Raw genomic sequence first — 144,179 nt, forward strand, 5'->3', positions numbered from 1 at the left:
GTGAAGGGCGGCCTGTAGGCTAGTGGTCACACATCAAGGCCTGAAAACAAAGCCTCCAGGAACCCTTCCTGACAAACACAAATTCCCTTCAGAGAAAGCAAATTTGGTCTTCCCTTCATAGTGTGGGTGTCATTTTAAGACTTTTCGTAGATACTTTATTAAATCTGATGCTTTCCATTGTTTTTCATGCCATTTCTTACAAAAGACTTCCTATTATCAACAAGTTGCTATTGGAGTAAGCAAACAGGTTGTGAAGACCTGAAATAATCTAATAAGCATCGGACTTGCGTGCTTTATGTACCCATTTCTTTATAGCTTACAGAGTTTGTTTGGATAAACAATTTTTTACTTTGGTTTGCTTAGCTTCAACTAAAGCACTCTCTTTAAAACAGAAATTGTGCCAAGAAAATATATTGCCTAATAAATACATTTGTCCTCTCCCCATCAAGATGTTTTAATATAAATAATATATTTAAAAATATTATGTCAATTTACTATTTATAGGGCCAGACCCTCAACTGGTAAAAATCAGCGTATCTCCCGTGACTTCCTTATCCTGCTTTCAACAATAATTAGAAGTCTTTACAAAGTTAATGGATCTACTTCAACGGAGCTTAGTCAATTTACACCAGCTATGGATCTGGCCCTATAAATAAATCAAAATCCAGACTGATTTCAGTAAGTAGAGGACACCTCATGTTAAGAGTAAAGTAGGTCATAAAAGAGTTATCGTCATAAGCAAATTTAATAACTCACGTGTAACATTTTTAAACGGTTCATATTGACAGAAGTGCAAATAACTGCACTTAATAGCAGCTTTATGGAAATACAATTTAAATACAATGTCCCTCTGTTCAAGCACCACTGGCAAAGTTTGCATTAGTTTAGATCATGTCTACTTGAGGTATATTTTAAAATATATTGATGGAGTGTGAAAATTCAGGATGTTTTTTTTAATATAACGAACTATTTAAAACTGTATTATTGTGATCCTGCTTCCATTAAAGTCAATGGCAAAACCTGAATCAATTTTAGTGGGAACAGGATCAAACTCTGTTAGAGCACATACTGTAGCAGAATTGCCAACTTTTCCAATCTTATCATACATCTTGTGATAGTTAGTGTCTCTCTTAAAGCCCAACTCCTGGAGTCATGTAGTTACATGAAAACCTCAGCTCTCGTTTAAACACACAGTTTCTAGTTTGCTTGGTTGTGAAGAAAAGCTGGAAAATGTCAATAAAACTTCCTCCTCCCTCAAAACAACAAAACAAAAAAGAAAAAACATAAGAGCCAATGAAAAAATATCACTACTATAATTTTTTTAAAATCACATGATTTTGGGTGGGGGACCTGACTCATGATTTTTGAATGCTTGAAACTGGCAATACTGTATATCTGTAATGGGCTAGATTCTGCCTTGGGTTGCCTCTGTCACAACCCAGGGTGAAAGTCCATTGGTAGCAGAAAGGCTGCCCATAGAAACCTAGTGGTGTCAAAAGGCACTCACAACTGCTGATGCTCTCGGGGCTCCACAGCCATGCAGCATAATCCCAGATATCAGTGGTCATGGCTGGGGAGTTTGTGTGGTCAAGGTTACCCTTCAAAGGAGCCCTGTCTACAAGATAAAAGCTGGCCTCCCCTGGAGGGCAGTGATGCTAATGCAACCTACCTTCCCCCATTAGGTGTAGTGGCTCCCCCTGCTGCAGGAGAAAACTTGTGTCTCATATACACATTGAGCCAAGCTGGGCTCTCAGTTACACTGGTGTAATCTAGCCACTCAAGTTACCCCACCTTCATACTGGTTGAACGGAACAGAATTTTGCCCAGCATATAATGTACTGTATACCAAGGGGAATGCAAATAAAAGAACAATATATTAGAGCTCCCCAGTATATTTCTTTTACAGTACTCCTCCTATAGCTAAATACAGTTCAAATGCACCTTATGAAATTGATTTTCACACCAAAAGGGAAAAGATTTAGATGTGTAGCTCGTATTATCATGTGCAAATCCCCTGAAGGGAGAACAGTTCCCTAAGTCTACACTAGAGCTGAAAGTAGGATTCTTAACCTTTACTCTCTCTCATTCAGCGTAGAGCAGGCTAAGTTCCATACCCTTTTCTCAGTGACAATTAAAAGTCTTCACAAAGTTAACAGATTTCCACTACGACAGTGTTTCAAAATCAATCATTTTCAGTCGCTGTTATCACTGAAGATCCACTACCTGCTTCAGTGTTTCTTTCTTACTTACTTATTAAGTTGTTCAGGAAGATGTTTTCGTACCGTACACTTCTGACATATTAAAAAAAGAATGTTTCCAGATTAGTGTTCAAGCTTCATTTTTCTTTTTGCTGCAAGTTTTAATTACTACATTAAGCACATTGTAGTTGTGCAGATGGGTAAAAAAGATACCTATTTATACATTCTATTGATTCACTTATTCTAATGTTCAGGAGCACTACACCTGTACATGCATCAAGAACACTGTGCCCTTTGAGAATTGCTTCCATATTGTTGAGCCTAAATTGAAATGCCAAAAAAAAGCCACCTGCAAAAATGGGATGAGTGCCATGGTAAACTTCCCCTACTGTAGGTGTTCGCAATAAAGCGAGGTAAACATACGGTACTGTATTTTTGCTGGGGTTTTTTAGTGCACTATGGAAACAGGATTGCCCTAGAGTTGGCTCACAGCTTTCATCTCTCCAACCCCGCACAGAGCAAAAAATCAGTAAACTTGCGCAATCAAGGCTTCATAGGGAGGCAGGAAGTATGTAATAATTATTTTTCATTTATTGTCTTTAAAGCCTTTCATCTGTCCAAAAAGAGAAAAATAGGCTTAACATCTCTAAGAGGTAGGAATCTTCTTTTGTTTTGTTTTGACAGAAGGGCAAAACTGAACTCAGAGAAGTTACAACTTCAAATCCATTCAGGGTTGGGGTTTTTTTTGTTTGTTTCTTTATATTTGACACTACTTTTCACTCCTTTAACAAACACAGCTATCCATGAGTCTCCTGTGACATGTCTTGTGGTTTTACAATCAGTTTTTAAAAACAATTATTTTCTCTCTTCCCTGCCATTTGAGAGATCCACACAAATGAGGGGAAAGAGACTATATGTAAAGAGGAAACAGCAAAACTGACCATACACAAAGTGCTGTCAAAAAGCACAAAGTAAGGGAACTGGAAATATACAGAATATTTCTCTTTTCTAACATCTTTCACTTACAATAGTAATCTTTGGTGTTCTTGTAGCTACAGTAGGTTAAAAAAATTCTGACCTAAGTGTAATTTGTAAGTTGATGGTAACCCTGTGAGTGATTTAAGTGACATAATGCCTCGTCCAACGCTCCTTCATTTAGGATCAGACCAATAAGGAATCAGAAACAGAACCAAGAATAGAACCTGTAAGTTCTGACTCACAATCCACCTTTCTCAACACGCCCCCGCCCTCCCAATTAGACGTGTATCCCTTGCATTTGTTGTGAAATATCTAGTCACAAAATTGATTTTTTTAGAAGCTGCATACAATCAAGAAATTCTCCATTTGCAGATACAGCTAATGACATTTACATGTTACATTTAATTTTCACTGGTTTGTGGATATTTTAAATTCCTACCGTAATTATTACATGTAGTCACATATCAGGCACCTGGAGATGTGAACATGAACATTAATGTGAACATTAATTTTTCTGACTCTCTTTTCTTGTCCCAGCTTTTTGTTCTTTCACATTTTATGCAAGATAGTTTACTTTCACTAAAACTTCCTTTACACTAGAACACAAAAATTTACATTCATGTAACTAAGTGTGTAATTCAAATCCACTAAAACAAATGTAATGCAGTATTCAGAGTAGCAGCCGTGTTAGTCTGTATCCACAAAAAGAAAAGGAGTACTTGTGGCACCTTAGAGACTAACAAATTTCTTTAAGCATAAGCTTTCGTGAGCTACAGCTCACTTCATCGGATGCATGCAGTGCATGTGGGGAGATTTATATACACAGTCTGGCTCTCTGTCACCCTCCAGTGGCTGGAACACAGAGATTACTGAGCCTACAACAGCTACAAACTAATGGACCTAGTCTTTTAGTTCAGGCAGGAAAGAGGATCATACTTTTAGATCCAGATGTTCTCAGGCTAAATCCCTGCAGCTGACAAATCCATCCAGGGGCACTGTGCTATGCAAACAAATCAACACTAAAACCCGAAACATTTCTTACTCCTTAGCACTCCGATGGCACTCCAGGTTAAAATTCTAGGTGAGACATTGTATTCCTCCTTAGGGACCTATGCCAATACTAAGTGAAGTCACAGTAGTATTTTCTTTAATGGGGTTTTGATCAAGTCCAAGGTGCTCTGCAATTAAGGGCATTTTCCCCCAATCCTCTCTCTGCTGCAACCACAGAGCTCACAGAATGGTTGGCATACACTCTGACAAGCACCTGTTTCTGCTTTGGAGCCCTCTGCTGGAATGTTTGGAACACGCTGTGGGAGGCTGAGGTAGCTGCCCATGCATAAATCCTTCATCTAGAAGTGCTGCTAAATTGAGATCGATGAGTGGTGCACAGAATTAAAATGAAGACAATTAAATGAAAGTGAGATCATTTTACCACAATTATCTGAATGGAGCAGCGCACTGGTTGTCCAAAAGCAGAACTGCTTCTGATGATATTTCGGATAAAATAAGTAGGAACTCAAATCTCAACATGAAATTTAAACCGAAGCAAATCCTGAGGATCAAAAAAAATGTTACTTATTCCCCATTCTCCATTTTCACCACTTCACTTTTCGGGGTCAGAGATGCAACTCTGCAAGAAACTAAACCATTGAAAAAAACCCTCTGACACAGCCCAAAACAAATACACACACAACCACACAGACAAAACACAACACTGTACACTGGAAACCTCAAGGGAAAAGCCTTTTTCTTCTAACTTTGAGAAGGAAAAAGGTTTGGATAAGTGTGGAATGCTTTTGATGAGCCTCCAGAAATGCTGGAAGCCTATCTGAGCAGATCCTTTTGAAGTGATCCCATAATAAAATATCAAAACTTTCACAGCACCATGCAACCAAGGATTGGAAAGTGCTCTGAAAACATGAATAAAGTCTCACTTTTACAGATGGAAATATTGAGGTACAGAGAGACGATGAAGCAACTTGCCCAAGATGACACAGGAAGCCTGTGTCAGAGCTAGGAATAGATTTTCCAGTCCTGTGCCTTAACCAAAAGACCACCTTTCCTCTCATCACTCCATCATTCATTAAAAGACACGTAGGATGTAAAGTGCACTGTTAGCCAACTCTTCCCCAGTCAAGGACAAACCATGGGAAGGGAAAAATTACACACACACAAGTGTGCATGGCAATTCCTTGCTTTCACTGAGGTTGGATTAAAAAAAAAATAAGAGGGAGAAGGTGATTTGTGTCACCAACAGAAGTTGACCCAAATAGTTCCATGGACATGTTATGGTTTAAGCATGTCTTTATGTTAGTAATAGGCTTCCACTGCACATCCTAATGGCCGCTCACTTGATATATTAAGTGAATAAGTGGTGAGAATAATACACATTTCATACTGTGGATAACCAGAAAAGGCTTCCTTCAGTCAGGTTTTGTGTACAATTCCTGTTATGCATTCACAGCCTCGGCACTCAGAAGGGACCAAAAGAATGATCTGTTTTTGTGCAGCATGGCTCTGCAGAATGAAAGTATTTGACACACAGCCCAGTCTTGATCTCCTTAGTCAGACAAAAACTCCCACTGAAGTCAATGGGAATTTTACCTGAGTTGTTCAGGATTAGCCCCAGTGTCATGACAAAATGATGCTCCATTGTTTAAAGGGAACCTAAATGAGTTATTAAAAAGAAAAACACAAAATAACATCTGAAAGCCATATAGAAATCAGATTTCCGAATAGAAGCGTTTTAAAAGAGAGACAAAGATGTGATTTTTTTCAAGAGACGGGGCAAAGGGGGAATAAATGAAAGCCTGAATTGCATATTGGGTAGGGGATTTTACCCTTTCTAGAGCCAGCAAAATTCATTTTCCAAAATATTTGGCCTTTCTCAAAGCCCACAAAAAGGACTTAAAGCTGAATTGCTAAATCTACTGCATAGGAAACAATTTAATTGGAATGCAAATAAACAGGATAAAATATGCTAGGGTACAGAAATGGGTTTCTTTAATAAGAGACAGACAAATTTGCTATTTTTTCTGACACAGACTTTACATCACCACTAAAAGGCTGGCAAAGTAACATCTAGACAAAGCCCTGAGATTTCAGAGATAACTGTGCACAAAAGAGATTTAGATCCTGTGCCCTTGCTCTGTGCCCCTTGGTGGCAGAACCAGTATGTTTCTACTGTGTGAGCAGGACGGGGAACAGGCACAGGGAAACAATATAGCCTACTGGCTAGAGCACTGGCAGGAGACCTGTATTCTATTCCTGGCTGTGCCATCGGCCTGCTGGGTGACTTCAGTAAGTCGTGTCACCGCTCTGTGCCTCAGTTTGTCATTTGTAAAATGGGGATAATGATACTGAGCTCCTTCGTAAAGTGCTTTGAGATCTATGGATGAAAAGCACCATATAAGAGCTATGTATTATTATTATTTTGGGGTGGCAAGCAGGGGGCACACACACCCATATCTAGCACGCAGTTCCACAGAAGCTCCCTTGTGTACATGTGGGGTGGGGTTGGTCAAAATAGGGGAGGATCAGTGGCAAGGCTATTTCTTGAATCCTTCTCCCATGGAGGTGACATGTTAGGAACACAGTAGTTACTGGTGCCTGAGGAGGATTGTCTTCCTATTACAGACAGGCTCTTATCCTATGCCTCTGTAACTCCTCAGGCTAGATGCCAGAAGGAGTGTTTAGGCCTTAATACTCATTCTGTTGGTTCCTTATATTAGACAGTTACTGGAGAGAAGCGTCAGGGCAGATCACAAGTACAGCTGAGGCCAGCATCCCTTTGAAACCTGCATTCTGCCTGCTGCATATAAGAAATACCGCTCCCAAAGAAGAACACAACTGCAGATGAATTGCCCTCTTGTGGAAATCCCAAACTCAGCAAATGCCTCACTAAACTGTGTACAAGGAACAGCTCTGGGGAAAGCTTGCTGTTCTGAGGGCAATAAGCAGCTTTGGACTGATGTGGATCACCTACAGAGGCTACCTATCTAAGCTCCCTAGGGAGACAAACCTCATCGTCACAAACTCCTGAACTGCAAAGGAAAATGATGCAACTTCACAGATATTCTGAGCAAATGTACAGATTAAGAGCTTGATGCTGCAAGGAGCAGGGCACTGCTGAGGTGCTTTGCAGGATCAGGGACGGAGTGCTGTGTCCCTTGCTGGATCAAGCTCTACGTGCAAAAGGCTCATGTGAGATATATACATATATATTACCTATTGTCTTTTACTCTGATGTGTGTGAAGTATGGATTCATTATGTGAGCCAGTGTTTGCCCCAGTTGAAGTCAATGGGAGTTCTGCCATTGACTTTAAGAGAAATAACAGAGTCGCCGACTGTGTATTTGTCACTGTTAAAATTATGATGAAATTTTTTGAATAAAAACACCTTCAAAATTATTGAAAGGCTATTTGATGGGATCTGCTTTTATCACCACCATGTCTCAGCCAAGTATTTCAGAATGACTCGCTCCTCACTAGGAATAACGAGGTTGTATAAATCTGCTTTCAAAAATTAAGCTCGTTTGTCTTTTACAAAAAAATTTAGCATTGAACTCCCATCAGACTGTCATTTCATTTTGTACACTCCTGTCAATTCAAAAATTAAGAATGGATTTTAAAAAGGTATCTAAACATTACTGGGCCAGATCTTCAGTTCCTGCAAGTCAGATTTATTCCGAGGACTGCCATGGAGCTACACTGATTTACATCAATTGAAAATCCAGCCCATGAGTTGTACCTAGGTATTTACATGGCTTCCATACTGGAATGCTTGTACCAAATATAAACCCTCCAAGCAAATTTGTCTGGTCTAGTTCTAAATTAAGCAAGTCTCAACTATAGCCAGAGAAGCAGCCACAAACCCTTAACTTAGAGGCCCACACTAACTGGCCTAGCTACAATGCTGAGCGTTCCCTCCGTTGTACCCATGCAGCTCTACCTCCAAATGCCGATGCACTGATGTAAGCATTTGAAATGAGCTTGCTCAGGAGTGCCCAGATTAGTTGTGTTGCCAGGCTCTAGCCACTCTAACCCCCTTTTCCACTTCAGTGGGCTGAGCTTTTGACACTCTGAAAAGCACCATTTAAAATTAATTAAAGCTTCTTATTTTGCACCAAATCTCACTACTATTGACTCTGTTTATTATGTTTTATTGTAGCCGGGGGGAGGCTAGAAGTGTTTCAAGTCAGTGTTGTGTTCTGTGTTGTGTTACCAAAACTTACAAGCTAGGAGATATTTGCAGAGTAAACTGGATGTGAATTGTGTTTCTACAAATTGCACTTACTCTATATAGAACACTCCACTCTTCTACTGAAATCCACACATTACACTGAAAGGGAAGGGTAATGTTCTACTGATGGCTTCTTAAGGAGCTATTTTTTATTATTGCAGATGGTGAATAAAGTTTGTATGTGCAGTAATAAGCTGTGGGAATTCTTCAAAATTATTTCCATTAACTATTACAAGACAGTTTAACACATGTATAATCAGGCAAAGTATTTTCCAGTCTATTGGCTTCAGCTGATTTATGAATAATTTCTTTTAACAGCTGGAGGCAAACATTTTCTTTCATTGCTCTTTTCAGAAAGCTATCTTTGCCAATCTGATAACGATAATAAAAAGAACCCAATGATTCTTTTAGCTGCATGTTTGGATTGTAGTGCCCAGGCCAGCGTAAGTGTCATGTAAATCTGCGTATGCAAAATTTTATTAGAGGGAGATCACAACAGTGAACTAATCCAGCACATGAAGTGTTCTTCAACACTTCATATTTGGCAAACAACAAATTTCCGAACTATCCACCAAAATGTAAATGGGATACTTGATATTCAAACTAACAGCAGGATGTCCCATACAAAGTAGTGCTCTTTAAACATTAGGCATTGATTGGGATTACACTAAGTATTTATACGGTATCTTGAAGTATGATGTTGACAAACACTGAGCAGCAAAAGTGTAACACAGTATGAGCAAAGTAGAGTGGTATAAAAGCAAAAGTTAGACATGAGTACCTCGTTCAGAAGTGCAGTTGCATGAAACCTAATGTAGCTACTATATTCATGATCCAGTAAGTTCAGAGGATGCCCCGTTAGTCAAAACAATTAGACTGACACGTCATTATTCATTTTGAAACAGCTTCAGTATATGTTATTTTAGATAGAGTGGTGGCATAGTGGGCTCTTCACAGAGTTTCACAGCAAAATACTTTCTCTGTTTTGAATGCAATTACACATTTGTAGATCCTCCCTCCCAAACAAAAGAGAGGTATTTTTATCCCAAGTTTGGGGTGTGCACATAGAAGATCACTGACATATAAACACAAGCCCTTATTTTCTTATTTCCAAATGCTGACCTTTATTTCTGTTGAGTAGCCCCATTCATGGCAAAGGGCTACTTAGAGAGTAAAGCACCACTCCTTTGGAAAAAGTGTGGCAAAATCTAACTCTAAATCTGATCGATTTAGCTGTTCTGTCATATGTTTTCAACTTTAACCAAGACAATTACCTCTTTGTGCCAATCCCCTTTTGGCTGCACAGGGCAAAGGAAAATATACTGTACACATAAGTGCTTTCTTCTAAGGTTTAATTATCCCTGTGAACTTTCTTTACCAGGAAAGCATTTCTTCAAGGGAAAGAGTAAACACATATTTTTCTATTCTGTTGACATAAGTAGGATATATGCTTTTATCTAAAATTGTTACAAAAATCCTTCTCCTAAACATCCCCATATGAACATTTCCTTGCACTGGTTCTATCCAAATCTCTATTGTTTTGCTCCTTGTACACCCCTGTACGAAGTGGATATAAAATGCTACCAGCCCAGAATGGCACAGATTTAAACCCATTTTGTACTGGGGTAAATGGGTACACAAGCTGCAGGGCACCAGAGAATCAGGCCCTTTGTAGAAATTACTCAATGACATGCTTGCCACAAACCTTTAAATGATGCTCATATAGGGCCTGGTCCATCTCCCATGGAAAACAATGGGAGTCCGGCCATTGATCACAATGGAAGTTGCATCAGTCCTATGAGCTATATTTTCATTTGGGGTGTGATTGTGCTAAGTGATCTCAACTGAGGTTAGCAGAAGTTCAGTGCCTTGGCACATTGTTGGATTGGGCCCTTGAACTATTTCTGTTGCCTGATTGGGTGATTTAGATAACTAACTAATAGCACAAAACTCAAACAACATCTCTCTAAAATGAGAAATTCTGAATTAACACTGCTTTTGGCTAGTTACAAAGGAAATTCCATACCCTATAAATCTAAGGTCCTTCCAGTCTTGCACTTGGTCTCTGACAGTTATGCTAAATTCTTCCAGGCAATGTCTGTCTGATTTTTGTGTCTTGTACAGTGCAGGGCACACTGTTGGCCCTTAAATAATTGTTCAAAATCTGCTTTCAACAAATACTCAAGCATTAAAGCTCAACATTTGTTTTTTGGGAGTATTTGTGCTGGGAAAGATTATTTGCTAGGGTATTTGTGGAGAGGCACAATGTAGAAGGACTGAAGGTGATGTCAAAAGGAGTTCATTTTTAAAGAAATGAAAATTCACACACAATTTTTGTGTTATACATCCTGCTCCAGTAAAATGCATTTTTTGGTACCCTGGATTTACTGAGATATGCAAATCAATTTATTTAGTGCTAATCCTAATACTGTGGGATAAATTCTGCAATTCTAATCAGATCAAATGTGTGTTGATTTCAGTGGGATTTTGGATGCACATGGAATGCAAGACTGGGCTCTAAGCAAGAAATACAGTATTTATCTTCAGACTCAGTCCTACATACCCTCACTCACATGAAGTCAATGGAACTACTTCAGTGAAGGACTGCTCATCTGAATGAGGATTATCATCTGTCTGATTAACATTACCTGAAATGTACAGAACCCATGATCCTCAAACCTAATTATTAAAAAATAAAACCCTTTTAAATTCATCCACAAAAAAGTTCAAAACTGGAGTTAGTGTGTTCAGGAATTAACTATGCTAAGCAAAACTAAAAACAAACAACCTAACACGATGAGCTATTCTCTACCACCACTGCCCAAATCAAGGGTCATCTATGATTCTCTGCTACTGATTTCCAAGCAACTGCTCACGTACGGAGGCCTGTGTTTTAGTTGTAGGCTAGTTTGAATACGTAACCGATCTGTTTATGAACCCTCGGTTGCTTGTTGCATTCTACTGACATGACAAATTTTCTTCCCCCACGCTCACACGGAATAGCACAAACAAATGTTTAAAGAAAAAGCAAAAACCTCATCAGAGCACATTCTCTTTTCTTGTCAGAATGGAAACAACAAAGGAATAATCCCTTGTTGAGAGTTCTCTCTCTCTTTCTTTTCCTTGCTTAAAAGACTTTGAACATTTGCTTCCCTTGTTTTCCTAAACAAGTCTTTGAAAAACATCAATTCATCCTGCAGGCTTTAGGAAGTTTACTGATCCTATCGGCTTAATAGCACACAGCTACATTCAAAAGAAGGCACTAGTGTTCTTGACTATTATTTCCTTTCTTAAAGCATGGCAAAGTCGTCAGGCACTCTAACATGTCCTTAGCGTATGACTAAGATTAAATAACTAGATAGTCAGGAATTATTAGGATCAATTAGTATTTTTTCACTCCTAATGCTACATTTTACTTATTTATTTACATCATCACAAGGAAATGATTGCTCGACATCCAGCTGGGCTTCAGTTGTGCTGTGAAAGTGAAATCCTCCCATGAGCTGATTCAACAATTAAGCACAAGGACCCAATCTGACTCAAACTGAAGCCAATAGGAGTTACCTAGTAAGGAGAATTTGGCCTTTCAGGAATAAATGTATCACAGCAAAATCTCTCAGTATCCTAGAAACTGGAAGATCTGGTCCCCACATTTTGGATTTAACATTAATAATGGAGTCTGGTTCTCTCCTGCTAGCGTTGTCCCTAGCCTTTGTTTGCCAGAAGTTGGGAATGGGCAATGGGGGATGGATCACTTGGTTACAACCTGTTCTGTTCATTCCCTCTGAAGCACTTGGCACTGGCCAATGTCAGAAGACAGGATACTGAGCTAGATGGACTTTTAGCCTAATTCAGTATAGCCACTGTTATGTTCTTACGGTGATGAACAGAGTACCTGTGTGCACTACAGAGCAGGCAAAGTTAGTTTTCCGTAAAGCACGGTGTTTTCTCTCTTTTAGGGCCAGATTCTGAAAAATTTACTCTGAGTTGTACCTGTCTCCACAAGTAGTCTCACTGACTTACATGGGGCTACTCCCTGAGTAAGGTTCTATGGGACTAGAGGTATCGGATTATATGTCCCTTCTTTATTTTGATTTTATAAATTTGGAAAAGTCCTCAGAAGCTTGAAAAGAGGACTGCTTCCAATGAGACTGGATCAATGCGGCAGGTAAGTTGTCGCAGCTTTTGTTCACGTGTTTGTGTGCTGAACGACATCAAACCTGCCTAGCAAGATGCTGAGGTGCAGCTGTCTACGAGCAAGACAAAAAATAACAAACAAACCCTCACCTGCATTCGTGAGGGAGGTTCTGTTGCCCAGCAAAAGGAAAGGATCCCAATTTCTGTTGATTAATCTAGCAATCAGAAGCAGCCATTGATATGAAAGGACTGTAATGAATGGTTAAGCCAAGTGGGAGAGGAAAAATCCAGTCCGTCAGTTTGTTAATGAGACAGTAGAAGAATAAACGGGGGGAAAAACCCAAAGAATAAGTCTTTGCTTGCTCACTATGGGCTGATCCTGATCTCACTTTTACATTGGTGGAATGCTAGTGACTTAAATGGAGCTATGTCTGGTTTGCACTGGTGTAAAAAGATTCAGAATCAGGCCATATGGAAGTAATGTAATGGCACAACCAATGAAGATTTACAAAGAGCCAGATTCTGCCACACTTCATTTCATGAGCAAGCCTGACAGAACCTGGCCCTACGTGAATGGAAATGTTTTAAGCCCTCTTAGATAATAAGGGGTAAGAAAAGGGCCAGTGAGTATCCCCTTCTCTGGAAAAGGATAATTAATTTAATATAAAGAACAAGATATTTTAATGAAGGCAAATCATTTTCTATGACAGGCTCTTGACCCTGCCTTCGTCCTGCACAGTTCCCTGGGAAATGCAACATAGGCCCATAATCGGCACTTGTCTCTGGCCCTGATTCAAGAAACCTCCCTATTCAGCAAAAGCATTTATGCTTGTGAAGTACTGAGGCCAATGGGACTTAAGCACGTGCTTTGCTCACTGGGGGGAAATTAAGCACTTCCCTACATCATTTCCTAAATTGGGACTCTGTGCTGTGTTACCTAGCCCCAGGGAACTCTTAGGAACTTCAGATGTTTTACATTTAACACGGTGGGCTCCCAATGTTTTTTTCAATTACATTTTTAACTTGCCTTTATTATTAACGTATCTGCTACTTCCCATAGGCCCTGACTCTGCAAATCACTTAAGCGCGTGCTTAACTTTAAGCCTGTGCTTAAGTGCCAATATCTGCACATTAAGGTGTTTTGACTTCAATGGCACTTAAGAACATGCTTTGCTGAATAGGGATGCTTTCCTGAATCTGGGCTGCCCTGCACTAGAGTGGACCTCTATTCATTTGGTAGCTATGTGGATGTGACATGTATCATACCCACTAGTGAATGCTTAGTATTTGCAATGCTTTAACAGATTTCACATATTGATCTAAACTTTACCACTCAATTGGATTTTCGTAAGAGAAAAGGGTTAAGAGTAGCCAATCTTTGTTTCTTTTGCTTTATGGTATGTGCTATAATGGACTCTGCTACTACATAAGCTTTTCTTGCATCATTTTATTTATCTAGCACACTGAGCCTGCTATGGGGGATTCACACCAAACTCCCCATCATGACAATGTGGCTGTGAATCCCAATGTGAAATCAGACCATAGTTTTTGTCAGTCATTTAGGGTTTCTCCCATTTAAGTCAATAGGATTTTTCCCATTGAGTTCATTAGGGTCAGGAGCACTTCATTGCCTACTGAGGGCAAAATCAAACTTGCATTACTCAAATGAATGGGGCCATTGAAACAACTGAAGTCAATAGAAGCAAGTGGTATTTGGCCCTACGTAGCGATTTACATTATAAATTTATTTATTTTTGTTACAGTCCACAATTACAGATTGCAATGAAGGACAGCACCGTCTCATTAAAATATTAAACACAAATCACTTCAGGAAGATAAAGAAAAAAAATCAGAAAAGCTATAGTATAAGAAAAAAAATAAAATTTATTTTAATTCTGCATAATCTCTCTGTGTACTTTAGAGATTGTAATCTGGTTATAAAGATTGCTGATGAGTCAAACTCAATCTGTTTCAGAAGAGGATACCAAAACTATTGAATATCAGTGAAATGCATTTTCAAGTCAATAGGATTGGCCATCTAATGACGATTAAGTATGCTATAAATTTAAATCTTTGAACTACTTGTTGAGATTTATTCAGGCAGACAAACAAAGATAAAAGTCTTTTGTGTGTTTGTCACTCATTTCCACTCCTCTGTTGTTGCAGTGTCAAATAATGTCAGTTATTTGAGGACAATTACTGTAATTTTAAATTCTCAACAAATTAAACTAGAAAGACTAGCAGTCCAAGGAGGACACTACCCATTTCTCTTCCACATTTTCTTTCCCCCGCCCCCTTCCGTTTTACAAGTAAATTTTAAGTGACAGAGGCTGAATTTTACCCTGACTGTTTAGAGAATTGGCCCATTTAATTTTTAACAAATTCATTTTCAATCCAGTAGAAGCTCTGTCTCTGTATTTTTAGTTAGGGAGCTGCATCTTGGGATTTAGTAAAAGTTTTAGCTAACTAAAAAACTTTTAGAAAGTGATGGAAGAAGTTCTCCATTTCAAGCTGATCCAAGGAGTAATTATTTAAATTTGTGATTGCATGTGTTCATTTAGTGTTGGTACACCTACGTTTTTAAATCCTGCATTTAATGTGGTTATTAACTTTATTTTACTGAATTGGAATAAGGCATTTCAAAACAATGCCACAATACGAATGACTATTGAAGGGAAACTGGAAGCAAGATAAGGGAATACACAGTTGTTTTTATCTTCTTAATAAAAGAACGTTAGTCCTTAGTTTAGAAATCTTGAAAATTAATTGAAGACAAAGAGATTGTCTACCTATAGTCTTAATTAATTAAAATGGGATCAGGGAAGTTATTCCATAAAAGAAATTTAAAGCCGGTCATCTACAGAAATGAAATTACCACCCATTGTGCTTAAATTATGTTGAATGTTACATCATTTAGGGAGACGGGAGCAAGATATTTTACATTTCATGAGATCTTTCCTTAAGATTTACTACAGCATCTAGAATTTCTGTGCAGTAATAAAGACAATGATCCATTGTGTACTTCTATTACTAATTATTCTGTAAAGATTGTCTGTTCCAAAAGATAATTAGAAAGGGTGAAATTTAATTCCATTAAACAGAACTCAACTGGGACATAATGAAATTTTGTTGTGAAATAGTAGGCTCACTTTGAAGCCAAATAAAAAAGCTCCTACATAGACTGAATTAATAATATTGTAAAAGCTCACACCTTTTTTGCACAAGCAGCATTTAAAAATCAATGGAATCAGATTGTGTTAAACTGGCAATGAGCTTATCGGTTCTCAGACATTTTATAAAGAGGCACCCCCCCTCACTGCCTCTACTACTAGTAAATAATAAGTGCCAATGAAAAGTGCCAGAAGTCAACGAAACAGGTACAGCACAGATAACCCCCAATACAGGTGTTACCCACTGGTGAATGGGATTTGCAGGTCCCTCTCAGTGCCCATCCACAGAGGATATGAGTTGCTAGTGACCCCAACTACAGAGCCTTGGCTCTTTAGCTCCAGCTGCAGCTCCCACTTTTAGCTCTGGAGATGTATCAGACAAGACGCTGGCCATGACACAAGCATTTCCCATACACCAACATGACTCAACTCTGGCCAGTGAGAGGGTCTTCAGGCTGGTTCTATTCTTTGACTTCTTTGCTTAAACTACCAACATATTGGTGGTTGTCCCAGTCATGATTTTGTGATGTGAACACTTGTCCATTAGGAATTGGTCTGAGATCTTTAGCTGAACTCCTGTATTTGAATATTTCACGGGCTGCCAAACAGCCATTAGTAATGAATAAGGCTGCGAGTTTGTTACGGAGGTCACGGATTCTGTGACTTTCCGGGATCTCCGTGACTTCTGCAGCGGCCAATGTGGCTGGCCCAGGGGCTGCCTGAGCAACTCCGGTGGCCCCCAGGCCAGCTGCACCAGCCGCTGTTAGGGCAGTCTCAGGCCACAGTGCCCCGGCCCCTCAGCAGCAGCACGAGTTTGGGTATAGGAAGGGGCTCAGGGCCGGGGGTTGGGGCATGGGAGGGGGTGAGGGCTCTTACCTCGGGGGGCTCCCTGCTGCAGAAGCGGCAACATCACCCTCGCTCAGCTCCTAGGCAGAAGCGTGGCCAGACAGCTCTGTGTGCTGCCTCCGCCTGCAGGCATCACCCCCACCAGCACCCGTTGGCCACGGTTCCCGGTCAATGGGAACAGCCCATGACCTATCCATGAATTTTACTAAAAATACCTGTGACTAAAATGTAGCCTTAGTAATGAATAAAAGGCGTAATAATGTAATAATGGTCAGTAATTGGGTGTAGGTCTTTCTGGTCTCATTTAAAGGTCATATGAGCCTGTTTAGTATCACAGAAAAGAATGTCAGGAATACTTTAGTAACCCATTTCTTTGAGGCAAACCACTAAACACAATACAGCAGTAGGTAATACACTTGGGAAAGCACATAAATTTGCTTCAGAACTGCTTGAATTCATTGTACCAAGTCCAAACATTGCAGGTTTGTGTTGATCTGACTCAGCCTTGGAGGAGGTATCATCACAGTGTGATAACGTTACATCACGCTGTGACAAGGATTCACATCACAACCTCTATGCATCCTACCACCACCACAGAAGACTGCATGCCCTGGAAGCCAGAGTAAGGGGAAAGAGTGCCTGGAGAAGTGACTGGCCAAGAGGAGTTTTTGAACCCATTTCCTTGAGAAAGGAGAGAAATAATCTTTCTTAAAAATGTTCAGCTACTCCATCTGCAGTGCTCAACTTCAATAGCTTTGCCTGCATTAGCACTTCAGAATCAGGCTCATGGGTGATATCACCAAAAGTGACTTCAGTGGGAGCACTGAACAAGAAATAGCTACAAAATCAGTTTCAGTGCAGTCTATCCTAGGTATTTATATGGCCCCCATGACCACAGTACCTGAACCCCTCATAATCTTCAATGCATTTATCCCCACAATACCCCTGTGAGGTAGGGAAATGCAATCCCCATTTTACAGATAGGGAATGGAGGGAGAGAGAGGTAAGTAACTTTCCTAAAGTCACACAGAATGCCTATGACAGAGCAGGGAATTCAACACTGGTCTCCCAAGTCCCAGACTAGTGCCCTGACTGCTGGACCATGCTTCTTCTACATAAAGTAACTTCCTCATTATATTCCTTGTTTTTTTTATTTTTCTCTTAAAGTAACCACTATCATTTTCTTTCATTCACAATGCACTGTATCCACACACAGGACCCCCTGGACACAAGGTATCCAAAATAAAAAAAGCTGTCAAGGTCATTTTAAGAAGAATTTTAAGTGCTGTTGCTAAATTCCTGAAATTTAAAAGATTTACAGCGGATGCTGAGAACACATGCAGCTCTTCCTAGCTTTGTGGAACATTCCCATGAAGAGATTCTTAGCAAATGCAGCTTTGTGTACATTTCACAGAAATCTGCCAGCATTACTGACTTTTACCAGGTCTGAGCCCTGCACTAGACAGAAGTCACAAAAGAGGGGATTAGAGTGGTTACTCTTCGGCTGGCTGTCACATACATAGCTAATTAACTCCTGACTGGATCCTGTTAAATCTGTTTCCTTTAGAATGTTATCCACCCTCCCCCCACACACAAAACATATCTAGCACATTTAGAAAAAAATAAAATCAAATTTGTAGATGAGGGCCTGAACAAGAGTTATTTTACAATGTGTGAAAACAATGCATTCCCTCTTTACTTCCTTTTGCAAGTAATTTGATTTCTTCCTTGAAGTGGTCACAGCCACCACATCTAATTATGACCCGAAAATGTAAATTTAATATATATGTTCTCTGCTGAGATTTTTTTTTAAAGAATAGAATTTCACAGTACACATGCTGGTACCTAACCTAATTCTCAGCTCAGTTCTACTGGGGTAAATTTGGAGTCACTCTACAGAGGTTAATGAAGTTACACACCGATGTTGAACAGGTGTAAGTGAGATCAGAATCAGCTACATGATAGTTATACACGTGGGGCCTGAGATGCTGCTGCCTTGCACCTTGTGAAATCCTTTACACCAGCACTAAGAGGGTAGAAAATGGTATTATTTCCCACTCATGTTGCATTGGTGTAAAGGATTATACAAGGTGCAAGGCAGCAGAGATGCAGGCCTATATGTTTTCATTCACATCAGCTGTTTATACTGTATCAGATAAATGTCAGTATTAAGAGTTCTCAGTCAGGAGGGTAATTGAAAGCTAAGACCTTCTTTCCATATATAGAGCAACAATAACATTCGTTCTCTCTCTCTCTTGTATTATATTGTATACTCTTCCTTGTGTACTATATTGTTCAATAGATGGCTTGTTTCAATAGATGTAAATCTTGCATCGTATATTTGTAGATTTCAAGGCCAGAAAGGATCATTGTGATCATCTAGTCTGGCTTCCTGTACAACACAGGCCACATAATACCTAGAGCAGATCTCTCTAAAAAAATCCAATCTTCATTTGAAAATTGTCAGTGATAGAGAATCCACCACAAATCTTGGTAAATTGTTCCAATGGTTAATTACTCTCACTGTTAAAAATATATTTCTAGTCTGAATTTGTCTAGCTTCCACCCCCCGCCTTTGATCATGTTATACCTTTCTCTACCAGTTAAAGAGCCCACTATTAAATATTGAATCCCCATGTAACTACTTATAGACTGTAATCAAGTCAACTCTTAACCTTTTCTCTGTTAAGCTAAACAGATTGAGTTTTTTGAGTCTATTACTAAAAGGCATATTTTCCAATTCTTTAATCATTGGTGTGGCTCTTCTCTGAACCCTCTCCAACATACTTCTTGAATTGCGGGCCCCAGAACTGGACAAAGTATTCCAGCAGGGGATGCACCCGTGCCAAATATAGAGGTAAGATGGGCTCTCTACTTCTCTGCAGGTGCCCATGTTTATGCCTACCTGGATCACACAGCATCTCACAGGAAGCTCATGTTCAGCTGATTATCCACCACGACCCCTCAATCTTTTTCAGAGTCACTGCTTCTCAGAATAGAGCTCCCCTTCCTGTAAGTATAGTCTCCATTCTTTGTTCCTAGATCTGAACATTTACATTTAGCCATATTAAAATGCATATTAATTGCTTGCACCCAGAGTAGTGTGTATCTGTGACCTGCCCTCTTCATTTATCTACAACTCCCCCTATTTTTGTGTCATATGCCAACCAAAGCAGTGATGATTTTATGTTTTCTTCCAGGTCATTGACAAAAATGTTAAATAGCGTAGAGCTGAGAACCAATCCTTGCGGGACTCCACTGGAAATACACCATTCAATTATGATTCCTCACTTACAATTACATTTTGAGACCAGTTAGCCAGCTTTTAATCCATATAATGTGTGCCATGTTAATCTGATATTGTTCTAGTCTTTTTCATCAAAATGTTGTGCATTCCAAGTCAAACGCCTTACCCAAGTCTAAGTATATTACGTCAACTCCATTACCTTTATCAACCAAACTTGGAATCGCATTAAAAAAAAGACATCAAGTTCGTTTGACATAATCTATTTTCCATAAACTCATATTGATTTGCATTAATTACATTACCCTCCTTTAATTCTTTATTAATCGAGTCCTGTATCAGTTGCTCCATTATCTTCCCCAGGAGTGATGTCAAGCTGACAAGCCCTATAAATTACCCAGGCCATCCCATTTACCTTTTTAAAAAACTGGCACAACTTTAGCTTTCTTCCAGGCTTCTGGAACTTCCCTAGGTTCCAGGACTTATTGAAAATCAACATTAGTGGTCCAACAAGCTCCTCAACCAGCTCTTTTAAAACTTTTGGATGCAAGTCATCTGGACCTCCTGCTTTAAAAACGTCTAATTTTAGTAGCTCTTGTTTAACATCCTCCAGGGACACCAGTAGAATGAAAAGAGTGTTATCACTGTATGATGAGACTATATCATCTGTTTTTCCTTTAATACCGAACAAAAATATTTATTGAACACTTCTGCCTTTTCTACTTTCTTAGTGATAATTCTATCATTTCCATCTAGTAATGGACCAATAGCATCGTCAGGATTCTTTTTGTTCCTAATATATTTTTAAAACTCCTTCTTATTGTCCTTAACTCTGCTGGCCATAGACTTCTCCTTGTGTTACTTTGCTTCTCTTACCAATTTTCTACAGTTCCTAACTTCTGATTTATATGCATTAGTAGCAAATTCCCTTTCTTCCACTTGTTGTATATATGTATTTTTTATTTTTATAGCTCCTTTCACTTCCCCTCTAAACCATGTCAGCCTTCTTCCTTGGTCATGGGCTTGTGACTTTTTGGACCTCTAGTAAGGTGTTCTGAAATTGTTCTCAATTATCCGATTAAATTCTTCCTCCCAGTTAATTTGGCTCATAGTTATTTTTAGCTTGTGAAACTGGCCTTATTACAGCACCAAGTATACTTCTGGTCTGGATTTTATTCTGTTTACCCATTCTAAATGTGATCAAGTCGTGATCACTTGTACCTAAGATACCATTAATTTTTTGTTCTGTGATCAATTCCTCTTTATCTCTTAGGCAGAGGTGTAATAAAGAATTCCCCCCTTTCGGCTACAACACTTTTTGTGTTAGGAAATTTTTATATCTAATATTTAGAAATCCTAAGGATGTTTTAGTAAAGGCAGCCTGAGACCTCCAGCATATGTCACTCAAATTGAAGTCCCCCCCCCGATCACTCAGATTTTTCCCCCCACATATAGATAGATGTGCAAGGAAGCCATCATCCTGTTCCCCAGCACAATTTGCTGATCTGTAGCAGACACCAACTAATATCCCATCTTGTGCATTATCTGTTAAGACGTTGATCCATAAGCATTCAAGATTCTGCACATAGCTGAATGGCCACTTAGGCTGTAATACAGTTAGTCTAAACATTTTTAAAATAACAAGAAGTAGAGCTAATCTTTTCAAATGTAATGCAAGTCATTAGAGCAGGTTGTAAAAAGGAAGCAACTTCAACTAGATCTACAACTCATTTGGCAAGTTTCTCTTTGAAAGATCAACATCTGATTTTATTTTCCAACCGCAGAGAGAAACCAGCAACACTCATCAATTTGTGTCTGATCTTCTGAAGTCCTCACCACCTGTGGTGAAGTACTGTGCACCCTCAACCTCTACCGAAGTGGTCAAGGGACAGATGGAGTATAGCTCTAACTCTGTTTACCCCTTGATGACTCCACTTTACTAATTAGGTAGAGGAAAGGTTCAACAGAAGAGAACAATATACTCCTCAGTCTGAATCACATCTGATGGTGCAAGTTGTCTTAAATGTATATAGCAAATAAAACATATTGAAGTCTCATTTCTGTGTATGTTAATACAAAATAAGGTACTACATAAAAATGCTTTACATGCTAACAAATTCAAGGCTACAGTTCAGCTGCACAGAGAAGCTGTTCTGAGAATGCCCTTCTCATGGATTAGGGTTCCCCTCTTCCAAGGATTCCCTGAATCTGCTTTTATAGATTGAGAGATGGCAACCCCTGCCTCCTTTGTGCTTCCCAAACCCCTTCCCTTCCTGCAGAGATAATTTTCCAAGGCAAGGAGACCCTCAGAGTTTATGGATCTATCTTGTTTGCTTGTAATGCACTCATCATCCCTAAGGTTGGTACTTCCACAGACAGGTATGTTTTGACCCATAATAATGAAGACAGCAATCAGAGACTTGGCTTTGTTTGTATTTTTATTTTTCCTATGTGGGCTATGGAGTTACAGCATACACTGAAGAACTAAAACCCCATACCCTACAATGAAAAAAGAAGCTTGTTAAAGAGAAAATTATCCCTTTAAAGAACAGGAACAACCATTTCTTGGTGGTAGAGGTTTTTCCCCCTCCATGCCTGCCCCCCACTCCCTGCCTCCATTATTTTTAAAGTCTTTCCCTATACAAACGGGAACGTTCACTGATCACCACCAGTATCTCTTTTCTTGTGATGTACATTAAGAAAATTAAAAGGAATATTCTTAGAAAGACATCTGTGCCTGGGGTGACTCACATTTGATCAATCCCTATGAACTGTGCTTTTCAGGGGATGTGCAATTATTTGCTCAGTTAGGCTTCAACTTTTTATTTATCTAATCGCCCCCCCCTGCAATGCTTTGATCTGAGCTTCCAAAACCTATTTTCCAACCACTTTAGCTACATATTTTAACTCTTATGGTCTAATCAACTTCAGCCTGTAAAACATGCAATGTCTGCTTAATACATCCTATTAGGAAATAAGGCTGCCACGTGGATTTTTTAGATCTCTCATTTTGCGACCCTGTGAGCCATTTGGAAAGTGTCATTAATGTCCTTATTCCAAGGGAGAAGGAGAGAGCTGGCAGCGGAGTGAGCCCTCTACACTGCTGTCAGCCTTGCCCTCCTAACATTTGCAGAGTGACTCAGAGGTGAATCACAGGTTTCTGCAGGTGTACACTGGGGAGGGCTGGATGATTTCCATGTCACAGTGGTTGCAAATGTTTACTTCATTAGTTCATGGGGTTACTCAGCAGTTCTAGCAAACTCAATTTCTCAGTCTTACTGTACGGTAGTTAAAAAAATAACAATAATTCAGGAGTACACCACAGCTTTGAAATTAAAAAAAACCAGCTATCATTTTGTAATTAGAAAATGTCACGTTAATTTGAGCAATGCTGGAAGGAGAATGGCGTGTGGTCACTATGTTTCAGAATACACACACATTGTGAAATATACCAGATTAACAACCAATATGTCCTTTATCTAAAGGGGATTGGACTCTGGGAATTAAGGATTTTCTACCCATTAAAAATATTATCATGTTGGTAATAAAAAATCTTTGAGGCTGAAGTTTCTAACTAGAACTCTATTTCAAAGGATTCCTTGCAATCTTGAAGTGAAGATGTGCCAAAACCCTCATGTACTTTAATAAATCCATGACCATCTAGAACTTCACACAGTGGTCACTTGGAACTTCATAGCATTAACGGGGACAAAAGCTCAGATCACTCTGTTATAAAAGTTCAGGATCCTATGACTTGAGCTAAAGATGACTCAATCTGCTCTGACTCTTACCAGTAGAGGAGCTAAAATACATCATTATACAATTCTGAGTCCATCCAACAGAAGGCAATGGTGTGTACATCTATGCGCACACACACACACAGTGTAGCTCTCTTTCTGCTCCTGATAGAGACTAGATAAAATGGCCATTTTCAAGACAGCCATGGTATTAATTGTTCATGACAGTACCGGTTGCCATCACATTTATTAATAGCCAGCTCGTCATAGGAAAATAATAGTGTTGTGAGCTATACACTGATTAAAATTAGGTTAATTTTAGCTTTCTCAGAAGAGAGGAAGTTAGTCAGGATTTTCCCAACTATTTATTATTCTGACAATTTAAGAAACCATTGTTCCATAGTTTTTACAGTCCCCTGTGGAGTTCAGGCTCCCAAAGAAGTTAGAAAGCCCCAGGCCCAACTTGCAAAGATGGACCACATGATCGTATGTGGTTATAGTTCTGTCTCCACAACCCATTTCATCTTTGGTCATTGGACAGAGACTGCCAACAAGAGTGCCATTTAGTGTCTCTTGGTGTCATAACTTTTTTGAGAATACTGGTGGGTGAACCTCATCTGGTTGGTTTTAGATAAACACCCAGAAGTTTGGATTCTTCTCTGTACATTCTCTCTTGGGCCTGCAAAATTGGGTTGGAAAAGATCACAAAAACAGGCTGTGCCATGAGATTTCCAATACTTCCCACTTCTGATTATGATGAAAATCCTACAGGAATTGCAGCATGCATAATAAAGTGGTGGAGAAAATAAGTTATCCAAAAACTTAATTGAACCTCAGAACTGGTTTGAGTTTGGGGCAAAGTATCAGCTTTGATTTTATCTAAACAGGTTCACATATCTACATATACAATGTGGAAAACTCCCTGTAAGAACTGGAATGAGGCCACAAACTCACCTCACAAAGGTCACTGAACAGCCAACCGATGTCTATGACTCATACCTCTATACTGAGCTAGGCTAGATATAAATTCATGTAGCTCACAGAGCTGATAGGAGATCATTCATTCCAAGCCCCTGTGCTAGGCACCTCCTCCAGAGGAGCAGACCTAAAGGCACACAGCTTGTAGCTCTCTACATTGTGATGATTTAACTATACCTAGTTGTGTTTTTGAATTACAACATGGGCCCTATGTAACTGTTTCTTCTGTGTGGGTTTGGCATTGCCAGAGCCTGTGTATTCATGAGCAGAAAGCTATCCTCACTGAGGGGAGGCATGACATTTGAGAAAGGTGAAGCACCTTTTAGACAGCTATAAGCATAGCAGGAATAGCACACAGGGATTTTCAGGATGGAAAGTGACCTAATCTGCCTTCTTCCAAATCAGGGTTCAATTGTGCCTTTAAGGTGGGAGCTATCAAGCTGCCCATACGTTACTCCTCCAAGTAGTGCAATGGACTCTCCCATCCATGACTGGCTAATTTGGCTGCAGGTGCAGAAGGGGAGTGGCCATGGCCCCACCTTCTTTCTTACCTCCTTTGATCACCCTTTTGGGGGAGCTAGTGCAGGGCAGCACAAGGACTGCAAGTGTGCTGGCCTCATTACCTTTTATTCCCCTAAATGGCATTCCATAAGCCACTTATCTACCCATTTTCCTAGTCTATTCAAGCTATTTTGAATTTTCCAGTCCTCTGACCTTGTATTAACTTGTTCCCCACAGGATTTTGTCATCACCAAATGTTATCACTCTATTTCATGTTTCTACTTTAAGGCTATTAACATATAAAGTGAACAGAATCAGGCCTCCCAGTAGTGCTCCTTGATCTATGCCACACTGTAAATCATCTCCAGACGTCATGAACTTCCAGCTGTTTCTGCTTACACGTACTCTGTATCTCAGATGTAAAACCTAGTTTTTCCTACACTCAAGCAACTGCCCCTCATCTCCTTCATTATTACACCATGTAGATTAGTCTTTTGCATGGTTACCATTTCAAAAGATTTGCTAAATTGTGGAGCCAGATTCTGATCTCTGAGACTACAGTACTGTATATTTACACTGATGTAATTCAACCCACCCCCACCCCACTAACAGTAACAGAGTCAAGTTAGCTCCTCCTCATAATTTGAATTGATTGGTCTTTCTTGCACCTGATGCAACAAGAAACAAAGTAAAGACATCACCCTGCTATCCTCTCTCAACCAATTAGTCCTGTTAAAATGAATGGGACTGCTTGCATGAGTGACTTCTTGTCTTCACTATGGGGAGACAGACACTGCTGCAATCAATGCAGCAGGGGTCGATTTAGCGGGTCTACTGAAAACCTGCTAAATTGACAGCAGAGCGCTCTCTGGATGACCCCGGTATTCCAGCTCCGCGAGAAGAGTAAGGGAAGTCGACCGGAGAGCGTCTCCCATCAATGCAGCGCAGGGAAGACACGGGGTAAAGTGACCTAAGCTACGTCGACTCCAACTACATTATTCCCGTAGCTGGAGTAGTATAATTTAGGTTGACTTACCCCCATAGGGAAGACAAGCACTTAGTAAGAACCACTTAAGGGTTGCCCCTGAAGATTGTAAAAGTAAAAGGCCAGATAAGCAAAGAAGTTCAGAGGGGCTATTTCAGATAAGGATGTAAAGAAATAAAAAAAGTAAAAATATTGGACAAAGATCTGAACTCATCTACCTCTGGTCACAACTCACTCCAGACTCACAGAAGAAAAATGGCATCAGCAGACTATGAAAGTTGAAAGCATTTTGTTTTATCCCAGATTTCCTCCCCATTGTTAGATGTTTTTCATTTGGTATCACAGTTTATACAACTGCAACTCATATGCAGAGATATCACCAGCAGCCACCCAACAGGAGAACAGAGCTCTGGCCAAGCAATGCCAGCCACCACAGACTCTACACTACTGTTGATGGTTTATTCACCAGAGGTTGCACTTCCAGCACTTTTTTACAGCTAAGTTATAAACTCCTGAAAATAAGGGTGTTGGGGCAGTTCATGGAAAAATGGAGTTGCTTAAAAACATACCACTCAAAGAACATTGTACAACTCACTGCCCCCAGGGTGCTCCTTAATGGCACCGTGTGGCACTCAGCTACTCTGCCTCAGCTTCCCCACCATGCTCTTCTGCATAGTCTCCAGTGGTAGATATGACTTGGCCCTCCAGCTAAGCCAGCTCAGAGAGTTCAATCCCTTCGGGATAACGGAGTCCTTCCGACAAAGTCCAATAAACTCAGATCCAGCCTCGCTTCCTTGCAGGGGGGCCTCAGCTGAAACAGCCTGACTCAGCGTCTACAAACAGGGGCTTAGGCTCTGGTCAACCCAACAATCTGGTCCAGGCCCAACCTCCTACAAAGGGCTCTGGGCCAGCTACAGTCCTGGGACAGCTCATGGCTTTCACCCAGGCTTCTTACCCCTCGCCCCCCCCAAGCAGGAGCAGTCTGTCTGCTCTCCTTCCCAGTCAGCCTATATTAACTGCTGGGCTTTCTTATTTGTAAGCCCAACATCCAGTCCAAGTGTCACTGAGCAGGGTTAATTGTCCCATTAAAGGACAGGCCGCCCTGTTACAGGCATAAGAATGAAGAAATATCTTTTCTACATCCTAGAATTGAAGCTGCTCATGGGAACTGGGGAGCTGTAGTCTGTAATTGTTATGAAGTCAGTGGGATTTGACATGGAAAGGGCCACCTACGTGCTCACCAAGACAGGATTTTCTTCTATGCTACTCTGGGTTACACTGTGCCCCAGGCACCCTCAAGTTTGCCTAAGGATCACTGCCCTCCTCTGACCCTGCTTCCTTTCAGGCAGGTAGCATCCAAAGTGGTGCTAGGAGGGAGTAGGAACTGGTCTCCACAACCATACTGTGGCTGGCCCTTACTTAGGGACATATGAGGAGATGGGAAGTGGCTCCTTGCTCTGCTCTCCCCACCTTGCATATCTGTCTACACCAGGGCAGGCATGCTGCCTCCCTGAACCCCCCAACATATAGTGCAGTGTGTGCCCATTGAGGTGCCCTGTCAGGAAATGCAGCCTGCTCCTGCTCTGCAGGTCGGTGCCTGGGGGAAATGGGTGAACAGCCCCACTTTCTCCCCTACCCCTGGGGGGCACACCACAACTTTTAGGAAGAGTAGGGACAGAGCAGTATGTGGACACCTATAAGATATTGAAAATCTGCTTGGACCTTAGTATTAACTATTATTTGTATTTCAGTAGTGCCTAGGAGCCCCAGTTATGGGCCAGGTGGTGCTGGCTTTTGTACAAACAGAACAAAAAGATATTTCCTGCCCCATCTTCTTGTTCTGTGTTTGTACGGTGTCTAGCACAACAGGCTGAGCAAAGGGGTCTCAGGTCCACTGTCAGTTTCATGAGCTTTATTTATGAATAGCCCTGCGTAAGGTGTGGGTTGTATCTAGCTTATCCATCACTTCTATCTCAGATGACAGAACAGCATCCCCAGGGGATGATTGGCTAAATGTCCACTTTCTGTCAAGAGCAACTTTTAAAAATTTGTTTCAAAGTATATATTTTTGAAGTTTGATTAAAAATGCGTTAATCAAGATAAGATCATTAAATCGGTGCTGAGCAGAGATCTCGACAATTCTTAAATGCAGACAAGGAAAAAAACACATTAGAAGGTAATCAAAGCATGAAGCTGATACAATCAGGACAGTAACGGTGCTGCATCTCACACAGCGTATTACCAACATGCTTTGAGATTTGTTTTCCTTAAAAACCATTAGCATATATCATATTTATTAAAGTAAACCATAAAAACCTCATGGAAATCGGCATAAGTGATTATGAATCCATTTCTACAATGAGTATACTGCCTCCAGGGTAAATGAGCACTATGGCTTAATACAGCTATAAATATCTTGTTTTTCTATGGGCTAATTAAAAATTATGTAGGTGTGCTTGGCATTTAACTTGGGGGAGTTGTTTCATTCCTCCCCCCCCCCCCACTAACAATGCCTTTTGGCAGCTTTTCACTTTGTAGAAGAAATGCCAGTTTATTTTATGGGGATAGTTAAACTGACAGGAGTAGATTCAAGTTTTGGCAAAGATCTGTGATGAAACAGAGTCTGATTGAAAGAATAAGCTTGAATGACACCCTTCTTAAATGGCTGGGTCTTCTCACAGGGCTTGGATTGGGAAATCAAGACCAACATTTTTGCAAGAGCTTTCATTAGCCAGTAATCAGGTTTTAAACTCAGTTATTTGAACGGTGCAAGAGATTATGTGACCTGAATCTCCATCGTCTTGCAACATGCATCATCATTTACCCCATACAAAACAGGTGAAAACTGCAATTGCTTTGGCAGTTAGGAATCAGGCCCCCATATTTACATTTTTTTCTTGATTTCTGCCTTTATTCATTAATCAGCCTGTGTTGTGCAAACTGATGAATTATTATTGCAATAATGCATAGAAGGTAATTAAAAAGCATGAAACAGAGTCGTTCCAATGATTTAACTATTAGCGTTTAATTAGCACATGCAACTTTTGAGCCTTATTTGTGAATCACATAACTAAGTATAGGGAGTTTGGAAAACAAACAAAATAAAAACCTATCTATTATTGTAATGGCAAAAGGTGCTAATGGCTTGTGCATTTGGGGCTGATAATATGTAAGCACCCAAGATGAAACTCCCCACTGAAGGAGTTAAAGGGATTGTCTATACACAAAAGTTGTACTGCTTTAATTATATTGGTATAGTTAAAATGATACAATCTCCCCCCTCTTGCCCCAGTATGGACACAATTATACTGCTATAAAGGTGCTTATGCCAGTAATAGCTTATTCCAGTATTGGAAGAAAACTAAACTATACTGATATAAGGCCCCTTTATGGTGGTAAAATTGTCCCCACACTGGGGTCTGTACCATAACTATTTCACTTCAAAAGAAGTCACATTCTAGCTGAAATAGTTTTAGCAGTACAATAACTGTGTGTGGACCATGTCAAAGATGCCATGAAGTAACCACACCCAAAAAGTCATTAAGGGGTATCGTGCGGGCTAAACTCTTCTCCGTCTGGGTCCCTGGACTTTTCTGAGCTTCCTTTGTATTGGAAAGCTAGGTGAAAAAGTGCAGGGAAGGAAAGGCTGACTGAGGAAACGAGGCATAAAGCGAGATAAGTTATGCCGACCTACGCTGCGGTGTACACAGCACTGTGTCGGCGGGTGAACTCTTTACCGTCGGCTTAGAGCTTCCACCCCCACCAGCGCTGCAGCTGCGCCATTGTAAGTGCTGTCATGTAGATGGAGCCACAGAGTTTGTTAAGCAGTTAAAGAGACTTAGGAGAGGCACTGCAGAGAGACACGAGTCCCAAGACAGCTGCTTCTGGGGAGGGGGCAGCGGTACCCGACCTAAGGTTTCAACAAGGAACCGTTGCTTGTGTGCAGGTTGTTGCTATCCCTATTCAAAAAAGTGGGACTTGCGTACATTTTCTAAATAAACTAATTACACTAGAAAATGTTTGATTCCACATCACCTGTTTCTGCTCCCAACGGGAAGCTGACCTGCAAAGATCCATATTCTGCCACCACTTATTTATTATTCATACTACGGTAGTATCTAGACTCCCCAGCCAAGACTGGGGCCTCACTGTGGTATGCCCTGTACAAACATAAAATAAGAAACATTCCTCTACTCAGAAAGTTTACAATCTAAATAGACAAAACAAGGGGAAACAGGCACAGAAAGGTGAAGTGACCTCCCCGAGGTCACACAGCAGATCAGTGGCAGAGCCAAGGATGGACCTCCCAGTCCAGTGCTATATCCACTGGACTATGCTGCCTCTACACAGCAAGATTTCCCACTTTGCATATTTACATAGCTTTGTTGATGTGCCAGAGAAGCGATGTTTGGATTTGGAACTTGAACAGACTTAGGTTTAAGGGTAGGCAGTTGGATATGAAGCCAAATGAGAACTAGGGCTGAGTTGCATGTTTGCATTCAATGGCACCAAAATCTCACGGAACCGTTCTTGTTAGATTTCTGTTCAGAATTGCGGGATTTTTTCAGGATCAGCAAGATCCTGAGGAATCTCAGACATACTGTACCAAAATATCCTGCAAAGGGCTGTTCTTGCCACCCCTTCAGAGGCAAAATTTAGCTCCAAATGTTGCAAGCAAAATGAAGTTATGGCAAAGATAAGAACCTACAATTGTAACTCTTGAAAATAATTTTCTTGAAACAAGTTTAAAATGCACTTTTTTTTTTAAAAGGATGTACAATTGACTAACCGCTATTGTGCAATGGTAGATTGCATCCACAACCTGATATCAGCAAGGCACTTCAACACTTCCAGAAATATTGACCATTATTGATTTTGCAAAGAAAATGAATGCTGTAAGAATAAACCAAAGTGAACTAAAAGTAACTACTATTCTATTCTATACAGGTTCTTGTACCACCCTGATCATTGTAGTATCTGAATGCCTTAGTGCATTACATGATGAGACTCACATCAATCACATGTGGTTTGTTTTCTCTCATCTTCTCCCAAACTGCTATTATGGACCAGATCGTCATCTGCTCTAAAGTTAATGGAGCAATTATGATTTGCACCAGCTGAGGATCTGGCTCCATGTGTTTAAAATTAAGCACCCCAACACCCAACCTAACAAGCCCCTGGAGTGGCTGAACCACAAGTCGATTGAAAACTTCAACATTTAAAAAAGGAGTCTGATTTAAGAATTCATCTTAACTCCCTCAATCATACTTCCATATGAAAAAAATGGAATGGTCTTACAGCCTTTACATTTATCCTGTATCAAAATCAATATAATAGGTTACAGTTTATAGTCATCCTCTTAAAAACAGTCAGTATTTCCAACAGTGATTCCCAGACTAAAAGTTTCTGTACCTCAAGTTGCACAAATACATCACTAATTGGTCAGCTTTTAAATTGTCTCTGCTTTTGAGAAAGGAATATTGAAAGAGCCAGAAATATGACACATGATCAGGACTGAAGGTATTTTTTTCATAATTGGATTCATTAGCATTATCACAAAAACGAAGGAACAAAGCTACCAGTATGTGGAGCATTAATCATATCGCCAGTAATTAGTGTCAGAAAATAGAAATACAAGACAAAACAAGGAAGTAAGCAATCATTCTAAAACCCAACCATGGTTTACAGGAAACACTATCTATGAAACAGACTCAGAAGTTACACAATTACATTTATTAAAACAGCTAAAGGGAGGAGTATGATTGTCTAGGTCAGTTCAGCAGAGCATGGACGAAAAAGAAATATCCAAACATCTGAACGAAAATGGGAAGCACTGTCGAAACCTGGCCTATCCAAAGGTCCCATGACAGGCCAGATGCAGAGTCATCAGTGGGCAATGTATAAAGAAGTGCATCGTGTCCACATGTGGATGAGGGCTGTTGCTATAACTCATGTAATATGTTGCTCCTTGATGGCTCATGGCGAATGACACACGATCAAACAGTATACAATGTCCGGCATGAAACAAGACGGCATCCAGGGATCCACACTTGGCAATCAGTGACACAAATGAAAATGGAAGCTACTCACATAATGACCACCTGTGCTCAGCAGCCCAAGTTTGTGTGTCTTAGTGTCATCAATTTGGAAGTTATACAGTAACACAGAACTGGAAGACCTCACTGGCCATTTATGCAACCATCAGATACATCATCAAACATTGGGACAGTTCCCACATTTGGAATATGAACAATGAACATGCATGATTATGACCATGACAACTACTGAGCATAGCAAAGCAAGCACGTGTGAGAGATGCCAAGAAGATATCCAGGTTGTCATCATAGAATCATATGACCAGACATGTCCAGAGCCTCTATTATGTAATGAGTAAACAACACGTAAGTAGTGAAATATGCATCAGGTATCACTGGCCCCTGAGAACAAGCCTCCAACACATCCCCATCCACAATCCATCCTGGTTAGTGATGCTAACACATACCCCTGGAAAAAGAAAAGGAGGACTTGTGGCACCTTAGAGACTAACAAATTTATTTGAGCATAAGCTTTCGTGAGCTACTGAATGCATCCAATGAAGTGAGCTGTAGCTCATGAAAGCTTATGCTCAAATAAATTTGTTAGTCTCTAAGGTGCCACAAGTACTCCTTTTCTTTTTGCAGATACAGACTAACACAGCTGCTACTCTGAAACATACCCTTGGCAAATACTTAACACATACCTGGACTGTATTTTGCTGTAATTTGTATCTCTGATCTCATTATGGTTCCTGATGCTGAGTCCAGGTTGGCATGAAGGTTTCAAGTTGATAGGTGTGTTACTGGCAGTCGGTAGAGGTGGCTCTTGTAAAATCTCAGAACCTTCACAAACCTGCAATGAAATTATTTTATTCTTAAAAATTAGCTAACACCTTTGTAGTACTAACTACGATTTCTCACTTAGTTCCTTATTTTGACATGCATATTTTCATATCTAGTCAGGAAGTTTCCTAGTTTGAATTGTGTATTACATCTTAAGGAGAGGGCAATAATTAGCGATCAAAAGGAGAGGAGTTACAATTCTTTTAAATTCTCTGAATCCTTTCTAAACTTCTCCATGGAGTACAGGCATCATGGGGATTCTGTTACAGATTATTTTAACTACAGCTGGCCAAACTGTAGTGAAATGTGTGAATTGGAATAGTGACTAAATTACCTGAAACTTTTAGCCAGTTTTTCTGTTCTCAAATACTTCACAGACTGGATGAATGAATGCTATTCATAGTTTGGATAAACAATTTTCAGGCCATAGGGTGGGCCCAAAGTGATCACTTTTGACTATTTGCTCTTCATTATTTGTAGTCTGTGAACAATCATGTAAGTCACATGGTTTCAATGCAAAATGTGGCTTCTCCTCATTCAGGTCCTGTGTCAGCAAAGTGCTTAACTACATGTTGCTGAACAGGGATGGCATTGCTCATGGATTTAAGTGTTTTGCTGAATCGGGGCCACAGTGATTTTATTCTAACAAAGAGCCTAAAAACCAGCAGTACAGTAAGATCTTTTCTTCACTTATGGTTCATTTGTTTGTTTGTAGATAACCACTCAGATTCAAATAATTTGAAGGAAAACAGCCTGAGATACAATCAGTCTGGAAGCAATTAGCCAAATTATTCAATGGATTAATATAAATTACATTGTTTAATTAAAAGATCGTATCAAATAAAGATTGGTTTCAATTAGAGCAAAAACATAATTCAAGCCAGCGAGGAGGCAAGGAAACCAAGTGATTTTCAGGTGCCTTCGGGAGCTCAGAAGTTCTTCCACACAAAGATGTTATATTCCATACACAGACGCTAGCAAATCTGCAGTAACAACAACTGAACTCTGAATAGCTGCTTAGTGACTCTTGAATGTAGTTCATCAACTAGTCAGTCACTTGGTTTCACTAGTGCAAGCTAGATGAGAGAGAAAGACTGGGCGACCAGAAGAACCAGGAATTTGCCTTTTTAATGTTTGCTGTATAAAAATTGCCTAGTGGGTGATACTCAGTTGTATTAATTGTATTATTTATTTCTATTATTTTAATTAGTTTGTGTATATAGCACCAAAGATGAGCCTACCTCACAGACACAGGTGAAGACAAAGGAGCAGACACTCGGCTGGTATAAATTGGCATAGCCCCTATTCATTTACACCAGTTCATTTGCACCAGCTGAATATAAGGTCCTCTGGCCCTGTCCCAAGTCATCAGCAATGCCATCCTAGAAAACCTGCCCAACAACATCCTTGAACAAGCCCCTGCGGTGCTTTAAAATATTAAGGGCTCTATTACGCTTTTACAACAAAGAGCAAGGCTGTCAGGACCAAATGGACAGGTGGGAGAGTAGCAGCCTCTCGGAGTGCTGGGCCTTTGCAAGGCTTAATAAGCATGGGTGTCAGAGAAGCACAGTGAGCAGAGGACTTGCTACGTTTGTAGCCAGTACTGGCAATCCACTAATTGCAGTGTGAATCAGGGCTATAGCCATGCCCTCAACCTTGGTCAGATATGCCCCTTCTGAGGTGGGAAATACTATGGGCAATATAAGCCATTTGCTCTTTGTGGGTCGAGCTACTGGAAGCCAAACTCTAGCTTCCTTGTGTGTAGGGACAAAGAGCAGTTCCAGCGTCTTCTTGTCCTCTTAACACATCTGCTACCATAATGTAGCTTTAAAACTCCAGTGGTTCCTCCATTCATTTCCGGGCCTACTTCACTAGTGATTTTAAACTCTTCAAGACAATCTACCTCGCGCCTTGCCTTCCTGCACTCCTTTTTCCCACTTGCCTATCCCTGGCCACCCCTCTACTCCTCCACAGTCTCACCACTGCTGCTTTGACTCCTATCTGGCTCCTTTAATCTGGAATAGCCCTCCTGTATCTCTCTACCTCCTCAACTCCCCATCTGACTTCTAGTCTCCCCTGAAAAGTCATCCTTCCTCCGTGTCCTACAGTAATTAATTCCTCTCTACCTGCTCATATCTCTGTGCTTAGCTTTGTAACTGTATTATTTAACTCTGTGGAATATTTAGGGATGTATGAAAGGTACCAAATGAAATAAAATGATCTCATCAGGAGGTTGTTCTTTGGTGGCAGAAAGATTAAGTTGCTGCATCCTGGATCAGATCAACGCACTGCGTACCAGCAGATCCCCAAATTGCACCCCATCATCATCTTCTTAACCCTTGCATTGCTTCAATGAGAGCTCAGGAAACACAGTGATGCAGCGATACCACCGAGTTACAACCCTTTGTTTTCGCAGTACTCGCTTTCCTTGACAAACTCTGCTTCTCTTTTCTCAGTCCCTCACCTCTCCTTCAGAATTTACTTCAGCCTTCTCTGCTGGCCTGCACACTGCTCATCCAGCCTGCAAACAACTGCCAGCAGTCATGCACAACCAGCATGCAACTGCAGCTCCTTCCCTAGGCTAGCCAGCGTAGTTGTACCTACTAAACATATGCAAGTCAGATAGATTGGGCGGAGGGTCACTCTGCCCACTCAGCTTTCCTTGCTGCTGCTGTTCTGAACTCTCACTAAAACAGTGCAGCACCACCTGCCTCTCAAAAGCAACAGGAACAACCTAGCCCCAAGCTGCACGCGCCTAATGGGTGCCATCACCCTGACTGCACTCTAGTGGCCCTCCACCCTTTCAGCATTAATGTTTTGGTCACTCACTAGCCACCAGATCCAACCACCACATGAACTATTCATATAAAAGTAGCAAAAATCAAAACAAATGCCCTGCACACTCATTAGGCCTAGCCCAGGAATGGCCAAACTGTGGCTCGTGAGCTGCATGCGGCTCTTTTACAGTTAAAGTGCGATTCTCTGAGCCCCCCCGCACCACCCCATTCTCTGCCTACCAGACTAGGTGTGGGGGAGGGAGCTCAGGGCTTCTGCCCTGCAACAGGGTGGTAGGACTAGGGGCTTCTGTGCTGCAGGGAGGGGGAATATAAGGGCTTTAGCCCTGGGGAGGGGGGTACATCGGGGCAGAAGCCCCACACCCCGGCAGGCGCCAACCCATAGAGCAGGTTGTGCATGTCTTGTGACTCTCAAACTTCTGAAGATTATTGTAGGCAGCTCGGAGGGTCAGTTTTGCCACTCCTGGACTAGCCCAATCCATTCAGATTCATTTGTAAATGGGGAGCAGTTATAATAGCCAACAAGCATCAGAGGGAGACAAGTGTTATTGCAACTGGGCCAACAGTCAGGGGCTCAGACTGAAGCTCAATTCTGCATTGAAAACAAATATGTAGTGAGAGAGCTCCTGCCCCAAAGAGCTTCCAAACTAAATAGGGAGGCAGTGTTGCCAACTGGATAGAGCACTGGACAGGAACTCAGCAGATTAGGGTTCTAATCCTGGCTTGGCCACCTATCTTCTGAGTGAACTTGGGCAAGTCTTGGGGGGAGGGATAGCTCAGTGGTTTGAGCATTGGCCTGCTAAACCCAAGGTTGTCAGTTCAATCCTTGAGGGGGCCATTTAGGGAGCTGGGGCAAAAATTGGGGATTCATCCTGCTTTGAGCAGGGGGTTGGACTAGACCTCCTGAGGTCCCTTCCAACTCTGATATTCTATGATTCTTTGAAGTCACTTCCCTCTCTGTGCCTCAGTTTCCTCATCTTTAAAATGGGGATAGTGCCACTGACCTTCTTTGCAAAGCAGCTTGAAATCTACCGATGAAAAAAAATCTATATAAGAGCTAGGCATTGTTAATAAATAGACAAGTCAGATAATGGGAGGGGAAATAGAGGCAGGGAAAGATGAAGTGGCCAAGGTTACATAGCAGGTTAGTGGTCACACCATGAACAGAATCCAGGTCTCCTGGCTCCTTATGTACTAGACCATGATGCATATATAAACTTTAAAAAAATATTTTATACCGTGCAGCTAAACAACATCTTCCAGCAACTTTAGCAGAAACAAATTTCCATTGAGTTTTGCCATTAACATTTGTATAAATCACCCAAAATACCATAACATCACAACTACTTATTTTTCAGCTGTTTTGCAATACAGTTTAGAAATTGACTTTCTTTAAAGCCACTGTATTTATTTGCACACCAGATCTACTGCAACATCATTACAGCCAGAGAAGTTGTTTCATCCAGCATTAACACTGGATTTAGTCCTCATTTTAATAATGTTAATAACATTCAATTACATATTGGCATGTGTGTACTTGAATGGATTTGCAGGTATTAGAGATTATTAGTCATCAGCACTTTGTTTTCTACAGGAAAGTACTTGATTTGTTCATGAGCTAGATGCAAAATGAGTTTAAAGGAAGAGCCAATGGGTATATTACATGAGGTTCAAGCAGACAAAAATGTAAAGCTGTTAAGGAAAAATGCATCTAAAGCACTACAGGATAAATTTAAAACAAATATCTCCCCTTGTTTAAATATGTCCCCCTCATCCCCACCCCCAACACTGCCTCTCATCCTTCTGGCCATTACTAACAAAAACAAAAATAGGGATGAAGAAAATGGCTCTGAGCAAACTAAACCAATATGAATTATGCTAACCTGCCCACGAGAATCTTTAAATGGTGTTAGGTTTTGCTCTGCTGTTTGTATCCCCAACAATGTAACACTGTTGCTTTACAGAAATACATGCACAGCTAGTATCAGGAGAATGCTGATGATTTCCGCTCAGGACTCTGCGGGAAAAACAGATCTCAAGCTTGAGCTCACTGCAGTTCTAATTAAAAATAAAGTACAGATGACTCATTTCACTGCTTATTGTTAATGGTTAAGCTACTGGAAGAAGCCCTACCAGAGTTCCTCCTGACCGAACAAACTCTTGCACTAGGTCTAGCTGGGATCTCGTTCTATTAAGATAAGGAATACTGCCATAGGTTAACAAGCAACAGTTAGAGACCTTGAGTTCAGAAAATGTATTTGTAATATGTTAAAACAGATGTCCACACTAAAGAGAAAAATACATACACGTACTGTGTAATTACTTTCTTTTCCTGTTTGTATCTAAGGTTATTCTTGCCCATCAGCTCTAACTTGAAGCATAAAATAAAGAATTATTCCCACCCTAAAGAAGAAACTGAAATTGACTGGAGTGAGGTTTTATGCACATCCATTTTTTGCTGAGAAGTTGGTCGAATAAAAGAGATTACCTCACTCACCTTGTCTCTCTAATGTCCTGGGACAGACCCGGCTACAAGACTGCATAACAGACCCAGCTACAAGACAACATTTTTTGATGGACATACTCCCTAAGAAAACAGAACTTTTGGACCTGATCTCTCCATTTACATTCAGGCCTTTTAAACTCAGGCAGACTATGGAGGCCTTAAACGGGGAGCAAGTTACATTCAGGCCATATCTACACTAGGAGCATTTTGCTGGCATAGTTATACTGGTTTACCATACCGGCAAAGAGCTCCTAATGTGGATGCAGCTTGTACCAACAAAACTGCATTTATGCCTGTATAGCTCATTCCAGCTCATAAACCCCTCACTCCCTGGGGCAAAATAAACCATGCCAGCAAAAGCACAGTTTTTGCCTTTACACGAGAGGCTTTTGCTGGCACAGCTATGTCAGTCACAAATCATACCTCATCACACCCCTGACTGACAAAAGGCTGTAGAGTAGAACTGGACCTACACTCATTATAAGGCCCCTTTGTACTACCACAGTGCTGTAGGGTGGGCTTAGCGTAAATAAGAATCATTTGGTCCTTACAGCCTAACATCCCATTAGGTACATATTCCCTTGAGTGGTTTGGGGTAATTTGTTAACCTAGAACTCCTAGCTGTTATTTTAAAAAAATACCAGAGTAATGACTAGCTCTTTCAATGGTCATGCTGCAATGTTTTGAGCTAGAAGACTAGATGAACTAGATGTTTTGAGCTGCAATATTTTTGCACATGACTTTAGTATGCTTATATTTCATATCCCAATTCTCATGGGGCCGGGGGGGGAGGGGGTGCTAAAAGCTATTTTGACTGCATTGTCTCTATTTTATATTGGTTGACTGAGACAGAAAACATTTCCAATATGATCAAGAGTAAAAGTGTGTGTTAACTACAGCAGAGCCTATTGTATTATCAAGGCAGATCTGTTTTAAGTTCAATGGAGAAAAGTTACCTTTGAATCTGAGAAGTTAAAAGGTGTTGCAATACCTAGGCACAATGGGATAAGTTAATGATGAAGTTTCAGCTTTAACTCAGAAACTCCGGGGTTTTGTAGGTTTCAGCCTGACACTAATAGGTATATTTTAACGAGATGCATGGGGTTTTAGGGAGAACAACTCCCATTAATGTTAATGGGATTCACACAGCTTGTTCCTCTAATGTATCTTTTTTGTGGAGGGAGGGCGGGGGGGGGGCGGATGTGTGTGTGTTAATGGTTAAATATATAAATAGGAACGTTAGGCCTGATAAGTATCACAGTTTCACTCTATGACACATGGATAAACTGGAGGTAAAGTACAGTTCCTGGGACTGTGACTTTTCAACAGCAATGGGGGTGAACCTGGGAAAGTTTGAAGGGGGCTAGATTCTCCTTTGTGGGCACAGGGAAGTGCAATCTGCCTCCCCTGCACCCACAGGAGCAGCTGCAATGAAGGTACAGTTTGCTTGTTACACAATCATTGCCTCCCCACCACAACAGGTCCTGCCGGAGGACTGTTGTAAGTCTGGTCAGAGCTCCATAAAAGAGGACCCCCACCTCAATCTCAGGCTGCCCGGGAAAGGTGCTATATCACTGCATGACCTGAAGTCTGTCCTGAGCACTTTTGTTGCTGCACCAAGCAACTGCAGGGCCCCTGTGTAATAACCTGCATGGAACTTGAAGAGAGGAACATAGGTTGCAGGAGGGTAGAGTTTAAGGGAGTCACCCGGAAGCCAGTCTCTGTGCACCTGCCTGGAATTCTAGCTGCAGCAACAGCACCGAGGTCAATAGTTCTCTTAATAAAGAGCCAGTTTAGTTTTAGAAACATGGAGCCCTCTCATGTTATCACCCAGCACATGGTACATGAAACACCCTAGAGGGGTAGGAAAAGGACGGATCTTAAGTCCCTGTATTCCCTTTCCAGGTGCAATTACTGCTTCTGCAGGCCTAGGTAGCCTTGGGCTGGCTGATTCCCAGGAACAAACAGCCATTATTTGGTTTGGATCAGGGACCCAAAGTTTGGGTGCTTACACATGCCCCAGCTAAATCTCTTCAGCTAAGTGCCCCCAAAGGACCCTTAAAGGTTAATGTGAATCTATTGTAAGGAGTAGGGAATGTGGTGCTGGGAATTAATTATTAGCTTCATGTCTATTTACTGAAGAGAGTAGAGGGATAAATATCAGGGCCAAGCTTAACAAGTGTAAATCCTTTCAAATCAATGGCCATGGGTTGCTAGATTTTTTGCAACAGAAAGCAGAGACAAATTTATTACCTAACATTGTCAGAGGGAGTAGGAAGAATGGGAAGAGAACAATTAGAGGTTAGTAGTTTTAAAATCATGGGGGTAAATTCATCCCTAGTTTGACTGCTTTGAAGCCAGCAGCAGGAAGATCAGAGGAAACAGAGTAATACACATTTTGGGTGGCATAAGATGTTAGACTCATAGAATCATAGAATATCAGGGTTGGAAGGGACCTCAGGAGGTCATCTAGTCCAACCCCCGGCTCAAAGCAGGACCAATCCCCAACTAAATCTTCCCAGCCAGGGCTTTGTCAAGCCTGACCTTAAAAACCTCAAAGGAAGGAGATTCCACCACCTCCCTAGGTAACGCATTCCAGTGCTTTATCACCCTCCTAGTGAAAAAGTTTTTCCTAATATCCAACCTAAACCTCCCCCACTGCAACTTGAGACCATTACTCCTTGTTCTGTCATCTGCTACCACTGAGGACAGTCTAGACCCATCCTCTTTGGAACCCCCTTTCAGGTAGTTGAAAGCAGCTATCAAATCCACCCCTCCCACCCCATTCTTCTCTTCCACAGACTAAATAATCTCAGTTCCCTGGATGTGAAGAATGGGATGTTCTGGTTTACAGAAGAAAAACAGACTATTACTTCTATGCAGTTGAAATAGTTCATCCATCCAAACTTTCAAACTGTCTTTGTTAGCTAGCAGTGTTGGTCCCAGGATTTATTAGCCATCAGGCATATAGCTAGTCTATATAAGCATGAGAACCATGAGTTTCTATCACTCTTACCCTTGTCTTCCAATTGCTACTTACCCCCACTTGTATCTTGACCTAAGCTCACTGGGGTAATGAATCTCTGACTATATGTTTGTATAGCAACCAGCAGAATGGGGCCTTGAGCCTGATTGGGACTTGTGGTTATTGCTTCATACAAATAAACTAATTATGGAGGAAGCCTTTAAGTGATGGTCAAGTTAACGTGTACTGGAAAAAGTGGGACTTTTTAGAAGTGCTTAACAGGGGATTACCTGATGGAGATGGTCCTTGCCACAGCTTTGACTGTAGCGCAAAAGCCTAATTCAGCCTGTGCTTGCACACAAAATGGCCCAGCTTTTATACATCTGAAAACTTCACTTCCACTTGAAAATCCAGCCTCCTATGGCTAATGTGTGCTAGAATCACATATTTTACTAGCAAAAAGAGTCACAATGACTGATGCCTTCAGTACCAGACTCAAATTTGTAATTTTTCCATCTACTAGCACAACACGGATAATGGGACACATGGTAGACACGGCGTGTACTCTAATATTCCTTATTAATGCTATTATAAAGGCTTACTTTTATCTCATCTTGTAAAGGCAGTAGACATTACTATTCAAATACCTTAAAGAGCTTTTGTGTCCACTGAGACCTTCTAACCCCCTTGCCTTCTCCACATGCCCCACATGCCTGTAATCTCTCTTTCCTTTAACATAAAGGTGTGAAAAGAAAAAGGAAAACAAACAAAATACTTTTGTTTATGGCTGCCAAATACAATATTGCAAATTAACAACAAATGCTGAAAAGCTTTCTGCACCTGACACAATGTAAAGGGGTCAAGAGATCTCACTTCAGTGGGTGCCTTTTCCCCAAGCAGATACTTCAAAGTTCCGTGATTCTTCATGTGAGAATCTGGCTTCAGTCAATTATCTTTAATAAGCATGGCCAAAAAAATGTAGTGAATAATCCAGAATAAAATCCTCAGTGAGGGACTCGAGCACACGTAAAATCGAATTCTAAGCAGGTTTGATTTTATCCATGAATTCTTATATTTAAATAAATTGTACATATTTGAGTCAAATAACCTGTATTTGTCATTGTGTAATTATGTCCCATATGGCAGAACAGACTACAACTCAGACAAGATTCAGAATACAGTCTATGATCTAGCCATTGGAATTTACTTAAGACATAGGGTAGCTACCACCCCGCTCTTGTAAGTAGCTGCAAGTTGTGAGTGTTTTAATTTTACTTCTCAGTTGAAAGGCGACCTCTCCAGCACCACCGTGACACCCGACACTTTACGGGGACACCAAGAGTGCTGCAGCTGAACAACCATCCCCGCTTCCAATAGCCCCGAGATTTTCCTTGGATATCCTCCCATCCAACTATTGACTAAGCCCAGGTTTGTTTAGCCTGACAAGATCGTAACATCAGGTTGTGTGGCTGCCAAATGAACTTCCGAAATATTTCCCATGACCATGCGCTCATGCGCTTTTGAAGCATCCGGGTAGAGGTGGATTGGTGAGGAGGAAGTTTGCACAGTCGCTGCTTGGGCTGTAATTTTCCCCTGGAGAGTGTTAAAATCTCCAGGTACATCAATCATTAACACTGTGGCACTGTTAATCACAGGGCTCTTGCCTCAGGTCATAAATATCCATCCTTTAGATAAGACTAGCTAGTACACTGTATTTATCTGTGTTGGTGTGCTGACTGTCCACATTTTCTGAAGCGTTCATGCAGCACACTCCACATGCCCAAGGCCCAGCGTGCATGTTCAGTTCACGGTATGTAAGTATGTACATCTGTGAACAGAACATGCAGTGAACTCAGTTCTGAGTGTTGCATGCAGGTCAAGTGGCATTGCGTGCCTGCAAGTCAGTTGCATGCTTGGGCTGCAGTGAAACAGAGTCTGGGTCCCCTCCCCCGCATTTTTACAGTAAAATGTAGATGCCCCAATCAATATTGGGACCCCATTGTGCTAGGCTCTATACAAACACATAGAAGAACATAGTCCCTGCTCCAAAAAGCTTACAACCTAAAGAGATGAAGAGTGGGAGGAAGGGAGTATTATCATCAACCCCATTTTACAACTGAGGTGCAGAACAGTTGATCTTGCACCACTGAAGTCAACAGCAAATCTCCTTGATAGGTGTTTTACTGTTGACTTCAGTGAGAACCACATGAGGACTAAAGAGATCAAGTGACTTGCTCAAGTTCACAAAGGAACTCTGGTAAAGTCAGGAATTGAACCTAGATCTCAGGAGTTTCAATCCATTGTCTTAACTACAAGGCATTCTTTCCTCTTTACAGACATGCACACACATGTGTGTGCGTATACAAAGGTTAACTTAATTATTATTATTGTAGCAATTCATTAGAAATAACTAGCAATATGGCCATTAGCATGTGTATTCCAATGGAATCAATTTATCTTGCTGTATGAAATTTGATAATACTGCTTATATTATGAAGATTTACAAAAATTAGTTCAATAACTGCCCAAAACAACAACAAAAATAGAGACTTCCTTATTTTGTATATAAAAATCAGATTCCGTTTTGTTTCACTTTGCCAGTTCCTTTGGTGAACCACATTTTTCATTTGAGTGCCACGTTCACTGTGATAACAGATCATTCTCCTTCTTTCATATCTCTCTGCCAAGAGGGACTCACCTGTTATCTCCAATTGCAGGCAATTCAAACTTTAAACCAGCCTGTCTTTATCAACTACTGTTTTAACAGCTGATTAATTAGGGCTACAGGGATCCAGTGGAGGGCTTTATCTGAAGAGCAGTTCAACCATTAGTAGAAGAAACTTCCCTGTACACTCCTAGCTCAGATAACAAGTTAAGATAGTAGTTCACAATCCTTCTCTGGCTAATGCAAATAGGGGCACTCCCTTTCTCCTAACATATACGTGCCAAACAAATCCCCATGATATACCACTACAATACTGAATTCCCTAATGTGTCTGAAAGCGAATATTGGACAACAAACACCTAAGTGCTACAAGTTGTTAAATCAGAAGTGACATCAGGGATGAATTTGGGACACCATTTTTTTTTTTAAACAAAGGTTCAAAGTTGGCCAGTTAATAGAGAAATCTAAGAAATCTCAGGATCATTGCTCCTCCTGGAATCCTCTCCAAACACTCATTCCTGATAACGAGTTTTTCTTTTCACCTTCCAAATACTTTAACTTGCTGCTTAAAATTATTTAAACTAGTTGAACCTTGGTATTATTATATTCTATATAGTAAGAAATTCCTCCAACATTCTTACAGTGCTTGTCTCTCTCCTAATCTAAATTCATGCCTCATCATTTGTACACCATAATTCTACCATTATCTCTTACCCACTCCTTTCTGACCCAATATAGATCTCTATAAGGGCCTGATCCCCCATTTAATTTAATTGGAGCCTTCCATTGATTTCAATGGCCTTAGGATCAGACCCTTAAACAAAAAGAACCGAGAGCAGTCACAGAACAGTAGGGTCTGGACCTATAACTCCTGGGTTGCCAAGAAGAGCAGACAAAACTCCTCTAACATTTTGGAACAAGAAAGATGGTTTCCAAATGAGACCTGTGTATAATATTCACTGCTAAATGAAAAACCCAGCATGTGCCCTTTTCTGAATTTTCAGCCAGGTGATCTGAACTAAAAGCAGTATTTCCAACAAACCTCCGCATTAATTTCATTGACAGTGGCCATGAAATCTTCTCTCATTATCTGGTCTCAGTGAACATTTCAATGCTGCTTTGCATGGTGCAGTTTCATGTTACATCTGGATTGGCTGGGTTTCAAACACCTGAAGTCACATGTTTCTTCAAGCTCCATCCCTGATTGGCTGAACATGCCCAATGGGTTCAGGAGGGCTAGCAGATGTTATTTTTCACCTATTTTGCAAGAATCTTAGAGAGAGAGAGAGCGCGGAGATATGTCCTCAAAGGACACCTGAAAGGGAATCAAGGCCTCACATCCAAAAGAACAAAAGATCTTGGACAGAAGTAGCATTCCACCAGTTGACCCCAACAAGACACCACCACCAGGTAAGGAGAGGAGAAAAGCTGTTGGGGTAGAAATGTCTGCTGCAGGACCTATTTGGAGGAGGAAGGCTGCTGGGGATGATCGGAGAACAACTTATCTGGGGCTTAACTCAACTCTAAACCTGTAGACATATCCATATGTAGGTACTTTATATTAATTTTGCCAATATTGAGGCTGTTGTACGATGTAATTTAAAGCAGTTTTTCAAGATTCAGGCTGCTTGAATAGTTTGCCAAGAAAGGGGTGGAAGTGTCATTGCTTGAGATATGACAATAAAAATATATACTAGGGAATGTTCTGCCCTGGCAGGTTGAAGTGCATAGTACACATGTGAGTTTTTTGTTTTGTTTTGTTTTTTCAGGAGGAATTTGTGTAACAAGGAAAAGACGTAGGCCTTCAGGTTTCCTGCTAACAATCCTCTCATCTTTATTTTTTCCCTTCCAAAACACACACGTGCACAACTTCCTGATATGAGGTGCTGTGTAGTGTAATCTAGCAAGTGTTTACTGTTCAAAAAGGTACAATAATCATCACTACTCAAGAGGGCATTCAAAACATTATGGGCCAAATTCTATTCTCAGACACCAGCATGTAACTCCCACTGAAGTCACTGTGATTTGTGCTGTGCTTTCATGAGCTGAACTTGTTCCTGTGTGCAGCTAAGTCAGTCAGGGTATACATTAGAGGATTCTCACTAGCCTCAAAGGGCCAGATTCTACACACTTGCATTCTCCATTGATTGCAATGGGAGTTGCGGATGCTCACCACCTCTTAGGATTTGGCCATATGATTCTATGACACTGTTACAAGACACTCAGTCTCCGAGAATTCCCTCGCAGCAAGAAGCAGCGGTGCAGTGCTCTACCTCAATTTCCTCACAATGGACTTCAGCCTACACCAGCAATAGAAGTGACTTGCTGCAGTGATTTAGCCCTCCAGCTAAGTCATTAACAAAACTCCACTCCAAGTCCAAAATGAACAAAACACAAAGTCTCTTCCCCAGTCTCAAACTGGGCTTACCCCTTCCTTACTGAGGGATCTGTCTTCTCCCCTGTAATTCAAACACTCTTCTGCCCACCCTCTGGGCTCAGTTTTTACCCCTCCAGGCTCCTTTTCACCTCTACCCTCAGCCTCTCCTGGGCTCCTTTGGGTTGCTCTCTGCTCTTTCCAGGCTTTCCTACCTAGAGTCTTCCACTGGCCGTGTGGTCTCCTCTGGTCCATCACAGTCTTCGGCTCACCCTTCCAGCCAACCTCCACTGTTGGGCTTCCTTCCTTTTAAACACCCAGCACAAATGTAGCAGGACAGGGCTAGTTGAACGGGGCTGACTGGTCCAAGGCTGCCCTGTTCCCGACACCTTTTCTACAAACTTTTTTTTTCCTTTGAGACTTGCGGTACAATGAGGTTCCAATGCTCTTCTGATGGGAATCCAAAACACACAATTTTCAATCCTTTCCTATACAAATATTAAAATTTTCTGCCCTGACAACTTTATTTATTGCAATTTAAATATAAAAAAAATAGGCCCGGACAATTATTTAAAACAATCCATACAAGCAATAACCACCTGGCAGCACAGCAAAGCCCCCATACTGAATTAAACAAATAAAACTAATTCAAAAGAACAAAATATGCCCCCACACCTCTAAAAAAATCCTAAGAATTCCTGCATCAAGCCCTTTCAAACAGACTATTTTTGAGGCGCGTCAGACACAAAAGGAGCAATTTCCAGAGTCAAAAGGCCCCCTTCACTGAGAATGTCCTCTCCAATCCCTTATATCTTCGACTCTCAAAATATTGCTCTTCCATTCATCCCCCTGTTCAGAATTTCCTGCACTCGGTCTGTACCAGATTTCAGTTTGCATGGTCTTATTACAGACACATGCATATTAGGAACCCCTTTAAAAATCTTTTCTTCCACATAAGGGGAATGTACCCTACTTCCCAATTCTGAAATTCACAGCCACACCCCTGCAGTGGCTGCTGCTTCATCCCCCTGAGTGCAGGTTCCTTTAAGGTGGTACTTAAGTAGTGCTTTAATCTGAAGAATAAACAGATTGCTTGTCAAGGTCTCTGTCTGCTTTGCTGTGGCCTGTTAACATTTATATTACTCTGGGTTGTACTGCAAAATGGTTGATTGTCTCCTGCTACAAGTTGCAAAGCACACACTTTCTGGAAGAACTCTTGCAATGCAAAGTGAAATTAACATGCTTCCTACAGGCTGTTGGGGGAGTTCCTCAACATATGTTTCTGCCTCTTAACTTATCTAGAAATCTCTGTGACAGAACATTTTTAAATAAGATGTTGAAAAACTATTATAAAAATGGTTTGTTTTTATGCAAAGCCTTTTTACTCCCATTCAAAGGGAAAGCACATCAGTTGACATGGTAGAGTGGAATACCAGCATCACTGGTATTTTTAATGTAAGAACAGGTTTCAGGGTAGCAGCCGTGTTAGTCTGTATTCACAAAAAGAAAAGGAGTACTAGTGGCACCTTCGAAACTAACCAATTTATTTGAGCATGAGCTTTCGTGAGCTACAGCTCACTTCATCAGATGCATACTGTGGAAAATTTTCGTGTAGCTCACGAAAGCTTATGCTCAAATAAACCGGTTAGTCTCGAAGGTGCCACTAGTACTCCTTTTCTTTTTAATGCAAGAAGTAAGGCAAAATCCTGTTTCCATTCAAGTCAGTGTCAAAATTCCCCATTGACTTTAATAGGAGTAGGATTGGATCAAAAAATGATCTCATGACAGAAATTATATTTTAAATTAGTTTTACCCATGAAATGCTTTTGTGTGAGATTCATTTATACTGAACGGCTTTTTCTCCCACATTTTCCAGGAAATAAAGCTGTGTGTACAGTATATAATTAATCATTTTGGAGAACCCTGTCCCCAGATTTCTGCCATGAAATGAATGACATATGGTATCACTCCTAGATCTGCGAGTCACAAAGAAAGGGAAAGAGGACCCCTTTTATTATAGCGTAATAACATGCTTGCAATATTTCAATAGCTATACGTGATAAGTATGACAGCCAGGATCTGTTTCCAGAGACGTCTCAAGCCATTGGTAGAATTGCACACTTCAGAAAATGTGTCATGTCGCAGCTAAATGCAGAATTCCTAGAAATTTGAAAAAAATCTTAATTTTCAGGTTTTGCTGTGATCAGCAATTTTCAAATCACCAGTTTACAGGAAGTGCTGTAAATTGTTACTTGTTCTAAAAGAAATTGACTTTTTCCTTATCATCTTGGGGTGATTTCCCAAGGTCTGGCTTAGTGACCTATGTTACTGAATATTATATTTACTCGAAGAAGAAAAAATATTCTTGTAGATGAAGGAAAACCACAAGAAAGAAAGTCGTAAACGTCAGGAAAGTGAACACAAGAACATAAGAATGCCATACTGGGTCAGACCAAAGGTCCATCCAGCCCAGTATCCTGTCTACCAACAGTGGCCAATGCCAGGTGCCCTAGAGGGAGTGAACCTAACAGGTAATGATCAAGTGATCTCTCTCCTGCCATCCATCTCCACCCTCTGACAGAGACTAGGGACACCATTCCTTACCCATCCTGGCTAATAAACATTAATTGACTTAACCTCCATGAATTTATCCAGTTCTCTTTTAAACCCTGTTAAAGAGCACATTATGTTGGTCTCCTCTCTTCCAGGCTGCAGCAAATCAGAATAAAAAGATGACTGCTGAAAGTCTGCCCACGGGGTGTGTTCTTAGAAACATAATTGTGCAATAAATAGAAGACATCAGTTTCATATCTACATGCACCACGTAAGAGATCAAAGTGCAAATTATGATCCTAAAGCTAGGGGAGTGGATCCTCAGCAGGTGTAAACTGTCATAGCTCTATTGACTTCAGAGGTAGTATTAGCCCAATGGGGACCCTAAACAGGAATATTTCACCGCCTACACACACACAAATAGGGGGCCCCGATGAGCAATTGCTTAGTCTGCCTATGCCAGCTCTGATTGACATCAATGGATTTGTGACAATTTACACCAGCTGAGGTTCTGTCTCTAGTTTGCTTTATGCAAGATTGCCAACTCTAAGCATTTAGAAATCATGAGTCAGGCCTTCCGAACATCATGAGATAAGCTTAAAAAGCATGAGATTTACAAACTAATCAATATTATAGGTTTGGTTTTGCTTTTTTGCCTTCTGGTTTTTGACCCATTATGGATCATGCTTTCAAATGTTTCCTCAGAACCACAAAGTCTAGAAACTTACTTCTTGTCTTAAATGAAAGCTGAGAATCTCATATAATCACTTAATGAGGCTTTAAACAAAACATGAAATATCAGGAGACTCACGAAAAATCGCAAAAGTTGCCAGCGCTGTTTATGAGCCCAGTTCTGCAGACGAAATTCCTGTTCAATTCAAGAGAGCCAGGAACACATACAGAAAAAAAAATCCTTCTGAAAGGGAAAGAGAGTTTTGTCTGACAAAGGATTGAGCAAAGACTCTGGGCCTGGATCCTACATTACAATATAGTATGAAACTAGTAATTCTATTTGTTTTTATTTGCTGTACAGAATACCCATTACTGGGTTTCAGCACTACGTAGAAGAAAGGGAAGGAATCCAGCCCAGCCGATATTATCTGGAGGGATGAGCAAATATGGTTTGAGTAAAAACTACTGTGCTAAAGCAATACCTTCTACTCTTCCTGAATTGAAAGGGAAAGTACTAAAATATAGGCTGTTCTCACATGTTTCCAGCCTGATATCTAGATGAATAGATTCCAAGGTCAGAAGGGACCATTGAGAACATCTAGTCTGAACTCCTGTATAACACAGGCCACAGAACTTCCCCCAAATAATTCCTAGAGCTGAGCTTTTAGAAAAACATCCAAACTTGATCTAAAAATTGTCAGGCATAGAGAATCCATCACGACCCTTAGTAAATTGCTTCAGTGGTTAATTACTCTCACTGTTAAAAATGTACGCCTTATTTTCAGTCTGAATTTGTCTAGTTTCAGCTTCTAGCCGTTGGACCATGTTATATCTTTCTCTGCTAGGTTAATGAGCACATTATTAAATATTTGTTCCCCAGGTATATACTTATAGACTGTAACCAAGTCACAACCTTCCCTTTGTTAAGCTAAATAGATTGAGCTCTCTTGAGTCTATCAATGTAAGGCACGTTTTCTAATTTTTTAATCATTTTCGTGGCTCTTCTCTGAACCCTCTCCACTTTGTTAACATCCTTCTTCGATTGTGGGCACCAGAACTGGAAAAAGTATTCCAGCAGCAAATGCACCAGTGCCAAATATAGAAGTAAATTAACCTCCCCCCTCCACCAGATTACCCTTTTTATGCATCCCAAGATCTCATTAGCTCCTTTGGGCACAACGTCAGAGTGGGAGCTCATGTTCAGCTGATTACCCACCACAACCCCAAAATCTTTTTCGGAGTCACTGCTTCCCAGAATAGAGCCTCCCTTCCTGTAAGTATAGTCTCCATTCTTTGTTCCTAGATCTGTACATTTACATTTAGCCATATTAAAATGCATATTAACTGCTTGAACCCAGAGTAGTCTGTATCAGTGACTTGTCCTCTTCATTTATCTACCACTCCCCCTATTTTTGTGTCATCTGCCAACTTCATCTGTGATGATTTCATGTTTTCTTCCAGGTCACTGATAAAACTGTTAAATAGCTCAGGGCCAAGAACTGATCCCTGGGGGACTCCTCTGGAAACACACCCGCTTGATGACAATTCCCCTTTTACAATTACATTTGGAAATCTATCAGTTAGCAAGGTTTTAATCCATTTAATGAGTGCCCTCTTCGTTTTATATCATTCTTGTTTTTTAATCAAAATATTATGCAGTCACAGGCGCTGACTCCGTGGGTGCTCAGGGGCTGGAGCACTCACTGGGGGAAAATGGTGGGTGCTGAGCACTGACCGGCAGCCCTGCTACCAGAACCTCCCGCTCCCCCCCAGCGCCTCCTGCTTGCCAGCAGGCTCCACCAATCAGCACCCGCCCCCAGCACCTACTGCCTGCATCGGATCAGCTGTTTCGCAGTGTCAGGAGTCGCTGAGGGGGTGAGGGGAAGAGTGAGGATACAGCTCGCTCAGGGGAAGGGGCGGAAGTGGGTGGGGTGGAGCATGGGTGGGGGCGGGAAGAGGTGGGGTGGAGCATGGGTGGGGGTGGGGCCTCAGGGGAAGGGGTGGAGTGGGAGCGGGGCCTGGTCGAAGCCAAGGGGAACACCCCCTGGCCGATTAGAAACTCGGCACCTATGTATGCATCCCAAGTCAAACGCCTAACACAGGTTAAGTATATTACATTAACACTATTACCTTTATCAATCAAACTTGGAATCTCATCAAAATGATATCAAGTTAGTCTGACAAGATCTATTTTCCATAAACTCATGCTGATTTGCATTAATTACTTTAACCTCCTTTAATTCTTTATTAATCAAATCCTGTATCAGCTGCTCCATTATCTTGTCAGGGATCACTGTCAGGCTGACAGGCCTAGCATTACCCGGGTCATCCCATTTACCCTTTTTAAAAAATGGCACAACATTAGCTTTCTTCAAATCATCTGGAACTTCCCCAGTGCTTCAAGACTTATTGAAAGTCAACATTAATGTTCAGCAAGCTCATCAGCCAGCTTTTTTAAAACTCGTGGATGCAAGTCATCTGGACCTGCTGACTTAAAAATGTCTGACTTTAATAGCTTCTATTTAATACCCTCCAGAGCTACTAGTGGAATGGAAAGCATGTTATAATCCCCATATGAGACGATATCATCTGGTTTTTTTCCCCAAATACAGAACAGAAATATTTATTGAACACTTCTGCCTTTTCTGTATTATTGATAATTTTACCATTTCCATCTGGTAATCGACCAATACCATTGTGAGGATTCTTTTTGTTCCTAATATATTTTAAAAACTCCTTTTTATTGCACTTAACTGTACTGGCCATAGATTTCCCCTTGTGTCCCTTTGCTTCCCTTGTCAATTTTTTTTTTTTACAGGTCCTAACTTCTGATTTATATTCATTACTATTAATTTCCCCTTTTCCCCATTTGTTTGTTTATACATACATATATTTTCCCTCCTCTAAACCAGGTCAGTTTTTAATCAGTATGGCCTTCTTCCTCAATTGTAGCTTTTTGGGTATCTAGTGAGGTGTTCTGAAATGATTCCCAATCATCATTCACATTTTTCTGATTAAATCCTCCTTTCTAGCTGATTTGGCACATAATCGTTTTCAGCTTTGTGAAACTGGCCCTATTAAAGCATCCAGTGTATATATTACTGATCTGGACTGTATTCTGTGTGCACATTATACATGTGATCAAGTCATGACGACTTGTACCTAAGGTACCATTAATTTTTAGTACTGTGACCAGGTCCTCCTCTTCTCTTAGGACAAAGTCTAATCAAGAATTCCCCCTTGCTGGCTGTAACAGTTTTTGAGTTAGGAAATTTTTATCTATAATGTTAAGAAATTTCAAGAATGTTTTAGTACCAGCAGCGTGAGAGCTCCAGCATATGTCACTCAAACCTAGACTGGTAGAGAGGGCCAGATAAGCTTTACAAGAGCATCCAATTTGTTGTCTATTTATCCACTTCAAACATCCTGCAATCAATGGAGTTCCTTGTGCTGCTCCAAACAGACTAGGCACACACAGTGCAGAGAGTCCAAAACTCACGTTTTTGCCAGGGCTAGCCTTTATTGTTAACTTAATTAACAAAACATAAACCTTGCCTAATCTGTCTGAAACGGTTGACTTTTCTTAAAGTGTTTTCCTCTATATCCCTCATTCTCTCTGCCTCCATGAAACACTCAGAACCCTTAAATACTCCTGCATTGGAGCTAATAGGACCCAGCTGATCAGAAATGAGGGCGAGCCAGCAAAAATAACTGCATTTTATGCAAGAACTGACGTTGTGGTGATGTAACAGAGTAGCCCTGCATTCCTATGAAGAGCCCTAAAATCTGCCACCCTCTTACACATTCATATTTTGTAACATATGCCCAATGTTCATGCCCCCTCTTTGCTACATATTACCTGTATTATTATATAAAATTACAGATTGAGAAACCAGAGTGGCAGAAAATGTTCATGAGTTAAAACACATATGATAATCAATTGGTTTCATGTTTCATTGCAAAGTCAAAGCTCAAGAAATGTAGTGAACCTTTCAGACACATCTGTATTCAGTTTGGAATAAACCTGGGTCTGGATTTGCGATTTCCACATATAACCAGCTGCTACTGGAAATCGAGTGGATTCCAACATGAAACCATGGGGATTCATTCAAATAAAAAAAATCAAAATGAAACTAATGGAAGACTACATATGGATCATAACCAAACAAATTCTACTTTCAGTTTCTTTACTTCATTGGAGTTCATGTTGTTCAGAGCAGAGTATAGTCCTAATAAATATATGCTGGTAAGGAACAAGACCAAATGAGCTATAAAGAAACTAAACACGTGTCCAGTTCTCAACAAATGACACTTCCAAAATATATAGTACTTTCAGAGCCTCCCGTTACACAAGTGGAAATCCACACTAACTCCACTGAAGACAATGGGTGTTTCCACCTCTGTAACCAAGATCAGAATCTGTCCATGGAGGGTTTTTATTTTAATGAAATCTTCAAACAGACATTTTAAGTGAACTTCACAAAGTCTCCACCAGAAAATAAACTGTTCACGAACTGACAAATGGGAAAATTAAGGGACAAAAAAAGCCACGTTAAAACTGGATGACTGGGGTATTTGATATTGATAATGCTCTGCCTGAGTTGTGAAGAGGGCTCTAAAGAAGGTGTACATGAATGGAGATGTCAAATTAGCCTTCCTGCTGATTGTGATTTCAATAACTAACAGGCAGATAAGATGCAATGTATTCGCATATTGAGGGCCGAGATTTGGAACCATTTTTCAATTGTCTAGCATTGAAAAAGTGTGAGCTGCTTTATTCAATTTTTTTCCAATATATTTTAAGAATAAAAATCCCTTTGCCTCACCGGTAGGAAAAAAGGTAGATGATTGTTTTAATGTTTCAACCAGTGGACAACCAACCATGAAGCAAATGAAGTTTGAGAGGGTAGGAAACTGTTACTGACATATGAAGACTTCCACTATACTTGAAAGGTGCCTGGGTCAGAGTTGCAGGAAGTCACATTTTGAGATCCAGCTATGAAGATATACGAATGGCCTGAAGATACATCCCACATCAAATGGCTGACCCCCTGCACTCCCATACTGCAGGTCAGCTTATGTTTTTTAGCTGGAGGCCCTTGCTGTACCCACACAAGCTGTTAAGTGATTCCCTTTAGTAAAATGCTGGAACAAAGAAGCACACACTCAACTTTATAGGAAGCCTTCCTGAGTTACCTAGAACAGTGGCCCCCATTAGAAAAAGGATAAATAATAACACAATAAATATAATGCCACTACATAAATCCTTGCTATATGCACGCCTTGAACACTGCATGCAGTTCTGTCACCCGGTCTCAAAAAACATATTTTAGAATTGGCAAAGGTACAGAGAAGGGCAGCAAAAATGATTAAGGGGATGGAACAGCTTCCATATGAGGAGGAATCAAAAAGACTGGGACTGTTCAGCTTGGAAAAGAGACGACTAAGGGGGGATATAAGAGAAGTCCATAAAATCATGACTGGTGTGGAGGAAAAGTGTTGTTTACCCCTTTACATAACACAAGAACCAGAGGTCACCGGATTAAATTAATGGGCAGAATGTTTAAAACAAACAAAACCAAGTACTTCTTCACACAACACAGTCAACCTGTGGAACTTGTTGCCAGGGATGTTGTGAAAGCCAAAAGTATAACTGGGTTCAAAAAAGAATTAATAAGTTCAAGGAGGATAGGTCCATCAATGACTATTAGCCATGATGGTCAGGGACGCAGCCCCATGCTCTAGGTATCCCTAAGCCTCTGACTGCCAGGAGCTGGAACTAAACAGGGGATGGATCGTTCAATAATTGTCTTGTTTTGTGCATCCCCTCTGAAGCACCTGACATCAACCGCTGTCGGAAGACAGGATACTGAGCTAGATGGACCATTGGTCTGACCCAGTATGGCCATTCTTATGTTCTAAAACAGCCATAGACTTCTTACAAACAAATTCATCCCTTTCAAATGGAGACAATGGCAAGGTGCATATAACTACTAAAGCCGGAGGGAAAAAACCTCTTGGTATTTGAAGATTTCATAGATTTCCAGAAACAATCGGTGGTAAGCGTGCCAATGACCGACTTTACTAAAATAAGAAGTTAGGGTGGAAGCTAACAGTGCTTTAGATTTTATGGTGCAGCAAAGGTGAGACAATGACTTAGAGACAAGTTACCATCTTGAAAGGCCAGTTGGGTCTACAGCTAAGCACTCTGCTATCGTAATGGCATCACCAACAGACAGTTCTTTTTTAAAAACACACACACACTGTTGTAATGAATTAGCTAGTGTGTGCGCGCTTGTGAGCATCACTGCTCTCAAGGATGGAACTGAAACTGTTCAAACATATGACAGAAGCCCAAGGCCGCAAAACAGGTAAATAGGATTATCCTTTTGCTCAAGAATGAGGCGACTTTCTTTTGTGAATCTGAGCTCTATCCTTGCACGTTCCATAAAGTTCCCATTGGCCACAGTGTGCAGCAATAAATATGGAGTCCCAGAAAGTCATGAGTTTGGTACAAAGTTTGACTTAAAAATTCATGCAAGTGGAAATATTGGTTTTCAGTCTAGCAGAATCTTGCTAAAGGTGCATCACTGCCATGTTGGCTATTCTTAGCTGGTGAATTTTAATGTATTGCCCTCTCATCTGATCTTATATTCTTAGATCTTACGTCAGTTCCCTATACCCTCCATTATAATTACTCTCATTAAACTTTATTATGAAAATACCACTTAACTTGCAAAGTGTTGGGCTCTTCAATATGCTAAAAGAATGCAAATGATTCAGCACATTCATTAATATTAATTATTACAATTTATTACCTTCTGCTGGCTCCCTAATGAGTTTATTACCTCTATAAAATAAAACATCATAATCAACAGGAATTTTGTTAGCTACCTGTAGCAGAACAGAGAGTAATAAACAAATGTTGTGTACAGTAAATTGCAACAAAAATGTTTAATAGCTGTCATCAAAATTAAAATAGTATAAGAGTTTCCAGTAAAACATACACTGTAATCATGGGCATTGATTAAATACAATAAATTATGCCAATTACAAAAGTCTAGATTTCAGAGAAAGAACACAATAGATATAAAGGGGTATTGTCAGTTTGAACCAGTGATTAAAAGGAAATCCACAGGAGGACACTACGGGTTGATCCTGCAAGATGTTGAGAAATTTGGCCCTAGTCTAGCAAAGCCTTTAAACATGTGCTAAATTTAACTATATGAGCAGCCCTGTTGATTTTAATGGGACTAATCAAAAGTTAAGCACGTGCTTAAGTGTTACTTGGAATTGGCACCAGAATGCTCAGCATCTTGCAGAATCAAGCCAATTTCTCAAGTGATTGATAATGCTATAGAGTGTCTACCAAAACCCAGGCACTAAGGTCAAATTCAGATTAAGGCCCTGATCGTGCTATCAGACCCATGTAAGCAGACCCTGATTTCAGTGGGATTAGTTTGGATAAATATCCTAAAGTTCAGATTCTTACTATGAACCTCTTTTATCTGAGAATTGGGCTGGAAATCTTCTAAGGATCCTTGAGTTTCCAGTTCATTCTGGGTTCTGCAGGGCTGGAAGTACTACAAGAATGGCTTTTCTCATAATACTTCAGCATCTAAACTGGGAAGTGCACAGTCATGTAATAATAATAATAATAAAACAACAGTTTGAGGTTTAACAGAAACATTAAGTTCTGTTCTTTCATCTGGGGTGGATTGCCTAGTCCCAGTGCAACGAAACATCAATTTTAGGATTCATAACATTTAGGGTCAGAAAGGACTAATAAGATCATTTAGCTTGATCTCCTGTGTAACACAGGCTAACGACCCTCACCCTATAAAGGAGATAATTGTTCTCACAGAATCATTGCCTACGAAAATGAATAGAGTACCTAAAAAATTACTAAACTTGACTTAAAGACTCAGATGCTTGGAGCTGTCATTAAAAGGTTGCCTCTGAAATTAATACAGGCAATTTTATTAAAGATAATAACTGACTGGCCTCAACTTACTTATGGAAAATTATTTGCATTTCACTTTAACTTCATTTTGTTTTCCATTTCAGAGTTAAATATAATCACTGCACAAGTACAAAGACACTTGCATGGTTTATTTCCATTTCAGGTAGATGGAAAGATGCGTGAGCAACATTTGCATCAGTTTCAGAGTAACAGCCGTGTTAATCTGTATTCGCAAAAAGAAAAGGAGTACTTGTGGCTCCTTAGAGACTAACCAATTTATTTGAGCATAAGCTTTCGTGAGCTACAGCTCACTTCATCGGATGCACACTGTGGAAAGTATAGAAGATCTTTTTATACACACAAAGCATGAAAAAATGGGTGTTTTCCACTACAAAAGGTTTGTAGTGGTAAACACCCATTTTTTCATGCTTTGTGTGTACAAAAAGATCTTCTATACTTTCCACAGTATGCATCCGATGAAGTGAGCTGTAGCTCATGAAAGCTTATGCTCAAATAAATTGGTTAGTCTCTAAGGTGCCACAAGTCCTCCTTTTCTATTTGCATCAGTATCTCATTTACTGCATCTTTTTTTGCTTTGTGTGGATGTGTTTGTATTTAGTGATTGTAAAAAAGTAGAGGTGGGCCCAGATTACAACCCCACTGTCCAGTTTTGGAGGTGGGAACTAGTTTTCAAAAATCAAATCCCTAGGTTCTGACCCACAGCAAAAACTTTGTGACGAAAGGCTCCATTTTCTGGATCCTCCTTGTAGCGGCTCAAGATGGCAAAAATCTCATGGATACATCAGACATTCTGAGATTTTTATCATCCGAGGTTAAAATCCTATGAGAATAACTTCTTGGAATAGCACCACTGACCTCAGAATTTGAGGTGATAGTACTGCTGAATGTACCCTACAATTTCCTGTAGGCGGTGTCCCGGCAATACTCTTCAAAGGACACAGCTAGCTTCTGGGCCCAATCCATCTTCAGAGAGACAGCTGCAATTCCCAGTGAAGACAGCAGACCTCATCCTGCAGGTCCTCCATACAGGGAACTCACCATGGGAGCCGTGTGCATTAAGGGCTTGCCGGATCAACCCCAGTATGGATCGTACCCATGTATCAGAAGGGGAGAATCCCCTGCTAGTTAATTTAAGCAGGAGAAATCAATCAATCAATCTGGAATGATGGGTGTACTTAATCTTTAAAGAAAAAGAGGCATTGAAAAGAGCTATCCTATGTGTACTCTCTCTCTCTCTCTCTCACACACACACACACACACACACACACACACAGAGTTACTAGTAAAAACGTGTGCTTAATGGTTGAATAGCTCTGCTCGATTTGGAGTACTCCTTTATACAATTCTCAGGCTTAGTCCCCATCATTACTGACATGAGAAGTGTTGCGGCTTCAAAGCATAATCTTTTCACAGAAGACTAGACATCGGCTGTATTCGTTTTACTGCAGATGATTTTAGAGAAAGAAATTAAATAGCAGACAGTGACGTGTGGGGAGAATTTTTTTTTTTTAAAATGTACAGGAAAGAGCTCTTTCCTCATGTTACTATAACAATCATCATTTAAAGAGAGCTGGTGCAAGCAGGATGGTTCCTACTCATGAGCATACTTGATTAGCATATTCATGACAGGCATCATGGTCCAGCTGGATAGGTTACAGGACTGGGAATCAGGAGACCTAGGTTCTATTCCTGACTCTGTCATTGTCCTGCTATGTGACCCAGGGCAAGTTACTTTGCCTTTGCTTCCTTCCCATCCTTTGTCTGTTTAGATTGCAAGTTTGTCAGGACAGAGACTATTTCCCATGGTGTGTTTGTACAGTGCCTGGCACAGTGGGGCCATGGCTTCAGCTGGGGCCTCTAGCAGCTGCTGTAATAGAAAATATTTTAAATAATTGCTGTTAGGGCCTCATCCTTTGAGGCGCTGAGCAGCCACATCTCCCATTCAAGTCAATGGGACTTCTCAGGATAAAGTTCTCAGGATAAAGCCCTGACTTGTCAGAGCCAGATAATACAGTTATCAGAATACCTGAGCTGCTGGACTCTGTGTGCGTAGCAACAAGGGAAGATTTCTATTTGTAAGCTTCTGCTTACAAATAAAAACAAAAGTGAAGAAACTGCAGGCAGTTTTATGGGGCTTGTCTACACTGCGACATTGTAGACAAAACTTTCGTCTTTCACAGGTACTTAAAAAAGTACCCCGCCCCTGTGAAAGACAAAAGTTTTGCAGATGCAAGTGTCAGTGTGAATGTGGCTTTGTCGGCAGGAGCACTCTCCTGCCGACAAACATAACCCCACTCGCGGGGCTGGAAGTATTTTGTCAGCAAAAGTGCCAACAAAATACTGACAGAGAGCATTTACACACGCTGACTTTTAGCGACAGGCTGTGTCGACACAGCCTTGTCACTAAAAGCTGTGTAGCATAGTCACACCCATGTAAAGGGGGATTTTCTCAACTGTACTGCAATGGGTATTCCTTTGTGGCTTTCTCCCATAGAATATACTTGTCAGTCAGAGATCTATCACACCACCATGCAATAGGAATGGTTTCCAAAGACAACATTCCACAATTTTACATCATCCTGTACTAGAAGGCAAAAATAACGATCGTGTGCGGCTTTTCATTGGCATTATACTTTAAAATTAAAGTGTGCGCACAGACACAAATACCGTGCAGGTGATAAAACTATGTGATATATTGTAGCCCTATGCAATAAATGGATTTATCATGCACTACTGACTGCCCTACTGCCCTTTGTCCATTAACCCATTTCCCCAGGACTACTTCTAACAACATAACCCCTTGAGCGGCTTTAAACAGCTGCTATTTAAAAAAAGTTAGACTGCCAGAGAAATGTTTCCAACCTGGGGAATTTTAACCTCATATTACACCTGCCTGGGGCCTAGGATAAGCAAAGTACAGAACAGACTTTTAAAAGCCTGTTTAACCATATTTGTATGTAGGCAAAAATTTTTCACAAAATCCATCATGTCATGAGATATATACTTGCCCAATATGCCATGTTTGTATATTGATACAGTCTATTACACCGTGGCAGAAAGTTGTTCCTAAGTTATTAGTCTTTTTGCTGTCCTTACCCATTGCAAGCAATTGCAGTGCAAATCATTTGACAGACAATAGCTTATGCAGCTTCTCCCAAACCAACAATATCATGGGTGGAATTCTGAGGCACATTTTCAGTCTGGCTTTAACTCTTTATAATGGGCATAAAACTCAGAGTGCAAACGTACTTCTGGGTTCAAAATTGCACCCACATTTATTTGTGTCAGCAGAAGTGGAGGCCAGTAACTGAAAACACTGAGCCATAGAGTCAGCTTTAGCAATGTCTCCTCACAGCATTTGCAAATGCACAAACATCTCTAACAAGATTTTAAAACATTGATTAAAAATACAAGCACGGACTGCAGTAAAATATGACGGAAGGATTAAGGAAGTTTCTTGGATTCAGCAATATTGCCTTCAGTGGAAAAGCACAATGACAGGAATATTTTTAACACTGGAGAAATAGTTGATTGCCACTGCCTTTCTACCCAATCAGTAAGGGCCAGATTTTCAAAAGAGCTCAGTACCCAACAGCTCCCACTGTGACACTTATGGCCAAATTTTCAAGATTTTGGCATGCTGGGTAAAAAAGCAATTACCAAATTAGCACATGGTCTTGTGTTAAGGCTAGAGCTGGTCAAAAAAGTTTTGATAGAACTGTTTTCCATTGGAAAATACAGTTTAATTGAAATCAAAATGTTTTGTGGGACTGTGTCAATTTCAAAGAAATTTTCACTGGGAAAAAGTCAAATTGAATCATTTCATGTTTGTCATTTTATTTTGACTGTATATTAAAATATTAGTTGTAATATTATATATACCACCACATATATTTAATTTATATATACATAAGGTTTGTTATATTAAAATGTTTCAACATTATCATTATTGAAACAAAATGTTTCAATGTTTCCAAATTGAAATTTTCAACGTAAAATTTTTCAATTTTGACTTTTCATTCTGATGCAAGACAGAAATATATGTCAAAAGGTGTCAGAATCTTCTGCTGAATGGAAATCTGGTTTTCTGTCCAGCCTTAATAAGGGCTCTGCACGCCTGTAAGGGTATGCCTGCAGAGATAAATTTTGCAACATTGAGACCTCTCTTTTGTCATTATAAGCAGCCATGTGCTACATTATTACCTTCTGTGTTCAGGTATCTAATGCCTTTTCCAGAACTACCCCAGATTTTTATTCATTCAGCAACTTCACTTTAATTTTCATTTCACTTTATCACAAAACAAAAACTGCATCTTATTGTAATATAATTTATTTATACTTGATTATATTTGAAAAAGTGATGACACTAACAACTCAAGCATGAAGCCTTTTTTCCCCCAATTCTTCCAGATGAAGTGAGAAATGATTATCAAATAACACCCTAAGATTTAAATGCTGGCAAAAAAAAAAAAAAAAGATCTATTTTCTAATGCGTATGAAATGCACCATACAGAGGCTCACCTGATCTTTATTTTTCATTGTCCTTCCAGAATGTCTGTGGTGACAATGTCACACAGGCAATGAAATTTGTGCCATCAGTGCATCTTAGCTAGGTGCATAAAAGATTTTCTCCTATGCATTGGTTGTTCATTGCCAAGAATTTTACCTGTTAATGTTTTCAGCACTCATATTCTATGTATCCATCCTCTGACTCACTATTCTTTCTGACAAGGCCTTTCTTACCCAATTCTTTCCCCCTGTACCATCTGAGCAGGGATGGTATCCCTAGCTTCTGTTTGCCAGAAGCTGGGAATGGGCGACAGGAGATGGATCACTTGATGATTACCTGTTCTGTTCATTCCCTCTGGGGCACCTGACATTGGCCCCTGTTGGAAGACAGGATACTGGGCTAGATGGACCTTTGGTCTGACCCAGTATGGCCGTTCTTATCTACAAACAATAATACCTTTTAAAAATTCTAGTAAGTTTGTCTTTATTTATTCTATTTGCCTTTTAACGGTGTGCAGTTTGCCAGTATAAATATTACCCTAGTACATTGGCCAATAACAAACCACATGAGCAAAAGAAACTAAAAACATTTAGTTAATTAAAGTGGGTGAAATTCTCCCTATTTTAAAGGCTTATGTGTAACTTTATTGGTGCATAAGCTTTAAACTGGCCCTCTGCACAGGGGTGAATTTCACTCTTTGGAAAAATACACTGCTCACATAAAACTAGGATTCAACAGTTTGGGACCATTTTAAAGGCCTCAGAATGACATGTCTTACATTCTTCTTCTTATCCCAAAGCATCTTTACAGACGCGTGGAACAGTACAAGGTCGCCATTCAGTCTTGTCCACCTGTTTGTCTTCTACAATGCCCCCAGCATCACAATCTTTTCAATTGCAGCCAATCCCATACCCTGGTTTCATATCCTACTCACCTTCTAACTTCATTTGTCTTAAAATCTTTCCACTTCACACCTGCATCTTCCAAACAACTCATCTCTATTGCCTCCGGCCTTCTGATGTGTGTTTCATTTAATGCAGATGCTTCCAGACCATAGAATAATACTGCTAGTATATAGGCTTGACAAATTTTCACTTTTGGTACTAAATGTAATGTTTTTATTAGTCGATAATTTCATCAAATCTGTGCTGTACTTGTAACTAAAGCACATTTCCTTTTATCCTCATCCTTTATGGAAGCATTGGCATTGATCAAGCTTCTTAAATACGTTTAAGAGTTTACTTGTCCGAAAACTTCACAGCAGCTGCTTTTTAACACTATTGTCCCTTTTCCAAGAGGCAACCCCTTTGTCTTTTTGGAAGTCCAAGTCAACTACAACAATTTTCCAAGGTAGCTAAGAGTATCATCGTTAATTCAAACATAGAATCATAGAATATCAGGGTTGGAAAGGACCACAGGAGGTCATCTAGTCCAACACCCTGCTCAAAGCAGGACCAATCCCCAACTAAATCATCCCAGCCAGGGCTTTTTCAAGCCTGACCTTAAAAACCTCTAAGGAAGGAGATTCCACCACCTCCCTAGATAATGTCTGTAATAAAATAATAATAATGTATGACGTCATCAGCATATGTAAAGAGCTTAAATCTAGTTCACCTATTGTCATGCCCTCCAACTTCTCTACCATTCTTAACATCCAATTTAATAACATGATGAAAAGCAACATTGATTCCATGTCCCCCTTGTCTTACACCAAAGTTTGACTTGAATCAGTTGCTTAATTTTCCACCAATTCTTACAGCACCACAGGAGTCTTCTTACATAACTTTTATAATTGCCATTATCCTATCTGAAACACCATATGATTTCACTAGTTTCATAATGCTTCCCTCCAAACCAGAGCAAATGCCTTCATGAAGTCGAGGAAAATAACAAATGTCTTTAATTCCCATTCTTGTTTTTTCCCCTCCATCAACTGTCAGACAGTGAATATCTGATCAATGCAACTTCAGCCTGGGCTGAAGCCCCGTTGCTCTTTGTCTAGTACTTCCTCTCAAATTGCCCTTAGTCTGTTGACAACCACTTTCATCATGATTTTTCCCAGTACTGATAATAAGGTTATACCTCAATAGTTATTCGGATCAGCAGGATCTCCTGTTTTCAGGATTGGTAAGACTATTGCCTTTAGCCATTCATCTGGTACCTCCTCAGGCTCCCATACTTTCTTGTATACTAATGCTCTAATAGCGCATGACCCACTTAATTTTAGCAGCTCAGCAGTAACAATTCCTGCAGCTTTCCCAATTTTTAACTAGTTCACTGCTTTCCATTCTTCTTCTGATGGTGGTTCAGTGCTGATATCCATTCTGTCTTGCAAGCTGTCCTGTTCATCTGGAATGCTTGCATCTGGATTAACTAGAGGGTTCAGTACTTTGCCAAAATGCTCCTTCCACACTTCCAGCACCTCCTCACATTTGACAACGGTTCACCGGTAGCCTCTCTTACGCTTGCATTGTTGGCCTGACCGTGTTCCCGTAGCCTGTTCATTTTTTGTTTTTCTTGGTACGCCCTCTAGTTGCTGAACCTCTTCATTCCTGAACTTTTGCTTGTCCAATCTTTGTGATTTCTTCTTTGCTCTGCGCCACACTTTGACTACGTCTGCTTTTCCGGTAATTATCTCTTGTTTACACTTTTCCTGCAATGTTCTTGCTTTACTGCTTGTCCTCCTTTTTCTCGTTTCCTTACACCGTCCAATAACTTCCAGTGGATTTTCTATTGCTTCACTGAATCTGTACCCAATCTGTAGTGAGATTTCTTTGCCATTGCAAATGAATGGCCTGAAATGCCCTCCTAGCATCTCCTTGTATGCCTCCCTCACAGAGATATCCTTTAATTTAACAAGCTCAAATTTGGCTCCAGTTGGACCCATTTTTTTCTTGGACTTTAATTTATTCTTAATCTTTTGCCATCACTGCCACATTGGGCACTTTCATAGGCTCTAGCCTCCCACAGTGACCTTCTGTGTCTTTTACTGACGATAATGTGGGCACTCTGATTTTTGGTTTGGCCATCTGGTCAATTCCTTATAATCATATGCATATCTTTGTGAGGAAACCAATACTGCCAATAATCATATGGAGCATCTCACAGAAAGTTCTTAACCTTTCCCGATTATGTTTGCCATCTCAATGCTATGTGGTGCAGCACCATTCTTTCACTTACTATGTCCCCTCCCAAAACTGTGCATTCATATCTCCCATTATCAAAATCACATCATGATCAGGCATCTCATTTACAGTGCTCTCCATCTGTTGATAAAACCCGTCCTCCTCTTCCTTTTCTGCTGTTTCTGTTGGTGTGTAAGAGCTGACAACAGTTATGCAGACATTATTGTAGGCATCAGCAATTTTTGCTATGACAGTCTACTCAGACACTCGTTCCCAGCTGTTAACTAAAGTAACTGTTGCCTTGTCCACTGCTCTAGCTGTGTTTTGCTTGTCCACTTGAATGTCTGGAATACAGTTAAGGATCATTTCCAACTGTGAACTTCCCTACACCCAACCAATGTGTGTCCTGCATGACAGAAACTTGTAACTTCCTTAATTCCTCTGCTACTAGCTCAGAGCAAATAGATACGTGTAATATGTTTAACTGATATCCAAAAGCTGTGACCACTTCCATTTGCTAGGCTTGGCAAGCCTGGGTCTAAGTCCATATAAGTCAGTCTGGCTTGCTGTACTGTTTCTATAACAAATACGTTTTGGATGTTAATGGCTTGTTAGGCCAATCCAGCCTATCCAGCTCACGGGACTGCCATGTCATAACGGTTCCACCCTGGTTTTCTTGCCTTCCGAGGCTAATGAGCTGGGATTTGAAATTAGATAGAGACTTAAGTGCTTTGCTGAAGAGGGATGGACTACAGAATTAGGGTCCAGGAAAGAAGGTCTCATTCTTGGGGGTATAACACCAAAAGCGTTAAAAATAAAAGCTCTAACACTATTTTAAGGAAACCAAAGAACTAATGGACACCTCTCCCTCTTTTACTCTTCCTTTTTTATGAAAAGGTTTCAGAGTCTGAAATAGTGAATGAATAGTGAAACAGCCAATGTATTTGTTCCTGTGATGGCATACACCTGAATCCTGTCAGATATCTCAAGATATCCAGAAAGGTAATTAGAAGTTCACTTGATGGTTTCACTGCCCATTAACTGGACTTATTCTTAAGTGGCAACACAGTGAGAGCACAGAATGTTTTGATGAATGCCATTGACCTGCTGGGTGTCCTTGGGCTAGTCGCTGCCTCTCTCCATGCTCAGTTTCCCCAGTTGTAAAATGGAGATAAAGATATTGACTTCCTTAGCGATTGGAGACTGAATGATGAAAAGCACTATATAATAATTAGGTATTATTATGAGAAGATATACGATAGAATTTTCCCTTTGCTGCAGCTTTAATAATTTCCAGGTCCAAGTGAACTTTGACTAAGGCTATGTCTACACTACAGCGTATGTCGGCATAACTTATGTTGCTCTGGGGTGTGAATAAGCCACCCCCTGAGCGACGTAAGTTACACAGACATAAGGGCGGGTGGGGACTGCACTGTGTTGGTGGGAGGGCTTCTCATGCTGACCTAGCTACTGCCACTCCCGGGTGCTGGAGTAACTAAGCCGATGGGAGAGCTCTCCCCATAACAGCGCTACGGTGGCACAGCTGTACGCTCTGTAGCGTAGCAGTAGCCTTAGGCTCACAGATGCTTTATTTCACTGCTCAACCTTGGTAAAATCACCTTGTATCCCACCTTGCTGGAAGCAAAATGCTAACTTATTTTCTGTCCAAAGTAAACACACTTCTGGACCAGCATGGAGAACATTCGTGGAGCCTTAGCTGCGGATATGTAATGCAAATGCAATGACAACGCATTTTAACTTGCTTCTAGCAAAATGCAATATTTGTTTTTATGTTCAATGGTGCCCAGCTCATGTTTGTAACAAAGTTGTCTATTACCTGTAAGCAAAGAATCCTTGCAGTGCTGTTCATTTACGTTGACCGAGCATAGTTATTGTAGAGTACAAAGAAGAATGCTGAAATTCTGCTAATAAAATAGTGTTAGACACGTCCCTCTGTGTGCTTGCCTGAATATACTTCCCACAAGACCGGTAAAATGTTTACATGAGGCACTGTTGGCAGAAGTGTTAATTCCATGACACTGCATTAACTTGTATGATGACCTCTTGATGGCCATGAATATAGTGCTTCATGAAAGTAGATATGAACAAATGGCAAGCCAGTTTAGACTCCAAGATTGTTCCCTTTGTCTCTCTTCCTTTGTCTTGCTATTTCCGTATCCAACCCTCAAAACGTTGGATATCTGTAATGCAAACCATAACCTGGAAAAGCCATAGTTCTTAGATTTGGAAATGTCCTAATCTTACCAGGTCCTTATCAAATAGTATTACAGCAGACTGAGCTACTGGCAACATCTTCTCGATGTCTTAGGAATTTTAGCATTTCTCCTTCAAAAAGTCCAGATAACTTATGCACTATAGTGCTCCAGGGTTGTTTCTTGAACTGTGATACCTAGAAGAACATGATACTGGCTGTTGGTCACAATGTCTTTTTTTGATATTTAAGACTGATGCTGGCTGCAATTACCCTTTCCACAAGATTCTGCCCCAGAGATGCACAGCCTCTCAAATTTCTGACAGCCCTGCCACAAACCTGACTTTGTTCTTTTAACCAACTGTTCTCAATGGCATCTCAATAAAGGGATATTTTGAGTGAAAGCAATCCTGCCAAATACCTTTCTGCTCATAAACTAGTCTATAGTTCCATTTCTGGCTCCCACTGTTGAATGACTTGTAGATTCTGAGGTAATCCAATTAGCAAGCAGAGCAATTAATATCACAAACTGTCATCCATGTTAACTTCCTGAAACAAAGGGTTAAACATTTTCCAGTAATATACACAATCTACACAGTATATTAATATCACCTTATATTCATGCAGCCCTTTCATACTGAAGGCTCTTAAAGCATTTTACAGACTGTGGGCTATATCCATTCACATGGAATTCCTTAGGAACTCAGTGGGATTTTTGTACCAACAATTGTCGCAAGATGTCTCTGAGAGAAAAAACCCATCCACCAATGCAATGTAGGCATCTCTGAAGTGGGATGTGACAACTCTTTAACAGAACACAGCAACACTAAACAGTTTGAGCGAGGAGCAGAGCTGGAGAATTTGGACACAGGTTCGGGGTCAGTCAGATATGAGGTTCCAGTCTGGTCAAGTTTCTGCCACCTATACACTGAATAGTACCTTGCCACTTGAGAAGAACCAGAGAAAGTTACAGGGTCTGTCCATATACAAAAACTTCAATATCCTGTTTGTATTCTTGATACCAAATCCTGTTTCTTCTCTGTTGTGACATGCTATAGTCAGAGGGCTGGTCTTCACTACGGGGATGTCGATGCAGAAGGGGTCAATTTAGTGAAGACCCACTAAATCGACCACGGAGGACTCTCCAGTTGACCCCAGTACTCCAGCTCCCCGAGAAGATTAAGGTAAATCGATGGGGGAGCATCTCCCATCGACACAGTGCAGTGAAGACACTGGGGTAAATCAACCTAAGCTACATTGACTCCAGTTACGTTATTCACATAGCTGGAGTAGTGTAACTTAGGTCGACTTACCCCGGTAGTGAAGACAAGTCCAGAGAGATTGGTCTAAACTAGACTGTGGAGACTACAATTAAGAAAATGTTAGTTTTTGTTAAGTTTTTTTGAAAATGTCTTAATTATCTAAATATCTGAAACTTTCCTAGTGTAACTTTACAGTAATCTGTTCACTGTGATGAGTGTGAGAGAAACTCAGCTACTCACAGAACAGATGCTACATTGTACCTACCTTTTTAAACTAGCCTCCAAGGATCAAACTGATCCTGGTAAAAGCTGTAGTGGAATTGTGCCTTCTTACATGAGGGCTGAATTTAACTCCAAATCTTTGGTTAAGGCCATCAAAAATAGCAAAACGTACTGAAAAACAAGGAAGACAACACAAGGTCACTGTGACAGAACAGAAACATCTGATGACCAAGTGGTCTCGCCTTTTCATAAATTGGTACTCAGTTATTTGGAATTTGTTGGACTTACTGAAAATCAAGGGGGCTAACTCATGCAGCGAGTCTACAGGATTGTGTGTGTGAGCAGAGACTGAAGGAGCAGATCGCAGGAAATTCAGTTAGAAAAAGAAAAGAAATCTTTAAAAAGAGGACTCATTAACCCTGTTTGTTTGCCAAACTGCTGGCCCCAGTTACTGCTGCCTTCTCATTTACACATTGTTGTATGCACTGTTGTAGCCTTGTGCATCCCAGCCTATTAGAGAGACAAGGTGGGTGATAGCTTTTGGTTGCCCCAATAAAAAAATATTACCTTATCCACCTTGTTTCTCATTTAAATATTTGTCCGACGACTGTAGAGGTGTTAGCTGCCCACTTGGCCTTGAATGGTCTCTTGCAACATGGATTAACTCCTTATCTGTTTCATCTTGTATTGAGCTGTGACACTGAGTACTTTTCCTAGACCTGAAGAAGAGCTCTGTGTACGCTTGGAAGTGTGTCTCTTTCACCAACAAAAATGGGTCCAATAAAAGCTATTACTTCACCCACCTTGGCTCTCTAATACTCTGGGACCAACACAGCTACAACACCACCGCAAAACACAGGGTAAGGCATGCATCCTGAACCACTCGGTTCCCACATACGACAGTAATATAAAACACAACTCAGTTAATACATTTTGGGCCAACGCCTGCTCTCCTTACTCGAGTAATTAGTTCCACTGACTTCAACGATACTATGGTGTGAGAGACAAGCAGGATTTGATCCTTTGGCTCCCTTTTCTGGAGAAATGTAGATGGTAGGGTCAAAAGAGACCACTTGGGCCACACAGTCTGACCCACTGCATTTTGTAGGACTTCTCACTTCTTAATACATACATTTCTTAAGCTGTGCTATGATGAAGTCACAACCCTCTCCTTTGATATTTATAAGCATATTACAGAAATTAACATTTTCCTCTACAGAATCTTCACAGAAGAAAGCATAAATCCCATTTTCTGGGTTGTTGGTTTTTTTTTAAAATAACCTGATTAGTAATTTTAGCAAATGTTGCCCACGCTCCAGTGCTGTGCAGACCACCTGCCGAGTATCCGCAGTTGCACTTCTTCTGCCCAAACCCCTGCTGATGGCCTGATGTTACTGTCCTGCTGTCACAAACAACCTGGTGAATGTCTAATGTCCTTCTGATGTGTTCGGTGCCCCAGATCAGGCTCTCATAGCACTAACTTCAAACATCCTGAATTAGGAGGGAGACAGCGGCAATTCTGTCCCAATTCTGAAATAAACCAGGATTGTGCTAATATTACATTTAGAATCAGTGTCACAGAAATGGCTCGACTCTTGTCCTCTTCCTGTATCCCTCACAGTTGCAGTATTTCCAAAATTGGCACCGCTAAATTCAAGCTACGGATGGGCCCAAATCAAAACCTTGGATCTTAACCTCAAGTTTTTGGGGTTTGCAGAGTCCAAACGCAGATCTGCATCCAAATTTTGCAAATACCCTGTTATCCCTGTTTTTATTAGGAGCTGAATGAAATCCCAGATCTGAACACCCTCAAACGTTGAAGTGTCTGAAATCCAGATAAATTCTGAATCTTGGGTCTTCCAATTTTTCTAACAGTTTAGAGGGAAGTGGACAATTATAGATTTCATGGGTCCCTTGAAAAGGTTAAAAGAGTCTGAGTTTATGTTTGAAAATCTGTCTGCAAACAGCAAAAATGATGTAAATTTCCTCTACTGTACACAGAAATAATAGGTTGCAGCAGAGTTAAGATACCAGGTGTTTTACAAGTGACATTAGCAGAAAAATAATGGAAAGTGCTCAAAATGTTGGTGCATCCCTGTAGCTAAGAGTGCAGTATATGTCTAATGTTACTTATATGTACTAACTGCAGTGAAAGGAAAAGGGCAACAATACATTAAAAAGAGAGGACCAAAAAATCCAGTCAATGCAACTCTGCATCCTCCTAAATTATGGGAAGTGGTTTTTATTTCTGTGTCCAGGTGGCTAATGCTACAGAGCATTTAGTACGTTGATAATTTTACAGCAGATGGAGTCATAACATTACATCTTCTGGTGAATTATTTCCTGATGTTACGATTCTTTATTTCTGATACATACATGTATCACACATCTGTGACACATACGATGCGTGATACATACACACAACACATATATCGTCTACAGACACACTCGTACAAAAAACTATACTAAAAGTACATTGTTTAGGCTGCAAAGTCAAGCACTCAAAAGTTGGAAAATTCCCAGATTACCCTTGTCCATGCAACCTTAATTCTGACCCCCAAGCACCCATCCTGTGCATGGAATGAAGCCAGATCCTCTGGAAATAATGTATAATTAATGACTCTAGCATGCTCAGAAGGAGATCGAATTAACAATGCACCCACACACCTGACATTTCCTAGCTTTTGAGCATGTGGCTTTTCAAGCTAAATAACCTTCTTGTAACGGTTTTATTTTGTATGACACGGACCTAGTTATTTTTATAAAAGGAAGAAGGTAAAAAAATGTATTATGTGCAATTTGAACAACTCTCTCCTACACCATGCATCATCATGGTCTGGACTCTGAACCTTGAGCACAGACAGCTATCATTTGAACTATAGGACCAACTACATTAGCTGGAGGAGGAGATAAAGGGCTGTGGGGCCATGGCCATCATGTGCTGAGTCTGGAGGGAGTCATGGTAGCTCAGTCCAGCTTTCTCTCTCCTGCCTCCAGGAGTCTGGGGGAAACTCCTGCCATAGGTGGTCATAGGGAGGATAGGTTACCGGGCCACATCTTGAAAATGGTGGGAGAGGAGGCCCGCACAGCTCTTTTCCCTCGTACTATCCCTCCCTCTCCTTCCATCCCTTACTTCCACGGCTACAGCAGCTCTGGCTGCAGTGGGTGGTGGAACATAACTGACTCTCTAGAATATTCATGGTTCTCTTATTAGTTTGGCAGGCTGACAATTTCTTCTTGAGGCAACAAGCAAGAGAAGGGAAGGGGTGATCTTCAAAAGTTTATAACTCAGCCGAACCTCAACAGAATTTCATGGGACAAGTGAAAGGCATGGCTTTACCCTATAGCTTTGGCCCTGCCATATTTCAAACACCTTCTGCAAACAACGGAGGTGTTAAAGCATCTCAAATAAAGAGTGTGTGTATGTGACACACATATGTATATCGAAAGTAGGTTATATAATGTATATGTTAGATACACAGTCTCTCTCTTACCCACCCACACACATATATTTTAAATACAAACATAAAGTATTAATTCCATCTATCATCTTTCAGTTCAACAGGAAAAGCTAAAGTGATCAAATACATTTTGTGTGTGAAAGAGATGTTAGCTTTTACAGACAAAAAGAAAAAAATCGTAAAAGGAACATGCCCAAAACAATACCATTAAAATAACAGTTATAATAGCAGCACTGAGCAATTGTAGAGCTTCTTCCCTCTGACAATCTCAAAGTACTTTACGAACACGAATGAATGGAGCTGCACAACATCCCCTGAGGTAAAGTCACACAGAGAGGTTAAGTGACCTGCCCCAAGCTGGACCAACAGGCCCCTGGCTAAGCTGGCAACAGACTGCTCCTGGCTCACAACTCTATGCTATTCCCATTAGAACATGCTTCCTCTCAAAACAATGCTAACTGGATGGAATAGGAAGAGAGGCATTTCCTTTATTAAAATATCCACTATTTTGCTACACCTGTTCCAAAAACCCACAAACTTTTCTTTTCTTTTTATTTCACTTTTTTTAAAAAAATTAGATTTGTCTAGCAGTGGATTGAGGCACAGGGACAAATAAACTTGGGCCTGGTATTTCAGCTAAGAAAAGGTACCAACAATAGAAATATATTTCAAATGGTCTTATGCACACACAGAAATAAAAAGGAGATACACAATGGCTTCTTTATTTTTCCAATGCATTTCAATTCTTGCATCCTAAAAGCTTCATAAAGCCTAGCCCCGGATCAAGCACAATAGAAATGCAGATTTGCTAACTAGTGATCCAGTTAGAAAAAAAATCAAACCGCATGATACTTGATCTCAGAATTCCCTTTTAAACTGCAAGTATATATTACATTTAGCTCATAATCCATTAAAAATGCCAGTCTTTAAACAAGATAATAATAATAAAAAAAACCTCTCTCTCTCTTTGGTTATATAAGACTTTACTGCTGTCTTTACTATGATAACACTCCAACAGTCTAAAAAATACATTTCCGGTGTTCACATGAAGGAGGTTGTGTGAGTTTAACCTTCCTCGGGATCCTCGTGAGCTTTTTGTATTTAATACTTGTTTTATCTGAAGCCTGTGGAGGTTCTAAAATATTAGAAGACACACTTTCTGAGAACTACCTTTCTAGTAGCCTGAAGATATAGCCTTGATGTTGGGCAACAAAGTTATTCTCTGTAATCCTCTTGATGCTGTAAATGAAAAAGAGGATGGAGCTAACATCATCTGAACTTTGGGCAAACCATTTGCTCAAAAGCACCATCAAAGACCAAACCCTGCCCAAAAAAAAAAAAAAAAAAAAACCCCAAACCCTGAAGCATACACAAAATGAAATTGGTGCAAATTAACTCCATTGTGTCTGAAGACCCATACAAAACAAAACCCACCACAGTCGATAAAGGAAAGTCAGAAAAGACAGGGATTGAAGTTGTAGCTTCACAGTGGCCATCTTTTACCAGCTTTCTTTCTTGGATGCTTTAACCTAAAAAAAAAAACCTTCCCATTGTTATGCCCCTATTCAACCTTCATTCGAAGTCATTCACTATGCATTAATTACCACTTTTTTCAATGCATCGGGAAGCTCCCAAACATGTTCCTGTTTTCAAAGAGGCACACTTCCATGCCTCAGCTTTTTATATGCAGAGCCTGGTGAAATTTTCCTCTGCATACTTTGAGATTATCCTAATTTTTGCATACTGTAACTGTTCATAAAGGGAAAAAAAAGACAAAAGGCTGATTTCATGCTTCCAGGACAGTTGTTTGCATCTCTTTCATTTTTCTTTCCAGCTGAGACTGGAAGCAGAAGGTTCTTTAGCAGGTGTCCTGTCTGCCCTATGGTAATTTTTAACTTTCCTTCACTTTCTTTTATGTCTGTCACATTTGCAGAGACTTTTTCTTCTTCCCCTCAGGGCTGGATTTTTCCCTTTCTCCAAACTAAATATCTGGATTTTCCCTATTATGTCATTCTGTTCAGCAGTGATTTAGATTATGGGAAAATGAACAAGCTAAGAGAGATGTGTTCACAAACCACGTAAGATATAATATTTCCTTTATTCACTGCATGAAACTAACACAACCTATAATGTGTGTGTCAACAGGAGTAAAGATGCAACTGACAGCGTGATAGGCAGCACCAGTGCCAAGATACATCACCCATACCAAAATTTTAAATTAATTGCTCCATACTACTAACCAAAGCCCTAATTCTGCATATTGTTTACTTTACACCTCATTGACTCCAGTTGGCTTACTGATGTGCAGAAAGTAAGCAAGCATGTAAGTCTTTGCAGGATTGGGGCTCATAACTGTGCATCTAGGGAAACAGTTAGGAATTAAATGATCCAAAATGTGTATATATTTGGGGGAAAACAAATCTTTTAAAGAAGACCACCATACAGATTTCATTTTCACTAACAAAGCCTCTACATATTAGCCAGCACTGTAGAAAGAAAAATAAATAAGGGTTTTTTTGTTTTTGTTTTTTTTAAAGGTATGTTGAATTACAACAGAAAGAATGAAGGATTGTCTCAAGACAATTCTGTTCTAGGTTATTATTTAGGTAGGAGTGAGACATCTTCAGATTTTTAAAGACTGATCTAGCTGAAACCTAACATTCTGCATGTTTACTACTGTAATCTATACAGTTTTTACTGAAGCCAAAAAGAATAATATCCATTCAATGTTAATTTTCTACCTCCTGCCCCAAAATCTTTGCATCTTGATTCTAAACGGATCTCCTCACTAATTAGTTTCTAACAGGCTTATTTTGAGCATTTTTTTTTACAGTGGTAAGCGAAATCTATACAGATTGTTTGAAATACAGAAAGATAGTTATTGATTTTATTAACGTTAAAAAGTCCCTGGGGATCTCTATTGCTTTACAGGCACGGCAATTTGAATAATCACAGCTTTTACAACTAAACATCACAATGTAAACACCCCCAGACCCATCCTTTACAAAAAGGCCCGATTCGCTGAAAATTACACAGGTGATTTTTTGATGGATTCTGATACACTTCAATCATTTTTAGAAGTGTGCAAATATTGTACCAAAGCTCATACTGCCCGAGTTGCAAAATGCATTACAGGAATAATCTACCTCTTCTTTAAGCAATTGCAGGCTGAGTAACCATGAAAAGGAATAAATAGGTTAGTCTCTAAGGTGCCACTAGTACTCCTTTTCTTTTTTCATGAAAAGGAACATATCTAGATTTTTTTTTTTATCAGTTTTCTTCACTCTAATGCAAAAACAGGGTCTGCACGTGGTATATTCTCTCGAAGATGCAGGATAGCTTATTTGACAAGGAAAGTGTTTTACGCCAATGCTCTCGTTTCTTTTAATGGCTAAAAGTTAAATGACTTGCAAGTAAATTGTCACAACTTTTATAGTATGTTTTTTTGGACTCCATGTGAAGTTTCTTCCTGTGTTTGGTTTTCTTTCTCCAATTAACTTCCCACCTTATTTCCCACAGTGAGAACTGTATCTAATTAAAAACAATCTGGAAGGCCTCTGACATAAGAACACTGTTTTATGGAAAGGTGTCTTGCTACTCCAAAACATAGGCCTTATTAATTCAATGCATATGATCTTAGGGCAAGAAAGAGTGAAGTGATTTTTAAGACTGACATTGTGCCAGTCAGTTCCATATTAACAATTATTCAAGCATCGAACTATTTGCTGCTTTTAAAAATGATTCCACATTAAGATTCCACGTTAAGAAATATGCATTTTGCCTGTACGACAAAACAGCGTCACACCTCTGTATTCAAAGAAACAATGTTGGATGCCACGGTCTTTATTCCTTCCCGTTCTGCACATTTAGGGTAAAATTTTCAAAAGTATCTAAGTGACTTAGGAGCCAAAGGACTTGTCTGCATGGTACTGCAGTCCACACTACAGGGGTGTGATTTGTAGAGCGCCCTTATGTTTGTGCTGATGAATAGATACCTTTTAGTTCACACCAGCAGGCTCTACACTGGGCAGTTAGCACACAACACTTTAGAGCGCTCTACAAATCACACCCCCATAAACCGCTCACTATGGTGCCATGTAGACAAGCTCTACTCCCATTGACTTTCAGTGAGATTTAGGCTTATAAGTGCCTAAGTTATTACTGATAATGGGATGTAGCCTCCTAAGTCATTTAGGTGTTCTTGAAAATTTCAGAGTGTCATTTTAGGGGTAAATGTTGTGGGATCCACCACTCAGGATCTAACTTTCAAGCACGTCTAAACCCCTGTCCACAACCTGGTTTCCCATGCTTTGAATGTGCACATTGGCTCCTATGCAAAAAACTTTACCAAAACAAAAACTTCATGTATTATTTGAGAATTATTTACACCCTCACGGCCAAATTGTTAATGGTCCTCAACCCTGTCTCTAAGACTCAATCCGGCCATCTGATCCACAAAGGCAATTGCAGATCCTTACATGGAATCCCACTGAAGACACTGAGGGCTCCTGGGCAAAGGGGTCTTGCACACGAGCTTGAAGTCATTGGGACTACTCCCTTGAGTAAAGCTAAGCATGCAGGTAAGTGTTTGTAGAATCAGGGTCTAACTTTTCAATATTAACTGCTCAATATTAAAGCGTCACATGGTACAATCAAGAGATTGCACAAGAATCTCAGCTTCCATTTTTAAAAAAAGCAAGTTTCTAGCGCTCACGTTTGAAAATGTTAAGTGAGTGCTCCTTACGGGCCATAGGCCGCACAGCTAGGAGGGCCACCCAGGCTTTGTCCTGTCCACTTTTTGGCTGGGCCAAACCTCTGTCATGAGGCAGGGGGCTGGGCCAAATATAAGCGAGGGCGTTGTCACCTGGCACATGGGGTCACAGCATGCAAATCTGGGTAGCACTGCTACCTTGTGTACCAAGTTGCAACCTCTTTCGCTCAAATTTGGAGGGGGTGGGTGTAGGGGCTTATTGGCCAGAGGGGTCAGACTGCTGATTGGTGAGGAGGGGATGGTGCCTGAGAGAGGAAGAGGAGGGTCAGGTACAAGAGGGGTGGTAAAACTATGCTCTCCCCAACTTTAAATAGCGCTCCATGGCCCCTGCTACAGGCTCAGAAACCAGAAGGCAAAGAAAAACTACACATAATGTTGGGTGAGTGGGGGGTAATCTTGTTGTTTTTAAGCCTATTTCATGATCTCAGGGAGCCCCAACTCACGATTTTTCAACGTTTGAGGCGGGCAATACTTTGCTAAATATATACACTGTGCTCAGAATGGCATGAGACTGAAAAAAACCCACAGTGTTCATCCGGTGTGCCAGGAAACCCAGTGATTTCAATGGACCAGCCATGTGAGTGTGAGTATAAATGTTTGCAGGATCCAGACCCAAGACTTTAGGAGTAACAATAATACACTGCAGCTGAGAATTTCAAAGCCAGTGTAGGGGACCTGAATGCCCAATTCATTTTAAATTTCAGCCAGAGAATGTCCCTGAAAGTTTGTGATGAGTCCCAAAGACCCAGAACCTTATGTCCTAAATACCTTTGAGCATTTGAGCCATAGTGCTTATGTCCTCAAGTGTAAGTGCATCTTCAGGAACAGTTTACACTGTTTATTTTCTCCCACCAAACAAAACAAGAACAGGTTCCTACTCTCAATACAAAGACTACATTTTTAAAAACAGGACGGAAAAAAAAATCCTTCTTACAAGAAACAAGGCACAACATACAGACAAAAGGTCCTATGGCAGCCTTTTGCGATTATTTTCTTACTTCCTATTATTGTGCACTAATGTATACTTTCCCAAATTCTAGAGATCTGAAGAATACACTCCAGGCTGCATGGAAAAAGCTCCTTTCATGATGAGCAACGAAAGGCCTTATTAAAACTTAACATTTAACTAATTTGACCCCCCCAAAATTCTATATTTGGTTTCTGGTGTGGTGGGAAAGAGCTTGTGCTGTTTTCGCTATATTGTCGACTTTAGGAAGAATTGTTTCTCCTGTTGCAGAGACAGGGGTAATTAAGGAATGTTGTGGATGTACCTGTATGTTGGTTACAAATAAATTAGAGAAAAATATATACTGAAAGGCAAATCCTATACCCAGCACACAGCCCCAGTAACTACTGTGCTGGAGGGCTTCTTGGAGGTTGTGGCTAGCAATCCTTTCCCCACAGGCTGCTAGGTGGCCAGGACTACAGTGATGCCCACATTTGGAGGGAATGGCCAACATATCAGACATTATGAAAGCAACAACAGCTTGCATAGGGTATTAAAACACATGGTGGCACAAACTCTTAAGCTGAACAGTTAATTTTGACTAATCTTGTCAGAAATGACCATATTTAATGAAAAGTCTTTTTCAATAGATCACTGGGTGAACTGCTCATATTACCAGAGAGAATTTTGACACAAGGCGTGAGCTGTGTTTGCAGCTTCTTAGAATAATAAAATTTGCAACTTCCACCTTAACCCTCATAGCTATTTGTCATCCTTTGGAGCATGACAGACAAAAGGGATTTGACATCTGACCGTTTAACCTCTCATACAGCACTTTACATTCTCACAGCATTAAACTCTGCAATCTTTGGGGGATAGTGTTTGTTTGCTACTTCCTCCCTGACTCTCTGCTGTTTGTTTTACAGAGACCATTATAGTTATGTTGCTGTTGTATATGCAGAGAAAGGGACAAGCGCATACGCACAGGGGAGATTCAATGCATTTCAGCTAGTGGTTAACCATACAATAAATATCAAGAGTACTGATGTAGGATATCAGCACTATATTTATATGAAAATAAATTCAAGGGGAATTGTTCAGTGTAGTCTAGTTGATAGAGCATTAGATTGGAAGCCAGGAAACCCGGGTTCTGTTCCTAGCTTGGTCACTGACCTTTCATTTCACTTCTCTGTGTCACCCTTTGCCTGTTTTCCTTACTTACATTGCAAGCTTTTAAGGGGGCAGGACTCACTCTTTCTTTGTGTTTGTACAGTTTCTAACACAATGGGGCCCCCTCTAGGCACTCCTGTACTCAGGGACAATACGGAGCTGCACACAGAGCCATGCCTAGTCAATTGTCTTAAACAGGAACAGTTGCCAGTCACAACTCAAGTCTTTGAAGGTGTGTGGAACAAAAAATGGAAAACGGGGCCCATTAGAGCAATTTGAGAGGGGCTTACAGGATCCCTAGTTGGGATAACATGAGGATAGGGGACTTTTCCCTTAAAGTAAAATCCCCAGGTCTAAACTCCTCATAAAAGTAATATGCAAAAATTGAGACAGGTATGGGAATTTCCTGCAAGATCTTACTGTAAAAATTTACATATCATTGTGGGCCGGAGATTGTATTTAATTCCATGGGGGAGAGCAATCATACTCCTCCAGGAACTAAGGACAGTGGGGGATGATTAGGCAAATTCACTCAAGTTGTAACACCTCTAGAGAGGTACCAGGCTCGCATGTACTGGTTCAAACTGGATTCTCCAGAGACCAATAGACGAAGATGGGACTTTTGGATAAATAGCCTGAGTTGACACTGATTCAGGACCTTCTTTCTGATTCAGCAAACAGACAGGATCCCCCCTTCTGTCCAAGGGGAGGCCCAATCGTTAGGGAAGGGTTGGAAGGACTGACACCTGCCAAAGCCTGGGATTGGAGTTGTAGGGACCTCTGGTTTTTAGCATGCGTGTAGATTCTTTTATGGTATTTAATATGTTTTTTTCTGAAATACTTTTACCTTGAGAATAAATGGGCCTGCTTAGAAAAAGCTGTGTGGTACTTATAAGTTACAACTGTGGGCAATTACAAATGTTCATAGCCTCTGAGGAGAAAGCAAAGAGCAGACACAGACCTGTTGAAGCAGTCCGGCTTCCTGGAGCACTCACCGTGTTGACAGGGAACTGTGTAGCCAGGAAAACCCCCAGTCAGGATGGAGAGAGATGCAGGTCTCTGCCCAAGAGAGGCGACAGCTGAGGAGCTGGCAACCTAGAGCGGGAGCCCTTGCTGGACCACAGACGGGGAATACAGGTGCATTTGACCTGAACTGTGACAACAGTAACAACTTCTATACAATTTCAAATAAAGGTGTTTGTTTTGTGGTTCAGGTAAACCTAGCAACAACTGTAATGACAACGACATTAGGAAATCTGAGAATAATATATGATCAGTATAGTACAAAGACCTCCATATCTAACTTTTTTAAATGGTACAAATAACACTTTTTCTTCCCAATGCCTTTGGCATGCAATTCTCTGTGTATATTGTTACGTGCATGAGAGGTCTATTATGTACCATGGACTTTGACTTAGTCTTCTTTTACCCTTCTTTCTCTTCCTTGTATATCTATAATCACAGCTAAAGAATATGCTGTACTGGGACTCAAAAGGACCCCCCAGAGGTGAATCCATACCTCTGAACTGTGGGGAATCTTCAGGTCTGCATCTTATGTCCATCACTTTAATCTCATCATCTTCTTACTAGGAAACAATATCTCTAATAGCAAAAAGAGCCAAATCCTCTTTCTGCCTCAGAAGACACAATCCTTCTCTGAATTCCATATCACCCTCAAGGCAAGCAAGTCTTAAATTGAACACATCTGGGCCAAAAGATACTTGCCATCTTTACTGAAAGTGACAGATGAAATTCAGAGAATGCAACAGAAAATTCAGAGCTCAATAAGACCTTGTTCTCTAGGTGTGGTTCAGCAACCATCGACGTCAATGGAAAGACTCCTTTTGATTGAATTGAGCATTGAATTAGGCTGCTAATAAAAAAATTTGTTTCAGAATGTATTCTTCATGTGCACATTACCAATATGGAGGAAAGCAAATAACCTGAATGGTTTTAGCAATGTGCAGAATGTACTTCAGTTTATTCTTGGGCTTGGGTTTGGGGGAAAGTAAAAGAAATTCCTGCCCCCCTATTTCTAGACATCCCATTGCCAGCCAGTGAATTTATTTTTGTCATTTCTCTGTATATTTTTCTGTTGTTTGCAATGTCCATTGCTGAATATTTTGGTTTCCACTTCAATACTTCCAACCTCAAATATTCAGAAGTTGTGAGTCAGGCACCAAAAATTATGAGACTAAATTTACAAATCATTAAGTTTTTTTACTTCTGGTTTTTGAAACTAGAGCGTCACATTTCAATCTTTTCTCTGCAACCATGAAGGATAGAGACTTAATTTCCTTAATTTGATGAAAGATTCTCACAAGATTCCAGGAGCTGACGTTTTAAGAACAACAAAAGTGCAAGACTCGTGATAAAATAGCAAGAGTTGGACACGTGAAAAAAATTGCTTTTCACTTTGTCCAGGCAGATACCCCTGTGTAAAGCGATGTAAAACAGTACTAAATCAGAACAGTATCTCTTCACATGCAAATGTGACATGCGCAAGCATGACTCCAAAAAGTACAAAGCAATGAAGAGTCTGCCCAGTTATAACTTGAAACATGCACAAGGTATGAAATTCAAATCCACATCAGTGCTCAAATTTCAACTCCCCTCTCCCCAAAAAGTCTGGAACTATTTGATTCAGATCAGTCTGTAGAGGCCAGCTGCAAACTATGGATTCAGAGTCTGTCCCCGAAGAGTCCTCTTCCTAAATGTTCAGGGGTATGTAGATCCCGGATTTTAGTAATAACTCCCTACTGCTCTTGGTATTTACCAGTAGGAGGAATGTTGCAAAGAAAACACTGCAAGTCCATGTCAGTCAGATTGCAATTTTGTTTTTTGCTCGCTACAAAATGCTTTAAAAAAATAAAAAAATAAAAAAATTAAGCAGTATAAAAGTGTGCATTAAGCTTTAAAACAGTCTTGCCTGCAATGGAAGCTTTGTAGTAGTGTGACTGCATTTTAGTTTTACGCAATTAGCTACATATTCTTCATGTAATCTGTAGTTTTCATGATTTGCACCCTCCATTGCCTTTTGATAGTGAACACTTAACATTTATATACCAAAGGTGTAACTTTTAAAATACCTATTTTCTTTCCACAGTGAACTCATTAATTTTGGTATGTGTTTTCTTATTTGAAATGTCTGCACAGTATACAAATAGCTTACAGTTCTTCATGTACTTCTGACAAAAAAAACAAACCCCATAAATAAATGTAATCTTAATATTGTGGTCAGAATCCTGAATGTGTTTCAGTAAAGAATTAAGAGTAAACATTCATCTAGTGTTAATTGCAACTGATTAAATAATAGCAAGTACCAGCAAGTACCGTAAGATTGACTGTCTTAATTGTGTGCTTGTTTCTATTTGTAACCAGTTTCCAGTTTCTAAACAGTTTTTCTGTGTCATTAAACGATTTTACTTTTACATGGTGAAGACGATTTCTGTGCACTACATTAATTAGAGAAACAGCAAGGTATAGCATAGGCATGACCATCCACAAAAAGATGTTTACAGTAGGTAACGTATCAAAATGTAATATAATGTAGTGATTGGAGAGGAAGGAGGACAGAGCCTAATATAATAAAATATGTGTAAGCAGTGCCCTCTACTGGATGGAATCAGGAATACTTAACTGAGTGCATAAACCCTATGCTGCAAATAGCCAACAGAGATTCTCCTTTAGCTGAAAAAGACCTTTACTTTTGGGATAGGAGGATCTATGAGGGGGATGTCAGGGATGATCTAGATAATACTTAGTCCTGCCATGAGTGCAGGCGACTGGACTAGATGACCTCTTGAGGTCCCTTCCAGTCCTATGGTTATTTTTCTGAAGAACCACTGTGGAAACACAGACATATATACGCTGTTTGATTAGTTCAGAATTGGATAATAGTTATGAATACAGGTTTCAGCAAATCAGGATGAATCTATTCACCGACATGATCTGAATGATTAACATTGCTTTAGCCTTCAGTATTAGTCTGTAAGAAACAAAACAACAAAAACATCCTAAGTCATTATACAAGTGTTCTCAGACAATCATGAGCAGGGATTTTCTTTTTATGTGCAACAATAATTGACAACAACATAGAGCATCAATGAAGGCAGATTTGGGCTCTTAGCTTTTGGGCCTACTTTCAACCGTAACCATAGATTCATAGATTTTAAGGCCAGCGGGGAATAGTCTGACCTCCTGTATAACACAGGTCATAACATTTAATCCACTTACTCCTATATTGACCACTTTATTTGTGCTTGAGTAAAGTGTTCCAGAACGGCATCCAGTATTTATTTGAAAATACCATCACTTCCTTTGGCAGTTTGTTCCAATGGCTAATCTCCCTCACGGTTAAAAATTTGTGCCTTTTTTCTAATTTGAATGTGTCTAGCTTCAATCTCCAGCCATGGGTTCTTGTTATATCTATCTCCACTAGATTAAAGAGTTCTTTCAGTATTTTCTCCCTGTGAAGCGACTCATACATAGAGCTGGGTGGGAAATGGTTTTCCCATCCCACAGAAAAATCTGAATCAAAAAATGAAAAGTCAAAATTTCAAAAACTTTTCACAAACCGGAAAACTGAAAATGTTTTTGGCTTGGGTCAATAATTTCAAAATGTTTCATTTTGATCTTGGCCTCTGTTTAATTTTCTTTTTTTAATTGTTTATTATAAGTTAATTTAAATTTGAAAATCAAAAGTAATTTCAATGAAAAGCAGAACTTTTTGTTTTGAAAATGTTGAAATGGAATATTTTGACAATTCTAAAACTTTTTTCTTCATTTTTTTTCTGAAACAGGTAATTCGTTGAACTGACCCTTTCTCACAAAAAGGTTTTGGTTTCAACAAATCACTACTTTCAATGGAAAAACCTTCCATCAACAAATTTCTGATCTGCTCTATGAGACATTACAGAAAAGTCATCAATGCTCGTCCATCCCTCTGACTAGTACCCCTTGCTTCTTATCCATGTGGACACTAATGATACTTCCATGTATTACCCGGAGCAGATCAGCAGTGATTACAGTGCTCTAGGAACAAGGGTGAAGGAGTCTTGTCCATTGTCCTGGTTGAGGGTATGGGTCCAAGCAGGGACATGCACCCTGGAGATGAAGGCATGGCTGCACAGATAGTATCAATGGCAGGCCTTTTGCTTTCTCAACGATGGGATGCTGTGCCAGGAAGATGGGGTCCATCTGAACAGGAAGGGGAAGAGCATCTTCACGCACCAACTCACCAACCTAGTGAAGTCTTTACACTAAGTTCAAAGGAGGCAGATGACAAAAGCCCACAGGTAAGCATAAAAAAAGGTGACTTTAGGGAGGACATGGAAAATTGCCATAGAGTCACAGGCGCATCAAAAGGAAAATCTGCTCAACATCTTAGATATCTATACACAAATGTAAGGAGTATAGAGATTAACAGGAAGCACTGGAAGAGTTAGTACATAATCTAAATTGTTACTTAATTGGCATTACAGAGACATAATGAGAAGTCTCATGACTGAAATATTGGTATAGAGGGGTATAGCTTGTTCAGGAAGAACAAGGAAGATAAAAAGGGAGGAGGTTTTGCATTATACATTAAAAATATATACACTCCTTCTGAGGTCCACAAAGAGGTGAGAGGCAGAGAACTTGAAAATCTCTGGGTAAAGATAAAAAGGATAAAATTAGGGGTGATATCGTGGTAGAGGTCTACCACACATCACCAAATCAGGAACGGGAGGTGGATTAGGCATTTCTAGAACAAACAACAGAAATATCCAAAACACAAAATGTGGTAATAATGGGGTCTTTAACTACTTGATGCAAAGGAAAGACAGAATAGTAAAAGGCCAATATGGTTCCCTCAGGAGCTCTTTAATGATCTGAAAATCAAAAAGGAATCCTACAAAAAGTGGAAACATGGATAAATTGTTAAGAAAGTATACCAAAAGAATAGCACAAGCATGTAGGAACAAAATGAGAAAGGCTAAGGAAAAACTGAGTTATCTTTAGAAAGAGATATATAAGGTGATAAGAGGAGGTTCTTTAAATACAATAGGAGTAAGAAAAACATGAAGGAAAGTGTAGGTCTTTTATACAGCATGAAAGGAGATCTAACAACAGATTACATCAAGAAGGCTGAGCTGGTTAAAGCCTGTTTTGCTTCAGTCTTCACTAAAGAGATTAACGGTGACCAGATACTCAACACAACTAATATTAGTAACAAGTGGGAAGGAGGGCAAGACAAAATATAGAAAGAACAGGTTAAAAAATATTTAGGTAAACTAGTTGTATTCAACTTGGCAGAGCCTGGTGAAATTCATCCTAGAGTACTTATTGAACTAGCTGGAGCAATCTCGGAACTATTAGCAATTATCTTCAAGAACTTATGAAGGTGAGGTCCCAGAGAACTGGAGAAGTACAAACATAGTATCTATTTTTAAAAAGGGGGAACAAAGAGGATCTGTGAAAATATAGACCGACTAACACAGCCTAACTTCGATACCTGGAAATATACTGGAACATAATATTCAACAATCAATTTGTAAGCACCTAAAGGATAATATAGTGATAAGGAATAGCCAGCATGGATTTGCCAAACCAACCTAATTTCTTTCTTTGACAGAGTTACCAGCCTAGTGAATAGGTGAGAAGCAGTAGATGTAATATATCTTTATTTTAGTAAGGCTTTTGATACAGTTCCACATGACATTCTCATAAGCAAACTAGGGAAATGTTGTCTAGATGAAATTACTATAAGGCAGATGCATAACTGGTTGAAAGACCATACTCAAAAATTAGTTATCAATGGTTTGCTATCAAACTGGGAGTGTGTATCTAGTGGGATCCCGCAGGGGTAAGTCCTGGGTCCAGGACTATTCATTATTTTCATTAATGACTTGGATAATGGAGTAGAGAGTAATTCTCATAAAACTTGCAGATGACATCAGACTGGGAGGAGTTGTAAGCACTTTGGAGGATAAGCTAAGAATTCAAAACAACCTTATCTTTATTGAATTTCCAATTTGTCAAGTTCAAAGTACTTCACTTAAGAAGGAAATCAAATGCACAACCACAAAATGGGGAATAACTGGCTAGGCAGTAGTTCTGCTGAAAAGGATCTGGAGGTTACAGTAGATCACAACTTGAAAATGAGTCAACAATATGATGGACTAACTAATATCATTCATGGGTGTATTAACAGGAGTGTTGTATGTAAGACATGGGAGGTAATTGTCCTGCTCTACTCAGCTCTGGTGAGGCATCAGCTGGAATAGTGGAATCAGCTGGAATTCTGGGCACCACACTTTAGGAAAGATGTGGACAAATTGGAGGGAGACCAGAGAAGAGCAACAAGAATAATAAAAGATTTAGAAAACCTGGCCTTGAGGAAAGGTTAAAAAAACTAGGCATGTTTAATCTTGAGAAAAGAAGACTCAGGGGGATCCTGATAAATCTTCAAATATGTTAAGGGCTGTTATAAAGAGGACTGTGACCAATTTTTTTCCATGTCCACTGAAGGTAGGACAAGAAGCAATGGATTTAATCTCCAGTAGGGGAGATTTAGGTCAGATATTAGGAAAAACACTATAACTCTAAACTGTGGAATAGGCTTCCAAGGGATGTTGTGGAATCCCCATTCAATAGACGTTTTTAAGAACAGGTTTGACAAACACCTTTCAGGGACAGTCTAGGTTTACTTGGTTCTACCTCAGTCCAAGGGGTTGTTCTTGATGCCTTCTCAAAATCCCTTCCAGTCTTCCATTTCTACGATTCTACTTATGAACAGTGATCAACTCAACTCTTGATCTTCTTTTTCATAAAATAAAATTTGATTGAACTCCTTAAATCGCCATTGTAAGGCATTTTTTTCCAGAATTTGAATAATTTGTGTGGCTCTTTTCTACACCCTCTCCAGTTCTCAATATCCATATACGGTGATGAAATATTCCCTTAAGTTATCTTACTGGCAGATCCTGATTTGTAGGTCTCACTTCAATAACAAAGTTTTCAAAATACCAGCTTATTTTATATCTGTAGTAAGATTTTAACACTTCATTCAGGACTTGTGGGGAGAAAAAAAAAAGGAGTGTGTGTCTGTCTTTTATTTGAGCTGCATGGCAGTTAGCTCTGTCTTGTTTGCTTTGATATATTTTTATTAAAAGGATTAGGTTACTTTGCACTCCACAATGGGTTCAGACTTGGTATAAGTAAGGCTACGTTTTAGTCATGGGTATTTTTAGTAAAAGTCACGCACAGGTCACAAGCAGTAAACAAAAATTCACGGCCCATGACCTGTTCATGACTTTCACTATATACCCCTGAATAAAACTTGGGGAGGTGGTCTGGGGGAGAGCGGCCCGAGTGCTGGGGGAATAGGGAGGGAGCCGGTAGGCTCCCTATCTGGCTCTGTGCCTCCCCCCACCAGCAGCAGCAGAGTTTGGGTGTGGGAGGGGGTAGGGGGTTGGGGCACAGGACAGGGTGAGACTGGCTCTGGGTGGCGGTTTCCTGGAGGGCTCCCAGAAAGTGGCGACATCCCTCTTGCTCAGCTGCTAGGTGGATGCGTGGCCGCCTCCTCCTGCAGGCACTGCTCCCGCAACTCCCATTGGCCGCGGTTCCTGGCCAATGGGAGCTGTGAAGCCAGTGCTCTGGGTGGAGGCAGCATGCAGAGCTGCCTGGCCATGCCTCTGCCTAGCAGCTGAGCGAGGGAGATGTCACCACTTCTGGGGAATCCCCCAGGTAAGCACCACCCAGAGCCCACCTCACTCCACCCCGTGCCTCTACCCCCTCCCACACCCAAACTCTGCTGCTGTGGGGGGGAGGGCATGGCGCGGTCGCCCGAGACTGCCCCAGCAGCGGCCGGTGCAACCGGTGCAGGGGCTGCCTGAGCTGTCCCTGAGCCAAGCGCACCGGCTGCTGCAGAAGTCACGAAAAGTCACGGACTCCATGACTTCCGTGACCTCTGTGACAATCCCACAGCCTTAGGTATAAGTACCTGAGCAGGTCAAGTTCCTTTCCCTATTTGCAAATATAATATCAGCCTCTGTGCCTCTGGTTGCAACTTCTTTATTAGTTGTTTGAATAGTACTCAGATCTGTGAACTCACACCCAAAAGAAAACTCATTTTAATAACTTCTCTTTCATTGGCTCTCTTACTTTTAAAAAACAAAAAAGAAGAAATTCAAATGTACACTAGAGATTGTTTAATTCCTTTCAAGTATTTTCTGGTTGCCCTTGGAAGATTTTTTTTCTTTTTAGGTTAGGTGACATGAAGGTTGCTTCACAGTCACGTTCTTCTTTGTATTGCTTTCAAGAGATGATGGCTGGGATTGTCTGTTCAGAAAACCAATTGGTTTACTGAAACAAAAGACTGTAATTTCCACATTTTCCAGTACGGCAGTTTAACTCCTCCTCTGTCAGGGAAGCTATGTGAGCCCAATCAAATTAAATGAAACAACTAGTCAGACATGCTATAGCATAAAATGTAGACAAAGTCTTCTGTGTCATTGGTTCTCAGTCACACTTGAATTGGTATTTCAGGTTTAGATGACTGTACTCAAGTCGAGAACCCCCTTTGCTGAGGTTCTGTGTTGGGCTTTGGAGCACGACCACCGTGTCCTCCTCTGCACAGTTGTATATGCTCAGTACCACTTGGGCATCAACCAGTAACTTTGCTATAATTATCCATCTGTTGTCTCTTGTTGTATAGATTGTGAGCTCTTTGGGGGCAGAGAACATCTTTAGGTCTGTACAGCGCCTCGCACAATGGGGTCCTGGTCCATGACTAGAGCTCCCAGGCCCTACCACTATACAAATAATAATTATGTTAAAAGCTGAAATCGTGCTTACCCTTTTACAAAGGAAGATGATGTCCTTGTCTCAATGAACCTACAATCAAAATGAACAAACTGCACCTGGAGGCACTGGGAGTCCCAACAGCTCATATTGATTGACACTGCAGTAGTGTGCAAAGACACCTACCCCTTTGTGCTAGGCACTGGACTAACACAGGCCTCTGCCCTGAAGAGCTTGCAGTTTTATTCAAGACAACAAGTGCAACACTCAGGCAGGAAAATGGGGAGGATGAATTATTAAATTGGGAAGTTATACAGGCTGATGATGTGTAAGACAGCGGGCAGTTTTTCAAAAAGCCATTATTAAGCGCACAAGAGCAAATTATCCCACTGCGCAGGAAAGATAGGAAGTATGGCAAGAGACCACCCTGGCTTAACTAGGAAATCTTCAATGATCTAAAAATCAAAAAAAGAGTCCTACAAAAAGTAGAAACTAGGTCAAAATACAAAGGGTGAATATAAACAAATAACACAAGTATGTAGGGACAAAATTAGAAAGGCCAAGGCACAAAACAAGATCAAACTAGCTAAAGACAAACAGTAACAAGAAAACATTCTACAAATACATTAGAAGCAAGAGGAAGACCAAGTACAGGTTAGGCCCATTACTCAATGAGGTGGGGCTGGGAATAACAACAGAAAATGTGGAAATGGCAGAGATGCTTAATGACTTCTTTGTTTCGGTTTTCACCAAGAAGGTTGGTGGTGATTGGACATCTAACATAGTGAATGAGGTACGATCGGAGGCTAAAATAGCAGGAAAAACAAGTTAAAAATTGCTTAGACAAGTTAGATGTCTTCAAGTCACCAAGGCCTGATGAAATGCATCCTAGAATACTCAAGGAGCTGACTGAGGAGAGATCTGAGCCATTAGAGATTATCTTTGAAAAGTCATGGAAGACTGGAGAGATTCCAGACAACTAGAAAAGGACAAATATAGTGCCCATCTTTGAAAAAGGGAAATAAGGACAACCCGGGGAATTACAGACCAGTCAACTTAACTTCTGTACCCAGAAAGATAATGGCAAACATCTAGAAGATAAAAAGGTGACAAGTAACAGTCAGCATGGATGTGTCAAGAACAAACAGTGTCAAACCAACCTGACAGCTTTCTTTGACAGGGTAACAAGTCTTGTGGATGGGGGGAAGCAGTAGACGTAGTACATCTTGACTTTGGTAAAGCTTTTGATACTGTCTCATGCGACCTTCTCATAAACAAACTAGGGAAATGCAACCCAGATGGAGCTACTATAAGGTAGTTATCAGTGGTTCACAGTCATGCTGGAAGGGCATAACGAGTGGGGTCCTGCAGGGATCAGTTCTGGGTCCGGTTCTGTTCAATGTCTTCATGAATGATTTACGTAATAGTACAGAGAATACAAGTTTGCGGACGATACCAAGCTGGGAGGAGTTGCAAGTGCTTGGGAGGATAGGATTAATATTCAAAATGATCTGGACAAACTGTAGAAATGGTCTGAAGTAAATAGGATGAAACTCAACACAGACAAATGCAAAGTACTCCATTTAGGAAGGAACAATCACTTGCACACATAGAAAATGAGAAATGACTGCCTAAGAAGGAGTACTGCGGAAAGGGATCTGGGGATCATAGTAGACCATAAGCTAAATATGAGTCAACAGTGTAACACTGTTGCATACAAAGCGAACATCATTCTAGGACGTATTACCAGGAGTGTTGTAGGCAAGACATGAAAAGTAATTTTTCCGCTCTACTCCGCACTGATTAGGGCTCAACTGGAGTATTGTGTCCAGTTCTGGGCACCACATTTCAGGAAAGATGTGGACAAATTGGAGAAAGTCCAGAGAAGAGCAACAAAAATGATTAAAGGTCTAGAAAACAAGACCTATGAGGGAAGACTGAAAAAATTGGGTTCGTTTAGTCTGGAAAAGAGAAGACTAAGAGGAGACAAGATAACATTTTCAAGTACATAAAAGGTCATTACAAGGAGGAGGGAGAAGAATTGTTCTTCTTAACCTCTGAGGATAGAAGAAGCAGCAATGGGCTTCAATTGCAGCAAGCACAGTTTACGTTGGACATAAGGAAAAACTTCCTAACTGGCAGGGTGGTTAAACACTGGAATAAATTGCCTAGGGAGATTGTAGAATCTCCATCATTGGAGGTTTTTAACAGACAAACACCGGTCACGGATGGTCTAGATAATACTTAGTCCTACCATGAGTGCAGGGGACTGGACTAGATGACCTCTCAAGGTCCCTTCCAGTCCTGTGATTACTTAGCCCCCTGTCACACACCTCCCACTTCCAACAGATTATCTGTTAACACCACAGAGCAAGTCACTGAGTCTGGAACTGGAACAGAGGTTGTGACAGCAGAACTGCCATGTGTCCTGTACCTCGTGTGATGCTTGTGCATGTGGCAGCCCTGTCATGCCTGTCCACACCTCAGCCTGAGCCCCAGGCATCTTCCCGCAAAGCTGGGGCAGGAGTTACAGTTGGGCCTTCTGGCCATGAGAAGGTGCTGTGAGGCCTACTCACTGGTTGCTCCCTCCTGCTGGATCCTGGTTAAGGAGGAGTCACGTGAGGCAGGTGCAGAGGAAGGGATGTCAGTGGAAGCACAGGGGGGAGACCACTTGTTCCCCCCAGTGAAACTTTTGCAGTTGGATATACATGAGTTGGTGGCAAGAACCAAAGAGTCGTTGATACCAATAACTCGGTTGATCCAACAGCAATTGACTGAAGTAGAAAAAGTAGAAAAGGAGGTGGTACCCGGTGGGCAATTCCAGAGGATGTGACCTTACATCCAGTGGTCCGAACCCTTAGTGTAAACTTGATGGGAATCCAGTTGTTGCTGTCATGGGAATGTGCTGTTACATGGTACGCCAAACCAAGAAAGCTAAGCTACTGCGTCAAATACAGAAAGGGATGGAAATGCTGTGGTGCGACCAAATAATTATTTTAAGGAATAAGGAGTTATGGCAGTATGCTATAACACACAACATATTTATCCATGAATAATTATAGCATATCCATAGATACTCAAATATACTCATGTGCTTATATATTCATCTAGTATTAACTTTTATATATTCTCATTTATCAACAAATATATATTCTGATTTATAGCCACATAATTGTATCCATAGACTTAGATATTTGTATGCTTTGGACATTTATCCTATCCTTACAAAGCCCTCAGGTGACCAACAGGCCATCACATTTCTGTTAACAACGTTGACACATACACAAACCCCACACATCTATCAGGTCCTGGGCCTAACATTCCCAGGCCCACAATAAGGGACTAAAATTAATTGGATAATAAAATCTGTCTGTCAGTCATACGAGGGAATGTGCAGACTGAACGACAGATGGGGCATGAGTGTATGGATGGTAAAAGGAGGTAGCCACATAACAGCGTTTAGCCCACTGGGTTATCTTCGATCCAGACACTATGCCTTTCTGGGATGATGGATCAACATCCTCCCCTTAAAAAGATAAAAAGTGGGGGAATGTAGTAAGAGGAGGTCCTGAAACAAACTCTTGTATCAGAGGCCCAGTCTGAGGCCTGAAGCCTGAACCAAAGTACTTCCAGGCAGTGTTAAGCAAAGCTGGGCTTTGAGCCAGAGGCAGGTCCCACTCACAGAAGTTGACAAGAAAAGGTTGTTAGAAGCACGTGGACACACACATAAGTGCTAATGAGAGGAACTTGCGCCAAGACGGCATCAGAACACTCCACAGACATAACAAGGAATAGGCAGGTGCATCTTAAAGACAGGGTCAAAAGGACAAAATGATGGATAGATTTGTTTGAACTATGATGAGTAATCTGTCCTGCAACTGTATAAAAGTAGGTCCAGGAGCGCACATCTTTGTCCAGCCTAGGGGGCAGTGGAGTGTCCCGCCACTGACTGAGCTGTGTCCATTGCCTGGGGCACAAATTCATTGTATGCCCTGTAGAGTCTATAGGGAACTATTACTGTGCTTCATTTGACAATAAACCTGGCCGGGTGCCTTCGTACCTTACTAGAATCTGTGGTCTTTGGGGGTTCTCTCGGGGTCTGCTGTGTTAGCTATCTGCGCAGAGCTGGGGCAGCACACAGAGGGAACATGCACGCAGCCGACTGTTATCATTGAACAAGAGCAGAGCACCACACCGGTAGCTACAGACAACAAGACCCACTACTGGCACCAGGCCCCCTTGCCTGCACTAGGCTACTCCAAGTAAACCTCCTCTAACCCTACCAGCAAGCTACCCTTGCAAGCAGTCACCTCCCATCTCTCCACCAGCATACCTCAGCAGCCGCTCAACCCCCAGCAACAGTCCTAGGGCCATACCCAGCCAACTCTTGTGACCCTCCAGCACTCAGCAAACAGCCCCAGGCACCCACAGCAAACAAAAAACACCCATCCCCAGGCACTCACCACCGATAGCTACCCCAGCACTGCCAAAGTTACTCCACCCCGAGACAGCTTCCAGCTTATCCCAGCCACAGTTGCCAAACTTTGTACAGCTCCATGTCCTAACCTGGACATTCCTTGGGACTGGGTGTGTTGCTCATAAGCAGAATTTTGACCATAAAATGAATTGTGTTGTAGACAAATTTTCACTTAAATATATGCAAATTAGACCATTAAGTGATTTGCACAAAACTGTACAGCTATGTGTAACAGTGTCACTTCCTGTTGCTTCTGAGAGGCAGGGGAGCTGCTGGGACCATGTCCCCCCAAGGTACTGGCTCTTGGGGGGGGGGGGATCATGTAACCCCCTCCCCATATCCCCTGATGCTGCTAAAAATGGCAGTTGCTGCTGGAGTTTTGCCTTCTTGGTTGTTCGGATCCTCTTATAAAGCCACTCTGCCTGGGAAATTCCATAGAGGGGCTCCTGTCCACCTAGTGCCCCTGGGAGCAGGGAATGGTGTACTCAGGTGGTCCCAAGGCCTGTTTCTGGGTCTTCCCGTCCTGGAAGATGCTGGGGCCTTTACAAAGAGTCCACAGCCTTTGGGAAATTCTGTAGCAGATCTATCAGCACAATAATTTGGACCAGCAGAGTAAAACACCGAGCATTCAGTTTAATTTCATAAGAGGGAGGGAAAAACAGAAAGAAAGGCAAGCCAACCTCTCCTGTGGATACCCAAAACAAATTGTAGTCAGTGTTCTAAGGACCATTTTCCCTTGGTAACGGAGGCATTTACCTAGTTCTTCCCAGAGCTGGTCTGTGCAGGCTGCAGATTTGGAGTGGGGGAGAAGAATGGTCAACGCTCACCGCTTTGTACATTTCTAGCCCTGTTTTCATTGTGAGGACAGCCTTCAAAATTTAATCCTACGTTGGGTGGAAAATCTGTCACAGATTTGGCCTCGTACTTCTGGTTCATCCCCTACATAAGGGCTGGTTTTTGAGCTCTTAGAAAACCATGTCCAGAGCTCTCTTGATTTTTGATAGGGTTCTAGGGCTTGTCTACATGGCAAGTAACTGTGCAGCAAGCCGGGCTGTGAATCTGAACCACACCTGCTTGCCGTGCAGTAACGGTCCATGTGGATGCTACTACCGCACACTGAAAATGCTGGTGCACGGCTTGGCGTGCTATTCCACACTCAGGGACTTTCACTGCACTGTAGCAGTCCAGCGCACACAGGACATTACTGCACAGCAAATTGATGCACGGGAGATTCACACCCCGGCTTGCTATGCAGTGTCTTGCTAGGTAGACGAGCCCTTACATTATTTCACAGCGGGGAGAAATGACACCGCCCCAGGCTGTTTCTAATGGCACTGACTCCCTCTTAGCGCTGCATGTGGTGCAGCCAGCTCCTCTCTCCAGGGATAGGGCTGTTATATACTGTGAGAGGCAGTATGGCTACTTTAGTGGACTATGAATGGGGGCTGGCAGTGAGAGAATTCTGCCTTTTATTCCTTGCTCGGGTTCTAACTCCGTTTTATGGTCTTAGTCAAGTCACTTAGCCTTTCTGCTTTTGGTTCCGCATGTAAATGATTATATTTACCATAGTTTGACAACATTTCTTGATAAAACTTTTAATCAAAATTTCAATTTTTGATTAAAAATGGGGATGGGAGGGCGGAGGGAATGTGAAAATTATAAAATTTAGGTCTTCCTGTTCTTTGTCCAGCCCTAATAGTTGCCTACTTCCCATAAGAAGTTGTAATGTTTGCAAAGGGCTTCAATTCACCAGAATGCACACAAAACCCTACAGTGGCTCTGGACCTTGGACAACTGCCCCTTATAGAACTTTTTAAATAATGGCATCTATGCAAGGACCCTAGCACAAGCCGCTGCGCTCCTCTGCTCTGCAAGAAGGATATTCCCCTCATGTAAAATGAGTGTTCCTCCAAGAATCGCCATGCTGCACCTCAGGCCAGTCCTTGACAGAGTGGTGCAAATCATGGTGAACAGGAATCTGTTACACCTTGGGAGAGAGGAGTTTGAAACCTGTTTGACAGCTCCCTCCCCCCTCCCCCCGGCAAATTGCATTGGCCGTCTCTAGTTCTCCCTGCTTGGCTCAAGGAAGTGCTGCTCAGCTCAGTTTTCAATTATGTTCCCATCACAATTTACCACAGACTGTGCGTAATTTATGGCAATTACCTCTCTGAAGTCCCCCCTTTAAAAAATTCAGATAAAGAGACAGGCAAAACCTGAACGTGAGCCAGGCTCACCTGGCTTGCCTGCTGTACTAAGTTGACATTACGGGGAGAAAAAGGTACGCCTGACAAGGCTGCGAAGGAGATACTTAACTGAGACATGAATGCACACTGACAACTAAATCAAGCAGAAGAGGAACATAATTGTTGTGGATGCATTCCTTTATTTGTTAATGCTTATATACAATATCATAACAACCGAATATTGTGTAAAGGGTGATAGGCAACACACACTGTCATTCTGGGTTAAAGACATGTGATAAAATGGCTTTACTATAACAATTGTCCAAGACAATTTATTTGTTGTACTTACTTTTGTACTGACAAACTCCTGAGCTTTGTGATGAAAGTAAATAAGCAGTAATAATACATACCACCATCAATATAATACAGGCCTTCTGGGAAGGGAAACTAAACACATCGGAGAGATCTGTGCAGGAATTGAATCCTAAACAGATTTATAAGATGCTTTAGCTATCCGGACAATCTCATGGGAAATAAATAGCTTTTATCAGAAACTGTTTAAGTTAAGGTTTTTTTACATTGATGTAATGATTTTAAACCAAAATAAATTTATTTCCTACTCTCCTTGTTGCCTGCAATTGAGAGGTTAGTTTCAGAAATCATTCTAAAAATGGCTCAAGGTGAGTGTGCCACTTTCATCAACCACTGTTGGAATTCTTCATACACACACTCTCACACACACACACACACACACACACACACAAAGAGAAAATAAAAGCAAAGCGCCAAATGCTTACATGGTGTCACATCTAAGATCCATAAAAACAGAGCAGACAAGACTGCCAATGTGTTTTGGATTTTCCCAAGGTATAAAAGCTAAGCTTAAAGGTCTTTCCAAAGCAAAACATTGGGGGAGTACCCTGGTTCCCATTCCACTGAAGTCAATGAGCATTTTGCCATGACTTCAACTGGGCCAGGATTTCACCATTAGTGATTTAAATCAGTCATGAAAGTGGATGTCAAAAGGGGAGATTTATTTTACATGGTGAAGTGTTCATGGGTTTATAAACAGAAACCTTAGCCTACAGAAAGTGTGGCTCAATTCTTCCTTTCCTTCCTGGGAGAGAAAAAAAAGTAACTCCTTATAATCTGATTCACTGGGAAATGTTAAGTCCTCAGTTACACCAAAGTCAATGGAAAATACTCTTAATTTACATTGGTGTAACCAAGATCAGTATTTCACCCAAAATGGCACCTTTCACCTCTAGGTTGTCATTTCAAATCTAGCCCCTCTTGGCAGTGACCAAGAGCCTGATTCTGATCTCACAAACACTGTTGTAAACCAAGAGCGACCCCCTGAGGTCAAAGACACAGTTACTTCTATGGAGGAAATGCTCAGCATCTTGGACAACCAAGCCTTGTATTTACAAATGGCCATGAGAGAGGAGGATGTGTCCTGGTCAGCACTATCAGGCTGTGCTCTTTTCAGGAATCTCAAGTATAACAATTCAAGTCATTATATCGGTTTAATTTCAACCATCAATATTCTGCCTCAGTGTTTACTAAATAATGAAATCTGAAAGATAATAATACTAATACTTAGCACTTATATAGCACTTTCCAACAATAGATCTCAAAAGCACTTCACAAAGGAAGTCAGTATCATTATTCCCATTTTACAGATGGGGAAACTGAGGCATGGGGAGGTGAAATGTCTTGCCCAAGGTTGTCCAATCAACTGAGCCAGGACTGAACCCAGGTCTTTCGAGTCCCAGTCCAGTACTGTATCCAACTGGAAACATTGCTTCCCTACCCATTATATTATTATTCTTAAACTGTGCACGTGTTAAGATAAAACACACACTGTCATATAATAAATAATAACATGAAATTTTGTCCTATCATTTATATTACAGCAGCCCTAATGAATTCAGCATTGATCAGCACCCACTGTGGTAGGTGCTGCAAAAATACATAGAGACAGTCCCTGCCCCAAAGAACTTACAATTCAGACAGAAAGGAAGGGAGGGGAAACAAAGACTCAGAAAGGTGAAGTGACTTGCCTGAAATCATACATGCTAATTCTATCCATAAGACTCCAGAGTCTGCAAAAATTTCATGAAACATACTGCACAAAAATAAAATAGTGATGAAAGTAAGACTGGCATGTTCTTGTGTCGATGAACTTTACCTCCTTGGAATGGTGCTGTTCCCACAGTTCCTCTTTAACGGGTGATCCTTAACTACTGAAGTTGATTCTTACTTATTTAAAAATCTGTCAAAGGATCTGTCTACACTGAGGATTTGCCCCATTTTACAGCCATCCGTGGCCAGCAGACAGCGCAGCTGCTCCAATACAAACTCTCTAGTGTAGACAGGAAAACCTCTAAGTTCAGGGCATCAGTGCAGTTTTGCCTGTCTGTACTAGGTATTTGCATCAGTGGATGGTGGCTGATGACTGCAACCCTCAATGTACACAAGACCTTAGAAAGCCTGCCCCCACTGAAGTCAAGGGGAAAAAACCTCCCATTGAGTTCAACGGGGCCGGACTTTCATCCTCAGTGCCTGAAGCAGTAGTTCTCAACCTTTTTCATATTGTGACCCCCATGATCCAACAGAAAAAAATTTCAGGACTCCCCTTTCATCTAGTCAGGAAGGTGGTCATGACCCCATGAAACATCGGGGCTCACGACTCCACCCCACCCCCAACCCTGGTTGAGAATCCGTGATCTGAAGAAAGGAGTTCACATATGCGGCATCAAATAAATCACACAGTCCACTCTGTGAGGAATACACATTAGCCACAGAACCATCCTAATGCACCTTAAAGAAAAACTCAAGTAACGTCAAAGATACTTTATAACGACCTCAAGGGATCAGCATGAAAAGGAGAGGAAATTTCCCTTTGGAAAATGGAGGGAGGGTATATGGCTTGTGGCAGGAAGAAAAGAAGTGTGTGTTTTTGTGTGTGACCCTCTTTCTGCACTGAGGTAACAGAAATAACTGCATATAATTTCACCATACTCGTATCACAGAACCGCATACTAGTGGGATAGCCAAAACACTTGTCGGACAGCTCCTGTCCTTCTTGTGAATCAAGTTACTGTTAATAGAAAAGGGTTATTTTATGAACCAGCTATTCTATTTAGATGGCAAGGCTTTTGGAACAGGGACAGCCTCTATGTTTAAACAGCACCTAGCACAACTGGGTCCTGATCTTGACTGGGGCCTCCAGAGGCAACTAACATAAATAATAAACTAAATGTTTTGGATTTATACACATGGGGCACCATCCAACGCTCACTGAACTCAATGGAAAGTCTCCTTCTGTCTTTGAACAATTCACAGTGCGCAAGGATAGCTTTCATCCCACTTTCAGTGTGTACTGCACTGCTACAGATTAGGCCAAGGGTGATTTACTGCATGACATATTTTCCATGTCTTCTCATCATTAAATATTAAGAGCACATTCTATTGTGACAGAGTAAGAGCTGCCAAAAAGCAAGCTCCTTCGGCCTCTTTTATATGAGAAAAATTAACAAAGGTAACACCCAGTAGCGAAATGGTTTTATTTTGCCACATAAATACTATCAGATTAGATTAGTATAGATGTTTGTTTTGTTTTGTTTCTTCACATGCAACAGAAATCTTTTTCAAGACGGCTAATGAGAGATTTCTCATATGTCTACTGAATCTTGAAACACTCAAAGGGAAGGATTGGGGAAAGAGGTGCACTGAATCCTCATTTATTCTTTAGCGTCAAGTCCTGTTTTAAACAGAGACGTCTTGATCCAAAACCACAGATCAGATAACACACACACACACCCCAACTGCCCTAGGAATGTTCAAAATAGATCCCAACATTACGGCTCTGTACTCTGTGGGTGAAATCCTGGCTCCACTGAAGTCAATGGCAAAACCCTCATTGACTTTAGAAGATGGGAAAGTTTGGATCTGGAGCCAGACTTTACCATTTTGGCCTACCTGTAATTTAAACATCGCCTGGTTTGCATTCCATTAGGGGAAGCAGGCAGACACAAAAGTCCCCTACTGAGAATAAAATAGAGGAAAAGGCTAAGTAGATGTAACACTCTGGTTGTATCGCTGGGTTTTTATAAACCCAGGTATACAAAATTATTTGAAATTCTGTTGATACTTTTCTGTGCAATTCATAATCAATGAAAACTTAAAACTTGTTACAAATCAGAATTTGAATTGTCCTTTTTTTAAAAAAAAAGCCCAACTCCCAGGATTTTACCTTTGGAAGCTTACAGACCGAGCTGTAGCTAACTCAATAATAACATTGTACTGCCATCAACAATTCAATGTTTTTTTCTCGCCTGAGGGTTACAACACATTTGCACCGTAGGGAAGCTTTTTCTCTTTACATCTCAAAACTCTACCACAAACTCTTCCGTTATTCATAACAGCTAGATCTCCAGCTGAGATAGGCACTTTCGTACTGCTCTAGATGACAGTTCTCTGTGTTCTTTCCAAGCTCAGGGGGTTTAATAAACATATCTGGCAATTTTTCGATAGCTGGAGGGCCTGGGATGACACTGTGTGCAAACAATATGCTCTCACTGCTAGGGAAACAAGTTTATTCAATTATTCAATTAATAGATTACAGTCAAGATACTTGTTATCCTACAATGCAAAATAGGAAAAGAACTCAGGGAATTAGGGTAGGTCCCAAGATTAGCACCAGGCAACACAGCAAGTTGGGCAAAATGAAGAAAAAACACATGTTGATGGAGCTCTAGCTATAAAGAGAGGTGCAGTCGAGTGGCTTGAGACCAGGTTTGAGTTTTAATATCAGCACTGACACTGACTCCTCCTGTTGCTTTGGGCAAGCCATTTTACATCTCTCAGTTTTGCCTTCTGTAAAATGGGAATAATACTCACCAGGAGCAATTTTTCTCCTGGTGTCACTCTGCTACTTTCAGTGGAATTTCATCAGCAAAGAATTTGGCCCAAAATTTTATAAACACAGTTTAAAAGTCCTAAGGTCAAATTCTGCCTTGATTTTAACCCCATTCAATCTCATTTTTCAAATTATTTTTTTAAAACAAAAAGTCAAAGTTTCAGTGGGTGGGATTTAAGTCATGGCAGAATTTGACTCTCTGTATTCTTGTTGATGGGGATCTTGGACAAAATTACATAGAACTAGGAAGGGGAGCAACTTGGACTCTACTCATGGAGCTGATTGGTCCTGTATTCCTTGGACATGTTCCCTTTGAAGGTTTGGGCTCTGGTACACCAAAATCTTGTCTATGCTGAAATATACCCAAGCTGGAGTTTGCCCCACAGGAGTTTACCACAAGGGCAAAAAGTGGCTTATCATTTGATGACACACAAATTTGCCTGGAGGATTGTTTGTGGTGAAGGCACTCCACAGGGTCACCAGCGACAGGGGTTCTTTTCATGTCTCTGCCACAGATTTAGGTAAATCAGCTAATCTCTCTAGCACAAATCCTCAAGGGTATTTAAACATCTAACTCCTATTGATCTCAATGGGAGTTAGGTGCTTAAAAACCTTTGAGGATCTGAGCCTCTGTTCCTCATTTGCAAACTGGGGATAATAATAATTCCTTTGTTTGGCTTGTCTATTTCCATTGTAAGGGACCATCCTTTACTGTGCATCTACGCTATGTCTAGTATGGGAGGAGGCGGGGGGAACCAGTCGCGGGGGGCCTCTAGACGCTTCTGCGATACTGCTAATAAGTAGACAAACTGAGATGCTGTAAATTGACCAGACCCTAGCATAGGTGCTATAAAAAGTAGAAAGAAATTACCACCACCACTGTGGAACAAATTCAGAGCTACTGTGGGTGAGTTCAACTCCAGAGACTTCATAGATTTATTGTGAGAGGGGAACAGGAAAATCAAAAATTGAGGTAAATGGGAGCTGTGCTTGGAGTGTTTTAGAGAACAATTTGGCCAATGGTGTGCACAGTAGGTATCTTTTAGCTACAACAATTTCTTCTCCAAATGAAATTTTATTACATTTGAAATTATTTTAACAGAAGAAAAGGTAACTAGAGCACAGCTTTATAAACCATGTACACCTCTGGGTATATGAAAAGGGCATATCTAGGTATTTGCTATTACAAGCGCAGCAAAGGAAGATTTTAATTAGGGAATGCTACAGAATATTGTTACGCACCCTCCTGCCTCCAGTGGATGGGAGAGACTTCTTGTCTCAGCATTTCCTACTAAATGCCTCTTTGCATTACTTCTACAGATGCCCCAAGGATTTACTGCAGTATTTTAGAGAAAGAAACACTCTAGTAATTATGGAAAAAATGTCCTGGGAACAAGCAGGAAAGAATGGAATTAATGCATTTTACACCCTCCTTTTGCCTTGGGGTGGAGGTTTTGAATTCAAGCGCTGCATATGCATAGAACAAACAAATATAACGAGGAGTCTGGTGGCACATTAAAGACTAACCGATTTATTTGGGCATAAGCTTTTGTGGGTAAAAAACCACTTCTTCAGATGCCTGGAGTGAAAATTACAGATACAAGCATAAATATACTGGCATATGAAGAGAAGGGAGTTACCTTACAAGTGGAGAACCAGTGGTGACAAGGCCAATTCAGAGTGGATGTGGAGGTGTGATGAGGAGGTGTGAATAATTGATGAGGAGGTGTGAATACCAAGAACATAAAATGTCTCTAAAATGCAGCTGTATCTTGGAAGATGGCATCTAGCTAGGGCATATCACTCTAGAGGAAGAAAAGGATATTTTGGACAAAGACATTGTGCCAAACATGACTAACAAACCCCAAATCTTACTGAAAATCTCACAGCACATTTGTATCATCCCCAGGGCAGATAGGACTCTTTATTAGAAGGTTCCTTCCCAAAGACACCCAACACTATTAATTACATGGAACAATGTTTGATCTAGAAATGGGCCTGAGCCAAAGAGACTGGACCTACTATCAGACTTCACGAGGCATTCAGTTCTGGCCATTATTATTTGTGATACAGTAACAGATAGAGAACCCATTTTGGGGCCCTGCCCTGCTATGCCATAGCAAGAAACAGTCCCTGTCCTGAGGAGCTTACAATCTAAATAGGCAAAACAGATAAAAGGTCAAAGAAAAGAGCTATTATCCCCATTTTAAAGATGGAGAATTGAGGCACAGAGAGATTAAGTGATGTGCCCCAGGTCACCCAGGAAGTTTGTTGCAATGGCAGGAATTGAACACCTGCCTCCCAGCCTAGTGCCTAAATCATAGATTGTCCTTTCCTCTTCATCACACTGATAATATCCACCCACAAAGCTTGGATCCAGATCCAAATTTCAAAAGGCAGGATGCAGGATTTTAGTTCAGGCCCATCTCCAGTTTTACCTTTCACTGAAGGACAGAGTTGACCCTGCTGGGATATGAACCTGTGATGATAGTGAGCCTGAGTGTTTCCAAGCTGAGGCTTCCATCATGAACCAATCCCCCTCCTTTAGATGAGGAAGAACTACGAAATGAATATCCACATTGCTTCAGCTCCTGTTGACCAGCATATATACCTCAATTCAATCGTATTTATATGCCAAAATTCATGTCCCCAGAAGTATCTGCAAGTGAATAATCAACCACGAACCATTTCAAGGACCATTCCTAGTCCTCATTACTGGTATAGTAACAGGAAGAGAGAAAGCTTTGAGACCCAATTAAGTCTATCCATTGATCAGTCTTGTGTTTGTAACCTGGAAAGCTTTCTTTCCTAATATTAAAATCCTGTGCCCAATGCACAGCTTAAGTAACTAGGCTGTCCACAGGTGTCTGGATGACTCCTCCCAAGCTGTGGAGCAAATGCAGAGATGCTTTACAAACCCAGGTCTCCCGCAGCCCCAGGTGGGAAAGTGAAGTGTCCCCCGTAGTCACAGATCCAGTGGACACACACTTGATCCTACCCGGACCTATCACTACTCCTAAACTTTCCCCCTTTGTGGTTTTGGGGCAATGGGCAATTCCATGATGGATGCATAAGTAGTGAGAATCCCCTGTGTACTGTTCCCCAACAAAACTACATTGGTTCCACTTCACTCAGTACCCTCTCTGCCTGCATGGAAGGGAATGGACAGGGTCAGCTCTATATGCTCATCTAACTCTGGAAATATAATGGTCAGTAGCCTCTATGTCCACCCCCTGCCCTCCCCGATAGTCTACCCTACACACACTAATTTCTAGTGACCCAGAGTCCTTAGTCAAGCAAAACTCCAATTGATTTTAATGACGACTTTCAATTGGATCTTTGCCTGAATAAGAATCGGCTCATAGCAATTAGCAGAGCTGAGTCAATAATTAGAAATTAATAATTTACTCACCTCATTTAGCCCCTTTTTGCCACACAGAATATTCATGAGCTGATTGTGGTTTCCTCAAGTTTATTGATTAATCACATGTGTTCAGCAAATATCTTTGAATTCTCCACACCACTACGACCACTTTCTGACCTGATCATGAATACTTGACGTTTGAGCTATGTTGTTTGGTTATGAGTTGACCAAGAGTTCACAGGATATCTCTGATGATTCTTGAGTGGATAAGCATGCAAACACTTCTAGCACAAATACTTGTGCATGCAAATTTCAAATTCAGTTTCTAAGAATTTCAAAGTCAGATGCGTCTTTTGCAAACACTTTTGCCAAAACAACTCAGTTACCCAAATGTTTGTAGGAAGCAAAAACAAACACAGGGCAAAGATGGCTGAAATGCACACATTTTAAAATTTGAAAACAATATTCACAGATTTTTTTCCCCATTATTGATTCAGCTGCAGTAACTACTGCTTGGAACACCTGGGGAATTGGCTTTTCCCTACATCAATAACATTTCTCATTAGTGCTAGGTCCTCTTTTACCCTTATGGGAAAACCCCATGAAATTAAATAGGGATGGAACTAAATAAGGTTTATTTAGAAATCAAACATAGCTTTAAAAATTACTCTGAATCCTACAGAATTTAATAGGCAATTACATTCCAGCTAGAGAATTCTATTTTTTTTTTACAAATTCTAAAAAAGGGCATCATTCTGTATCAAAATCTACAGAACTTTTCCATAAATTTTTATTTTAAAATATCTAAACACTACCTGACAAACACTAACTCTAATTTCAGCTTTCTCCCAACAGTTGGCTTAATGGAAGGGATGACACTTAAATAAAAGGCAAGGCCAAAAATAGAATAAGCCATTTTTACTGCACAGACTTACACATATACATGGGGGTAGACCTATTGACTTCAAAGAGACAGTGTGGAAAATTACCCATGTATAAAAGTCTCTGCAGGAGCAGGGCCCAAGTTTCCCATGAGATGTGAGGGAGTGGCATCCACAGATTGGCTACATGATTTCAAAATACTGAAAAACTGCATGAAAGCCTCTGAATTTCTGGGCAAGGCCCTAATCTGCTCCCACTGATGTCAGTAGTAAAACTAACTTGAAGGGTACAGGATGAAGCTGGGAAATTTGTAGCAAGTGTTTGAAAAGGCAAGCTGAATAAAACCATATAATACAGAACAGGAAGGAAAAAAAGAGAACAAAACACAGCCCATACTGTACAATGCCATGCTGTGAGTTTGTTTACAGGAAAGACTGTGCAAAGAAATTCTACTGCTTACAATAGAAGTCTTTCCTATGGCAATGTTTGGTAAGTTTTTTTCCTATATTTAGAAATAAGGTGTTCACAGGTTCAATTCTTTAAATCTTTTTCTCTTAAAAATGTAGGGAAAGATAATGTTGCTTTTAGGAAAATAAATTACATCATCAAAACAGCCACATTTTGCTAGGAATGAATGAATTCAGCTGAATGGACCTTTTCCTGAATTCCTTGCTCACTTCTGCTGTGTGTGTCCACAGACAAAGCTTTTACTCCAATGAGTGTTTTCCCTAAGGAAGGACTTTGGGATTCAGATCAACATTAATATTAGAAAATAATTTACATGAGTCACCACTGTTAAGTCAGAAGTGCAACAGCACTGACTAGCATGGTGCTGAGATTTTGTGATCACACAATGTAAGCAGTTAAATATTTGTAAACAGGGCACTGGACTAAATTCCACCCTCAGTTACAACTGCACAACCTCAGTGAAATCAACAGGGTTGCAAATTTGCAAATGAGGAAACAGTTTGTTCCAGTCCTGGGGGGGGGGGGGGGGGAAAGGAATAATTTTGAAAGAAAAGTCATAAAAGTTTCATTCTAGAGACAATGATTGTGCTTTTCTCTCTGCAGTTCCATGTCTCATAACTAACATCTGGTGGAAATTAAGTAGCGGTTTTTCCACCCTTCTCCCTCATCCCCCAACCAAATAAACCTCTAACACAAAACCCTGCATATATATCTGATGTATTTTATACATATTCATCCTCATAACTTGACAGATGGGAGGAATCTTGCAGTCATTTCTAAAAGCAGACAAAAGGCCGTTGGTTCTGCTCCACATGATGATTTGTGAAGGCAGAATATCACCCGCTTCCGTTGATGATTATATAGTTCTATCCATCTGTCTGCCACTGGAGGTTGTGAGAGTGAGATACAGCTCACACCGTCTTCATAAACAAAAGTAGACTGTGCTGTCAGTAGTCAGACACGCCAACTAATTGGAGCTGTCGACAGACACAATATTCTGTGTCAACAGCTCTGGTAACAGTTTGAAACAGCAATGATATGTTGGGTGATGGTGAGGATGACACATATGTCTCTAATAGCATGCTAGAAATCTGACATAACTAGAAAAGAATTACTAAAATGGGATTCCCAGCCTCTAGCTTTGCTGTTAAGACTTACCAGTCTACACAGAGAGGGGGGGAAATTGTATGTGCGTGTTGTAGTGGCACACATCTTCCTCTGTATCATTTCCCATGCTGACAGCTTAATTTGATACTCATACTGCATAACTGCAAAGTTAAGCTTGCCACCGAATTTTCAGCAAGCTACCAAATTTTTAATTGGTGTTTGAAAGATAATCAAGCAAGAAAAAAAATGTTTGACTGAGCTGGAACCAGGTTAAAATAGGTCACACAGAACCATATTAAATGGATCTTTCTTTACATTTTTTCATGGTAATGCTGAAAGATCATTGTGTGGACTCTCATCTGTAAAATAAACTGGGCCCCGATCCTGCAAAGACTATGAACAGGTTTAACTTTAAAGTTAAGCACAATGCAACACTTGGGCTTTCTCCTGTACATTGTTACAGATAGAAAGTGCCTTTACTGTGATCACTTCTCTAAGATATGAAAGGAAAGGAGAGGCCCATTTAGAAACTAGTGTAAGATACTGGCAAATTAAATATTTGAAAGGAGAAGAAAAATTGCCAATTTCTTTGCTGTAATTGCCCATCTGTCTAACCACCCAAATTTGTATATTTGGCAATATTTAAGTCACAGTTTTAAAATGTGCAAATTAATTGTAAATATTATAGCATTTTAAAGTGATGTAACACTTTTTATCCCAATGGATTCCTGAACTGCATTACAGACAACTTAATACCAGTACCAGTAAAATGCAGCCGCTCCTTGGGGGTGGAGGGCAGCAACCAGCCAGCACACAATGCACCACAATAGTCTATTTAGTGTCTGAGGGGAAAGATCCTGCCCACATTAAACTCCATTAATTTGGCTTGCACGGATGGAGGACCAAGTTGGCACTGCCAGGATTTGAACAAGTAAATTCCCAGAAGTCTAGTAATTCCAAATTAAGGTCAAATCCTGCAGAGTTTTGGAGGGCCTAAAACGGTGGTTCTCAACCAGGGGTACGTATAACCCTGGGGGTACACAGAGGTCTTCCAGGGGGAACATCAACTCATCTAGATATTTGCCTAGTTTTACAACAGACTACATAAAAAGCACTAGTGAAGTCAGTACAAACTAAAATTTCATAGAGACAATGACTTCTTTGTACTGCTCTATGCACAATACACTGAAATGTAAGTACAATATTTATATTCCAGTTGATTTATTTTATAATTATATAGAAAAATGAGAAAATGAGCAATTTTCCAATAACAGTATGCTGTGACACTTGTATTTTTATGTCTGATTTTGTAAGCAAGTAGTTTTTACGCGAGGTGTAGCTTGGGGGTACACAAGACAAATCAGATTCCTGAAAGGGGTGCAGTAGTCTGGAAAGGTTGAGAGCCACTGGCCTAAAACACAGCAGAAACACACAGTCTGATATTCCCTTACCCTGCACCTTTACTAGAGTAAAGTAAGTGTAAAGAGGATGTAAAATGCTACTATTCTGATTTGGCGGCATTAAGCTCTGTGGAGGTAGGGACCATCTTTTTGTTCTGTGTTTGTACTGTGCCTGAGACAATGGGGTCCCAGTCCATGACACAGTACAAACCACAAATAATAATGTTTGTGAAAGGACATGCAATGCAACAAAAATCAGTCTTCTCACAGGACTGCAGGCTGGGAACTTGCTGCTTTAGTTAATTGCATCACAACAGCGTGGCGGGGATTTCCACTGACTAAAAGATAAGGGAGGGACGGAGCATGGCTGCATCCCATAATACTCTAGGTAACCCAGTTAACCCTATCATGACCACTTTACTACAATAATAATAATTTTACCCCCAAGTTGCACTCACTTGACTGTGTAAGTGCCTTCACAACACCAAGGGCAATGGAGAACCAGGCCCACAACTGTTTTTGCTTCATGGTGGGGGACAGGAGGGACGCAAAACAGAAAAGCCTGGCAGGGGCTCGGATGTGGCTCACAGCCCCATGAACTGGGGAGCTGGTAGTAGCAGCGGCATGGTCAGTGGGTTAGTGAATTACAAGGATCAGAACTTGGGGAGGGAAGAAGTCTGTAAAGCTAAAACCCAGCTCTTCCTACTCCACAAGCAAAACAATCTACTGTGAGAATGTCCCACCCACCTCCTCAGGAATAAGCAAAGGAAAAACATAACAGGACTTACCAACAGTGAGCTGCATCACAGCAGTAGCAAATTACAAAATGGCCACCTAAGGGCTCCAGTAGCTGCTTTCTGCCAAATTTAAAGGATCAGCCCCCTGAGAAGCATGCTGGGAAAAGAAGTCCTATAAAGGAGGAAACCTGTTTGTAGGAGAATTAGTAAGGAACAGAGATAGTCACCATAGAAGAAAAGGAGTACTTGTGGCACCTTAGAGACTAACCAATTTATTTGAGCATAAGCTTTCGTGAGCTACGGCTTAGTTCATCAGATGCATACTGTGGAAAGTACAGAAGATCTTTTTATACACGCAAACCATGAAAAAAGGGGTGTTTACCACTACAAAAGGTTTTCTCTCCCCCCACCCCACTCTCCTGCTGGTAATAGTTAAAGTGATCACTCTCCTTACAATGTGTATGATAATCAAGTTGGGCCATTTCAAGTGAGTGATCACTTTAGATAAGCTATTACCAACAGGAGAGTAGGTTTGGGGTGGGGAGAAAACCTGGATTTGTGCTGGAAATGGCCCAACTTGATTATCATACACATTGTAAGGAGAGTGATCACTTTAGATAAGCTATTACCAACAGGAGAGTGGGTTTGGGGTGGGGAGAAAACCTGGATTTGTGCTGGAAATGGCCCACCTTGATTATCATACACATTGTAAGGAGAGTGATCACTTTAGATAAGCTATTACCAGCAGGAGAGTGGGGTGGGGGGAGAGAAAACCTTTTGTAGTGGTAAACACCCATTTTTTCATGCTTTGTGTGTATAAAAAGATCTCTATACTTTCCATAGTATGCATCCGATGAAGTGAGCTGTAGCTCACGAAAGCTTATGCTCAAATAAATTGGTTAGTCTCTAAGGTGCCACAAGTACTCCTTTTCTTTTTGCGAATACAGACTAACACAGCTGTTACTCTGAAACTCACCATAGAAGGTGTTTCTGGGGAAGGGGCTTCTTCTACATGCAAGCACTAGATTATGCCTGTTACCTGATTTTCAGTAGGTGCTAGCGGTAGAGAGCCTATGACACACAGAGCTGAGCAGTTCCAGTAGAGGGTATATGAGTCAGTTTATTGCAATACTTCATGATTTTCAGTGATAAACGTTGGCACATTCACGGCTGTGTTTTGCGTCAACATTTCTTCCTAACTACCCCAAACTGACTGTTCAAAGTAATAATAATAAAAGCCGTAATAAGGAAATAAGCCCAAAAAAGCCACAGTTGCCATGAGGCTAGAAAAATCTGTCAAAATAGTTCCCGGGGGGGGAATGGAGAAACAAAAAAAACCCCCAAATTCAGACAATATTATTTTCTCCATCTAGCCAAGGCGCAAGTTACTAAGCGCAACAAGAAATGTGTATAAATAGTGTGACAGCCATTTACTCTGACTGTGACTTTAGCAGCTGGGCTGTTGGCATAATATGCAAATTGAGCATCATTCAGGAACGGAAGAATGAATGCTTTGGCACTTGCAGGGCAAACCCTAACTGGTATGGGAAAAGGTCCAGCAAAAGACGAACTGCACAGAAGAGAGTGGGTGGTGAGGATCAGGACAATGACGTGTCGGACAAAATACCTCCAACGATGCGGACGGCACGGAACAAACAATTCCAAAGTTTCAGTGTTCCGATTCCAAACGTCAGCAACCAACGTATTGCAAGGTACACAGTGCAGGAGATGAGACAACATTCATGGCTCGGCCCACAATGCCCATGTTGTCTTGTGTTACATTCTTACGTGCCCGCTGGGTCTGGCTCAGAGTCATTACTCGACATAAGGTAGTACTGTTAGCTGCCATGTTCAGTGCATGGTGAAAAATACTCGTAAAACCCCTGGTCACAGAGCGAGATCAAAATGCTGTGGAAAACTTGAGGCTACTTACAGGAATGGTCCAAACCAACTGAAAAGTTGCCATTGATTTCACTGCGGTTTGGATCAAACCCTGTATCTTATGACTGGGATACAAGAGTATTTCTGGCCCTGATCATGCACTGGGTTCTGTGAGGACAGACTCTTACATCTCCTTGAAGTTAATGGGCCTCCATAAGAATTCAGTCATTCAAACACTTTTGCTGGATCTGGGCTGTAGGTGACTTCTACAAAATAGTGCGGTATCTTTTAAACAAAAGTGAATCTAGAGCCACAGTAGCTTGTATGTGCTAATTCACAGCTATGTGTATTCCCAAAACAAACAAACACTTGGAGCATTTTATCCTAGTTTCACTATTCAAACTTTTGATGCCTTTTAAAGCTGTTGAGATTGGCTTCCCTATTTAATAATTATTCTAGCTGTCCCCAAAGTCCTTTCACCATCCCTGGTGTGGCACATTACAGACTGTATGGGTTCTCCAGGCGCAAATTGCTAAACAATTACTGAAGAGAGAAAGGTCATAATAATAGGTTACTTGAAGCCTTTGCAGCCTGCCTTTACTTCAGGGCCATTTGTAAAGAACCATTTCATCCCATTGTTATAATGATGAGAAGAAAGTAGTTTAAGGTAGTTAAAGACAAGCAAACAAAAGGCAGGAGAGCAGTGCTGTACAACTTCTGCTTTCACTTCCTGCCTACTCCATTACCTCTGGCATTATGGGAGAAATAACATGATTGGAATGACCGAAAGGTTATAAGGGTGGGCAAGGTTTACCTTGTGGAAAGCAGTGTGAGCACTGTTGGCTAAACTGTTTTGAAAGCTAAAAGCGATGCCGTTTAACAAAAATACTAAGCTGTCATTGAAAAAGGTGCATTATATAGAAATACTATTTCTTCACGGGCTCTCTAATCTCTGTTTTGCCCCTTAAATGTTTCTCCATTCCTCCCCCCCCTTTTTTTTAAAAGGGGCATAAAGATGAAATATGTGTCTGAAAACTTGAAAGAGCACAGGAGAGGTTCTGATCTCAGTTTCATTTGTTTCAGAGTAACAGCCGTGTTAGTCTGTATTCGCAAAAAGAAAAGGAGGACTTGTGGCACCTTAGAGACTAACCAATTTATTTGAGCATAAGCTTTTGTGAGCTACAGCTCACTTCATTGGATGCATTGAGTGGAAAATACAGTGAGGAGATTTATATACACACAGAACATGAAAAAATGGGTGTAGATCAAGAGAAATTCCATTGATTTCAGGTGAATTACTCTGGATTTACACTAGGGAAACTGAAGTCAGAGTCTGACCTGATCTACAGGAACACTTAGCAGACAGGCAAACTTCTTCAACACCTGGATTTTCTCCAGTTGCTATGGTAATTTGCCTTTAATTTTGCAACAAACGGCTGAGCTAGCAGGCTTTCTCAGCACCTGTGGTCTTGAGAGTGGATTCCAAGATCTGGGGAAATTTCAAGCATCCAAGTTACTGAAAAATATCTGCCCTCAGGGAAGGAAAACCCAGATAGAGAGTTTGAGTGACCAGGCAACAATGACCTTGAGTACAGCCATGTAACAATAACCCATTGCTGGAACTGTTTGGGATGGAGGTTTGGCACTTTCAGCAAGAGGGTGAGTTCCTCTAAGCACTACTGAAAAAAAGAAGCTGGAAGTTTTAAAAGAATAAAATACTAAGGGTAACAAGAGAATGATATGTCCTAACATTTCCTACTATCCTATGTGCAACACACACTGTGTTCAGTTGTAAAGGAGTTTTGTTACAGGCTGCCCTTCCTGTAAGTCTGAGGCAAGTACACCAGCGGGACAACCACCTTGCAGCTAAAACACAGGACTAGCTATCTGGAGATCTCAGCCTGGGTTGCTTTTTGTCAGAGATGCCTCCTGTGCCACCTTGGTAAAAGTCACTTCATGACTCTGCCCTCGGTTTCCTCATCTGTAAAATGGGGATTATGATACAGGACTTGATTGACCTGAGAGGTTCTCCGCATGGAGATGTCTCTCCTGTCCCTTGGATGGGGCCTGGGTTTACACTTCTCACCTCAAAACAAACCATGGGGCCCACCCGCAAAACCCATACGTTCACACTGGCTCCAAGTCTCAGACTTCCCCCTCCCCACTGTGGCCCCACTGGAGCCACATTGCCAAGGTTGCCAAAGCCAGTATCTGCTCTAGGTGTATCCTTGTTAACGGGTAATCCCCACGGCCGGGCAACTATACACCATGGCGCTGAACCGTCCTGCAGTCTATGGCAGTGGTATGTGGGGAGGGGAGGGAGGTGGTATGGGTGGATCAGTGGAGTGACAGGTGAATGATCAGTGAATTTACGAATTGCTCAAACCTCATGTGAGAAGGTTCAAGGGGATGCTGCTTCTGCTGCAGCCCTGGCTTTAGATAGGGAAGGTTTCTAGTCCTCATTTACTCAGGCTTTGCACAGGGGAAATGAATTTCACCATAAATTCATTTAAATCTGGAGTAAGAACACAACATCAGCGATCTGTCTGGTAATAAAGGGGTTGTTTAGTGCTTGCAGCACTGATGGCCACATTTGTGTTTTCTATTTGTTACCTTAATTTTTTGAGGATGGTGAAGGGGATTATTTAAAAAAAGCTCACAACAGTTATACAACATTTTCAAGGCACGATAGTTTATAGCCCAGATTATTGTGCTAAACTGTGTCCTACTCTCATCACAGGAGTCTAGCCAGACAAACTTGTGCTCCGTTGTCCAGTTGCTGAAATAATAGTTTCCGCTTTTGTTTTGTCATGACTTGATTACTATAATTATTTGCTTGCTAGACTTCCAGCCACTGCTCCCTGATTGTGGCGAGGACAGACTTCAACTTCAAGACGACATACTGCATCTAAGTCTTTCCGTCACATTACCCCTATAGCCCCATATTAAGAGAGCTCCATTGGTTCCCAATACAGCAGCCGTCTGATTTTTTAGATCTTGGTACTAATTTACAAGGCTTTACATTGGAAGCCTTAGATAAATCTTTTGCTGCTCCATGTCTGAAGAGTCTCGGGGACGTTCTTATGTATGCCTTTGTCTACCCCATAGTGATTTAGACCCTGAACTTGTTCAGCCTTACTCACATGAGTACCTTTACTGACTTCAATGGGACGACTTGTGAGAGTAAGGAGTACTCACGTGAGTAAACGTTTTCAGACTCAGCCCCTAAGTGAGACGGAGGACTTTACTATTATTCACTTCTTGAAAAGCACTTGAAAAGAAACAAGAGAAGACTTACCGTATTTATCCATAGTTATTATAGGGTCACCGTGTCTGTTTCTTAAGCCCTCTTTGTTCTTTAGTATATGCAGTCAACATACAGTAGTGAAACGCTACAGTTCCCATTGTGGATTTTCACATGTGAAAAGAGAGGGAGTTTATTTTTTTCCCTGGGAGAATTTGTAGGGACAAAAAACGTGATATTCTAACCTGCGACAAAGTGTGAATTTTTACCATTTCTATTATGATAGCACCAGCCAGGCTCTCTCAGAGATCAGTATGCCAGGCACTGTACACACATGCAACAGCCACCACTGCCCCAAAGAGGTTAAATTCCAGTTTACAACAGATAAAAGTGGATGTTACTATTTTCACAATTAAAAAAAAATTTGTTGTTCATTTATGAGCTGAAGAGGGCAGTCAGAAGATACATTAAGATGGTGGATTTTGGAGATCTTCGCCTACAGTGGCTCATTTACATCATATTAAAAAGCACGCACGCACATTTATGGAATGAGGGCAACTCTCTTCTCTGGAAGACTCTCACATTCCTTGACAGAAGAAAAAGCTGCATTGATCTGTAGTTTTCCCTGTAAAGAAGTTCCCATCCCTGGACGTACTGGAGATGTTAGGATAAATGTGGGAATTGGTACACTACATGCCCCAGATCTTTTAAAATTAATGACAACTTTTTCTCAAATAAATACAATGGAAATGAATGAATGGGGCATTAAAACTGGAGTTTTTCGGAGGCTGTCACTTGTAATATTTCTTCCAAAGCACTGGACACTCAATCCTGCTGAAGTCACAGAGGAGCTGAGGGCACTTAATACCTCACAGGATTGCTCAGCACCTTATAGGGTCAAGCTCTAAAAGCCTGATCTTGCGTTTCTTGCACATCCAAACCTGTTGTCGAATTCTATGCAAGTTTTGAGTATCCAAGGAATACAGGATCAGGACCTATGGGCTTGTCTAGTGAACATTTTTGCACTGGGGTAGCTGCCCCAACATACCAAACCCTTAGAGTAGATGTGCTGCACCAGTGGAAAACATGAATTGCAATGGTGCAACCTGCATTGTTTTCAAATTGAAATAAGCTGCACCCATGCAAGTCACTTTTAAACCAGTACAGCATGTCTACATTAGGAGTTTGCACTAGTGAAGGTGAATTGATGTAGCTACACCAGTGCAAAAAAATTAATAATAATGTGTATAGAAGTGCCCTAAGAGAAGTGATTGGAGGAGAATGGGAAAGGACAGAAAAATACACATTCCTTTTTCAGAGTAGCAGCCGTGTTAGTCTATATTCGCAAACAGAAAAGGAGGACTTGTGGCACCTTAGAGACTAACCAATTTATTTGAGCATAAGCTTTCGTGAGCTACAGCTCACTTCATCGGATGAATTAAATCATCCGATGAAGTGAGCTGTAGCTCACGAAAGCTTATGCTCAAATAAATTGGTTAGTCTCTAAGGTGCCACTAGTATTCCTTTTCTTTTTACATTCTTTTTTATTTGTCTTGTTTTCCATACAGAGGATTAGAGACACTTTTGCTCTCAAAAAAGCATCAGGGAAGGAGAGTGCCACAACCCCATTGTGGAGAGGATCACAGAATATGATACTGACCCCAAACCAGGGATATCTGTCTTCATAGAAGCTCCAAATCTGTCATAGTCATAGCTCCAATCAATGCAGGTTCTGGGCCTACCATCGAGAAGAATTTTTTGCATAACTTTACTTGTGTGTGTAAAAAAAATCACACGGATACATAAAAAGGAGGGCTGTTTCGATCCACCTTATAGAAATCTATGCAACTATAGAACTTCTGTCAGAAACTGTTTGCTTTTCTTTGGATTAGTCAACCTGAGGTGGAGATTATTGTGGGCAGGGGGAGATCGTCATAAGGTAATTCCACATGTTTCTACAAGTAATGAGTTCGAGCCATGCCATTCTGATCTTGTTCTGAACTCATTCAAAATTTAGGGGGGGGTCTTTGGTTCAGGTGCTATTTTCTATAATTCCCCTCCCTCCCTCTCATTTAAAACTCTTCCTCAACTTTAACTGAGAAAACTGGAAAACTTTTTAAGGGTTGAAAGGGGGAAGAAAACTTGCTCCCAGGGCTTTTCCACTCCACGTTCTCACAACCTAGTCATAAACTGATTTCCTCAACCTTTAAGAAATCCTGACATGCTACTGTCTTGTGTCAATTTTCATGGGTCACCATGAAAACGAGATGGGTGGCATGAAATTAAAAGAGTTTTTGTTAAACTTGCAGCCTTTGAAATCTTTTAGGTCTAAGGGATGACAACCTTTTTCACTTCCCCAATTTACCCTTTTGATCTACAGTAAATTATTGCCCTGATAACACTCTCCCTTAATCCTGTCACTCTCAAGGGAGGGAAACGGAATTCTAAACCAATTCATTTGTTACTTGGTTTAAGCAAGCACAATATACTAAGAAGCAAAAAAAAAAAAAAATTATAATGATCTTTCTTTAATCAGACTTAATCAAAGCAGCTGGTATCCAGGACTATTACAATCAAATTCAAATTATGTGTCCTACCACTATAAAAACCTAAATAAAAGATAGATGGAAACATGGATAAGGAAATAAAAAACTAGAAAGCAAGACTGTGAAATGTTTTCTTTTTTTAAAAAAAAGTCTTCATTTTGATAATTAAATATCTCTTTTACAAAAAGCATTTTTATATTATATACTGTTTTAACAATTTATATTCCCTACCCACATTTAATATTTCAATAACAAAACTCACATCTTATTAACATGAAACCACTAATGCTATAATTAGTGTTTTGAAGTAATGAAAACATAATCTACTGTGATAATACTTGATAATCTCTCAGATGAGTGAAATCAGCCTGGCTCCAAAAAGAAAAAAACGATGTGCATTAATTCAGAAAATATTTGTCCCAAATTGGCACTTTTTACTCCACATGCCCTGGCTTTTCCTTATTTCAGGAAAGATCATGAAATAACAATTAATTGTAGAGTATGTTTCTGACATAGTAGCTTTCAGCCCTCACAGATTCTAGGCCTGAATATAAAGCCCTTGCCCAGGTGAAGAGCTACAACAGAACCCTGAGAGTTACAAACACCAGCGTTACAAACTGACCAGTCGGCCACACACCTCATTTGGAACCGGAAGTACGCAATCAGGCAGCAGCAGAGACGACCAAAAAAAAAAAGCAAATACAGTACAACACTGTGTTAAACGCAAACGGCTAAAAAAAAATAAAGGGAAAGTTTAAAAAAAGATTTGACAAGGGAAGGAAACTGTTTCTCTGCTTGTTTCATTAAAATTAAGATATCTAAAAGCAGCATTGTTCTTCTGCATAGTAAAGTTTCAAAGCTGTATTAAGTCAATGTTCAGTTGTAACCTTTTGAAAGAACCACCATAACGTTTTCTTGAGGGTTACAAACATTTCAGACTTGTGAACAACCTCCATCCCCATGGTGGTTGTAACTCTGAGGTTCTCTGAACTTAGGGCCCACATTTTCAGAATGTGGCTTCTAATTTGGGGTCCCTTAAATTTTCAGGTCCTATAGACAAGAACAAATGGATATAAACTGACCATCAGGAAGTTTAGACTTGAAATTAGACAAAGGTTTCTAACCATCAGAGGAGTGAAGTTCTGGAACCGCCTTCCAAGGGAAGCAGTGGGGGCAAAAGACCTATCTGGCTTCAAGATTAAGCTCAATAAATTAATGGAGGAAATGGTATGATGGGATAAGTTGATTTTGGCAATTAATTGATCTTGGACTGTTAGTGGTAAATAGGCACAATGGCTCGTGATGGGATGTTATATGGGGTGGGATCTGAGTTACTACAGAGAATTCTTTCCTGGGTATCTGGCTGGTGAGTCTTGCTCACATGCTTAGGGTTCAGCTGATTGCCATATTTAGGGTTGGGAAGGAATTTTCCCCCAGGGCAGATTGGCAGAGGCCCTGGGGGTTTTTCACCTTCCCCTGCAGCATGGGGCACGGGTCACTTGCTGCAGGATTCTCTGCACCTTGAAGTCTTTAAACCATGATTTGAGGACTTCAATAGCTCAGACATAGGTTGGGGTTTGTTACAGGAGTGGGTGGGTGAGATTCTGTGGCCTGAGTTGTGCAGAAAGTCAGACTAGATGATCATAATGGTCCCTTCTGACCTTAAAGTCTATGAGTCTATGAGACACTGACACTTACATTCAATGGTGCGACTGCTAGCACCTCTAAAAATCAAGACTGAGGGGTCTTCAGTTGGCCACGCAGAAATGGAGGTGCAAAAATTGGAGCCATCTTTTGAACATTTGCGCCATGGTGTTTTCTGGGGCTAATTGTGTTTGTAAGAGCTGTATGACTAGGCATTACCTCTGAAATGCAGCCCTATCTAGGGTGGAAGGTGTTAACGAAACGGCAAATAACATTGTGCACTACAGTACAGTAGAAAGGAAATTTTGGTCAAAATCACTGAGTAAACACCCACATCTCATTGAAAGTAAGGTCTTCACAAAGCAGGTAGGGAACTGGTTTTTAAGAACTTTTCTGAGAGAATCACACAGAGTAAACACATGGTATGCACCAGAGTCACCTAAGAAGGATAAAAGGAGAGCTGGTCGGGAATTTTCCATTGGAATGATTTTACAATGGAAAACTCCCTCTTTATAAAATCAGATTTTTCTGCAGAAAAATTTCAATTTTGCTCAAAAAAACCAACTCCAAAACCCTGATTTTCTGTCAGGAAAATCCCTGAAAAAAATTGGCATGTTTGACTTCTCATCCCCATTTGGGACCAAAAAAAAAAAAAAAATCAAAACCATTAAATTGTTGATGGGAAGGGATTTCTATTTTCTGGTCAGTTCTAGACAAAAGGCTGGCGGTCTTCTGGGATTTGAACTGGAGGATCCAAGAAGTCCAGATATTCCAAACCTAGGGCAACATTCACCCTGGTGCAGATAGCTAATGCAAGGCTTTTCACACCACTTGTGTAGGGCTGGCATAAAGCGTGTGCTGGGGATAGGTGAGGATAAGGGGCATTCCAGAGAATGAGTTATATAGGTTCCAAGTTAAAGCAGATCCATTGCCCCAGAAACACAACAACTAAGTCCTATTGGGGGTTGAGCACATGCCTAAAGTTAAGCTTGTGCTTAAATGCTTTGCTAAATAGGGATAGACTGTTGAATCAAGGCCAAATGCACAAGGTAGATCCACAGAATTACATGAATAAGCTTTTAGGGGATGCACTCTAAAGATCCAAATGAAGTTCATTTTATTATGAAGGAGCAGCCCTGTGTATTCATGATAGTCCCTTGAGTATTTTATTGGCCAGTGCCACTCAAATAAAAGTTATATTTGATGCGGAGCATTTGTCTCTATAATAGCCGAGAAATCGAAATGGAGGGATAGGACTAAGCTCTCCTCTGAACACATCCAACTGTTGGATTAGCAGGTAAAATGAGAATCACACTTTCAATAACTGTGGAGCATGTGTGAACAAGTGGATACATTCCCAGGGCTTTGCGCGAAGAAGGTTTTACCACTTCCTTTTACTGGGTAATTTCATATTTTAAACATGAGAAAAATAAACCTTAAATACAAAGCATTTGCTTTTAAGCAAATCCAGCCTTATTTCAATGGCTTATGGTCAACATTATCACATAACATGCTGCTATTTACATCAGCAGGCTGGGAGGTAGTTTTCCCCTCTACAACTCTGGAAGTTCTAAAGTTATCATTGCATATTATGTTATTTAATGGACTTACACTGGTAGAAATAATTTATTTTGAAAATCAGACAGTTCACCCTGGCTAAGATATTTGTAACTCTCTACAGGATTATTTGGAATGAAAGAGACTATATAAGTGGAAGATATTTTTATATATCACAGAATTTGGTAACTTTCAAGCAGTTTATGATGTTTTGGTACCAGATCACAGGAATATACATACTCATACACACTCAGACATTCTAAGAGACTGATTCTACACTACGTTACTCCAGTTTCACACCAATATACTGCCATTGAAATAAATGGATTTACACCAGTGGAAAAAGAGAAAAAAGGTAAAGAATCAAACTCTAAGATTCTTAAACAAATTATGGGCCAGAACTTCAGCTGGTATAATTTAGCCTTCTACCTCTATCCTTCATTTTACAGTGTTGATCCTCAACTGGTGTAAATTGGCCTACCTCCACTGAGGTCAGCAGAGACAATTTACACTAGCTGAGGATCTGATCCTATAAAATTAAGGTCAGAGATATAAACATAGTCTAGGAATCTTGGCATTGTCAGGCCAAATATGTACACGTCTGGTTCTTTTCTCTTGTCCTGCAAAGGATGCAGCTTGTTAAATTCCTATCCAGCAAAATATATATGTTTAATTTATGTGATTAATTTCTGTGTTAATGAAGGGTGAAGGACCAAGAAGGCTGAATGAATCTATTTATCCAGAGGCCAGATAAAAATTGTTACTCAGCTAGCTACCTGAACCCTAATGTGGAAGGCCCTAGCCTTATTCAGGGTAAGAGGACAATCAAATTTTTATGCTAATTTAATCCTGTGCCCTTTCAGAGCAAAGGCTAACAATTGTGTCCAATTTTTCCGAACGTTTGGTGTTATGTAACCTAGACGAAGCCACCACACTCAATCTGCTCAGGGTCCGTGTACAAAAATCTGAACCCAGTAATATTCTGACACTCTGTGGGGTTAAATCCTGCCCTGAAAGGTTACAAAAAACCACTTGCATCCTAAACTGACTCTTCATTATTTTCTATCTCTAGCTGCTAAATTCATAGTGCTGTAGAAATTTAGCCAATGAATTGCTTCTGTATAAAAGGAAATCCTTTTAAAAGCCTTTCAGGCACTGAAGAGCTGACCATAAGGTTGTTAGCGTTTTGCTCTGATACACAGAAAAATTGATTCTTTTAACAGGTTAAATTATTTTTGTATTTTTCCCTTTTCATGCACAGGAGCTCCATTCTGTCCCCTGGTCACTTTCTTAACAGAGATTCATTTAGGGGAGCTGAATTGCATTGTTATCTATGCTGCTGTGGGTTAGTGCAGAGTCAGTTATCTTATTAACGTTACGTTCTTAAAGAGAGTCATTTAAGTGTGACCAAGTGTATTTTGCCAGGTGCCTCTTGCATCTCTATTGGACACTGGAGAGTTGTAGAACGCTCTAATTTGTTTAAGCAGGTCATTTTAAAGCAATATCTCAGTAATTTTCATTGAGTTTAAGGGGCTCTTCTACGTTTTCAAAACTGCTTGAAGTTTCTCTGGTCTTCTAAGGACCGGCAAATATTTGAACAACAAATAAAAATGTTTCCCAGGAAGAAAAGAGAGTGAGAAACAGGCACAGAGGCAGAGAGAGAGAGACACAGACAGATGGAAATGGGGAGTAAAGAAGAGAGTGGTTGCCTGGGTCACACTGCAAGAGCAATGAAAGTAGCCAGAAAAATTTGATTAGCTAGATGAAAACTGACTGTAACCCACTGGGATCAATTAGTAACTTTTCTTTCTTAGATTTAGGATTTTCAAGTTGCCCATGACTATTCTGTGTAAAAAAAAACTCTAAAAGCATAAGGACACCTTTGCAAGTTACTGCTGCTTGGAGCAGCAAAAAATTTTATTAAGTAACCCCCTGCCATCGGTGTGGCGGCAGGCATGTTTCTGGCAAAAAGGGAGGAGCCAATGGAAGCAGAGTACATACGGCATGTGGTAGAGGAGGCCAGAGAATACTGGGGAGATGGGGATACACCGGCAGTATGGGCCTGATCCAACATCCACTGAAGTCAGTAGAAAGACCCCCATTCAACTGAATGGGGGCAATGGGAACACATTGGTATCCTTTTGTATTCAGACCTCTTCTCCCAGGCCTTTATAGGATATGGGCCCCGGAGGCACAAACTGAGAGAGAGGGTTTTGAACGGCGACAGAAAATGGGAAGAGCAATGGGGAAGCAACCATGAAAAGGAGAGAAAAATCATTCAGACCAAAGGAAAACCCAGCCAGGAACACTGGTCAGGGACTGGGGGGATGATACAGAAAAGCCAGTAGTAGCAGCAATGCTTCTGCTATCAATGACAACACTCTGGGTACGCCTAGTGTGCAGCTGGGAGCATGCCTCCCAGCCTGGATAGACAGATGCAATTGCTCTCTTTGAGCTAATACAGAAATAGTAGTGTGGACCTTGTGTCATGGGCTGGAGCTTGAGCTCGCCACCTGGCTACAAGCCCACCTGACCCTTTTGGTATGTATGTATTTTTAGCAAACACTGCATTTGGAAGACTCAGAAACATCTGGCAACTCAAAACCATCTCCCTCAAGACAAAACTGAATGTGTACAAAGCAACTGTTATTACTATCACAACATATAGCAGTGAGACATGGCAACCTACCAAGAAAGATACACAAAAGCTGGATGCATTTCATCACAAATGTCTGAGAAGAATATTGGGAATAACATACAGAGATAGGAAGATGAATGAAGAAGTCAGAAAAATTACTGGACAAGGCACCCGCTCACAAATAATCTGCAGAAGAAGACATCAGTGGCTGGGACATGTGCTGAGAATGGAAAATGAACTCTTCCCAAATACCGCCCTTGAATGGAAGCCAGAAAATGCAAAAAGAAAGAGAGGAAGACTGCGAATAACATGGAAATGAACAGTTCTGAACGACATCAAGCACTTCAACATGAAATGGAAATGTTTGGAGAGAAGGGCAGTTGCCAGGCAAGGATGGCAAATGTGAGTAGCCCAATATGCAGCAAAGCACGGGATGGACTAAAATCTAAGGTAAGCTTAAGCAGAGCTAGTGTATGTGTGTCTACCTAGACTGGGTGGCACACGCCTAGCTGTGGTGTAGACACCCTCCTCGGGCCAAATAGTGCTCTTTTGTTGCGCATCTCTCATTGACATCAGTAAGAGTCGCATGCGCTGACTATGGGCATGGCCCAAAGTAATTTATTTAATAATCATAAGGAGGAGACCCCCTCACTATCATCACCATCACATCACTCATCATCTGTGTGCTCCTTAGCTAGTAGGCATGTTCTTAATTTATAGCAAATTTTATTCTACTTGGCTTGCTTCTCTGCCTCTTATCATGTATTTATTGTGAAAAAGAAACATAACACAACATTTGGTGTTTTTCTTTGGGAGGGGGAATCCTAAGACTGGTAACTCACATGATCTAACCTGCCAACTGTTCATTTGTTTTCCAGTGGAACATAAGGAGAGTCTCAGCTTTTGTTGCAGGGCCTCTGAAATGCATTTTAAAACAAATGCAGTACTTATAAAAAATGCTGGACCAGCATCCCTGCAGACAGAATTTCTCCATCTGCATAAAATGCAGAGGCTAAGTGAGTAGGGTAAACTCCCACACCCTGGCAAATGGCACAACCTGCTGAAAATCCTGATGCTTGGCAAGCCAGGTGAAAATGATCACCCAAGGACTTTCTGTAGCATATATTTTAAGGGACTTGAGAGTTACAGCAATCCGAGAAGGTGAGCTATTAGTTCATCCCTTGCCAGTGCTGGACTATTCCTCCACATACCTTGGAAGATTATTTCACAGACTAATAAATCTCATTACATCTCTTAAATGGAAGTGAAAGCTAGACAAATTCAAATTAGAAATAAGGCACAAATGTTTAACAGTGAGGGTGATTAACCCTTGGAAGAAGCTATCATGGGAAGTGATGGGTTCTCCATTTCTTGAAGTCTTCTGATCAAGACTGGATGCCTTGCTGTAAGATATGCTTTAGTAAAACATGTTGTTGGTTCAATGCAGGAGTAACTACATGAAATTCTATGGCCTATCTTATACAGGAGGTTAGATTGGATGGGCCTCAGAACTGAAGAGACTGGGCCAAACTCTCTGCTGGTTTACTTCCAGAGAAGTCAATAGTGTTATACCAAGCAAGAATTGGACCCATTGCTAAGTGCGGTTCTACTACAATCATCCAGAGAAGTACTTTCACCTCCCTAGACCATGACATAATGCTCCTGGGTGTGCAGACAAACATCATATTGACTTATTTTTTTTGTCATCAGCATGTTGCATTGTAAGCCCTTAGCTAATTTGCCCTCTATTCTGAGCCCAGGGATCTCCCAGTATTACTGCTTTCCAGGTATTCCCACCCCTCATTGATCTCTATTTCAGGGGCTTCCCCATCCCTGGTGTATTATTATATATTATTATATATTTTCAAAGGTTTAATCTCATTTTGTTGCTCTTGTCCACAGTTGATGGCATCACTAACACCTACAGAAGTATGGGGAAATAGCTCCCTGTTCTAGTTGTGTAATGTCATTAACTAAAGTTGGAAGAATACAAAAGCCTAGACTCGAGTCTCTTGGCAGGTAAATAGAGGAGGAAGTGATCTTACCCAGGGGAATTTTCAGTTTAATCTCCCCCAACAGATAAAGCACGAGTTGACCTAGAAGAACACTGTGGTTGGTCCCAGTAGATGTGAAAGGGTTAAGTTTGTAAAGCACTTCATTTTTCAGCCACTGGCTATGGTATCCTGGGTAATTACTGCAGCTTAAGCTAGACCACACCTTAGATAAACCTGTAATGCTGGTGTTTAGCGCAAACATTTTCTTTTCTGCAAGCCGTGGCTTGCCTCTCACATATATTTGTGCTCTGTTTCCAACTTGGTTTTTCCTTAGCTAGTTTGTACTTGGGTGAACCAACAAATCAGAATCTGTTGATTTAGCTCCATACCTCTTCACCGTTTGCATGAGACAACCATGCCAGTTATGTGGTAACTAATACCGTAGAAGCCTGATGACTTTATATTTCCACTACATGGAGAAAGGTGGAGAGGGAAAAAATGAGGAAATAGTTCACATTTCATTTTTCTTAAAAGAGAGAATTTTATTAGCAGGTCAGCAAGACAGCTAAATTCAGATTCTAAATGAATTTACTTTGCAGCTCTTAAACATACATTTTTATTACCTATTAGAAGTAAATGTGGTAGTACCTCTTCAGCAAAGCAAAAAGGAAAGAAAAAACTTTGCAGTCTCCCTACAGTCTAATGACTGGCATGCTGTACAGAATTAATTGTAGCTAAAACCGGCAGCTAATAATGCTGGCTTTTTACATACATTGCCTTAAAACAAAAGCTAAATCCTTACACTAGCCCACACTTACACATAAATACAAATCCCCGTGGGACACAAATGTCTATATTAAAAGTTAAGGAAAGAACAAGATTAACGGTGGGGATCTTCCAAAGTACTCAGTATTGCCCTGACTCTTCTCCCATTGATTTCAATGGGAACAGAATTCAACTAATACCTGGCAACTTCTGAAAATCCTAGCCTGAAAGGATAGGGGCAGAAGCTATTGTAGATTATCACATATGCCACCAGTGGGATTTCCCACATTGGTGTTTGATTTTTCCTTCACCAAGTTGAGCTTTAGGAACTGTAGGCTCAATTCTGCACTAGTAGTTACTTGCGCAAAACTCCCACCCACTTCTAATTTTGCCTGTACAAGGAGGTCTCAGAAGGCAACTACAGATTCGCCTACCCCCAAAAGTATTAAATACTTGTTCTGGGATAGTAGTCATATTTTATTTCTTTCATTGTAACAGTGCTCAAATTCTAACACAAATGAGAACAGCTTTACACTTCTTCAGGACCTGTCATCCAGCACTTGGTAAAATATTCATTGTTTAAGCCTTAGCACCCTGTTAGGTAGGTTTTTAAAAAGGGAAAGCAAGACACTTAGAGGTTAAAGCCTAAGAGTTCAGAAGTGTCACCTAATTTAGGGTGCTTCCATTTTTTGTGAGCCCAGCTTTTGACACTTTGAGCCAGATTTCCAAAAGTGCTATGTGCCCACCATCCTCATTACTGGACGATTTTGAAAAGGTACACCTAAGTGACTAGATGATGGTCACAGAGTAAATCAATGAAGTTAGAAAACTAGGACACCCAGTTCAGTGCTCTAACTAGTAGACTACAACCCATGTATGACAACAGTTCACAGTGCATAAAATATCTAGTGAAAAAAGTACTATGGACTTGATGAAAATCAACATATCTCCATTGACTTCACACTAGCCTTTACCTCTGAGTGTCTTAGGCCTGGTCTACTGTAGGGGGCAGAGATCGATCTAAGTTACGCAACTTCAGCTACATGAATAATGTAGCTGAAGTCAACGTACTCAGATCTACTTATCGCAGTGTCTTCACGGTGGTGAGTCGACTGCTGACACTCCCCTGTCGACTCTGCCTGCGCCTCTCACTCGGTGGAGTACTGGAGTCGACGGGAGAGCGCTCAGCAGTCGATTTATCACGTCTAGACTAGAGGCAATAAATCGACCCCTGCTGGATCGATCACTCCAGAGGTAAGTGTAAATATGCCCTTAGTTTCCATATTTGACCACTTTTCTAGAGAACTAATACAGCTATCCATATTTTCTGAACAGTTACTTTCTCCAAACAATTCTGAGGGTGATTAATTCCTCTTCAACTGCTCATTTATTAGCTATCTAAAAGGTTTTCTTCTCTAATCTAATATCTTGGCCCTGAACCTATCACCATGTCACTAGCTAAAAGATGACCACGGAGACATGACGACTGGTGACCATGGCAGACTCAAAGAACAAGCAGCTTTTACATCCCCATAACATGTCATTAAACAAAGAAACAATGACGTTTTGTAGGTTTCTCGATTGTTTTAGAATTGGATTATACTGGTAGAAGGAAAAAATGGTTATGCTAATTCCATCCACAGGAAATACCATTCAGGAACAGTAGGACTGAAAAGAGTCCTGTGATCTTGTTGCTGCTGCATCACTCCTGTCTATCTCTTTCTGACCCTATCACACAATGCATTCTAGAGCTCATTAAGTCCAGGAATGAGGTAAACAGTCTTTAAAGTGGAGGCATTTTCTGTCCCTACCACAGTAACTATGGTCAGGGAAGTAGCCTATTTCTCTGAAGATGTCTCCTTTTGCCTGGGGAAGCAGTCTCATGCTGCTGGTCCCTGAAGATTTCATGGAGAAGGCCACCTGCCTTACCCTTAAAAATCCAGGATGGGGCATAAGGCTAGAAACTGGGAATGAAGGGGCAACTCTGCCACAAACAACCTTTTTAAGGTATAGTCCTGAGACTGGGGGGCTGTGTGTGGGGAAAGGGGGAGAGACCTATTTGTGCGAGGATACCAAATATACTCATGGCTTGTTTGGGAAATTTTTGATTCTTACAGACCAAAAACTTCATGCCAACCAAGCCTGTCAAGTTTGGGTTCAGCAACACATTAAGAGCGAGAACCAGAAGGTCAGGCAATACTGGTATAGCTGCCAAAAAGCTGTATATACAGTAGAACCTCAGGGTTACGAACACCACCAGCATTACGACCTGACCGGACAACCACATGCCTCATTTGAAACCGGAAGCATGAAGTCAGGCAGCAGAGACAAAAAAAGGTGAATACGGTATAGCACAGTACTGTGTTAAACATAAAATAGTAAAAAAAAAAAAAGGGAAAGTTTAAAAATAAAGATTTGACAAGGTAAGTGAACTGTATCCGTGCTTGTTTCATTTAAATTAAGATAGTTAAAAGCAGCATTTTTCTTCTGCCTAGTAAAGTTTCAAAGCTGTATTAAGTCAATGTTCAGTTGTAAACTTTTGAAAGAACAGTCATAATGTTTTGTTCAAAGTTATGAACATTTCAGAGTTATGAACAGCTTCCATTCCCGAGATGTTCATAACTCTGAGGCTCTACTGTAGGTACTTAAATAAGCTTTTCAAAAACAGAAAAGCCCACTAGGACTGCTGACTCCATGTTGTGACTATGGCTACTCCAGTGATTACTGTCTCCCAATTTGGTATTTTTCTGTAGATTCCTGACCTGCCTCTGCTGTATAGTGTTGTTCAAATCTTGTCATGTTTCACCCTAGAAATGGCTGCACTTCAGCAGAAGGAGAAGTGATTCCCACATATCAGTCCTGCCAAATGGTAATGAAAAGGCACAGTTTACCCACCCATCCATTATAAAAAGAATAATGTTTTACTCTTCCTTTTTAAAAAAGTTACTCACTCTAGGTGAGTGGAATTTTGCGAGACTCTGTATGCACCTTGTAAATTGCCTGTGTTCCTATGGTGATGAAAGCTAAGAGTATCTTTTCTAGTTATGATCTAAAATACTTGAAAGGTGAGGAATTTAATGTAAGCCATTACTCTTTAAAAAATGTATGCCCTATAAAAAATCTATTTTCCAAAATTCTAACCATATGAAGAAAGTAGAAGAAACATTTTATCAAATCTCTGCATGGTCTAAGGAAAGCAAAATTTAGATCATATGCTGTTCTTTGATTTTCATGGATTGTGTTTGCAGATTCAGCTACGGACAGGGATATTCAAATCTAGAAGTGATGTTTTCAAACCTACGTGCATCATTCATAGGCCTCAACTTACATGCTGTTTTGTGCTTAGAATGTGCCATGCTCTGGTTCACCAATCCAAAATGAATGTCTCAGACTTTTTCTTTAATAGACAAACATAGGCTGGAGTACGCAGAATGGGAGGGATAAACAACAGTTAACTTTAACTGCAGGAACCAAATACATGTATCAGCATGGAATCAGTATTAGTATATTATATACTGTACATACACATGACAAATGAGGGAATATCCCTATGTTAAATTGCAGCGTCATAGGATACATTGTGGAACTACTGTGTTAAACGGATTTATCACACAACTTTGACCATTTTATCTGCCCTCTGTTCACTAATCCATATCCCCCATTACCAGGTCTAATGTATCTCTGGCCTGTGTGATACAGGAGGTCAGACTAGATGATCACATGGTCCCTTCTGGCCTTGGAGTCTATGAATATCAAATTCCTGAGCATCATCACGCCACTGCCATTCTTTTTTAAAAAATCAGCCTGCCACAGAAATGTTTCTTCCTTTTCCTCCCAAATGTGGAATTTCCCACTAAAATCACTGTGAGCTAAGGCTCTGGGTTAGCAAGATTCAGTCCTACCTCAGTAACAATTTTTCCATTCATAAGAATGTCACTGTTTTATAATTTACTATCTCGCAACCCGGCAGGACTAGGATTGGGACTTTATCCCACTGGAAAGGGGCTGATTTCCATCTTCTCAATGGGGCCTAGAACTCTTTTTAGCCCTGGAAGATCCTGGGATACTGAATTTTAAAGTCATGATCTTTTCAGCTACAGAAAAGCTATTTCAGGCCAATTATAGAGGTTTTATGACTCTTTCTGAGCCCTGTTCAGTTGCGCTGATAGGAGCTAAGAGAAAGGACTCACAAGTGGAGGAATTTCTAAATAAAAAAGGACTTTTTGTCAAACTCTCTCAAACATTCCGAAAACAGATTTTCTGCAACATGCAGAACGTATACAGAATAAAGAATGGGCTTATGTAGTATAAAGGTTTTATCAGCACTCATCTGAGATGAGCTGCTTACCCCATTAGTGGCTCGTGAGTAGTACAGTATGTCAAATCCATGCCAATGAAAGCTTTATATCATACTGCCCCATTTTGTGTGTGCGGGGTCCTCAAACACAGATTAGCCAAATACAGTACACTATTGAATTATTTGAATTCCTTCATTTGTAGTTGCACATTTTATAGTATTTTGAAATTATTTAGATTTTATACATGCATTACTTATTAAATGAAGACTACTGCTAAATAAAAAATTATATTATCCATATTACGGCCCCAATTCAGCAAAGCACTTAACTTTAAGTATGTGCTTACATCCCATTGAAGTCAGTGGGACTTAAGCATGTACTTAAGGCTTTGCTGAAATGTGGTCTGTATCAATCTCAGATTAAAGGATATATAAATGGATACCTCTGTTTCCTTCATTGGTTTATGGATCCAAACTGCTCCATGAAGTATCTTAAAGCCACATGGTGTCCCTGAATGACAGTTTGCATTTAGTTTATCTATGATGCAGTGGAAATAGACATAAACACACATGTAGCCAAGTAGCTCTGTATTGACTACATAGCTAAGTGGTATCACATGGACACTGTTAGGGACACATTCTGGTATTACTGATAGCTGAATAGGACAATGATCCTTTCAGATAAAGTCATTAGTAACTTACGCTTACTAAAAAAGCTCAAGATCTGCCATTTTCAGATGGCAGTATGTAAAACTCTTCACGGTCTTCTGCAAATTTCCCTCTTTTGACTGCCATGATTGTTTTAAGGATCCATCATTACATATGTGGATGATTTGTTGGATGATAGACAATACCAGTGGATCATGCTTTACAATACAGGAACCCCTCCATTTTGAATAAAGAACTTCAAATGCAGATGAAGTATCATAGATGTGCTATCCAGAGGTAACAATTGGGGTTGTATAGGCTTGTTGAACGGGAAGGAAGAGTTCTTCATAGATTATGCCCCAACTGTGCAGCAATATGCATTCTTTCCCCGCAATAGAGAGAAAGGGATGTAGGAACTGTGAGCGATCATCCTCTTCTTTAGAACAAATTCCTCTAGGATGTGCCTTGGCTCCATTGCCCCGAATTGTGAAGGGATGTAAGAAACAACAGAATCAGAGGCATTCAGTAGGAGTGGGCCATGTAGTTCCATTTTTTGATGAATCTAAGCAACTCCAATACATTCGTGGCTGTCTTTGGACAGAATGCTGTGTGCAACATACATAAAGGGCCAAATTCCGCTCTCTGCTGCACATGTGCAGTCCCACTGAAATCAATGAGGGTATAACAGAATTTGTGCTCTACTCTTAGTTATATTTTAAAGGGAATGCCTATAATTATATCAGCTGCCTGATTTCAAGCAGCCCACCATCTATTTTGGACATTCTGTGGAAGTTCACTGGATAGCCATCACCTTTGTCCTACTGCACAAAAAAGTCCATGGGAAATAAAAGGTATGCGTGCATCACTGAGAAAAGTCAGAATAGGGCCATCTATGTTTACTTGTCCCTGGCTTTCAAATACATCTAACTTTAAAAGCACTTCCCACAAGAATGTTTAAAATGCACTGCATATACTGTCCCTCTGTCAGTTTTGTATAGTTTTCCTTTAGAGCTAGTTAAAATAAAATAATCATAATAATGCAATGTGTGTTTACTAAAAATACATGCATCTTACAGTTAGAACTCAGCGTGCATTGAAAGGTGAATCCTCATTGAACTGTGCAGAAATATGACCTCATAACTAGGCAGGTGAAGACACGGTCAGCTACAAAAAACAAACTATAGCGTGAGATGGGGCTTAAAGTCTGACATTTCCCTCCCTTTTGTCCCCTGGCACATGTTTATTTTTTAAAGTTGATAGAGGCTATTAAAAGAAACAAATAATATCCTGAAATCTCCATTGGTTCCAAGCACTGTCCATTCCTGTTCGCCCCGATATGTTTGGTTTGGTTAGCACAGCACAAATAAAGAGCAGACAGTCCCACTCTGTCAACAATAGCAAAATAAAAATAATAGCAAGAACAACTGACAATTACTGATGGCCTTACATACTGTATCATAATAGATAGATTTACACTGGGGAAAACATACAGTGGTTTGGTTGTGTACCTAATTCAAATACAAACTTCAGCCTATGATGTTTTCAATGCCCAGAAAGTTTCACAATGCAGTTGAAACCTCTTAAACTGTGCAGGCTAGTTTCAGAATAAATGTATTTCTTTAGCAGGTTTATTCCCCTGACTGCTTCACTGCAGAGCTTAGCCATTCCTATGGAATCAGTTTGGCATGTACCAGGTGTATCCACAGAAAAGCTTTTGCTCTTCACAGAAAACTAACTGGTGTGAATTTAGTGCTGGTGAAAAGGGGCCACATAGCCAGGCATGGAGACTGAAATCCTCTTTTTAATGAGAGGAAAGATAGTTTGCAGCAGTGCTGGCTTCCCCTCATTACCTTGCCTGTGGAATTCAGCCCTATCCTGAATGGACCACCTCTAAGAATGAGAACACATTTGTTCCATTCGGTCCTTGCCCCTTCTGCTGAGGCTACCCAAGGGTGCCAATTAATGCCAATTGTGATGGATGTTTGAGTTATGTGAATACATTTCCACTGGGAGTTAGACTACCTGGGCCAAATTTGAACCATTGACAGACATGACAGGCAAATTCAAGTTCAGAGGCAATAGGCAAGGCAAGTTCAAGGTCTTGGTCTTTATCTTCAAAGTGGTCAATGACCTGGACCCAGCAGAGCTAGAAGAGAGTTTAAAGCTCCAGGATGAAGACCATGGTCAACAACTCTGCTCTTCAGGAACAATGGAATTTTCTACCATAACAGTACACATCACTTATGCAGAAGCCAGAGCTTTCCTGGGGGCCAGGTCAAGATTGTGGAATGAACTCCCACAGGAACTAAGGATCATCCTAATCATCACCACCTTCTACTCTAAGTGCAAGGTGCACTTCTCCGACTTGCCTTCTCTAACAAACACAGAGTAGTGTGTACATATTTCAGAACAAAACAAAAAACTACATTGCACACACAATTGTCCCCCTGGGCAGATGAGAGAGGGAGGGAACCACATGTGGCAAGTGTTAATCATGTCATTTAATGCACTACTGGAAGGTGCTTAGCTACTACCACGATGGGGGCAGTACAAGAACCTACGCAGAATATAATAAGCACCATACTATTACATTTCCAACCCCTGCCCCATATAAAATAGTCTTTTTTCTTGATATGTGGGAAAGTGCCATTCATTAAGTAGATGAAGGAAGTCATCCTTTACAACTCCATGCACACTACTAATGTCTATGCAATTGCAAGACCATGGAGGAATGTATTCTTAGTACTGCTGTTTACTGACGTGTAGCCTAATGAGAGTCACCTAGAACCATGTTTAAAATGGTGTTAAACTGAGTGTTTTGTTCAAAGGGAAAGTTTACCAGGATATGTGGCTCCAAATCAAACCAGTAGGAGGCACTCTGCATTGTGGCCCCCACGGCAGGCCAACAGTGACACTCCAGGAAGGGCGTGGAGGCAGGAAAAGTGCACTCCGTGAATTAAAAAGTACGGCAGGGGTCTGAGAGAGCCAGAGGAGATGACTAGGCCCTTCAGCCTAGTCCACATGGAAACTGGAGATGAGTGAGGACGAGGAGTGGCTGGAGGGGGCCTCTGACGATGATTTTGTTGGTCAGTGAGGTTTATCATTCACGGATAATTGCTGAAGTCTGTTTATTTCCTGAGATGTACTTTTTGAAGTTTGTCAAGGCCATGCAGAGCATGAGAGGGCTGTTCTTTTGCTCACTGTGGTACAAATTAGGATGAAAAAATAAAAGTGATTGGAGGACATTTCCTCTTTGTTGGGCAAACTGTGAGAGAATCAAAATGTAACGGGGGGGGGGGTGGAGTCAGGGCAAACCGTGGTTAGGAAGAGCTCTGTAAGCTCTCAGAGAGGAGAGCCTGGCCAGGAGGAGTTAGGTAGCCACCGGGAAAAGTCATTGTAAGTACCTGTTTCAACCTCATTGCAATGAAGTCCTGCTCAGCTTCTCAACCCAAGTCTTTTTGTGCCTGTGTATACATCTCCTCCAACCCTCCTTTCCATGCAGAGCACAACAGGGCTGTAGTGAACATGGCACGGCAGCGTCCACGTATCGTGATGCCCAAATTGCACGAGTGCCCTGCTGTTTCAACCCCAGATGGTAAATCACACTATAGCTTTAAAATTCTACACCGCCACTAACAGGAGCAGCATCAGCTTCTTTCAATAGCATGTAACGTACAACGGCTGGTCGCTTTCACAATGCAGGGCTAGGATGTTAATTTTGTCACAGTCTGCTCCTGCTGATGCCTTCACGTTCTCTGGGGCTGGAGATGCAGTCACTGTTGATGAAGCAAGGAGCTTGCTTCGAATTTCCACATGCTAAGAGGAGGAAAATCAATCTCAAATTCAGTGCCCTCCTCCCTCCACCCCCCGTTCTCCTTCCAAATGAAAACAACTGCTCCAGAAGGTCACTTCTGCACTACACTCAGAATCTTACAAGAAAGACATTAGAGAAGAACATGATCCTACACTCCATCATTACGGTGGGATATTGTAGGGATGACAAAGGAGAGCTCACACATCAGTGGAGAGTGGGCTTTTGCCTTGTATTAGCCACATTCAACTTGTTTGTTCAAGGGGGGGGGAAAGAAGAAGAAGAAGAAGTGGAACAAGACACGCATGCCTGATGTTGTTAGTGCCTAATATACTGGAAAAATTGTTTAGAAGCAGTTCAACCTTAAAATTACCCCGTAGAACCACCAAGCACTGACACCTGAGGTTTTCTGCTGCATGTGTGTCCATGTTAAAATACACCTATTCATTTAGTATTTGACTTTAAGTTTGTGTTTTTGAACTGGTTTGACTCACTTGAGAGAAAATCACCCTTCTCCCCTCCTTCTCTGACACTGCTGAGTCCATCTTGCATACCAATTATTTTTATTATCCACACAGCACCAATGGTGGGAAAGGTGCTTGACAAGCAAATAGGGAGAGAGAGTGCCTGCTCAGAAGGACAATCACTGGGCCCAGACCTGCTCATAGACTTCAAGGAAACTTCACACAGAAATAGCAATTCTGTTTTCATGTTACAAATTATACCTAATAGGTCACGCACACAAACTGTTACGAATTATACCTGTTGGTCACGCACAGGAACTGCTGCGAATTATACCCGATAGGTCACGCACAGTTCGAGTCTAGGCTGAGGCACACGAAGTCCACAACTGCAGAGTTCCCAAAGATATTAAGTTTATTATGCTCGAGTGTGGTGCCCCCCTGCTAATCAGGAGGGGACCCCAAATGCAGGTTATACAGAGATTATATACCTTTTAACAAAGCATGTTGCCCTCATACATCGGAAACCTTAGCCAATAGACAAACCCTTCCCTTATCTACCACCTATCCCTGCTAGGTACATTCCCCGTGCTAAACCATTACTTCAACTACACAACATGGTCCTAAAGCAGTGCACCAGTAGCCTTTCTTATCAGGATGGGAGGCTCACATCAAGGCCAGGAGGCAGGGAGTTAGGAACAGACAAAGAAAAGAAACCAGGAGTCGAGACAGGCTGGAAACAAGGGGGAGGGTTTTCACAGGAATGCAGTATCTAAGGAACACTCCTCCTGGTGCATGATGTACTTGCTTTTAGACAATGGTGGACCCCAAACCAAAATGGAGTCACATATGCTAACTTTTCCTTAACATTCACAGGCTCTAGCATACAAACAAAGGGAAGGGGATGGGATACAGCAAAAAGCAGTTTGATTGACCTGTGACATCTAGCATGGGTGTTGCAAGTCTCTTATTTGGCAGGGGTGTTGTGTTAATTATTATTTTGTTATTTACTTATTAATTTGCTGAGTAGGGAAAAAGATAAACTTGTCTAATTTGTTCACGTGTCAGGAGGAAGGAAATGGGTTTGTAGGCCCTTTGGATGAGGTGTGTTTTGAGTACAGACTTAAAAGAAAGTTAGTGCAGCATAACCGGGAGGGAGGCTCTAACTGGACCTAGTTGGGAATTTTCCAACAAAAGGTTTGTTCATTGGAAAATGTTGATTTGTCAAAACTGAAACTGTTCAGGGAAAATAAATCAAAACAGTTATGACAAATCTCCCAATTAAAAATTTCTTTTGGAAAAAATGTTCAACATTTTTAACATCCCATTTCAACATTTTCTACATGAACAAAACTCCCCTTTCTCACTTTGTTTTAAAATTTTAGTTAATTTATTCCAAAGAAGTTAAAAAACTTAAAAGGCGTAAGTAGCCATGATACATTTTAAAATGATTGTAACAAAATGTTTCAATTGATCTAATAAAAAAAGAATCTGATGATCAAATCATGACTTTTTTTTTTTTGAGATTTTTGACTTTTGTCCCATTTCAGGATGGGAAAAAATATTGCAATCTTGAAAACTCTCATAGGATGGGAAAACCATTTCCTGCCCAGCTCTCACTCTAATGTAGGGTCTTGCTAGAAGAAAATACAGTGGTAGGAATAGGAGGGGGAGTCATAGAAGGATACAAAGGGAGCAGTTGGTTGAGTGGCTTGGGTGAAACAAAGGAAGAAAGAAGGAAAGCAAAATGATAGTGAGGTAGGTGGGGGCTAAGTTCTGAAGGGCCCTGAAAGCAAGGACAAAAAGCCTGAATTTCATGTGGAAAGCAGAGGGATGCCAGCAAAGAGAGATGACGAAGCACAGCCCAGAATGGTCGGCAATGAAGATCAATTTGTGGCAGCCTCCTGGACAGTCTGAGATGCAAAACACAGCAGAAATATTTCTTTGGTTTCAAGATATGTAGATGTGTAACATCATTGTGCTGTGCATTTTGGATTCCAGTGAACTCAAAGGGGTAGTAATTCCATTGGCTTCAGTAGGGTTAATCCAGATTTCACCAGCACAACTGAAATCAGAATCTGTCCCAAAATCACAAGTAAATCACGGTTGAAAATGCTGAGTTTCAGCTGCTTTCACATGATATTGGTATAAATTACCTCAGGGTCTTGGTGGACTGGGCCTAGATTTGCTTGAAAGGTTTGATGAGGTTCTACGTTTGCAACAAAACCCCAAAGTACAAGGAGTTTCATATGGCTTGGGTTTTTACTGTAAAAATTTTGAACACTTTTAACACTCAGCAAGTATGTTGATGCATGCTAGAAAATCCAGGCAACCCAACTGTTAATACTGGTTGTAGTCTGTCTCTTTTCATATCAAAACCATAATTTCTAGCAAAGAAAAGCCCTCTTTAACTTTTAAGAAATTCTAAAACCACCATATTTGCACAGCTGACTTTCATTGTCTGTCCTGCCATGGAAATTAAGCTCTTTCGGACAAGGACTGCTGTTTAGTGTATGTTTGTGTAGGGTGGCATTTTCAGAGGAGGTCAGCATTGGCCTAACTCTGCTTCCACTGAAGTAAGTGAGAAAACTCCCATAGATTTCAACAGGAACAGAGTTTGGCCAATGCAGAGAACCTTTGAAAAGCCCACCTATAATGGCTACCACATAAAATCACCCATAATGCCTGACTGAGGCCTCTGGGTGCTATTGCACCATAAATAATCATAATCTGCTAAATTAACTTTGCTCGTCCTCTCAAGGTCAAATTTGACTGAGTCAATGGTAAGGCCTTGCCTGAGAAGCTTTATTTCTGTGGTTGACTGTTAGAGTTCATCTGAGGCTTTTTACAGGCTCATACAGTCCATCCTACTTTACAGTTCTAAGAACTCTCCCTTTAGGCAGCGTTCAGCCACCATTTCGCTCTTATGGAGCACTCAGATATGATCTCACAGGTGCACAATTCCACTGACTTTACCAGTATTACTTCTGATGATTTACACTGATGTGAGACAAGAATAACGTCTAGCATGTTTTACAGCCTGTAGCAGAGGGGACACACACAGACACACAGCTTAGCTACTTCCTTAATCTAAAATTTCATTTTAGGCTGAAAATGTATGTATGACTATGACGCAGAAAGAGGACTATCACAGCCCATCTCCCAGATAGCTCAGCAGTTTAGTCCCACACTTTCAAGCCATGCAAGTTGATGGCTCTGAAAGAGGAGCATTATTTCCATGCAGAATCTCTTTAAATTCTTCTCTGATCACCCACATCACAGTTATCTTCAAGTAAGGAGAGTCTGTTTATTTTATTTAATATACAAATTATACTCATTCAGATGTTACAATCATGACCCCTTTCAGCTGAACACTATCAACCGGACATTGTGAAGGACATGATGCTATCTCTCACCAGTGGCTGCTGACCCAGCTTCAGTGCATCTACATTGTTATATCCAAGGATATAATTTCAGTTTGAGATCATGTGAAGGGAACAGAACATTAACCACAAACCCATACAGGAGGGGAGCAATGAGCTGTGTTCACCATTCACCCCACAGTTCCAGCAGTTTCTGGACACAGCCTGACAATAAGAAAAGGAGTACTTGTGGCACCTTAGAGACTAACCAATTTATTTGAGCATGAGCTTTCGTGAGCTACAGCTCACTTCATCGGATACATGCCGTGGAAACTGCAGCAGACTTTATTTATACACAGAGAATATGAAAAAATACCTCCTCCCACCCCACTGTCCTGCTGGTAATAGCTTATCTAAAGTGATCATCAGGTGGGCCATTTCCAGCACAAATCCAGGTTTTCTCACCCTCCACCCCACCACACAAATTCACTCTCCTGCTGGTGATAGCCCATCCAAAGTTTTTCATATTCTCTGTGTATAAATAAAGTCTGCTGCAGTTTCCACGGCATGCATCCGATGAAGTGAGCTGTAGCTCACGAAAGCTCATGCTCAAATAAATTGGTTAGTCTCTAAGGTGCCACAAGTACTCCTTTTCTTTTTGCGAATACAGACTAACACGGCTGTTACTCTGAAGCCTGACAATGTGAATTATGTACCCTAGTTCTCGGTGGAGATAGCAGTTCCTTCCACCAGCTCTCTCATAGTTTCTTATGACCAAATTATTTTGCACACTGGCTTTGCTCATGAGCTCTGAATTGGGTCCCAGGCTAGAACAAAGAAGCTGCATATAGAACTTCCTTTACTACTCCCTCAGGTGCAGGACTCCTGTCATTTGTTACCCTCTAAATTATCTGCAATTATTTTGTTTAGCAGGCTAATATGGGAACTCTGTTTAATGTGACAGAAAGAACAATTTAACGGAGTTGTGCTTTGTATCACGCCTTAGCAATCAGCACGTTAATAAGTCTGGAAGATTGATATCAGTTTGAAAGGCAAAACCTACACAAAACAATTAATTAAGAAAGTTAAAACAAATGAACTGCTCAGGCTGGAATTGGATCCATGAGAGGAGATGGTAAAAGCCCAGAAGGAAATACTCTAATTGAAAACTGGCAGTGGAAGGCACACAGTATAGTTAAATATTATCTTATCAGAAAATTAGCAAAATGTAATTTTTTTATTGGATTTTTACAGATGTTATTTTTAACCACATCAAAAATCCCCACCTCATGGCTATTGGCACAAATTGTCATAATTACTATAATTTGAAGTCTGAGCTGCAGAATGATGGCTCAGATAGCTATCTCATCCTCTGACTTCCACTGTATTAGGAAAGCAGCCGGGAGACATATCTTCTCATGTTTTTTTGTACTTAGTTTGGACTTCATTTGTGTCTATTATCCAATCTCGTTCTTGAGAATATTAAAGAATAAATTCTTTTCCCCTACCTGAAACACTGGAGAAAATTAGGAGGTTAATATTAAGAGAGGTAAAGTCAGTTTTAATTAACATACCAATTACCCCGTTTGCAAGCAAATTGTTTTATTTCCCTCTGTATGTTTTCTTGGGGAACTCTGCCATATTTAATATATATTCTAATCTTATGTATAATGTACATTAAAGGTGTCTGTATGAGCAAAGTCATAGAATATCAGGGTTGGAAGGGACCTCAGGAGGTCATCTAGTCCAACCCCCTTCTCAAAGCAGGACCAATCCCCAACTAAATCATCCAAATTTTTTTTCTTTTTGCCCCAGATCCCTAAATGGCCCCCACAAGGATTGAATTTACAACCCTGGGTTTAGTAGGCCAATGCTAAAACCACTGAGTTATCCCTCCCCACCAACAGATCCCTTTCTGCTTCTGCAGTGGGCATTTTGCCATTGACTTCAGCTGGAGCAGAATCAGGAGCTATGATGCCAAATTAAGGAATAGAAAGGAGGGATGGTCCAGTCGTTATGGTGTAGTATCAATAACTCTAATGCAGCAGGCTGTGAAAATGTACTGTTCATGCAGGATAAAATATTAAGGAGAATAAGTGCAATTGACTAAGATGGGGAGCATGCAAAGAAAATATAATGCTATCCTTGTCTCTTCATATGATTATTATTTATATAGCGCCATTGATGTGCATGGTGCCATAATAAGGGGAAAATGTGCTTCACAAACACTAGTAACTTTGAGTAATCTTGACGCTCACAGGAGCTTATATTTTTTCCTCTCTGCAACTTTTGTTGGTTTTGCTCCACTGTTAATTCATGAGTAAAGTAGAAAAGCAATGGATGGGATTTGATCGACAGAACTAAAAATGAATAACACCTGCATGTGCTGTCAAAATCCATTTCTGAGGTCACTGATCTCTTTTCTCCTGGCAGTCCCAGCCTCATATGTCCAGCCCTCCTATTAATAAAATTCACAAATCTACATGGCAAATCAAAATGTCATTTCCACAGTCTACTTAATATTCTCAGAAATGTCTGACTGCTCTTGCAAAGCCTTTATCACGTGAGTGGCCCTCAGTCACGGATATAATAGTCCCAATGGGATTGTGAAAGTGCAAGGAAAACTATTCTAGTGAGTAAAAGCTTGCGGCTTCAAGCCCCATGTGATCTAGTGCACCGCTGATAAAAATGTAGGGCCGGATCGCGATACCCTTATTTAAATAGCATAGTACCTCAGAGCCAGATTTTTAAAGGTATTTAGGTGCGTAAAGATGCACCTACTGGGATTTAAAAAAATGCCTAGACACTAAAGTGAAATCAATGTGAATCAGGCAACTAGGCGGTTTTGAAACCCCCATTCTATGCTTAGCTTCCTTTTTAGGTACCTAAATACCTTTAAAAATCTGGCTCTTACTCCCCAGGCAGTCCCATTGACTTAAATGGGACTATTCAAGAAGTGAATTACTACTCAAAGAGAGTAAGGGTATTACAAAAAGTCTTACTTCTTTGCCTAAGGCTTTCAAATGTGCATTTACTCTGCATTTTGTATGATCAAGGTTAACCCAAGCTTGTCAGAATTTCTTTCTTTGTATATAAGCAGTTAGCTCAGGCAACAAACCACAAAAATGCTTTAATTGCGAGTCAACTAAGTAAGATCTTTAATCTAACCGAAAAAATAATCTGTGGGAGGAAGGAATAGAGAATTTTGGGCACATATTTACAAAAAAGCTAAGAAAAAAACAGCAAAAAGCACAGGGATCAGGGGAATGCAGACCAGATAACTCTACAAAAACGTCATTTCTATAAACTGTCGGATGAGAATTTAAAAATAAAATAACATGTTGCCCTTATATAGTGTCTATCATATAGTAATCTCATCGCAAATTACAAACATTAATCACAATCCTTCTGTGAGGTTTGCAAATATCATCCACACTTCATTCATAGGCACAAAGCGATTAAATGACTTGCTCGGGGTCCCATGGTAGAATAAGGAATAGGACATATGACTCCTAATGCCCTGCTGTAAGACTACTGTAGTACAAGCGACGGGATATGGAAGATGAGCTAGGAGAACAATACACAGCCCATCAAGGTTATCCACAGGTATTTATGTAACCTGACTATCACCTGAAAACTGTGAAGATCATATGATGGATAGATCTAATATCCCACGTATATTGCCAACATCCCACAGGTGTGCAGAAGAGTACAGTATGTAAAAGGAATACAATTGTGTGGATGGGTGCCAGTACGAGATGATGTTTCTAAGTCCATAATGCGTTCATTCCACAGTGCATATCTGCATCCATTTCATATTTAGGGATTAGATTTTTTTCCCTCCCCCAGTAGCTTCAAAGATATTTGAGCGTTAACGCCCTCCCTGAGCTGACACTAAGCTCAAAGACACTTTCATCTCCTTTAAATCCCTGCTGTAGACTGACTTCTTCTGCCAGGTCTACAAGACATGAGGTGAGGAAGGGCCTGATCCAGCACATATGGAAGTCAATGAAAAAAACCTCCCACTGACCTTAGTGGGAATTGGAGTGGGCCCTTTCCCATCTTATAAAGGGAGCTCTGTGTCTGTCTGGCAGGCGGGGGCTATACGGAAGGGAAGGAAGGAAGGACACTGGAGCTGAAGGTGGGTGGGAAAATGAGAACAGTTTAATTGTGGAGGAAAGGATGGGAAGCTAACAAGCCTTAACTTTAAGAAGTTTAACTTAACCATTTAGATAATAAGCTGTGTGCCTGTCATCATCCTGGTCACTTTGCTTGTCCATTACAGCCCTTTACCCTACCTTCTATCTATCTTTGTGTAGACTCTTTGAGCAGGAACCATGTCTTTCCCTGGAGCTGTAAAACATCAGTGCATTTTTGGGGTGCTACCACCATCTAAGTAATAATAGTAACATCTGTGCATTTTAAAGGTCTATGAAAGGTCATGCTAAAGAAGGGCTAAAGGTTGCAAGGTGAAGTTATATCCGGCCAGCGGGGTTTGTGTTTCACAAGCAAAGCATAGAGCACAGTAGGAATGGGAGCAAGCCTACACTACAAAATTAAGTCGACCTAAGTTACATCAACATACAGCCACTGCAGTAATTGAATCGGTTTTACACATCCACGCTGCGCTCCTTGTGTTAGGGGTGCGCGTCCTCACCAGGAGCACTTGCACCAATTTGACTGCCAGCGTAGAGCATTGTGGGATGGTTTCTGAAAGGCAGCACCAGTCAATGTAAGCAATGCAGGGTCTACCCTGACACTGTGTTGACCTAACTGCATTGACTTAAGCGCTACGCCTCTCATGGAGGTGGAGTTATTAAGTCGATGTCATGGGCAAGTTACCTCAGTGGGAGCAACATTTTACTGTATACGCGTACAGAGTTAGGTCAACGTAAGCTGCCTTATGTTGACTTCTCTCTGTGGTGTAGACCAGGCCTAAGTGAACAGAGAGCCTTTTTTGAAAGTGAGAAAGTCAATCTCTTTCGTGATAGCATGAACTATATCTCAGTGGTGTCTCGCTCCCTTTTTTGGAGGTACCCAAAATAGACCCACACATTATATAATAATAATAATGAAAATGACAATAGACAGATTCTGGAGGGAATGTCATCTCATTGCAAGAGCCTTGAGGGTAGGGGAATGGGAATAAAAAGTAAAACACGGAACTTTTGGGCTCCAAGAGAGATGTAGAGAATCTCATATAGGGGATGCTGGAGGGGTGGAACAGATATTACTGCACCACTGTCTGTATTATATCATGCTTCTTTCCCTGAAGTTTATGCTTAGTTACAGATAACTATCAAGCAGACTGGGGCAAGTGTTGCACCAAACTAGTTCATACCTGACAGATCAGGAATGCAAAATACAATCTCTTCCTAGCGACAGAAAAATTGGTGCCGAGAAATGGGATTAAGCTGTTTTGCTGAAGAATACCTTAAATATGTTTCTATGCTGCTCCATTTTCTTGTTAGATTTTTCTCTTAGGCACTCTTTACTTAGAAATGAGTACCCTTCCCTGTTTGCAAATATAGAGCCATACCCTGCAGCCTTAACCCAGGAATGCCGCATTTGGCCCTTTAACTGCAATAGCTAGTTTCTAGGCTAAATTCAGCCCTTCTGTAAACAGGCCTGAGCAGTGATGAGCTGCCAAAATCTTAACAACCGGTTCCCTAGAAAAAATTCTGATTTAAGGGATGTGCCCCAGTATGTATTTTTTGTACCAACAGGGTTACCATACGTCCATATTTTCCCGGGAGGAATTTTTAAAATTTAAAAATTCCTCCCGGACGGCAATTTAAGAACCAAAAAGCCTGACCTGTCCGGGAAAATATGGATGTATGTTAACCCTGCCTAAAGTACTTTTTAAAAAGATGGGCCTGAACTAGAAATGAGCTCCATTTCACATGTGTGGGTCCCCGCCACTCCCTGGGGGTGTGCTAGGGTGACCAGATGGCCCGATTTTATAGGGACAGTCCCGATTTTGGGGTCTTTTTCTTATATAGGCTCCTATTACCCCCCACCCCGTCCTGATTTTTCACACTTGCTGTCTGGTCACCCTAGGGTGTGTACATGTGTGGGTCCCAGCTGCTCCCTGCCCCCTCATTGAAGAAGGTGTGCAGGGTTACTGCCCTGGGACCTGCAGGGCACTAGTGGACGTGGGACCAGCTGCAGACAGGGGCATGGGGCAGGGCTAACTGGAGGCAGGGGGTACGGGGCTGGCTGTAGGCAGGGCAGGGGGTCTGGGGGTGGCTGGAGACAGGGGCTGGCTGTGGGCCGGGGGTGCGGCAGGGGCTGGTGCGGGCAGGGGGTGCGGGGGTGGCTGGAGGCAGGGGCTGGCTGCAGGCAGGGGGTGCGGGGGTGGCTGGAGGCAGGGGCTGGCTGCAGGCAGGGGGTGCGGGGGTGGCTGGAGGCAGGGGCTGGCTGCGGGCAGGGGGTGGCTGGAGACAGGGGCTGGCTGCGGGCAGGGTGGTGGGTGCTCATGGGGAGAGCGGTTCGGAGCAGCCCGAGCAGCAGGACGCAGCCCAGGCTCAGCAGAGCAGCCGGGAACCCGCCAGGCAGCAGCGGGAGCCCCAGGGCCAGGGGCCGGGGGAGCAACAGCAGGGCTCATGCCCAGGGCCAGGCAGCAGCCCACATGGCTCCTGCAGCGCAGTGCCCCCGGCGGCCAGGGGAGGAATTACATCACTTCCCGGCCAGAGCCCATCAAAGCCTCAGCGTTCCCTGCAGGGAAGCGGGTTAACAACCGGTTGTAAAACTGCTTCAAAAATTAACAACCGGTTCACGCGAACCGGTGCGAACCAGCTCCAGCTCACCACTGGGCCTGACTCCATTAACCTCAGTGATTTTGATCTCCATGTTCAGAGTATTATATAAAAGTCCCAGACACTACAATGCTGTTGACAGGACTTTTTTAAAATAT

Source organism: Lepidochelys kempii, chromosome 9 (genome assembly GCF_965140285.1).
Source record: "Lepidochelys kempii isolate rLepKem1 chromosome 9, rLepKem1.hap1, whole genome shotgun sequence".
Classification (NCBI taxonomy): Eukaryota; Metazoa; Chordata; order Testudines; family Cheloniidae; genus Lepidochelys; species Lepidochelys kempii.